Here is a 139954-nt window from a genome sequence, read left to right on the forward strand (position 1 = left end):
TTGTCCTCCTTCTGCTATTATCTGTGCTGCAATCCAAAGGAGCACTGGTTTTAGCTATTTAGCATTTCTGTAGTAACTGCAGCCACAGATGCAAAGTACTCCACTTAAAGTGACAATCTTCAGAGTGAAACATGATGTTGATACCACAGCTAGATGTAGGTGAACTCAAACTTTGCATTTTTTAGCCAAAAAAAGTTTTCTTATATGTTTTTGCTCTCTGAGAGAACTACAAACCAAAAATGCCTGTTTTTTAAATTCTCAGCCCCACACTTCCTGACTGACCCAGTATGAACCACTGCTGCTCTGCACACATTATTTCCTCTCTTTGAAAAAAAAAAAAAAATTGGCCACAGTCTGGCAATACTTTGCTTTTCCATTGACCTTACCTCTCACCTTTTGGGGGTAGAAAGCTGCTCTTCACAAGAAGGGAGCTAAAAGCAGAGCAGGGCAGAGGCAGATGCAGGGTTGGAGACACGGCCTTCTCCAGCCCCGTATTTTCTGATTCTGTTGACTGATCTCCTCCCTGATATCAAAGCACTTCACTGCTGTCCACTGTAGTAGGAGGCTGGAAACATTTCATTTTATTCTTTCTGTAGTATCAAGGATGTTCTTTTGCTGCCTTTTTTGTCCGGCAATTTTCTTAGCAAAATATCTCCTTGCTGCAGCACTGCTGCTATTGCACTGCCTGGTGCTGGAGCCTGGCTGTTGTCACACTGCAGAAATCATCAAAAAGCAACTTTAGCTCTTGTCTTTGCTATGTAACTGAGGCTTTCCTGCCACAGCAGTAGCCAAGGTCTCCTCAGTCCATTGAGGATGTCTGTCATCAACTCAGCAGCTCTGTGTGTCCCTTCCATCTGTGCTGCCAGACCAGGGGAAAGCTGCTGACTGGCACTTACTGGGAGCAGGATTTTCTTACTTTTCCTTAGAGGTCCTAAAAGGAACCTCTTCTTCAGTTATATTTCTGCATGATTTTTTATTTTTAGTTTTCTATGTTTTCTTTTTGGTCAAATAGTATCATGTTTTATTTTGTTTTCATAAAATATCTCAAAATGTGAACTCTGTTTTGCCATATTCAAACTCTGTTTTGATATAAATATTTGTATTGCATTTCAATCTGTTAAAATTATATTTTTTTCGTAATAGATTTATCTACAGATCTAATTATAAATTCTGATTATTATTTGCATATAAATCAATTGAAAACCGGTATTATTCAGCTTCAACGTATTCACTATTTTTAAAATAAAAAAAGTAAATGAGTGCAAATTATCAGTTGTTAACAAAGTGAACCTTCTCTTAATCTTAATACCCTCTGGGGTAACAAACCAGGAGTTCTATTCTGGTCTAACTTTTAAATCCTTGGTTCCACGCTTAAGCCATTTTTTCCTGACAGCACATGGCTGAACACAAGCTGGAAGTTTGTAAATATATTATAAATGCTTATCTCAAAACAGACATGAGTTTTTTCAATTCTCAAGGTTTTTATTTTTTTTCTTCCTAAGGATTAAAAATATTTGACATTTTCCTAAAAGCTCAATGAGCAGAGTCCCTGAGACTCTAAGTGATTGTCAAAAAAGTAAATTATAAACCCCTTGGATGCGGAAAAAAATTAAAACAGGAAGAAAAGGCATCCCAAAGGTTTAGAAACCAGAAAGCAAAGAATTCAAAATTTGCCTAAGACAACCAGAAACTTACAATTGTTGGTTGGTTTCAGGTGGGGGCATTATTAACACATTGCCACGTTACTGATGCATGATGCAAGCGAGACGGGGTGAAAAGGGCTCAGCCCATGCGGGCGCTAGAAGGGGAGAGAGTCCTGCTGGCTGGAAGGGACATATTTCAGAGTTAGTGTTCCACTTTCTTTCTTAGGACTTCTTTTTTTTTCAGTTTTCCCCTGCTAGCAGCAGCCATAACAAAATCTGTCCTTGCAAAGAAGTGAATGCCATCAAAGGTGACAACTTTTTTTCTTTTGCACTTTAAATTAGCTAAAAGGCCCAGGCTGTTGAAAACTTGATTAGAGATTTTGTATGCTTAAGGGGTCTTAACAGTGTGCTTTTAACCAGGTGGAATCAGAGTACAAAGAGGAAGGAACCTCCATTTGACACTGCCTCATTAATCTCAGCAGTGTATCACTCATTATTCTGCACTGGATTAAAGGTAAGCTCTGTATTTCTGCCTTTGAGGCTCGGCAGCGCAGTTATCCTTTGCAAAAATGGGGTTAAATAACTCCCCATGGGTGGCAGAAAGGTTCTGGAGAGAACACAGTTTGGTTTAAATTACTTGACAGAGCCTTCTGTGTTCCAGCCTTTGTCTTCTCTCTTGTAAAATATTCTGTAGCTTAGCTCCAGGATAAAAGGAGTTTCTTAATCATAAAGGAATATTAAAAAGCATTTTTTTTTAAGAGGCAGTGGTATTTGAAAATTACTAGTCCAGTCTGAGAAGAAAAGAGGAAACAATTTGTGTGTGCGTGACATTTTTATAATCATTACAAGCACACACAAGTCCTGGATGCTCAGCTGAAGTTAACCAAGCTATTTTTAATTGGAGATCAGGCCAAATACACACTTGTAAATTCACATTGCTAAATTTTATTCTAGACATTGTCTCCTATTAAGTAAGGAGCATGTTAGAAATTTTCCATGGAAAGAAAGTTGTTTTTTGCTGTTTTTCTGTTCTCTGCAGAGTTCAATTTTTGTTTTTCTTTTAAAAAATCTCCTAGAGCCTCTAAGTTCAGATTTGCAGTCAAGTGTTAGTGATTGAGAGCTGTTGGTAGCTGGTGTTTGCAAACATATTGTGAAGTTTCTGAATTTTGCACAAATATAATCTGGAGAGGTGAAAGGATTTTTTTTTTTCATATGATAAGTGAAGTAATAAGGCTCTACCTACATTCATATTTATACACACATACATGTATATGAGATCAGCAACCATATGGAGTTATCTGCCTGAATTTCTGAAAAATGGTCCTTTGCTCTTCTAAACCAAGGCTTTTCTGAAGCTGAAAAGGTAAATTTGCTGCCCAGCATACTCAGAAGTCTCTTAGTACAGATTGTGGTTGCAGATCACCCCATACCAGCTCCTACCTCGATCTGTTGGCACACAGGATCTCTAACACTGCATGTTGAAAAGATGCTTATCCACAAAAAGTAGAACAGAAGGTTTTGACCCTTTAACGTGACTCACTCAGTTATGACTACAGTGCAGAAAGATAACAGCAGTTGCAATAATGATTTGCATTCTATACAAATATGCTGATCCTGGAGATAGAACCAGAGGGATGCTTTTCCAAGGCACAGGCATCTGGAAGGCATATCCTTGAAGAGTATCTCTCATTCTATCCCTACTCAGAAGTTATCACTCAAGTCTATCATTAATTTTTCAATCATATTTTGATTTTAGTGAGATTTTGACATGTTTTTACATGATTACATGCTTATCTGCATTAAGACCATCGTGTTCTCGCCATCCCCAGACAATTCTTGTGCTTTGACTAAAAAGAGGGCTTTTCTAAACTTTTCTGATGTAGCATGTGTCAGATTAAAGCTGATCTATGCATGAGTGAGAACAGATGCAAGGAACTTCTCCTCCCTTCCTGTGTGCCCTGAGGGAAGGCCTTGCACAATAAATAAATCCCTGCAATCAGCCATGTAGAAAGTAGAGAAAGACCTGGGCTAGCTCTGTTTTATGATCCCAGAAAAGCTTCCACCAGCAGTAGCAAAATCAGTGTTAAGAATTCAGCAGAATAGGAGGAAAAAGGAAAACGACTGTGGAGAGAAGCCTTGGTGTGTGTTCTTCTCACGCTGTGAGACCCCCCCCAGGCTCCCTGGGACGAGCTCAGAGCAGTGGCTGAAGGCTCGGGTTCAGCCCTGCTCATTGTGCCCAGCCTGCCTGAAGATCCCTTTCCTGAACCTCTCCAGGCTTTCAGGGATAATGAGTGAGAGCGGGAGGCTAAAGCAGATGGTAACAGAGCCTTTTCTCTCCTCAACTCACCCGTGGTGCTACTCTGTAGTGAGAAAGAAATGAAAGGCTGGAAGTTACCTGGCGGGGTGGGGGGAGAGCTGGACTGTTTCTTGCTGAGTTAAAACTCACTTCATTTGAAGCTATTGTCAAATGCTGTTTTTTCCCAGCCCTTCCCACTCAAATTCACATTATTTTTATGAAAGATTTTTATGTAATTGGCTTGAAAAGCACAGGAGAAAATTTCCTCTGGTTCCCTGCAGAGCCTTCTGCAGTTTTTCTTTTCTGCTGAGGCCTTGTAACATTGGTATCAACTCACTGTTGATAGAAATAGTAATTAGTTGCTGGCATTTTATCACTGTGGATGTAGTGACTGTAATATTTAACTCTTCATCTGAAGGGGGGATTGCAAGCCCTTTAAACATACTGGGGTTGTCTGCAGTCAAAGCTGGCTCAAGATGCTGAGTAAATAACTCATAAATGTGGGCACAAAAAATGCACTTTGACACTTCTTTCAAATATTTTCACATGTATTTTTTAGAAGGTTTTTATGGAGCATCCCAAACCACACAGCAGAGTTTTCACTCAACTGAACCTTTTGAAAACATAATTCTGATAAATGAAAAGGTTTCCTCTCGTACAGAGAGCTTTGCTATGAGGAAATGCCATTCCAAAGTCAGGACATTAGGATAGAACCTGGAAGCCATGTTCTGCCCAAGGTGTGTAACTGCTGTGAGATCTCTGGCAAACGTCTTCACTCTCTGGGCCTGATGCCTTTGAAAATGTGATATAATGATTTTCATTATTTTTTTAAAAATTGTTTTGACGTCTACAAATGCAAATTGTTACAGAAATTCTAAGGGACAGCATTGTATTTTGTATATGAGGCCAGTTAGCTGTAACTACTCAGAAGATTTTTAAATGCAGATCTTGCAAACAAGAGACAGGGTGACTGAACTGAGGAGTAGCTCAACATTTGAGGACTCAGACAAACATTTCAGCAGGCAGCAGGCCAGCCACTTACAAGCACAACCTCCCTTCCTTCATGTCAGCTTTTCTGCTAGTGGCCTTAGTAGTTCACTTTAAGTCAATATTTACTTTAAATATTATGATTAAGTGACAATAATTTACCAAGATGAAAATGCAGTGCTGATAAGAACGGAGCCAAGTACACACTAGAACACTTTCTACAAGAGATTCTCTTCAAGGAGCCTGAGCTCTCTTATGCTGAGAAGATGTGCTGGGGGTGTTGGACCTGTCACACTGTGTGATGGTGTTGAAGGTGGGTCCCCTGTAAAATTCCCCTTGAATTGTGCTGCTACAACTGGACATTGTTCTCAAAGATCAGCTTCATGCTACAGAGGCCCTTTGAGACACTAAAGATGATCACCAGCACCTGATCAAGGCTCCTGAGAGAAGCTGAAGCTATTGCCATGAGTAGCTGTGGTGGCACAGGACTGCTCTGCCAGTGACAACAATCACTGGGAGGGACGTCCTTCCCCTCCTCCCTCCAGGCTGCAGCAGTCATTGCCACCTCAGCTCTCAGGTAGTATGTGAGTTCTCTTGACATGCTTAAAACCAGCTTGAGTCCTGTAGATGAAAAGTTCATAAAGGCAAAGCTTGAAAATTAAGTTCTCTTCATGAAATATCTGGTTAATAAGTTTTGCAGCTCTAACCAGAAAATCTAGATGAGCTAACGTCCTACTAAGGAGTGCAGATACTGTAGTGGTTAGTAAATCCTTTGGCTAAGAAATGTCTGTGACAGTCTTTAAAATATTTATTCCTCCTGCTTAATGACTCTTAACATTTCTTACAACTGATATGATAAAGCTTTTCAACTTCTGTCTTCCATGCAAAAGCTGTATTTTCTTTGTAGCTCCTGTGAGGAAGTGGCACCAGTTTTGTGACCATTATTTATTATATCCACTATATAATAAATATATGGCTGCCTAGCCAGTTCTGTGGGTCTTTTTTGAACCTTGTTTTATTCTTCAGGGGAAGCAATCAATGCTTCATTACCGAATACAAGACAAGGTTGAACTTTTCAGTGCTGTAATTAAGAAAGTGTCAGTGTGAACACTATAAATTCCCTTTCTGAAGGATTTATGACCAAAATGTAAAACTATACTCCCAGCTGAAAAACTCGCTTTTCGGATCTTATAATATGCATTGTGATTTTTGCTAACAATTCAAGAGGCCTTTTAAAATTATAAGAAGAAAATTTAATGGAAAAAAAAAAAGAAGGAAGGAAGATTTTATTCTTGTGGTTAACCTTCTCCTTTTTAAACACACAGGCTTTGTTGGGGCAGATTCTTCAGCTCAGAGAACTAATTTTCCCACGCTTCTCCTCAGCATAGATCTACAGGCTTTTTTGCTACTAAAAAGGACTGATGATGTCACATGATAGTCTTCTGTGACTATGAGATCCATACTCCTTACAGGAAATTCTGTTGTCTGCCTGGAAGTTCTCACTTTTGAGTTTTGGATGTTGGATGGCAGAGCTGCTGTTTCTGATAACTCAAATCTGTTGTGATTGTGAGGATGCTTGAGTACTCTTATTTCTGGTCTAGTGAATGTGCTGAATAACAGCTGGTGTTTCTAAGAGTTACTCTTTTATTGGTTTGGTTTTAAGGATTGCTTACTCCATCTGAGATTTTGTTACATCCAGGAATTTACAGGATTCAATGTGAAGATCCCCACTGCAAGCAATAATTTTCTCCAACATACATATTTTCTCTGGCTACATAATGACTCTTCAGCTTTAAGAAGTCAGGTAAGTCTAAGGTCATGCAAGAAATGCTGGGAATTGGTAGGTTTTATTTGTCCTTCCAAACACCACTGAGGCACAAATACAAGTATGTCCAGACCAAAGGTTTTCTTTGCAGCAGTGTTTAACCACTCAGAATACCATAAAGATGAGCAACTCTGTGCCTGTGTAGCTTCTGGGTTGCTCAAGGGTGGTTCCTGTGCTGAAGCTGTGCCATATGACTGGTGAGGAGGCTGTTGGTACCTGGCCAAGCGAAGCAGAACCAGGAGGGGCTGCTGGGACTGGTATTTGCTGGAACCTGGATTCGCTGTCAATGGACCCAGATGACTTCTGGATCTGAGAGCTGGCATTAAGTGAATACTGTCACCTCCTGCTAGTAAAATGCCCAGGATCACCTGCACTCTTCAGCTTTCCGTGGTGTGAATGGATGTTTGGGTATTAGCTTCTGTAGATGGGGAAATTGGCTGCTTGGCTCTTCCTTTTTGCCACTTCATATAATTTCAAAGGCAGCTTCAACATGAAACATTGAAGACTTGAAGAGCTAAAAATAATGTACAGGAAAGACACTGTGGTGTGATTAATACATATTCTCCTATTCTCATTTATTTACTACCATGGCTCCTGTAAGATGTGAATTCATAACTGAGTTACCTGTTATAAGGAGAGAAACTCCTCCCAGGTTAGACATCTGGAAAAATGTGAAAAGTCTTCACAAAATAGCAAACCATTATAAGATTGCAATGATCATCTTTTTGTTTTGCATTTAAAATGAACCACACCTTTCCTAGATATTGGGTTTCAGGCTTTTCTTTCGTGGTGGTATATTTTGAATGTGTTCTTCTGTTCTGTTCTGCTCAGTCATACTTATTTGAAACCCTTTAGTACTTTTGACTAATGATAAAGGCTTGTTAGTTTGCTTTTGGGAAGAGTTTCCCAGTTTGCTCCTGTGGAAGAGCTGGATACAGTTGACATTTTCTTCTCCTGTGCAGCTAGGTAATATTGCTGGTGGTTTTTGGTGCAGAACCCCACTGCAGGTATCACTTTGTTTCAGTAGTTTCTGCACGTATAGGGTGAAAGTATCAAGTAATGTTTGACTACTGTTAAACTACTGTTTATAATGCTGACTGAAATGATGGAAAACTATTTTTCCTCTCAACAGTGTTAGTCTGTTAAAAGACCTCTGCTTTTCACTCCCTTGTGCCAGCCAGCGTTGGAAGGAGGGGAGATGAACAATTGTCTCCATAAGATTTAACATCGGTGTTTGGAAATCAGCATTTGGAATATAGGACCTGCCATTGTAACATGGCACAGCCCTTGCAGAAATGGCCAAGAGCTTCCCTGCAAATGCTGTGCATTCCTAGCTTTGGTTTCTAGGCATTTGCTTTGGTGTCTGCTGAACTGGCATGGCTTGTTCCCTGTGATGACCATGTAATCCTGCCTATGGGTGGAGGAATTTTCCCCAGCTTTGACAAATTGGTCTGGTGCGAGACTAATACCTCAAGTTGAGTGTACCAGGGCTTGATCTGCAAGCAGGACGTCATGTCCTACCATTACTCTTCTGTATCCCAATCTGGGAAATACTTTCAGCGTTGCCGCTCCTAAACCGAGGCGCGATACAATTGTAGCGGTTCACTTGGAGTCAGTTTTAACTTGACAAGGTAACTCTAGCGACAGTGAAATTGTAGAGCCTTTTCCTAAGGCTCAATCACCTCCTCAGACGAGCAGAACATCAACTCCGAGGGGCGGGACAGCCCGCCCTGGCAGAGGGGACACCGCGCCTCAGGGGGCGGCTGTGGGGACGGGGCCCTACGGCGACAGCGGCAGCCGGGACCTCGCCTCGACAGCAGCCCCGGGGGGGGGGGCGGAGGGAGGGACGGGGCGAGGAACCCCGAGGAGCCCCGGCCCGGCTTCGGCGCTGATCGGGGCGCGGGAGGGCAGGGCCGGTGCCCCGGGCTGAGGGGAGCCCGCGCCATGGGCGCCCGGGGTGGCCGCGGGGTCACGTGGCGCCGCCCCTTCCCGGTGACGGCAGAAGCGGAGCCCCGAGAGGCGCCGCGGGACCAGCGGGACGGGAGCGGCAGCGCCGGCACTGCCCCGCCGCCGCCCGGAGCCCCCGCCGCCGTGCAGGTGAGGGCGGCCCGGGGCGCGGAGGTGCCCGCGGCGGGGAGGGGCGGCTCGGCAGCGGCAGCAGGTGCCGCGGGGCTGGGGCGGGGCGGCGAGTCCCGCGTGAGGGAGGCTCTGGGGAGGGCAGGCGGGGGATGCGCGGGGTGCCGGAGAGGGCCAAGGTGCAGCGAGGGGTCAGGGACAGCCGTGCCAGGGGGGCGGTGGGCACTTAGGTTGGAGGGGACAAGGAAGTCTGGGGGCTGCCTGAAGTGGCCCTGCCACCCCACACCTTGTGTCTGGCCGGGTCCCGCCGCAGCCCAGCCTGACGGAGAAGAAGGAAGGAAACCTTGGCGGTGTGGCGAGTGCCTGACAGCAGCCCAGCCGTGCGCGGCCCTGCCTGGGCTGAGGGCCCGGCCTGGCCGGCGCAGGTGGGCACTGTTTTGCGGCGGTTCCGCTCCCCTGCTCGCCCCGCCAGGCTGCAGGGCTCTGCGGGCGGCAGCTGCGTCGCAAGGGCCGTGCATCGGTGGTTATTAATTATTAGTGCTGTGGTACTGCGCCGGTGTCACTGGTGGATATCCATCTGGCGAGGTGATGTCCTAAATCCAAAGGCAGAGCTCAGGGCAGAGGGTGCAGCAGCCCTTTTGCAATGTCTGGAGCATATGGGAAACTTAGAAATTGGCTGGAGGCAAACTTTGGGTTGTGCTTCTTGGTTAACTTTCTGTAGAAAGCACCTGCTGTGTCATATGGTTGAAATTATAACAGACTATGGATTCATCAGTGGTTATCCCAGATATTCTTTGCTAGCTTGTACATTTATAGCTTGCCTTTTCTATAGTTTTTCCTCTCTGTGTTATTGCTAAGAGAGTTATGAGCTGTACATGGATCTGCCGCTATAAAGGGTTTGTGTGTGGAAGTCTGAAGTAAAACTAAATAGACAGGATAGATTAAATAGAATTTAGGTTGTTTTCCTGTCCATGTCCAGTTGGTTACTTGCAGTGTGTCTTTTAGACTTTTTAGTCCAAATCAGTCAGGCTTTTCAATTAAAACCTATCAGAACAGGTCTTACACAAACAGTAACAAGTGATTCGAGTTCTGCATATGATACAGGACACCAAAATTTAGCTCCTCTAATTCCTACAGTCAAAGGGAAAGAGTAATGTCTATGTCTAAGCTAGAGCTTGTGGCATGTTTTGATGATGATTAACTCACTTGCTGAGTCCTGTAAGTGATGCTGGATCTTTCTGACTTAGGGGTAAGTAATTTTGCAGCAGAAGAACAGTGATGCTTCTGTTACACACAGTATCTTGTAGTTCACACTCTGCTGGGTTAGAGGCATCCAGGTAATGGGGTGATGAAGGTCATCACAGAATTCTGCTGCTGGGTAGAAAGATTGTTAAGTCAAATAGCTGTGCAGTGATGGGTGTAAGAAAGGCTGAGGGGCACCTGTGGGTGAGTGTAAGACAACTAATATTTGAAGGTCTAATGCCAAGAGCTTCTGTTAGTTCTTTTGCAGTTAGGCAGCTCTCTGTGATGTTATTCTTAAACTGGAGCAGGTAGCCAAAACAGCCTGGGAGTGGTCAGTTAGGTTGATCAAATACTGCAATATTCTTTCCACCTTAAGTCAAAAACGGCTTATGATTTAGGAGTTAAGTTAGATTAAATCCACCGTTTTCTCTGGTTTCGGGAGAAAGAGCTCCTTTAAAAGGGGAAGTCCAGTGTATTATATCCAGCAGAAACTGTTTAAGAAGCCACCTCTGAGAGGCAGTTCCTTCGTACTAAGGGACTTATCTCTCAAAAACCCCGCTGCATTGCCTTTTATTAAACAGCTGTATTTAGAAACTTCTTTTCTTGTTGTTCTAAATATTTCATTCAACAGCTGTACCTTGTGCTGCAAAAGGCAGAGCAGATGTATATTCTTTTATGACCTCATTTAAAAGTTCAGCTTTTTATTGTTCAGTGTAGTGTTGCTCAAATGCTTAAACCTTGACCTAAATGATAGCGTATTTGTTTTATTATGATTCTTAAGGACAAGAACAAAGTGAAAAGACAGGGTTTCTATTTTTTTTTGTCAGAAAACAGACACTGTTCAAAGATTTTAATTTTATTTTTTATTTTTCCCTCCTTTCATTTCTTGTTATTGCAAATCATTGTAGCACAGCAAGATGACCATGGCTGTCTTTTTAGGTGCAAGCCTGTCATAATTTAAATGATTATCTGATTATCTCCAGGCAGTCTAAAAGGATCAGCTACATTACGGCTAAAAAAATATAAATCTGCCATTGCTTACGATACTCCAAAGTTGTTCACTTCCTCCTAGTTGTGGGATTGGGGTACATGTATTTTTTCAGTAATATAAGGAAAGAGTACTCCATTTTCTTATTACTGTAACACGCCAATATAAACCACCAAATAACGTGTATAATGTTTTGCAAACCATGGAGTGAGATCGTTCTTGCTGTAGAGCACTTCAGGCTCATGGTGGGCAGTGCAGAAGAGGCCACCCTGGAGGTAAGAAGGGACTGTTGCAGCTTCTCTGTTAACTTCCCAAAAAAAAGTGTTTATTGAAGTGGTAGAATTCAAAAAGGGATTGGAAAGACTGCACCGGGCAGCTTCAAAGTCAGAGAGATTTCCCCAGCTGTCCAACTCGTGACACAATGTTACAAGGCAATTTAGTGACATTAATGAGAGGGAGCAGCAAAGAGCAATCAGGAGACAGTGACACGGGGTGAGGAGGCGATGGCTGGCAGAACTTATGAAGGGGAAGCGAGAAGTGCCACGGTCAAATTAGCCATGAACACGGAAACTGAAACCGCTTTTGTGATGGAGAGCAGTGGTCTGAGGAGAGAGGAAGAGAAGCAGAGGAGACACTGTGGCTGGTGGCTGCATGCACAGAGCTTCTTTAAACCTGTCCTGCTCAGGGATGAGGTTAAGGGGGATGGCTGAGAGCTGTGTGGTAGCAACCCCTGCGACTTGTGTGACAATGATACTGATTTATGGGTGAAAGAGCAGGTTGCAGAGCATTCTGTTTGTAAGTAATTTCACTGAGGAATAATCAGGCTCGTAATTAGCTGTTTGATGCAGTGATGTGGGAGACCAGAGAGCACAGAAATGTGCTAATATTTGTGAGAGCTCCTCTGTACATATCCCTCTTTTGACTGTTTTGTGCCAAGATGTGTCCCAAGTGTATGCACACAAATATCTGCCACCCAACATGTGGGTAAGAAAAAGTAGGCTGTGTAGGAGAAACAGAGTCATGAAGTTTTAAAAGTGCACAAACTGAGGCTTTTTAGATGTAGCCAGCACTTCAGTGTTTGTATTACTCATGGTTTCCCCTCGTTACAGTTCTCAAAAGGACAGTTACCTGGTTCACATTCTCATGTAGGTCTCATCCAGGTTTAAATTCTAATACAGTGCAAGATTTTACACAAGCTGGTGTTGCTGGAACTGCCCTCTGTGAAGGCTGTTTGTACCTTCTTTCAGGATAAACCAGCAAGGGTTAATGTTGGCCTTGTACCTGCCTTGCATTTGCATGGGCAGGAGTCTCTGCTAGGTATCTAACTACATAAATGTGATCTTTAAAGAAATGAAAATGCTGTTTTAAATATTTAATTTTCTCCCTTTTCTTTCTTATATTTTTTCTCTTCAGGACACTGAAGACCATAGAAGTTCGATTAAAAAGAAAAAATGCCCAGAAAGAATATAGACTATGGAGTGCTGCCTGAGTATGAGAAAAGCCAGATCAAAAGGACCTTGGAATTGGGAACTGTTATGACAATATTCAGTCTTAAGAAGAGCAGCCCAGAAAGGAGGACTATTCAAGTCATAATGGAAACCAGGCAGGTAGCATGGAGCAAGACAGCTGACAAGATTGAAGGTTTCTGTGAGTATTTGCAACGTGTACCTGAACTTGGAGTTACTAATAAATTGATGTACTTGTCAAATATTAATTTAACAAGCCTTTGTTAACATTATGAAGCTTTTGGCTGAATGAGTTTGGTAATTTGCTGAGAATTTTTTGAATGGTTGCAATGTAGATGAAGAATCTTCTGTAGCTCGTTATTTAGGTATCTAACATTACTTAAATATGATTAACATGCTTTTTATCCTTAGCCTTCTTTTCAAAGTTTTTATCTTTGAATATGGTGGTGTTTGTGTTCTCTGAATTGACAGACTGTTTTCCATCATTATGTCTTATAAATTCAAGCGAGTAATTATTCTTTACCATTTGTCTCTCCAAAAAGAAAAAAGAACCAACCAAACACCTTCAAATACAGGGGACCTGAATTCACATTTTGGTATTCTTGGGGCATTTGCTCTCTCATGATAGAAATTATTATTTAGGACCATTATTGGCAAGTACCGATGACTTAGGAGGATGAAGCTGTGAGATGAGATGGTTTCAAGGCCCTGAGTTGGTATTGTGTCTTTAGTTGATACTGGAACTGACTAAACCCACTATTTATAACAAGGTCAGGAAATAGAAGGGGAGTGTAAGGCTAGATAGGGCTGCAAAAACTAGAATAGAAGAATAAAGTGAGACTAATCCTCAGTTCTTATAAACACAGCTGATGCCAAGAAAGCTCAGCCTGGGCTTTCTGTGATTTGTGCAGCTCAGGGTGGTGTAATGTAATTACAGTGCTTGCATATGATTATATGGTAACTTTTTTTTAATTACTGTGAGCATGATTTTGCTCTACAGCTGCTAAGTAGTGTTTGTCCTCAATAAAGGAATTGAATAGTTTTTCTGAAATGCCAGAATCATTTATTGGTATGTTGAAGTATGGATTTCTAGAAGGTTTTGTTTTTTTTTGGTAAATACACGGTAAGTTAAACACCCATTGGTCTGTAAGGCTGCGAAGACAGGCACTGAGAATTTGCATGATTTTGGGATTGTCTGAGCAGTTTCTCTTCATGCTCCTGACTTACAGGTATTCAATGTCTGCTACTGTTTCCATTGATTCCTGTCTCATTCCTTGTGGAGACTGGGTCTGCAGCTGGAAATGTGATATAGTGGAAATAAAGACTGGTTGTCTGGGAGGATGGTTTTATCCTTGGTGGTGAAAATACGATCATGTTCAGTATTCTGGGAAAAAGCTAACAGGTCTGGACACCCTAATTAACAGGTACTCTAGATCATAATCTTTCATTGTCCCAGTTTCTTATGTGACAAATGAGGGTAATTATCCTTTCCTATAATGATGAATGCAAGTACAAGTGCATTGCTGGTACTGTGCCAAAAAAGAAGTCCTGAGAGGGCATGTAGAATTCAGTTATGAGAGCAGTGCTTGAATATTGTTTAGCAAATAAAGCCTGGGGTTTACAGAGCAGTAAGATTAAAACATATCAGAAAATGACCACTCAGTGGGGGAAGGAGACCTCAGAGCCCTCTGGCCAAACCAGTCTCTGACTGTGTAGTTGAAGTCTTGTAGACTTTTGCCCAGAGGGGACAAATTTAAAGCTGAACAGACTGTGCATTCCATGTTGGGGTCAACTTTTTCAGTACTGTCTTGTAATCACCTTTTATCAAAGCTTCCTGGGGGTGATGTGTGTTTGTGGTGATAAATTAACTAGTTTGCTCTATGCATGGATTTTAAAAAAGGTGAATGTTGTAATTTGACTCTTAAACCTGGATGATCTAGCAGGGTGATGACTTGGCTTCTAGATCCATAGGCAGTCATTGCTAGAACAGGGAATATTGCTCCAGACCTGTGAGTTACCCAAAAGCCATCTGCCTCTCCACAAAAAATTGTAGTACTGTAGCATCTTTTTAATTGAGCAACACTTCAGTGACATGTATAACGATGGGAACTTTAGGTCTAAAAATGTGCTCTAGTCTAAAACACAAATATGCAAAATATTGTTTCATTGTCTTAAAAAGCAATGAATCTGCCCCAACAAGCTATTTTGCAGGTATTTTGCAGGTATTGTTCCAGAATATGATATGAACAGTTGTTCCAATTCACCATGAACCGTATCTGGTCTACTCGAAATGACAGTCACTGCAGTTTTAACTTGCTGACAGTGTGTTTGCTGAAGAGGAAGGAAGTATTTTATTTAGTTAGTTAGTTATTTGTATGTTGCTGTTGCTTCTTTTGACTGAGACTCAGGCTTTCTTTTTGCTTGAAAAGCGGAAAAATGATGGGTTTGAAGCTTTCCTATTTGATAATTGAATGGACTAGTCTCTTGAATATGGATGTATATATGAATGACCCCAAATATATGCTGGTGGAATGTGTTGACTTTGCGACAAATAAAACCCACTTTTTTTTTTTTTTTAAAGCTGTTGAGGACAGAAAATTACCATCTCAAGTATTATAATATATTATAATATATTTATAATATATAATTACAATACTCTTATGCTGTACAAAACCTAATATTCATGATGTGATCTTAATGGTTGCTATTTGCATGTATGTCAGTCCAAAAAGAATTAATATTCAGTACGAGTGGGAAAGTTAAGATGGTTTCCTGTTCCGTGTGTGCTATTTTAACTCAAGTTTGGCAACTGCTCTTTACAGAAGGCAGAAAACTCGATGTTTGCATCTGCTATGGGTTTGTGGTTCTAAATCAGATAATGAGGAGAGTTCTTTACCTTTTTGGACACAAAAATAGGCTGCTAATAGATAATGGAGTCCAACTTTTATACTTTAGTACTCTCTCTTTGGAGATCAAGAAAAAAATGGGTTTTTTTCCCCTCCCTAACTGCCCTCTATAATATTGGGAATTATGGATGTCATAGTGCTGATTTTATTGCTGATGGACTGTAAATGTTTGAAGAACACTCAAATTCCTCTAAGCCAGAGTTGATTATACTTATTACAACGACCTTTTTCAAGTTTGGTTAATACTAATTTGGAAGTGATTTAAGTTAAGCCTCACAATAACAAAAAGGCAGCTACTCTTATTCTGGAATAAATTGACCTGGGCAAGGGAGAGATGTAGGATTAGCAATGCTTATATAAATATTTACACAACCCCATGGGCCCAAAAGTGGCACTATTGTGTATTTTAAATTGCATTGCTCATGAAAAGGTCCCTTTTGTTAAAAACCTGCCAGCATTTCTGTTTAGAATAGAGTGAAAGAGTTGCTAAAATTAAGGCTATTTCCTGCTCAGTGCAGATGTGTTTCTCTGGATGAGAAACTTCAGAAAACTCTTTCTAGATCCAGGTCTTTGGTGTGGTAAGAAGTGAGGATTTACAAAGGGTAGGAAATCTGGTTTAAACAATCTCGGTCTTCATTGCGTGGTTCAGATCACACAGTGTCCAAGTACTGGAGACTTTACATTGACCTTTTGAAAGACTTGAGTTGCCATATACGAGAGGAATCTCTAACGAAAAGGAACTGGAGGGAAGGCTCTGTATTTTCCCCTAAATGAAAGAACACAGGTTGGTTGTGTCCTTTAGAGAAGGATATGCTAACAGTAGATCAAGAGGCACTGTAATTCTGACTGTGTGTGAAATAAGTTTGAGGAGATGTTTTCACAGCCTAGCATTAAGCAGTTAAATTCCAAAGTTAGTCTCACCTGTCTGCCCAGACAGGCATTTGAGAGAATGAACTTATTTTTGCTTGAGAGAAGGAAAGTTTGCTTTCCTTGTACAGAGAGATTTGATTTGCTTGTTTAATTTGTAATGGGCCCTTTTCTTGCAGAAACTAATCCATGCATACTGGGTAGATGATTGTGAAGCTGTGACTTGCCAGCATGATCGGTTGCAGTGTGTTCCCTCCTTGTGATTCTGCTGTGTATTTTTATTATGCGTTTAAACTTTAGAGCTGTGCGTGGGTCTGGGTGAGGGCATTGGGTCACACACACCCAGGGTTGGCTCTCCCCACTTCTCCCCACTTCAGCCCAGGCTGGCCACACCGTGGGGGTGTGTTGTACCCACTGGGACAGCAGTGACAGGCAGAGGGGAAGGAAGAGGTGGCCAAGGGTGGGCAGGATTTTCCAGGACTCTGCTAAGACACACGTCTGTGTGGCTGACACCCGGGGTTTGCTGTCTGAGAGGACATTCCAGAACTCCCAAATAAGGCCTCCCAAACTCTAGTATAGCATTTATATGCACATGAATAAATTAGGGCCCAAAATTATGACATTTCAGCTTGTAGAGCAAGCAGGTGGCAAGGTGTAAATCTCCAGGAAGCTGATCCGTTGTGGATATTTTGTTCTTTCTCAGATGCAAAGTGCTTTCAGGACAATTATTAAGGGAAAGTTCATGGTGACTAGAGTTGGATTAGTCACTGGAAAATGTGTGAGTTTCTGCAGAATCTTCCAAGAATCCCTTGAGTGAAGGGATGATTCACAGCCAGGAGAATTTATACTCTCAGAAATCTGTGGTGCCGTCCTTGAATGTGCAAGGATGTAATACAAGCATGCTCATTTCAGGGAAGATTCTGTTTGAGGACAGAAGATGATTTCTCTGGTTTTGAATACCTAGGAATGTTTTTCTTTTTTTTTTTTCACATGAAGATGTGACCTGGTTTTGCAAAATGAAATAAACCATATTTTAATCCCTGAATTTTTGGAAAAGAGAGGTCACCTGTTTTTTTCATTTTTTATTTATTGCAAAAGACTCCAGACTAAAAATAACTAGTGCCAATTTAGTTGTGCAAGCTCATAACAAGAAATAGGTTTAAAGCATCAGAGGGCCATGTTTAGAAAAAGTTAAATACCAGCTGTGAAACTGCTGTTTCTGTATGCAGACTGAGAGGTCAGGGTGTAGGTAAGGTTGAAAGAGAAAAGGAAGAGATATGTTAGTATTAATTTATTCTGAAAACTTTCTCAGAGGATGAAGTACCTGGGTTGGGGAGTGGCAGAGGTGCAGACCTCGTGTCGATGCAATTGCAAAATTATGAAGCAGAGGAATAAAGGCTATACTTAAATTGAAGCTTTGATGCTTGTGACACACCACAGTACAACAATAGTAACCATTTCTATTTTCTGCAGCCCAGACCTTCATTAATGCAATAGGACTATCTTGTATCTTTTTTTCATTTATAACAGAAACCCGTGTTTGACAATGCATAACATGTTATTTTAGAATTAATGTGAACTGCTTATTTCACATTGTCTCACTTCTCTAGTTTTATATGTAATATTTTCCCAGAGTTTGTAGAACAAAACGACCATTTTCTAAATACATTTGCCATCTCAAAGTCATTTAGCAGTACTGATTTTTCATTTAACCTACAGAAAAGGTTTATCAAGTGTTAAGTTCACTTGAGATTTTCTTTGCTGAAAAGAGGACATCTTACAGAATTTGTCCTCTAGAACATGATTAGAAAACCCAAACATAAAATGAAGTTGAATTTTTATGTTTCGCAGGTATGTTAAGAAAGGGAGTGTGGAAACTAAAACCAGACTTAATAAATTAATGTTAAAAGTAAAATTAGAACCTGTGAGATCTGCACTGTTTTTTCTCAGTCTCTATGATTGCCCTGTGCTTTCAGACTGTGTTACACTGCCAAGCAGGAATCACTAGTTTCTGCCAAATGTTGCACCTGGATATTTAATGATCAAAGCTTGTTACAGAAGCAGTGCATCTGAAATAGGGTCATGTAGATATCAGCACCAGATCAGGCCACATTCAATTGACAGGGTGAAGGGAAATGGAGGGATCTGTAATTTAATGTAATGGCAGTTTTCTGTGTGTTGCCACAGGCAGTGCTGGTCTGCCTAACAAGGGTTTTTTATCTTTGTTGTTTTATTTTGTGAACTTTATCCAGCAGCATCTTTGCCTTGAAATTAAATTTTGATAATTTTGCTTTTAAAATCTTTGCTAAAATGACCTGCCAAAGAGAGCAAATTTTGATGCTATACATCCTTTTGGCTGTCAGATACATTGGGGAACTTCAAAAACTAATATCTAAGAGAGTGTTCATGCATGTGGCTCACATTCTTAAACATTGATTTTTTTTTTTTTTCCTATGTGTTAAACAGCTGAGTCATTTATTTAGTAGAATTGTTAATGTCAATGTAAATGTCTTCTGTGGTGGAAAACTTTTTTTTTTCCCCATTGGAGAAGATGGTATAAACATTTATGGATCTGTACCTCTCTGGGAGAAGTGATGAGCATCTACATATCCTGCTGAGAAGTGTGAAATGAGTGCTTTGTTTGTCTTGAATATTAGACTTAATCTTGCTGATTTCTAGTAGTGACCTTTGTTTTCCTTACTGCTAGCAGAATTTCTTTGTCTGAATTTCCTTACTGTTCCAGACTTAAAGTAATAAATAAACTCATATTGAAAACCCTGAGTCTCCATTCTGTCATTTGCTTTCTGTATTCTGAATCTGTTAAAGAACAGTTATGTCATTGCAAATGTGAATCTACTTCTTGCTCTTTGTGGAGTAGCTTCACAAAGGAACACTAAAATTCACCTTTTTTTTGTGTTTTGAAATGGCTGTATTTCAGCTGTTAGCCAGGGGATCTTTGTGTAAGTCTTCAGCTGAGTACATGGAGCTTGGTTTCTGTGGTCAAATGAAAAAATGAACATGTGTAGCCTCTAGCTCTTTTCAAACAATGTCTTCCCTCTAGCAGCTCAGTTCCGCAATGTCTGATGCTAACTTAAACGAGCAGACTTCCTGCCACGGCCAGCCAGTGAAACGGGGATGGAATGAGCTGCACAGACCTGAGCACCCCTTAATTGGTTGATCAAAGTGAGTGTGAGATGTAGGTACTCCATCTTTTCCCCGAAGTCAGGTTTATATGCCAACATTTTTGTTTTGTTTTGTTGCATGGAGCAGAATGGAAACTTTTATGGGCACATATGTAAATTTTGCCCTATTATGTCATTTTGTGGAGGTGGCCTTTAATTTTTAATATGAAAACAGTAGCCAGGTGTACAGCCCTGTGAATTCAGAGCTCGAACTGGGAAGCACTGTAACATGGAGCTCTACTGAGCAATCCAGTGAGAAGTTATGAATTTAGTAGTAATTTGTTGTTACTGTACATAACAGCTCTGTGTGACCTGATTATGTAAAACCCTGTGAGTTTAAAAGGTACACTTCTCTAAACCTGATGTCAGTCACTGAGCTAAATCCCCAGAGGACCCCTTGGAAAGGTGGTCACGGGTGCTTTCTCAAGGCGTACCACACTGTTTCTCATGTTTCATCCTTGTAACTATGCTTTCAGAAGTTTTCTGGCTTCTCTGTAATGACTTCCTTGGGTCGCTGACTGTCTCAGTAAACATGTGTTTATATGAGCTGAATTACTTTCCCTACCGCATCTGGACGGCCATGCTGCAGGACATTTCTGCTTTCTTGTGACTTTGTCCTCCGAGAGAAGCCTCACCTTGTTCCCTCTAGAGTCACGTGTGATTTGTGTTTCATTGCTGCTCTGAATAAAAGAGGCTGTTAATACACACCTTGTGTAGTTAATATTTAATTCTGCAGAAGTGAGAGCAGAGCCATTGTCCTCACTAGCTACTATGAAGTGCATTTGCAAAAAGATACTAAAGGCTTTCTTCATTCACTGGGCACTCACTTGAACACAGCCTCTGTTGCAGTGGGCAGTTTCTGCCTTTCTAAAATGAACTACTTTGGAATATTTTGTAATGCAAATTGTTGGAAAAAAAATCTGGTTCTGAGTGTGGAATGTTGCTATACATATATACACAAGAAATGCAATTACATTCATAGACAGAATAGCCATCCCATGTCTTGGCGCACACAGCCTGGGTGATCAGAGTCCCTTATTTTCTTCTTCAAAACATTGCCAGTGGTTTCACTTAAGCCTTCTTGAGACTTACTGAAATAATGCTCACAGCATGATTTCTGACTCTAAGCCTCCTCTGAATCTCTCTGTAGGCTTTTTCTTTTCCTTCATTAAGTACATGACTGAGCTCTGATCCAAGCACCATTTGTAGCCACAGACACTGAAAAACTCCCAGGGAATTAGAGCTTTGAATGTTATCTTACAGAACTCTGTAGTCCATTGTGACAGATTCAGGTAAACTTCTACACTATTAATCTAGACTTTTCTCTCAAGGGTACCTTGATAGGTTGACAGCCTCTAAGGTTTTTATGACCCATGCATTTATATACAATCAGCCTGATGTTCCAGTGTAACATTACCTGCCTTGACCAAAGGTGTTCTTGCAAACACTCCAGTGAACTTAGATGGGCACTTCCAGCTCACAGAAGGTTCTCTGCTGCTGGCACTGGCTGGTTTTCAACAGGATCTGTTCCCTAACCCACCTGTCTGTTCAGGTGGTGGGTGGTTGTGTTCCCACCCAGAGGTGGGTGGTGGGTGACCATGTGGCAGACAGAGACAGAACTTTGCCCTTTAAATAGCTGGTTGTTCTCTCCTGGAATGAGGAGCACAGTGTTGTGTATAACAGTGTAATGTTTTGTTTTTTTTTTCTGTTTTTCTCTTGACATAGTTTTCTACCTTTGGTTGTCTTGTATGATGTCTTCCACTCAACTTGCAGGGCACCTGCTGCAGTGAAACACAGGTTCTGTTTTACCCTCTACCTCCAAGTGTGACTGAAGGAAATGTAACAGGAATTTGTACCTGCAAGTGTGTGACTGAACATGACCACTGCTGCCAGGTTATTTGAATGGAGATCAGTGGAGATGTTGAGGATCAAAAGTTTATTGTTAAGTTCATGGCAATAAAGAGCTCTGGCAGGTGTCCTGGAAGGCACTGAGCAATTAATCTGTGCAGTCTCAGGAACGTATCTGTGTAGTAGTGTAATGATCCATTGAATTCACTGATTTGCCAAACAACACACAGCAGCAGGAGCTGAAGTTCAGCAGCTTCAGGCTCTGAACTGCCTCGAATGCACGGCCAGATCAGGGCCTGAGACAGGATGGGAATTGAAAGTGCCTTGGAGTCTGGTCTCCTTAAAGAGCCACTTGAGGGAGGTGTCAGAATCAATCCATGACTGATGAGGCTGCTAAGGAGATCCTTTCAACCTGCGGAAATAATCACATAAAGGAATGGATGAAATGTAAACTAATTGTGGGTTTTAGAGTGGCACTAGACTTCTGCAAACTGTTTGGCTGGGGACTGGCTGTGCTGGGGGATCACTCTCCTTGTCTTGCTGGATGTGAGTCAATTTCTCTACAGGGCATACTTTGATTCATGTTTCCTTGAGAAATGTTTTAATCTTCTTTCACCTTTCTTGTGGAAGTTGCACCTGCAATGTATTGGATTTGATTTGACTCTGCGAGGTGCATGTGTCCAGGTCTGTGGTTTTTTTGGGTGTATCAGGCCCCAGGAATATGTGTCTGAGAAGCCAGGGCAGGATATGGCTCTGCAATTTGCCTGTGGGATTAAGAAGGAGGAAAGCTCCAGTACTTCAAAGCAGTACAAAGATAGAGTGTCTGAGGTGCTGTGCCTGCATTCTGGAATAGGTATGAAATTACATTTTAATTGTTCAGTGACAGATTGTGCTATAAAAAGTTCACAGTAACTGCGTAACAGCTAAATTGGTACAGCTGATTTACTAATCTGAGTCTGAAACATGTTGCAGCTTTTCCTGGTCTGCTACTTTCTTGGTATGGTTGGAATCAGCCATTCTGGAGTTAGTGGGCATCACATGGAGGGTGCCAGGTGACTCCAGACTACCTGTGGAGGACACAGAGCTTAGAGCAAGACCAGAATTAATGCTTGGTGTTTATATTTCTCTTTTCTCCCTTTGATTCTCTACATTGTTTTTTCTTTCAACAATGTAGAGTAATACATCCTAACCAACATTATGAAATGTCATTAAAATACGTACAGGTAGTTTCCATTCATTTTCTGAAACTATAATATGTATTATATCTTTATTTCTATAAAAATTGAAAGAATGTTTAATAAAACTTGTGTTTTGTACCTGTTTCTTTCATTTTCTAAGCAAACATAATGATGTCTTGCCTGAATTTTGTAGGTTGTATAGAATATGTTGCCTGAAAAGAACAGGGATGTTAAATTTTGAATTTGAGGTTTTCTTCCTTCTCTCACCCAATTTTGTTCTCTTGCTGAATCATTCCTTTGTTTACTGAATGTTTAGCAATTAGGGTATAGTGAAACTCTTTCTGAAAAAACAGTTGGAGAAGCCATAATATGTCTGTGCATACAAAAATCCTTGTGCCTCTATGTATATACACATAGGTTCATGCAGGAGAAGGGGATGGTGGGGTTGAAAGGCTGTAATGCAAGGAGACTGTAGTGAGTGCATGTAACTGAGGGGAGACATTGGGTAAGTTTGTGTGCTTATTTCACAGGTCAGTGTGAGGTAAGAGCCCCTGGAAATGACAACAGCAGTGCAGGTTGTGAAATCTCTTTTATCGCTGCTGATAGTTTGTACTTTGAGAGGGCCTTTTGTTCTGTTGTTCATGTGTGTAGATTTATAGGAGTCTGAAAGGAAAGGTGTGATTCACTTTGAAGTTAAAACTGTGTTTTTCAGCAGGGATTTGTTGTGTGAAGGGGAAACAGAAGAGGTGGCTGGGGTTGCACTTGCCAATGGCTAGAATGAGCCAGCCTAGTGTGCAGTCCCATGCCATTTACTGCAGCCTTGCAATCTCCTCCCCTCTCTATTTGGGTACTTTCTATCTCTGCATTCTGACTCTTCTCTGCTGATATTAATATAAATTGGTGGGTTAAGATCAACTTTTTCAGATGGTGACGTTTAGGATGTTAATTTGAATACATCTTTAGGGATCTAAGTGACACTCTGAATGGTAAGGGGATCAGAGTCACTATTAAGGGCTTTTGGTTCCTGGTCATTTATAGGCACAACATGAATTTATTTTAGAAGTTTGCATCTAAATTTAGGGGTCTTGACCAATCAGATATGCAGATCTTAGGAGATGTTTTCATGGTTTGAGAGGGATGCTGACACATTAAAATCTCTACCCTGAGAATAATGATGCTTGGAAAAATTAATTTAAGAAAAAATTTTGATTAGAATCCTATGATTAGTTCAGGTTAACCTTTGAGGTCTCATTTTCGCAGTGTTAAGTTGTTTAATCACTATGAGAAAGGAGTTTCTGGTAGAAGTTTGGCCTGGGATACTTTGCAGAGAATAAGAAGTTCCAAGATGAATTAATTATCAGGATTTTCTTGCTGAGCTTCCTTGTTTGTCTATCCATGTTGGCATCGTAGAAATGCAACATTACACAGGTGGAAGCTTTACCATTGTTCAGCTCACCCTCCGCTGCAGCAGAGCTGCTGTTTCATTATGTTACTAATGGTCTTCTGTTACTGATGAGGTGCTCATTTAAAACAGGGGGTTTATATTGTGGCATTCTTAAGTGCATGGACAGAAATCCTCAGCTGTTTTCCTTGAATCTTGCTAGGTCTGATAAACACATTTCAAGAGCAGCCATGAAATATTTTTCTTCACTCTTCATCCTGTAGCTCGTAAGTCAAGACTGTCCAGAAGTGGAAAGAGCTGTTTATGTCTCTGGTCCACAGGCAGAGCAAAACCACTTCCTCAGTTTTCTAATAAGCATCTTATCTTGAGAGCACACATATTTCTATTTCAGTGCTGTCTCACTCCTGTTCTGCAGGCCCTGTAGCAAGGGTTTGAAAAAAGGGAGCTGACTTGGGAAAGTGTGTGCTTGTCCAGCATTCCCATTCTGCTGTGTTCCAGTGCATACCTGTGTTCTCTGGAGAGCAGCGAGGTGAAAGTGCTACAACAGGTTATGTTAAATAACACAGATCTCTCCAGAGCTGACCATGAGAAAACTCACATTTTAATTATTAAGTTTGATTTTCTCTTTATATTCCTACTGCAAATATTTTTCTTGAAAGTACCAGTGATTGCACTAGCTGACAGGGTTGGCTGGCTATCTAAGATATATGTAACTTTTAGGTAGGTAAGGTAGAATCATATATTTTCTTTTTTTTTCTAAACAGTTGTCATGGAAATTGGAAATTACTTTCTTAGAGTCAATGCTATTTTTGAAATCACATTTTCTGTGACCCAAAGGGCCATGTGTATGCATGCTGTCCATGGATAATCAGTGACAGTGAAATAATAAAAATATGACAGGTTATTTTTCTTCTTCTGGATCTTTTCTACTATTGTCTGTTACTATTTACTTGTGGATTTATGGATTGCAAGCTGGTGCAATTTTCATTTCCTTTGCAATACAGATCTGCAAGTTTATATATTTATATTTATATATAAAAATATATATATATTTTTTAATATGTATGTGCATACTTTGAGTTATCCATCTTACCATTTCAGGCTCTGTGTTTGTACTGACTGAATGTTGTTTCCTTTCAGTGGATCTAATGGAAATAAAAGAAATTCGCCCGGGAAAGAATTCAAAGGACTTTGAACGTTGCAAAGCAAGGCAGAGAGAAGAACACTGCTTTACTATTTTTTATGGTACCCAGTTTGTCCTCAACACCTTAAGTTTAGCAGGTACTTTTATCTTCTTTCTTCTTTAAAGCTACTGATTGAACAAGTCAAACACATTGATGGAACAGGAATGCACAGAATACTGTGGTTTTAACTTCTACGGTTCAGGAGTGCACCAGAAGCTTAAAATCTGGAGACAGACCTTTTATTCAGTCTTCTTGTCTGTGACCTGCTGCATTTGGAATGTTTCACTTTCAAATGGTGTGTCGTGTGAGTGTCGTTTCTGATCTTTTCTAGCAGGGTAGACTTGCTGGTTAACTATCTCCAGTAAGATTTTCAGCACTGAAGAGCAGAGGTGACATTGCCCTCTTTAAAGACAGCTATTCACTGTGGCCAGAATATTGTCCTGACACTTTCAGTCTGGCCAAAATGGTTTTGGAAACAATAGTCATAAAAAGTTAGAGACTGCAGCTGTATCAGAGAAATTTTTCTATCACCTATGAGCAATTGCAGACTAATTTGGAAAAATGAAGTTCTAGTTTGAGTTATTTGTGTGCATGTCACCTGGTAATACTAAACCTCTTCTAAATAAGTACTATGGGACCATAAATAGAACTGGAAGGTGATAAATTGAAAATGAAGAGATCTGTGTGAAACAAAAGGAATTTGTATCTTGTATCTATAGAAAGGGTTGGGGCACTTTTTACTTCAAGCAAGATTATCCAGGGTCACAAGCCCAAAGATTTTGAAATAAAAAGGGATATAAATTCTTACAGTACAGGCTGAATACAGTTTCAAACTAGTGGAATTTACAAAGAGATTTCTTTTATAAAATGTTTGTAATGGTGTTGGTGTAGAACCATACAGACAATTTACTTGGAGACGTAGTTCTTTCTGTCCTGAGCAGGAACGTGCTTATCCATTTAAACTATTAATTGGAAAATCTTAATGTGAGAAAAGGGGAGTGCTTTTTAAGTGTTTTAATGCTGAGAGCTTTTATTTTTTTTATTATTTATGGAATGAATTTCCTACAGATTGCAGTATTAGAAGACAAATTTTTTGCAGTTGAATGCTTTCAAAATGAAAGACTGCTTGTGACTAATCCGTCCTTAGAGGTTTTAAACTTAAGTAAGTTTTACCATTGTTGACTGAAGTCTGTGAAAATTTTGAGTAAGTGGCGGTGTTTACATGCAGTTGTACCAGAGACTTCAGCTGGATTTCCTCTGACAGCCCCCCCAGTCCCTCCCCCATGGCAGTTCTCAAAGCACACCTTTGCCAATACTTTGGAAACACTTGGTACCATGAGATGTTGCTGTAATGCTGAACTGCAGAACAACATGATATAACTTTCAATTAAGGGGGAAATCCTTTTCCTTGTGGAAGGGCTTTGTCATGGGTTCTTAAAACAATATAAAAGAATTGTTACTTGAAGGGAATGGTAACTATTATAAAGGGCAGAATTGTCTTGGGAGAAGAATTGGTTTGGCAGTGGTAGTGGGTGTTCTTTCCGAAATTGTAACTAAATGAAAAACATTTCCATGGGGAGCTGAGACTGGGCTCCAGCTTCATCCTTGGGGGATAAAGCATTGTTTGAAAGTTTAAATGAAATGTAATCTTCACCTTTTGAAAAACTGGTTTGCTTTGAAGGCTGTTAAAAGATCTCAGCTCTTGTGTGAAAATAATTTTTTAGAGCTGGTTTAATTGAAGAATGCCTTCATGCAATTTTGGAGCCAGCCTGCTAAATCAAATGGACTTTGCCCAGCTGAGGGCTTTAATGATTGCATCTCATGCAAGGTTCTTTCAGCTTAGCTGGTATTTCCTAGGGAAAGCTGTTCCCAGCAGGCAGTTCCTCATCTTGCTTCTGTTGGGTTGAAGAATCATCAAATGCAATCATGATAAATGATGAGAAGGACTCTTCTGGTTTGGGAAATGGAAAGACAAACTAAATTTTAAACAAAACAGAGCAGTGATCTACTAATTTGCAGGGTTGGGAGGAAGATGTACCTGGCTTCTAGCTAAGGCACGTGAGAAATTTTAGGCCTTCTTAAACTTGTATTAAAATGTTCTATATAAGCCACACCAGTTTTGTACATCGCTCCCTTTCTGTTCCTCTTGCCTCAGATTAGTCTGGAACAATCTGTGTTTAGAGGCATGGTTAAGGTAGATAGGAGGTGGTTATGTCAAAGCCAGTATATTGCAATTTTGTTGTAGGTTGCTGGGAATATAATGAACCAGCTTTATGCTATAGCAGTACTGGGTTCTTTTGCCTGTGTCCTTGAAGTTGCTATGATCTAGGCCCTGGACTTCTGCTGCTTTGGAGACAGATGATAAGAAAACGAATTTTGATTGTGTTACTGCAGGAACTCAGCAGTAGTTTTATACTGTTTTTGCTGAAATCCTGAAACTTTCCTGCTCTGATAAGAAATCTTGTAAAATGAGGTATTTTTTTGTCAGAGCTTACCTATCCCCAAGTTATGCTGTTTTTTATTAGCTTTATTAGTAGCAACATGAAGTTATGCAATAATATTTATCAAAGAGGAAGGTTAGTCAGCAGCTTTGTATACTAGGGTTTATATAAGCAAGTTCTGTCTTGATTTTTTGTTGATTTTGATTTGATGTTTACCATAGTATATTTTTTTTTTCAGCTGACTCTAAAGATGATACTGATAAATGGTTGTGTGGCTTGAATATCTTGTATCAAGAGGTCATGAGTGCTCCCACACCTGCAATCACAGAGAGGTACGTGGATGTGTTTTCGCTTAGTGAGACTGGGAATTGAAAGTGGAAAATCTGAATGAAATTTTTAAGGTGCAGCAAGTGGTGCTTGCCAGTTACATTAAGAACACTCTCCAGTTAGTGTATGACACTGAAAGCTCACATGGAAATTCTCAATGTCTATTTTGCTACATACGTGCTCTAGAGTCACACTCTGCTTCATACACTAATGTGAACTTGTATTTCACCTTGTACTGTGCACCCAAAACAAAATCTCTTCATGAGATCACAAGAACACCTGGTGTTTGTGTGTTGGCTTCTTGGAAAATTCAAATGTCAGCCATATGAAGGTGAAACTGCACCCTTAATCTTCAGAGGATGTTGCACGTGAAACTGCTCAGGCTCAGATTGCCGGTTCTGTTGACAAGGTTTCAGTGATACCCCATTGCTTTTCATCACTGCTGGCATTTTTGTTTGTGGCCACTGCTGTTACTTGTTGTGAGGATATGCTCTGCCCTTGCTTGCTCCCTGACCAAACTGTGGCTTTGACACTGATGTTGTCAGACAAGAGTAATTCCTACTGAGGCTGAAGATCAGCTTAGCAGTGCATTCATCCTTTAGGTCAAAATTGTGTGTATATATATGTACGTAGTTACTATTGATGCAACTAATAGTATTTTACTGTGCATCTAAAACTGACATGCACTGTGATGACGATTTTCCTTAAAATTGTCTAAACCCCTCTCCCTTCCCTCTAGTTTTTAATTTTTATGCATCTAACAGATATCTAAGCCAGCAGCTCAAAGATAAATCTGGCAGAAATCACTGACTTTATGGAGTTACTCCAGTTTAGATTAGCTGAAGTTTTGGCTCACTTTATCCTCTTACATTTTTACAGCTTCTGGTTACTCATTCTTTTCTGTCCTGCCCACCCTTCCCCTTCCTGTGTTGTTTACGTGACTTTAAAATGCAGCAGAAAAGTACATATTTACAAGTGTGGTTAAAAAAACTGGCTGGATCCTTAGATGCTGCACTAGAAATGTTTTTGCTTTACTAAAAGAAATGAATCTTAAGACTTTTAAGTACTTCTATTGAGTTTTGTCTGTGGATTTTGAAATTTCATTGGCTGTATATTCTTTATAATTCTTAGATTTATTTCTTTTTTCTCCCTCCTTTCCACAAGCTGGCTGAGAAAGCAGATCTATTCTGTTGATCAAACTAGAAAAAATAGGTAAGAAGCTCTGTCTTTTTTCAGATGTTTATAGTAAACTTTTGTTTCAGATTCTAACATGGAATGAAAAGAAATAAAGAATTTATTGTCCAAAATGTCGAATATGAGACCCCTGAAAATTGCATTTGCCCTTGCTTTTGCTAAACACCATGTGTCCATAGCACTCACTCAGGTTTATATACGTGGTATAATGAGGAAACAAATGATGAAAACGAAGTATTTTAAATTTTAGCCTAGAATTACTTCGCCAAAACGAATGAGCAGTGTGTTACTGTAGAGGTTGAACGCAGCTGTGCAGGTACCTCAGGTTGCTTGCTTTGTAGAGGCCTTTGCCCTTTCACAGCCGAGTAGGAGCTGCTTGGACTGTGCAACCTGCTGTGAGCTCTCCTGTGCAGCTGTGCCACCAGGACTTCCCTCATTGCTGAGCTGTGTTTGCATTGGAGTGGCCAGGCTCTAACACAGACAGACCAGAACCAGCAACTGGCCTGGCCATGGGCTTGTCTCTGCCATGTATTTGAACAGACCAAAGCCAAAGAATCACCTCCAACCTGGTGCTTCTCATGTGAAAGAAGTCCTGTGGGTTATAGCTCCCAGTGTGATGTATGGCTTCATGTGTTTGAATTTCAGTAGTTCCTTTCAGGTCCATATGTGATGTGGGTTTGTAGCTTTTACACACAAAGGAGACCTTTTTTTAAAATTAATTCAGCTGCACACCTCTCCTTAGAGTTACCAGAAATCATATGACACTGAGAAGAATGTTAACCTTTCCTCCCCTCTGTGTTACTATTTCACCATGATTTTTCTCTTTGTCTGGAATGTGCATTTGTTTCTGAAGTGTAGAAAGGCTCATGCTTTTCCTTTCATGTTCACCTTTTCCCAAAAGCAAACTGCCGTGTGGTGTTTCATTGTGCGATTGAGGCCGTGTTATTGCAGGAAGTCACACCCTTGTGCAGACAGCCTGTGGCACTCTGCAGGGTGAGCTGAGACCCCACTTCAGATCTGTGTTTCCTAAACTGGCCACAGCTGGGAAGGGGACAGTCCCATCCTTTACTGGATATTGACTTGTACCTCCTGATGCATTTTGAGAACTAACTCTGCAATGGGTGTGTTGTGGGGGTTCACAAAACAAAAGCAAATGTTTGGATGGAGCAGCTGTGGCTGACAGTAGGTGTCTGCTGAAGAGGTTTCATTTGTTGCTTTAGGGTTGTTCTACTGCTACAATGCAGTTTGGTTGGGACCAAGGAGACTTGCACTGTGGAGAGGGTAGTTTTTCTTTCTCTTCCTAGATGATTCATGCTCTTAGAAAAATTCAGGAAAGGAGTTTGGACTGAGCTCCGTTGTGTTTAGAGCTGTGTTTTTTAGGGAGGTTAATTGTAAAGGTTAGGCTTCCAGGCAAGTGCTGTTCCACAGGTTGAGTTTTTTTCTGGTGGTAATGAAGTCCCAGCTGTTTGTTTTCTCTTGCACTTATCTGGCCAGAGGAAATTGCTTGTGCTTGGTGTTTAGGGTACAAGTGGAGTTCTCGTTCTTGCTTCTAATAGTGGTTTTTTCCAGAGGTCTGGCGACAAGGCGGAAAGCCAGGAATTTCCTGAGTTCTAATCTGGCTTGGGCATGGACTTTGGCTTAGTTCCTTCTTGCTTTGCCTCTTTCTCTCTCTACACAATGGAGATGAGAATATCTCACGGGGTAGCTGCTTGTGTGGACACTGTAGAATGGAAGTGTTACTTCCATCTATGTGGTAATTGTTCTCTTGCTTTCAAGCAACTTTGTTCTGACCCTGGATTTGCAGAGGTTTAGTGGTTCTGAATTGCTCTGTAGGTCAAGGCAGGGCACCTCAGTCTTGTTTTGTTGCTTGCTTTAATATTTTGTGGGCTTCAGCAATAGGACTCACAGGTCTTGTAGCTGTGCTCTCTTGACTTGCTGCCTTGCTGTTATCTAGAATACTTTGGTTTTTGAAGTGTTGCTGGGATATCACTGGGCATTCTGAAACTCTGCAAAAAGAATCAGCAGGTCTGTGTAAATGGAACTGGAAGGGAAGACTTTGTTGGGAGAGGAGGATGAGATCATGTTCAGATGTTGCTGAAGGGAAGAGCCTTGCTGGTGTAAATCAGTGGTACCAGACTGAACAACATCTGGAGAAAAAGGTTAAAACGGTATGGAAAATTGGATCTTTTTATTTTCTGTTTGTGCTCATCTGTTTGGTACAGCCTTTGTACGATGTTTTCTGTGTCTGGAATCTAGTTTCAGTGGAAGAAAGGCTGCAGTTCATCGGAGCATGTATAAACATCTACATTTGAGCTGATCATCTCGATCTGATTGATTGTTGAGCGAGAAATAGATATCTCTGCAACACGGTTCTTTTCATCCCAACATGGATGTCCAAATTAATTGAAATGCCTGTTTCTCCATGTCTAGCTTGCTTCCATGTAGGTGTTAAGTTTATAGAAGTTTATGGGTATGTGAGATGATCCCTACCCAAAATGTTTCAATAGTCACATTTCACATTTTTGTGTTGATAGGAAATATATGAGTAGCTGACTAGAGACAACACAACTGTGGTGATTTTGCTATCTTTTTTTTTATCCTTTTTTTTTCCCCCAGTATCAGTCTTAGAGAGCTGAAAACTGTCCTTCCCCAAGTAAACTTCAAAGTGAGCAGCATGAAGTACTTGAAGGATAAATTTGCGGTAATTACCTGATTACTTTAACGTGTTTGGTATTATCTGATAGGTGTTGATGTTTCTTTTTAGGACACTTTCTATATTTTTGATTCATATCATGTACCGTTAAATAAATTATATTGATTAATTTCTCTGGTTGGCTTTGCCTGTATCTGAGGATATAAGGAAATACAGACATAGATGTTCCTTCTTTCTATTGCGTGGTTGACCAAAGCCAGCACTGGGTTTTAAGCTCCAGTACTGGGCAAGTACATAGAAAAGTATTTTGTCTTTCTGTTTTTTCTACATGAATTTTATCTTAATTTTTTTTTAAAAATATGATCAAATAATAACCTCTTCTTTCCAACTAATGCCAATATTAATAACTTTTGAAGGTCATTCCATTCCTACAGGAACCTAGAATATCCCCACCCTTTCCTGCTTTCCAACTCTCCACCCCTAAAGCAGACATTCTTGTTTCTGCTTCCCCAGGTAACAATGAGTAAATGAGGCTCTACTTCTCTCTCAGTTGTGGAAATGGAGTGAGGGTGCAAAGTGCAAGGCCAAAGATGGGGACTAGGAGCACTGTCATAAGCCATCTGTTTTCTTGTTTTCATTCTTAAAAACATAAATAAATTTAAAAATCCCAAGTGGTTAAAAACAAAGTTTTTAACAAAGTTGGAGTAGAACAGAATGCATGAGAGAATGCCAACTGGAGTAAGAGTAACTTGTTCACTGTGCGAGTTCAGGGAATTCGGAATTCACTGCACGCTTCTTTCTGTTGTAGGAAATAGGTGCTCAAAAGGAAGAGCTTACTTTTGAACAATTTCATTTGTTCTACAAGAAAATCATGTTTGAACAACAAAAATTGGTAAGCTTTTCATAAATGGTCTTCATACTGTTCAACTGCTGCATCATAATAGTGAGAGCTGATTATCTTTTTGTTTCTTATTTTATTTTTTTCCTCATTCTTGTAACAGAAAAAGGGTGCAGTGCTGTACCTGATGTGTAGATAACAGTCACTATCAGCAATTGGCCTAAGAAGATGAATAAGTTATTCATGTTGATTCTTGTGTGTTGGTAGTAGAGATAGGCAGAGATACAGGGTTTTTAGGAAGAATTCTTCTTGTGAGTTTGTTCAGGATGCAGAATGTCTTTTCATTAGGTTTGGCTGATCTTTTTTATGATAGAAGCAATTCCATATTCCAGATTACCAGCAGTAAGTCCATTACAGTCCATCAGACAGTCCTTGGGAGGCATAAATGCAGTGGAATTACATTTTAGCTAATTTAAGTGGGCAACTGCCTGACTACTGTTTCCTTGTGTTCACTGTACGGATTCATGAAGCTGGTGGAAACTGCACACATTTTGTGACTCTGAAAGTTAGGAACCCTTTAAAACTGTGTGAAAACATATAATTTGAAATTACTTGCATGAATGTCTTTGTTGACTATGTTCTTATTGTGTATTCAACTTTAATTTTGCAGATGCTAAATTAGAAGCTCCGATAGTCAAAGTCAGTGCTGTTTTTCTGCCAATAGAGCTTGTGCTGTTAAAAAATGATGCTGAAATCATGGTGGAGTGATAAAAACCCCTAGATTTACTGATGTGGTTTTAGTTTTGGCCATGAAAGTCCTGTTAATTAGCTTGAGCAGAAAGCTGAAGCGTTAAACACACAGTAAGGAGCCTCTCTGACTTTGTTAAGCTCTTGTTATTGCCCTGTGTGAATCATTGCAAAGAAAGATCTCAATTTGTTTACAAGTGCTTCGGTCAATTGATAAGTTTCCTGCAATCTCTAATGATGCTGTGCCAAGCTAGAAACCATTAAGGTTTTATATTCACTTGAATAAATATGATGGATGATACTTAACTCCAGTTTTTCTGGGATAGCAAACAATAAAAGCTCCCCAGAAATTTGGCTATTTGTATAAGGTGCTTTATCTAAGCAAGTATTTTGCCTGAGAATTGTGTTCACATTGAAAGGCCTGAAGTGCAGTTGCCAGCCTTGGCAGTATGCTTTTTTAAATGCATTTAATTACAAATGTGTCTTGCCAATTTGTATGCAACTTCTCTAGAGCAGACAGGCATTTATTTCCCCTTTCCAAACCAATCGACATTATTAGATGGACTTAGATGGAAAATTGGATATTCTTTTATTATTTATTCTTTTTCCCTTTTTTATGTTTGTTCTTTTTTTGTTTGTTTGTTTTTTGTTTGTTTTAAGATTCTTGATGAATTCAAAAAGGATTCCTCTGTTTTCATTCTTGGGTGAGACTCTTCATTTGTATTATTTTTCCACATTTTCATATGGTCGTAGTGTTGCAGGATTGTTTTTTAATTACCTCACTGTTTTTTTAAATTTTATTTATTTTTTTTGTTTTGATGTTTTAGTAAGTGAAAAGAAATCATGTATATTTTTGCATTCAGAAAGGTGAACTTACATTGGAAGTAAGTCCTGGTGATTGTTTTTTACTTTCTGACTACAAAAATGGTATGGACTGAAGTTACCTGTCCTCTGAATTTATAAAGAACTGAACAGAGCGATGGAAGGACAATTTGATGCAGATATTTTAGCTTCAGTCTGGAGAGTGGTGTGGTGCACAGGCTTTGCCTAGACCTGAGCTGAATGCTGACAGTGATGGTTTCTGCATCTTCCACTTGACAGACTTGACAGTTTAAGTAAGATGTGTATGGCATGAAGAAGAGGTCACAGGCAGTGCTAACCCATTGATTGTGGATTAAACCAGTTTCTCTCTTGACTATTACACTAACAGATGAAGCAAGTAACTTAAAAAATTTGCTCTGAGTGTACTGAGTATTTCCTTAGCTCTGGGTCTTGTCATTAATTAAACCGTGAGACTGCTTAAAAGCATGGATTTATAAGCACCTTCCTGGTACCAGATGCTGCTGTGTTTGTGACTCACAAAAGGCAAATCAGTGATATCACTTTCCCTTGGTGCAGGTGCACCTTGTCTCCTTTTTCAGAAGATTTTGGTCTATCACAGTAGTTAATCTAAATATTGCATAGAAGGAATTACTTGTGGAAGTGTGGCTCTGTGATAATTTAAAAGAAGGTTTTCCACAGACCTCAACTAAACTTACGAACAGCCCGGTCAAGTTAATGCAGGTCATTTGCTTCAAAGCAACAAGTACAGATTTGGTGCTTTTCCCAATGAATCACTCTGAAAAGTACATCAGGAATCCAGGAGGCTCAAAACACAGTAATTGGATAATACAGTATTACAAGCCTACTCTAAATCCCACTGAAATTGTAAAAAGTCTCTTGCTGGTGGCAGCACCTTTGTACTGTAAATCCAAGATACAAATCCATGTCATCTTCTGCTGTAATATCTGATTACCCTCTGCTATTTCTTTAGCTTCACTCTCCTTTTCTTTTTTTAAAGAAATACTGACCGTCCAGATGCTTCAGCAGTTCACCTCCATGACTTCCAGAGATTCCTGCTACACGAGCAGCAGGTGGGAAGGTTACAGAAATACTGAGCTCTTTTTCTTGGGGTTGTATCACAGAATTCTGTGCTCATTAAAAAGAAATGTGAAGTGTCATAGAATATGATTGATGTCACTGTAATAGTGGGCCTTGGAAAGATTTTTCCTTTGTTGCCATTGAAGTCCACAAGAACTCTTACTTTTCATCTGTGTAAAGCCTCTGAAGGTGTACCAGAGGACCAGAGGGAGGACAAAGTAAATGAGGTTTTAACAAGCCTCCCCTTAGTCATGTAGATAAACAGACAAGGTTAGAAGTAAATGCTATGTGCAGTCAGAGATGAATGCCTGGCCTGGTGGCTGCTGTCACCAGAGGCACACTGGGGCAATGCCTTGGCCATGGCCCCATTTTTGCAGCTCTCACATTGCTGCCTGCCTGCATTCCAGTCAAAGGTAATTTCCTATTGAATGGTGCCAGTTAGATGTCCCGTGCCAGCAAGCACTTAAGGATGAAGGCAGGGATTGGAAATGTGTCTTCATGGATTTCTGTAATGTTATTTAGCACAGACTCCATGGGAAAAAATGGTGCAATATTTGCTAGGCACTGCTGAGCTCCAGGTTTCAAATGTGATTGAAAAGTGAGACCTACACTTCCTGTATAAGCTTGCTACTTTCTTTTTCTCCCAATTTCACAGTTTTCAAAGGATGTTCAGATTGCACTTAGAAATGAGAGAGATTATAGTTAAGGCATGTCCAAGGAGGCCAGCTTTTTTCTGCCTGGCAATGCATAGATGTACTTAGGTAGTGTGTATGTATTTGTAGATCTCTCTGTTCCTTGTTTGATTTTTGTACTGAATAATACCACTTCTAAAGTTTTTTTCCTACTGTATTGTAATTACCTGAAGGAATCTTGGGCGCAGGATCTCAGTAAAGTCCGAGAACGAATGACAAAGTTTATTGACGACACTATGAGAGAAACTGCTGAACCTTTCCTCTTTGTTGATGAGGTGAGATAATGGTACTTTGTAGTAGTTCTCATAGACTTCTTTCACAGAATTTTCACTGGGTGGCAAGACCCCTAGACCCCTCTTGCTGCATTGCTGGATTTCTTTTATTCTCATATGGTAAAATTGTTTAAATTCAGTCTGTCTCTTTGTATCGTAGTTCCTTGCTTACCTTTTTGCAAAAGAAAACAGTATTTGGGATGAGAAATATGATTCAATAGAAGTGCAGGATATGAATAATCCTTTGTCCCACTACTGGATTTCTTCCTCTCATAACACGTAAGTTACCAAAAGTCACGTTGTTTTTCCCTGTTCAAATAAATGTAGCACATGTGAGAGAGACAGTAAATTATGCCAGAAATGTGCTGTGTGGACGTGTAAAACCTTCCTACAGTGTGGTATAAATGTCGCAAATGGAGTTTCTGGGACTCCTTTTTCCCCTTCTCATAAGATCTTAGAGGTTTTGAGATACAACTCAGCTCAGCTGCCAGAAAATCCAAGTCCTATTACAAAAATAAAAAGAAGTATTGAGTTGAAACTGTTCTGAAAGCCTCTCTGCTTTCAGAAATTTAAGTTACTGAAAGGGCTTCCATTCTTTCCAAGCACCAGTAGCCTCACTGAGCTCATGTCAGAATTCATTAATTGTACAAAGTCTGTGATGATGAGTTTGAACTGTCTTCAAATGAAGGGGGTTTGCTCACGTAGGATTGTAGTGGAAAAAAAGGTGCAAAGGGAGGGAGGAGAGATAAATAAAATAATGCAGGGTATGCAATAAAGTGGATATGGATATGGCATACAGGTGTATTTTGAAGTATAAGGTGTGATATCACTCTAAATACCTTCCACATCCCTCCCACATGCTTATGCCTGAGCATGATGAGGTTTAAGCGTGTTTCAAAGCTCATGGTTTGCTCTCTAGAAGGATGTCAGAGTTGTCTGCTGTTTAGATTGAGCCTTTAGCCTCCTATAATTTGGTCCATTCAAAAACCTGATAGCATCACGTTGAGCAAAATCTGGTTCTTCCATCAGAAGTATAAAAAAAACCCAAACCAAACCAACAACAACAAAAAATCAGGATACATTCTCTATGACAGGAGGCAAAATATCACTGAGTGAGTGAGAATTGGTTGAAACTGACTCCCTGCTTTTTTTACCATTTTCTTTTACTCCTTAGATACCTGACAGGAGATCAGCTTCGCAGTGAATCCTCTACAGAAGCTTACATCAGGTGCCTCAGAATGGGATGTCGATGTATTGAGTGTGAGTAAAGAGCTTGTGGAGTGGTTTATAATATGTTGTCTGCACAAGTAATTTCCTCTGTTTACCAAGAAAGAAAAAAGAACTGAAATCAAGAACTGTTTGTTTTCTGAATTTGAAGTTAGTCATATAAAAAACACTGATTCCTTAAATTGTTTTGCTTATGTCTCACCAATGCCTCATTCACTTCCTCTGATTCTTGTTCTCAGGCAGTTTTAAGATAGTCTTCCTAAATCTCCTCACTTTACAAAAAAATTCAATCTTGAATCTATATGAAAGCTCAGGATTTAAGCTGGAGTACTTGTGTAGCATAGATAGATAGTTTATTTAGCTGCATGGTAATACAGACAAGCCTAAGGCACAGAGATTTTTGTGATGTGGTGTCTTTTGTCATCCTGTTTAATTTGCTTGTAAATCAGGTGATGTCTTGGTGCATTTGTTCTCCATCGATTGTGTATGTGTCTTCAGCTCTGTGCTTGTGTTCCTTATTGAGAATTTTCACTTTAATTTCATGTTGTTCATTTGATTAATGCAAAATATATCTCATATTAGAGTTTCAGGGTTAAAATCAACAAAAGACAGAAGCTCTCAACTTGTCACTTGTTGGAGTGTCTTTATCCCTGGAAAATTACTGTAAACTAGTAGATCGACACTATAGTTGCCTGAATCTCTTACTTCCAGATTCCCACATAATATTGCTTGGGGAAACATTTTGTAGTGTATTTTATTTGTCTTGCTCTTACTTAAGTAAACTCAGTTTCCTCTGTGAGAGATAGAAATTCATCTGATAGACTATTTTATTAGAACAATAAGGTCTATGAATCAGTATGAACACTGGAGTTTTTATGTATCCTTTTTACTAGAGTCATTTAAAGAACTACTTGCTTTCTTATTTTTTCCACTGCTTGTCTTTCCTAGTGGATTGCTGGGATGGTCCTGATGGGAAACCCATCATTTACCATGGATGGACACGGACAACAAAGATCAAATTTGATGACGTAGTGCAGGCAATCAAAGACCATGCCTTTGTTACATCTGAGTAAGCTTGATTTTCCTTCAGCCTGTTTTCATATGCTTAGACCTTTCTGAACATAATTTCTCTGCAACCTAGAGAAAAAAGTAATCAGAGATTGGATTCCAGTAGTCTTCATTATTGCCACTTCTGGGTCTTTAATAGATGCAGTTTTGAGGAAAAGTCCCAGTGCATAATGATTTATTGCTAAGGAAGATAGCGAGTACCCTAAAGTGGTTTCCAGCTCCTTGTTTGGGTCTTTTTTTATTAAGTTGAAAGTGAAACTTCAAATGCTTAATAGTATGTCTTAATTCTTTTTCAAAAATTAACAAAATAGTACAATTGACAAATAATATGTCTGTCAGGTGGTGTTTGTGTTGTAGGGGAGGTCTTAGCTGAAAAGATACAAAACTCATAGCATGTCTCCTGAATTGGTAACATGGGTTTAGATCTGCATCTCTGCCCTTCTGTGACTTGTACTGAGACGTTCTTAACATGAAAAATATTACCCAGTACCCGGGAAAGAAATCAAGCTGTCAGTGTCCTGTTTTTCCATGTTACCACTTGGACACAGAGAGGCAGTATTTTCCCATGTGGATCACAGGAACACTGTGTTAGTGACAACCATAATATGCATTATGGTTTCAGACTCTTCTCATAGTCCATGTGAAGGAAAACAGACACGATTTTGAGGAGAGGAGAAACAAATTTTCACATAATGGTACTTTAGCAGTGCAACTGTGCCCAAAGAGCTTGAAGGGAATCTTTGTCCTTGCAGATATTCAAATCTCTGCTGGATAAAGTTCTAAACAACCTGATCTAACCTAGGAATTGGGCCTTCCCAAAGAAGGGGTTTGGGTTAGATGGACCTTCACAGGTCCCTTCCAACCCGGGCATCTCTGTGATTGTGCATCTGTTATTACTTGTTGTGTCTATATCTTCCTTTTGTCTTCTTGTTTCCTTTAAATATTTTCTGTCCTCTGGGGGCTGAGGGAGGGTGTTGTCTTCCTTGCCTTGCCAGCCATAACAAAAAGAAATTGTCTTCATTCACCTTGGTTTTGTCCACCGAAGATACCCAGTCATTCTGTCAATTGAAGAGCACTGCAGTGTGGAGCAGCAGCGACACATGGCCAAAGTGTTCAAGGAGGTGTTTGGTGATCAGCTTTTGATGAAGCCTGTTGAAGCCAGTGCAGATCAGCTCCCATCACCAACCCAGCTGAAAGAAAAAATCATCATCAAGGTAGGCTTTCTTTGTGTGCTGGGAGATAAAATAGGAGAACAAGAGCAGGACCAGAAATACTGTTCCTGACTTCACAGATTACTTTCAAGAAACCCCTTGCTTGAAGTGTTTACTGGTTACATTTGACAGTAATGTACAGTGTTCTGTAAAACTCTGTATTAAAGTGCTTGCTCTTGGTTTTCTTTGCAGTAAGTGTTGGCAGTTCAAGTGCCAGATCAAACGTCAGCTCTTTTCTAAAGGTCTTCCAGCTCCTGAAATGTCACTCTAAATTTCAACAAGGGTTCACTGCTGCAGATGTTCACCACAGAGATTTTACACCATGTAGCATAAAAATGACAGAAGTATGTTCTTGAATAGAAAGATAGATCTATATGACTATTTTTCAAGACTGCCTTTCATTCAAGTGAAACCCAAAGCTCTTGTGGCTGCACACTGAGGTTGTGAGGATTTCACAAATTGATGAGTGTTTGCTAACTCAGTGTGATTTAAATACACAGTTTAGTGAGTCACTTGTGAAACGAAGAGGCACTGCTCTGAGAAGGCAGTCCCCGTTAGTGTCCTACCTTGTGGGCAGGGCAGGTGCCCACATCAGCTCTGTTGTGCAACAACAACATAACCAAAAGAAGACTGAAACTGTGGTAGAACTTTTCAAATGGCAACATTTGGTGAAGAATCTCAGGGCTGCTCATGATCTCTGTAGTAAAACAATAATTGCTTTTGTCCATGCTTCTGTTTTCTTGCTCTTGTAACAGTATTGTATCCTGTGTATTAAATATCTGAATGGAAGAAATAAGGGTATTGAATGTAAGATTGGAAATAATAGAACCCCACTATAAGGTGCAAAAGTTCTGTGCTTAAGTTTTTGGGTTTTTTTTTTGTCCTCCCCAGACTGTCTGTTGTTTCCATGCAGAGCAGAGAGGGAACTTGCATAGGCACATGATTAGTAACATGACAGATCTGGTTTAAAGGGAATTACAAACTATTATGAGTGTGCACAAGAGAACATCCATATCACTCTGTGCTGTCTAAAAGAGCATTGACGAGTCTTTAAATAGATCAGCACCTGCCAGTGACCTGGTTGTGTTGTTTGGCTTTTGTTTGGAAAATGTTGTCAGTAAACAGTCAGAGGCAACACCTACTTCTCTGGCCTGTGAGATTTTTCAGATAGGTCTATCAAACTGAAATCAGCCACGAGTAGGCTGTGTGAACTGAAGGTGGTTTAGGTCTGATGTGAGGCGATTAATCCCATAATTAACTGCAGTTAAGTAATTGATATTGCCTGTGGCCCCTTGAGACACTTTTGTGAACCCTCTAAGGAAAGTAGAACTTGACTCCTTTTTTCATAAAGGATTTCCCCTTGTACTCATTTTTGTCATAAAAGAGTGAATTCCTCATTCATTTTAATTCCTTATCTTTTCCTTTTGATTTTTGTTCCTTATGTGCTGCTTTCTGCAGAAGGATTGCTGTTTATCCTTGTTTCTTGGTATGTGTCACTTCATGTTTTCTGTTCTCTAATGAATGATGAGATCTTATCAAACTACTTGTTTCTTCACTGCTTCAATGATACCTCTACTAGTTTTTTCTAACCTTTATTATGGGATCTAAATTTTAAAGAAAGAAGTTCCAACCCTGTTTTTCCCTTGTAGAACAGCTGCTGTTATGATAATGACAGAAGGTGGCTGTGCAATGGAGGGAGATACTTCCAGTAACACTGAGTGTGCTGAAATATTATGACCAATTTTATGTGGTTCTCTCTGAGTGTATGTAAGTTGGTTTCTTTCTTGTTTTTAAGCACAAAAAACTGGGGCCAAAGGGAGATATTGATGTGAACTTGGAAGAAAAGAAAGAAGAAAAGAAGCAACAAGGAGAACTTTATATGTGGGACACAATAGAACAGGTATTGTTTCTATGACATCTGCTGCAGGTTGTTACTCAGTTAGTTCTGTAATACTGAAAACTGACATAAATTTTCTTAATATTTGTATAAGTAATATTGTCAGTTGAACAGGTGTGGATGATGGGAAGAAGGTATTTTTTTTGTTGTTGCACCCTGTTTTGAGATTGTGGTTGAGAGTGGTTAGTGAGTTTCCCTCTGTTAATTGTTTTAATATCTCCCAACTTTCAGAAATGGACTCGGCACTACTGTGCTATTGCTGATGAAAAGCTTTCATTCAGTGATGATATAGAACAGAATGCTGATGAAGATTCATCCAAGGTGATGGCTGTGTTTTATTGTTTAAGCATGTTCTTTTTATTATCTCAGATTCTTTCAATGTCTACAGATGTGTGTTTTTTATGCCAATGAAATTGTACAGGTTCCATATCAGATAACAAGTGTGGAAATAAAAGAACTAAAAAAGGGTCTTTGACAAAGTCAACTCTAGTTAACCTTATTTTTAATAAAATAACTTTTTCCCTTGGTTAATTGAGGACTTGCAAAGAGGAGTACAAGGACAATGAAATGTAACTTCAATGCTTATATGCTAGCGCTGATGTGTGCACTAAGTCTTTTAAATTTACTGCTATTCTCAAACTAAGCAGAATGAACTAATGTGTATTGTGTTGCTAATGTGTTACTTGGCTGTTGTGGATGGTAAAGCAGGGTAACAAAAAGGTGATTGGCTGGAGAGTTCAGGCCTATGAAGAGTTGAAACACTGAAATAGTAAATTGTTATATATCACCAATAACAAGTACTTAGTTTCAAAGTCATTAAATTAGAAATGCGCTTTAAAAAATTCTTATTTTCTGGTCTAGGAGGTGAAACGCACTGAACTGCACTTAAAAGAGAAATGGTTCCACGGGAAAATGAAAGGGGGGAGAACAACTGCTGAGAAACTGCTCCAGGAATATTGTGCTGAAATGGGTGGCAAGGATGGGACATTCCTGGTTAGGGAAAGTGAAGCTTTCCCTGATGATTACACCTTGTCATTCTGGTATGGTCATTGTCATACAAATTTAATGGGGGATTTATTTATTTTATGGCATTGCACAAAAATGTGTGCATTTTTCAAATATGCATTTATACATTTACAGTTGAGAAGAAGTAGGAATAGCACTAGAATGTTGTTGATAGGATTGGGGAAGACTACTTTCTAAAAACCTTCAGTATAGCATTGTGCATTTTGGCAAGGTTGTCAGGGCAGGAATGACCAGTTTGATTCCTCCCCCTCAACTTTTCTAGTGTTCTGGCAGGATACAGGATTTGTTATTTCCTCAGTGAGTGGGCCAAAATTAGATATTTTAATTTAGGGATAAATTGCTGGTTTCTACACTGAAAAGGTAGTCTCACGAGTTAGTCTTTGTTAGCAGAGATTGATCTTTTCAGTGTAAGGATTTTTCTAAAGGAAAATAATAAAGAATTTTCAGGGGACTTTTTCTTTGTGGTTTTTTTTTTTTTTTTTTTGTTTGTATTTTTTTTTGGGGGGGTGTTTTTTGGTTTGGTTTGGTTCTTGTTTTTCGTTTGGTTTTTGTTTGTTTGTTTGTTTTTGGTTTTTGTTTTTTTGTTTGTTTAATTGTGTTTTTTTTGGTTGTTTTTGGTAGTCTGAGTTTGGTGTTTTCTTTTTTCTTCTGGTCGGGACATTATGAGGAATAGCCTCAGATGGATTTCTGAATCAGAGAGCTGTCAGAGCAAATTTTACAGAATAACTTATGCCAGATTTTAAACTACTGTCAGTTGAAAATTATTTTTTTTGGTCCTGTAACCTCCCATGTCAGAATTTTTGTTAGTTGTTACTTTGGCTGTTTTACGAGATGACACAGATTTCTTGCCTCTTCACAAGCTCTCCAAGTAGTTGACCAGGAATGGGTGGGGAAATGCTTTGAAAGAAGAAAATCTGTTACAAACCCTGCATTTCCCTTATGGCCCCTCTACCCCTTCAGGAGGTCAGGCAGAGTCCAGCACTGCCGGATCCGTTCCACCAGTGATGGGGACACTGTGAAATACTACCTGACAGACAACCTCACCTTTGACAGCATCTATGATCTCATCCAACACTACAAGGAGGCCCACCTGCGATGTGCTGAGTTTGAGCTGCGCTTGACCGATGCTGTGCCTAACTCCAGCCCTCACGAGACCAAAGCGTACGTAGAGCAGAAGACAAGCACTGCTGTCATGTCAGTGCCCTTGCCTTGCTTTAGGTGGGCGTGGATTTCTGCAGAGAAAATCCCCTGGATTCAGGAGCACGCTTCAGTGTTGCTTGTCTGTGGAAGCTGGGGGATAGGCATCCTGAAAGATGCTGAGTGAGAACACTGACTTTGTGAGAACCTGGTACAGCAAAGAGTGGTCACTGAGAAAGCAATTTCCTAGCAGCAGCTGGCAGATCAGTGAGAGCTGTAATGCTGTGGAAATGTGCCAGTTCTTCCTTTGTCTGTGCAGTGTTTTACAACACCCAGCGGGTTGGGTTAGATATTTAGTAGCTGGCTGTGGTTTGGACACTAAGTGGTCATGGTCTGTGCCATCTGGAAGCTCTGTTACTGGGGCAGTGAGCCCAAACAGCTACGTTTGCCTAATCCCACCCACCACCTCACCCTGTCAGAGCTGGTTAGGCTGACTTCACCCCGTGTGATAGGAACTAAGCATGGTGTTTATTTCCAGCTGGTATTTGTCTGCCATAGATCCTGGGCAGAGCTTATTCTTGTTTTTTGGCAGAACACTGTAATCACTGCCCTTTGTTCTGTTTTCTTTGCAGTGGGCAAAAGTAAATCTCCTTTGCATATAAAATGCTAATCTGTGACTTTAAATTTCTTTTTTTTGCCCCCCTGGGATCTGGGAGTCACTGGCCACCCACACATAACTTTGGAAGTCAGTGAGAGGGGAAGGAGAATTTAAAGGTTAGAATTTCCTGCCTTTCTGCAGAAGCTGGAGCTACACCACCAGTATAGTGGCCACAGCTTCACTGAAGGCACTTTGGAGCCAAGACAGCTCCATCCCTATGGTGAAAGATAAAATCAAGCTCTGAATAAAAATTCAAATCCCTGGTGTCTTTCTTTTGTCTGTGTTTAGGCTTTATCTTAAATCTACTGTGTCAAAATGTAATAAGTACTGAAAACCGAATGGCAGACTAAAAGCAGGATGCAGTTCCTTTGTTTCAGGAACAAATGCAGATTTATGTTTTATGATTTCAGACACACAAGGTGTTCTGATATATTTGTGATGCCTTCATCCAAAATAAACTGCTGTCTTACAATGTTTTGTAATAAACTGCTGTCACAGGCGCCAAGATGGGGAAAATCTAATGCATAATTTTTCTTAGAACGTTTGAGACTCTGTTGTTAATAATGCTGTCTGTTATTCTCCATAAATGACATTTGACAAGCCTTGTAATACCTTGCCTGTTCTGGTTTTTGACTGTTGCAGTTGGTACTATAACAACTTGAGTCGAGGTGAGGCAGAAGACATGCTCATGCGAATTCCTCGGGATGGAGCCTTTCTCATTAGAAAGAGAGATGAACCTGATTCTTTTGCCATGACTTTCAGGTAAGAAAAGACAGATAGGATTACCTTACCTAGCAGCCCAACAATATTCTGGTTTTTCTTATTTAAAAAATAATGGTTTTTTAGAGTCATGCTATTCTTGCTTTCAAACTATGAATAATTACTGTGGTTGATTTGTGCAGCAGGCCCATGTATGAGAGTGTGTGCAAGAATTGATTTGTGACTGGCCTAAACGTTTATGCTTTTATAAAGATTGTTTGAGCACCAGCTGTCCCTTTCTTCGCATACAGAACTATGGATGGCCCTTCTTTCATTCCCTGACACTCCTTGATAACGGGTGTTATTTTGAAGTTTCCTTCCGTGCAGATTCATCAATTATTCTATGTCCCTATCACCTAGAAATCCTGACCTGTCATATAACTGAAATGTCAAAGTGAAATTGTTGGCTCTTCTTGCCAGGGAAAATAGTTTTGAATAGTTTTGTGATTCTTGTAAAAACATTAATGAAATATATAGAATTGGAGTGTTTTCCATCGTGCCTTCAGAGAAAATTGTGTTTCTCTGAAAATGTGTAATTTAGCAACATGTAAAGTTGCTTACTTACATGCCTTGTTTGTTGAAGATGTCCAAAATTCCCCAGTCTCCTGTGTACTTTGGGTTGAAGTTTTCTGCTGTTACCAAGGTGGATATTAAAGTAACTGGAGCTGCAGCATCTCAATAAAACCATTTCAAAGCAGCATCTTGAAAAGGGTGTAGGGGTCTTTTTGGGTGGGATGGTTGTCAATGGATGGTTTTACTGCATTTATCAATGCAAGCACAAACCTTGTATTTGAGCACAAGAGATTTTTTTTCTTTAATAATTGATTTCTGTAGATACCAAAATGGTTATAATAATCATAATAATTGAATAAAAGAGACTTTGTTAGAGGGAGAAATCATTTCACATGATGAAGGTGCACAAAGCAGCTTTGGTCCAGTTCAGAGCCCTGGTGCTCTCCCTGCAAACACCGACACCTCTTGAGCTGTGCCCTTGTTCCGCAGAGCGGAGGGGAAGGTGAAGCACTTCCGAATCCAGCAGGAGGGGCAGCACTTTGTGCTGGGAACCTCGGCCTACTTTGAGAGCTTGGTGGAGCTGGTGACGTACTATGAGAAGCACCCGCTGTACAGGAAGATGAAGCTGCGCTACCCCGTGACGGAGGAGCTGCTGGAGCGCTACAGCACGGTACTGGGATACTGGGATGGACTGGGGCGCTGGGCTGGGCTCTGCCTCTGGTACAGGATCTCTGGGGGAGGTTAGGCAGGTCACTTTCTGTGAAACTGAGATGCCTATACTGACTTCTTTCACAAAAGTGCGAAGGACAGCTTCATCTTTGATTACAGGCCAACTTTTGCCTTCCCCATGATTTGATTAGAGAAGCCCCACTGTGTACTGGGAGTTGTTGCCCTACTAAAATGAGTTTTTGATAATAGCCTTGCCTACCGTTGGCCCTGTCTTCTATTGCTGAAGTGGGCAGTGATTCTTAAAATGGTCATGCAGATGCCATTTGCTAAGTGCTTCAGAAAAAATGAAATATTCTGCTGTACCTCTCACTCTGGACATTTCAGGGACAGTATCCTACTGCCTTCTGTGGTAAAAGGTACTTCTGAAGGCTGACTATTTGAGATAAGCATGAGGAAATCTCCCCAAGAGACTTATCTCTGGCTGTCGACTAAACTAGGAGCCTGGATAATTGGCTGAGGATAAAGGTCTACTATCTGGATGGATGTGTTTCATTTTGAGGGAGATTTGCTTTGGAAAGCCTGAGGTGCTGTCTTTACTTTTCAAGTATATGTCTTTTAGAAGCTGCAGGAAACTACATCTGGCAGGTCTGAAGAAATCAAAACCTGGGGATTTTGTTTTTTTCTGGGGAGACTAAAAGGGACTAAAAAGATTTTAGACCTCAGGATTTTTATAATATTGCCTACAGCAAAGGTTCTGTATCTTAGGACTGGGTTCAAATGGAATCACAAGGAGAGAATAAAATGAAAATATGACTCTGTATATTGTTTAGAGTTCTTATCTAATAGTGAAACCAATACTGGTACAAAAGTACTGTAACATGGAGATCATAAGGGCAGGTATTTCTTTTCTGGTTGCACACAGAAGAGTAATCACAATCAAAAAACCTTTTGACTGAGTAAGTGATACCTTTATGAGGTATTGCTGTTCATTAAACTGAGGCATCAACTGATTAAATAACAAACTCATCTTCAGTTATGTTCAACTATAGAAGTGAGCAAAACAGAGGTGTCTGGCTTCTCTTCTGCTGGGCTATGTGCTATCAAAAAGGTGGTTTCAGAAATGATGGTTCTATAAACATGAAGTACTTTTATAATTTTTGATTCCTGAAACTTGATTATTTTTTTCTTTCTTGTTTTTAGGAAAAAGATATTAATTCACTCTATGAAGTCAGGATGTATGTGGAACCTAGTGAAATCACCCCCACAGTGGTATGCTTAAAGAGAGATATTCACACTTACTGTAGACTTCTGAAAATTAGACTTACTGGTTTCCTGTTAGCAGTAATAAAAAGAACTGAAAGCATCAGGCTGCTTGATCTATGGGGGACTGGACAGCAGAAATTTAAAGGGTGTGACTTTTTTCTAGCCTCTCTTCAGAATTTGTACCCACCTATTTTCTTGTACAAATCCTGTTCATTTAGACTCACTTGGGCTCATTTGGGCACTTTTTGCTCTTGGGTCTGTGGAGGTGATTTGGTTTGGTGGGCTCCCAAATTAAATACCTGTGAGAGGGTTCAATTTGAGAAGGCCACATCTTCATGGAAAGAAAGTACAACATGATCATTTCTGTGCCTGTGGGTGTCTGTACACACTCGTTCCATTAGCAAGCATGTTCTGCATGCACAAATAAGTGCAGGCTTTATTCATGTGCTTTCTATAAAAATCTGGTGCCTTTGGTGTATTAATGAGTTATTAGAGTTTTTATTCTTTTAAGAGATAGATACCATTTTAAAAACAAGTGTCACAGCAAACACTGCTTATCTGGAGTTCTTGCTAGTGCCTACCTATTTGTAAATTCTCAAGAAAATCACCTGCTTGTAAATTTTGTGACTAATTCTTTTTAGTCTTTTTGGCCAGTGAATTTGCATTGCTGCTGAAGCATTTGTGTAGTAGTAAATTCAAGATAAAGGTTTAGCTCATCCTGCTAAAACTGCGTGTCTTCCTAAAGGAAGTGTGACCAGCAGGATAGCTGATGTGGTTTTGAAGTGGAGGTTTTGTAGGCACCTAAGCCTGAGAACTCCAAATGCTTATGAACATGTGTTATAAAAATAGAGGATTTATATTTCACCTTGTGTTTTTTTGGTTTTTTTTTAAATTTTTGTTTTCTACCATAATTGTATTGCAGCACCCAAAAAAGAAATTTTTTTTATTTTTACTTCTTTTCCAAGATGATAGTTGAAGAATACCAAAGTAGCATCACTTGCTTCCACCAATAGATGTCACTCTGGAACTTCAGTATTTTGTTTTCTAAGATTCATAACCACAACAAAAAATAATCCAATCCTCCCTATTTTTTTTTTAAGATTGCATTATTGATTATTTTATGACCTGTCCCCCCAGATGACCCCTTTGCTCTGTTTCTCTTAAAGCCTCAGAGAACAGTGAAAGCCTTGTATGACTACAGAGCCAAAAGGAGTGATGAATTGAGCTTCTCTCGAGGAGCTTTAATTCATAATGTCACAAAGGAAACTGGAGGCTGGTAAGGACAAAGATTTCTCTTGGGAGAACTTCTGGTGACTTACTAGATGGAGGAAAAAATGAACTTTGAGTAGTAGTTTTTAAAAACTGCCTGTTGTCTGATTGCTGCTTATTAACTGTGCCCTTATAAATCTAAATGCCTGTGTATTAAAAAAAAAAACCCCAAACACAAAATCCCCTCATCTTCAATTCTCCTTTAATGTCTTTTTCATTTTTCTATCCCGCAGCAATAACCTCAGCCTGCAGAACCTTCATAGCCTGGTATATCCAGTATTTTTCCCATACTATCCAGTATTTTCCCATAATATCCAGTATTTTTCCCATCTATCCTTCCTGGACATGTGTGTGTTCTGGGAAGTCATGCATCTCTTATCATTGCAATCATTGCTCTGCTTCTGTCCTTGCTCTGCTAAGAATTTCTCAGGAATCAAACCCACCTTTTTTAGTGCTCTGTACAGTCTCCTTTCATAACAGGTTTTCTTTTTTAGCTGGCTTGTAAATTGCTTGGAAAGCTTGGGAATCTAATGTTTCCCTGTAGTTTCTACAGGGTAATCAACCACATAATAGTATTTTTAGTACTGGAGGGGGAAAAAGCCTCTTAAGTCATTAATTGCAGTTTACAGTAACTGTAATTCCTCTGAAATCATCTGTTACTACAGTTAATGATCACTTTGTTAGAGCTTTTAGCTACTTCATCATTTATATTTTGGTGATAGCCAGCTAGACAATCTAGTGTGGGGTATTAATGACCAATTTCTCGGGGATTATTGCTTCATTAATGGCCTGTTGAAGCTCTTTAACTATTTTTTTTTTTTTTCATTCTGTCTACTTTTCTGTTTAAATTCAGGTGGAAGGGGGATTATGGAGAAAAAGTCCAACATTATTTTCCATCTAATTATGTTGAAGATCTGTCATCTGATAGCTCTGCTGAGCTTGAAAATCAGGTGAGGGTTACGGTTTGAACACTACATTTCCTTGGCTATCTGCTGGAAGTGGAAGTCTGGTTCATACATTCACAGCTCTGTGTGCTGTGTTTGAGAGAGCACAGAATAGAGGAATGAATGCATTTTTCATTGTTCCCTGCTGCTGAATATTTTTTTCAGGGCATCCCATGCTGAAAGCTATTTAAGGAGATAGAATATCATGAGTTGGAAGGGACCCCTAGGTATCTGTGATTCTATGATAGCTGAATTGGTGAGGTTTTAGGAGATTCTGGTTGTTTCCTGCTCATAAAAATCATAAACAGTTTAGATTTTTCATAGTTTGGCTAAACAATAACATGCCTGAAACTTAACTAGTTTTCCTTTATAGTCACTGTCTTAATATTTGCAAATAAGAAAATTATATGTCCAAACACACCTTACTTGTCATTTTACTCTTCATTATAGAGTTTTTATGCATAGCTAACCCAATCCTGTTTGTCAAAAGAATCTAAAAAATATGGTCCCGTGTCTTGGACAAAGAGCTCTTGAACAAAAGAAAACAGAACTCCACAGTAATAAGTTTTGACATTTTTGAATTTTAAAAATAAAACGTTGAATTCTTTTGTTCTTCTGAAGCACTTCCAATGATTTTCCAGAAGTCTTTGTAGAAAACCACAAGTATTACATTTCCTGCCCCCTGGTTACTGTAACCTTAAGCAGACTTGAAAAATGAACAGTTGTGTCAGGACAGAAGCTACTACAAAGTAATCTTGTTTTGACTGCTCTCACTGAAGAGATCCTCGTGTGTTTTTTAGATATGAAAACAGGATTTTAAACACAGGCTTTCAAACACAGGCTTTCAAACATCATAGTGGGCATGCTTTCAGTAAAGCTGAGATTAGATTTAATGGTGCACATTTATTATTTGTTAATGTCCTGTGCATGTTCACTCAAGAGATTTAGGGTCAGATTTAACTCATGTTTTTCAGATCATTGAGGACAACCCACTGGGCTCTCTGTGTCGTGGCATTCTGGTGCTCAATACGTACAACGTTGGTATGTATTTTCTGGTGCTTATATATGGACACCCGACCTTTCTCTTTTGAGTAGACTCTGTTATGTTTATCAGGAGGGATTTTAAAAAGACCAAATCAAGCCCCCCAAACACCTACTTGTATTAATATAGCCAGCACAACTAATATGTTGAAACTTCCTAACAGTATCTGCTGCAATAAATCAACAATGGCAGCTTAGAAAAAGAGCTGTTGAATTTCAGTATAAATTTCTTGCTATGGTTTTACCTAATAGTGAAAATGCCACAAGGAAAACACAAAAAGCCTTTTGTCTTCATTCTGGAACCTAAGAATCCAGAGGATCCATGTGTTGAGTTTGCAACTGATAAAGTAGAAGAACTCTTTGAATGGTACCAAAGTATCCGTGAGATCACTTGGAAAACAGCAGAAGAGGTATTGCTACAAATTTATCTGTTGTTGTTTTAAATAATGTACTGCTATAAATTTACAATAGATTTTGTCTTTAGCTGCCCTCTAGTGCTAAATGTTGCTCTCACATGGTCCTTGACCCTCTCGCATAGTGCTGTTGTCTGTTTATTTTATTGATGCTGTGATTCTTGTTCCATAACCTCTCTGGGGAATGGTAGGTGAATTAGCATTTTACATAAATTGATGTTAACAGGAGTTTTCCAGCAGAGTACTGTCTGTGATGCACCCTGCCCCTCAGTGAAGTGTGCTTGCTAGGCCAGAGTGGATACCACTGCAATTTTACAGCTGGTCACACTGGTTCATCCCAGTGTTAAGCAGCAGAAGCTCCGATATCAGACTGTTCTTTTCAGAGCTGTGAATCCACCAGTGAGAATGTGTGAAATCTGAGCTGCCATTCTCTAAACTCTATCCTCTTTGCTAACTATTTTCCAGTGAATGCAGTGGCACTGATAGAGAATCATTTGGCTAATACTTTGTTTGTAACTAATAACCACATTCTGGGTTTCCCTGTTCTTCAGTAGTAGTATTTCCAAAAACTTGCCTAAAAATTGAAGGATTCTGCCTAAATTTAACTTCTATGTCCCTCTACTGCCACTTCAGGACTTGCTTTTCCTGCTCTGATGTACTAAATTACCTCCCTGTAATCCTTTCTAGTATTTAAGAAGTCTCTGACTTGCAAAAAGTCCTTACTTTGGCTGTTCTTAAGGATACTCTTTTTTTTATATTGCTTTTATTCACCTTTTATTGTTAAGTGGGTGATATGGTTGATGGAAAATGTGTTTCAGTATCACGTTGGCTCATGCTGTTTATCTGTCATATGGAATGGAAGTGCTCTGAGGGTTGTCCTGATCCTATTTATAGCAGACAAGTTGATGTCTCAAGCAGAGGACTGTAAATACAGCAAGGGGAGAAGCAACAGGAGCCGTTGACCTATTGTTGGGGGAGGAGAGATACAGTTCTTGTGCCAGGCTTTCATTTAGAAATAAAAATGAGAAAAAGAGAAACATGACCTAAAAGAAGTGTCTCCAAATTGAATGTTTTTTATGCTACAACAATGGCTCTTCAGGAGCCTGGCAGCTTTTTCTCTCTCTGTACAGTTGGAGAAGTATTAAACAGTCTGTGTTCAAAGATGCTTTAAAACTCATTTCTGTCACTTGGGAGGCCTTTCTCACAGCATGGCCTCTACAAAGTTCACATGATAGACTGACTGCAGCATGGGGAGGGGATGAAGATGAGGCAAGGCCCTTGTTGTCAGTACAGTTAACAGGCTGAATTTTGGGAAGGAAAAAGCACAGTGAGTTAAGACTCTGCTGCAATGTGATACCGGGGGATTTATTAGTGAGTTTGGTTTTGGGCAATGTCTGTTATGTACAAAAAATAAAACTAAGCTTCGTGTATCTTGTAATCTCTGCTCAGTACTGATACTTGCCATGCTCCCCGGGGTGGTTGTTCCTTGCCCTCCTGCTTGGTTATCACTAGAGGTTTCTGTCTAGAGAGGAGCTCATGCCACCTAAAAGTGATCTTTTGCTGCTTGGAGCTCTGGTTACTGTTGAGCAATGTCTGGGAACTGTGGTGGATCACTAAGTACAATGAGGTTTGTACAGCTTTTTCTGAAGGTTATTTCCAAGTCTAAAAACTGTATTCCTCTTTGTCTTTCTTAGACTTCAATGTATAATCCTGGGTTCAGTGAGATATTCTGGAAACTCACGGCTCCCTAGTTCTGATTTTCATTCCTTTTATGTTTGTCTTGTTGAGGGAATTCTTTTGGAAGGCTTCCTGATTGCTGCTGCTTCATGATCTTTTGTGCCAAAGCTAATCACTGTTCAGTATGGGACTCTTCTAACATGTTTTATTCTGTAGCTGCTTCTTATGCCTGAAAAGCCTCCAGCCCAAATGTCTCCACTCAGGACATGTCTTTCTGCTTTCAGCAGTTCCCAGTCTCTGCTGGCAGGGAACATTGCTCAGCTTCCACAGAGCAGGTGCTTGCAAACGTGGAAGTAGAGAGTGGGTTTAGTAGTGGGGATTTCAACAAGATTGCACATGATTTTCTTACAGAACATGATGGGTTTGGTGCACAAATAGAAAACAACATAAGAATGATGCACAGAGGGTTTGAATTTCACTGTTTGGGAGTTACTAACAGGACTTAAGTTCTGCCAAGGATTATAAATAGATACAGAGACACTTCACTACCCTTTGCATTTTTTCTGCATACATTTGCATTTATATGAGGTATAGGGTTAAGAATGTAACTAAAATTGAATTGAGTAGAGCCACATTAAAAGAAAAAAAAAATGTTGCCAGGATTCTGAGCAAGACTAATCAGGGAAGAACTGAAACCCTTGCTTGTAAAAACCCCAAACACCACCTTTCTCCCCACCAAAAACCCCCAAAAGTACATGCCCAGCTAAACCTCGCTGTTTGGTTATTGCCTGTTCTCTGACTTGGATCTGAAAGGCCATTGCATCTGTGCAAGTGTGTAAAGGATCAGGTAGGAATCTGGGCACCAGAGAAGGCATTCATTAGAGTGCACCCTGGAGCTACTGTGCCATAATACTCAGTGTGCCTATAATCTAAAACTTTGTTATGTTTTCCAGGAGAACAGGAGAAAATACTGGGAAAAGAATCAGTTAATTGCTATTGAATTATCTGATCTGGTAATCTACTGCAAGCCAACAAGCAAAACCAAGGACAATTTAGGTATTGCCTTTGATGTTACATTGGAATTTTACCCTTTCTACTATCTTTACAGATGTTAGTTGGGATTTTAGGTCTGAAGATAAAATCTATCCTACTGGAAAACAAAGTTCTGCCTCACCTAGGCAGTTTTCAATAGCACTTTGAAGCTGTACACCAGGGAACTTGGTGCTGTTCATCTATCACAAAAGAACTGTCACAAATTTTAATTAGTTAACTAGAGGCACCCTCTCAGATGTATATTCCATGGGGAAGCTCACTAGTTACATTTCAATTGACTTTTTTGAGACTAAAATCTCTGGCTGAACACTTGTGATTTGTTTGTAAAAAACCTTCATAAATAGGTTTACTGTGCATTTTTAAATTTTACTGTAAGAACATGTTTGCCAGGACTAAGCTGTTGGAATGATGTATGGCTTCATAATATAACTGGGCCTGTGTAAGTGCAGCTGTGGATTGTGACACTTAAATATGTACTTTTTATTCCAGTTTTTTGTCATTGCTGCTGGAGAAGCCAGCAAGCGTGCCCTTTTTCTTTAAGTTTCTTTGCAAATGTTTTTAATAAGCTGTCACTACATTTAAGACATTATAATTATAGTCATTGTTTGAGGCATTGGCTAACCCTGGCTCACCCTTTCTTCTCCCCATTTAAACCCAGGAAAAGATGTCTCATTTAAATATGTGTTATAGTGATCAGAAGTACATTATTAGCAATGAGATGAGAACATGACTACAGGCTCTTATCTGCCCTTCTGTAAAGCGTGTGGCAGGCAGGCAATTTTAACTTTCAGGCTTGATTTTCAACCAATTTGCCGTGTCTGCATGAAAACTGTGCCAATTATTGCATTAAAGGACAAGGCAAAACAAAGTAAAACAAAGTGTTGGTAAAAATACAGTATAAATGTCAACATCTTTCTTCCTTTGGTAACCACTGTTCTTCCTCCCATCCCTGTGTAGACAATCCTGATTTCAGAGAAATCCGTTCTTTTGTGGAAACCAAGGCAGAGAGCATTGTTAAGCAAAAGCCACTGGAGCTGTTGAAGTACAACCTGAAGGGTTTGACTCGCGTCTATCCCAAAGGACAGAGGGTTGACTCATCCAACTATGACCCGTTTCGCCTCTGGCTTTGTGGCTCCCAGATGGTGGCTCTGAACTTCCAAACTCCAGGTAATTTACTCTTTGAAAAAGGATCTAATGCATCTTCCATTTCACTATAAATGAGCCCTTTTCTGGCCCTTCTGCCCTTCTAATCACCGTCCTATTTATTTGGACTTCCTGCAAGAAAGGGTGTTTAATTTGCTTTTTAATGTGTGGGTTGCCATCCAAAGCTGGCCCCCAGAAACAGATCTCCAAAAGCCCTGTCTCTGAGCCTAACTGCCCCCAAACCCTGAAAGATTTATTTCACCTCGATCTCTTTGTGATAAGCAAGGAGAGATGTTTACGGTGAGTTTCAGGTGGATGAATGGTTGTGCAGCCACAGGGAAGGCTGTATTCCACTTCCTGGTGAGGGCCAGCTAGTTTGTGACACATTGATAGGAAACTAATTGGGGATAGAGATGGGGTTTTTTGGGATTAAAATTGGTGAGAAATGGCCTGTCAGATTCAGTTACTGAAGGAAGCAAGTCTCCCACCATTCCAGCTCTTTCCGGTAAAGTGCTGACCAGAAAGAATTGCAGAGAGGAGCTGTTAATCTGGTATTTCCTTAGCTTTATTCCAGGGGATCTTGTGTTGTGACTGTTTAACTCTCTCCCCAGATAAATACATGCAATTGAACCATGCCTTGTTTTCCTTGAATGGACACACTGGCTATGTGCTGCAGCCGGAGAGCATGAGAAATGAGGAGTATGACCCAATGCCAAATGACTCCAAGAGGAAATTGCAGATGATTATGACAGTGAGGGTAAATCTCTTTTGTAAATTATGCTTTTTTACAAGTCATAAATATCTATAAAACTAAAAATAAAGCTATTATGTTTCAGAGCAAGATCTGACAGATTGTCAAAATACTGTTTTTAAATGTCAGTGTGTGTGAGAATAAAAGTGACTTCACTGGTTCCTGAGAAGAAATACATGTCTTTATCATGCTAATGAAGAACGTGCTATAGGACTGAAACCACAATCCTGGGATGATTTTGTGTAATTTCTAATAAAAACATCAAATGAACTCACTTGAATTTCCAATCAAATGGGTTCTTAGTAGCAGGGTCCTACTGGAGATTGATTAGCAGCAGACTAACTAGTTTAGGGATTTTGAGTGTGAAAGAAAGATATTTGTAATGACATGTAGAAACTAAACAGAAAACCTAATAAACTGACCCTCACTTCATCATATTTAATCCACTATGACTTAATCTGAATGTCATTCTCATTTTTCTTCAAGAGATGAGTTTATCATTGGAAAGTTTTGCCATCTTGACTGGGTGCCAGACAGGGTTGGACTTGTTTCTGTTCTCAGTTGCTATGCAGTAAGACATGTCCTTTCAAAGTGTGTTTTCTGAGAAAGAGGAAACTCTTCACTACAGTTTAAAGATGAGGTAAACGGCCTGTGAATTCAAAGCAGAAATGTCTTGAAATGGGTATGTAATAAAGACAGAAGAAAGATAACAAAACTTGTGCTACAGGCCTGGCCTGGAGCTGCACACTGTGTGTAATGAATGTCAGCTACAGTGCCTTTTTTTTTCACAATGAAAATCATTGAGTTACCCAGACTATGGAAGGTGTTGTTATTGGTGGCACAGATAATACATGCAAACATATTCAAGAGAGAGAAAGTGTACTTTTCCATGTTCTGGATTTTTTCCGCCCTCTCGTTCTGTAGGCTACTTCTGTTCAGCAACAATGATTCCAAGTTTCCTTGGGAGGTGGTTATAATTTACAGTTGCTTTTGCAGGTTTTAGGTGCTCGTCATCTCCCTAAACTTGGTAGAAGCATCGCCTGTCCCTTTGTAGAGGTTGAGATTTGTGGGGCTGAATATGATAACAACAAATTCAAGACAACAGTTGTGAGTGAGTATCTGGGTTTCTGTGTTGCTGGGATATGGTTGTACTTCCAGGGTACTTAAACAACGTGAGCAGAGGATGAGCACTATAGGGGGAGTAAGTTAACTGTAACTCTGGACTGATGAGTCACAAAGTCTTGTTCTCTTGCTTATCTCGGGCCCTGTTAATTTGAGAAACTTCATTGTATATCAAATTTAGGAAAAACAGTACTGTTATAGTTTGGGGGAAAAAAGTCCCATTCTGTTATGTTGTTGCCCAAGCATAAGTTTTGTGTATTTGCATATTTTAAAGTATTACTGTCTTGAGAGTGCCTCCAACAGTGCTAGTCAGTTCCCAAAAGTCTGGCCCAAATGGGGAGTTACTACTGTGAGATCCAGACTGTGTTTATTTAAACTGAGGTTCTAAGACTGGCACTCCCTCGGAGACAGCTTGGGTGTATAGGGCTGTAAAACAGAGTAACTTGCAATGCATTAGAAGTCTGATCAAAGCTCAGTCCTGGGGAGTTCTGGATAAGTAATGTGTTTGTGTTTACATGAACTTAAAGAGTACTGAAATGGGACAATATTTCAGCCACTTCATATTTCACCATTTAGTATTTCTGGATGCAACAGTGTTCCTCTGGTGAAAAACAGGCTTTGGTTCTGATTATCCAAACCAGTGATACCAGTGGAAAATAAACACAGAGGCAGAAACAAAACGTGCATTGTGGCTCCTCAGTACTTCAGAGAAGATGATTATGATTTAAACTTTCTGTGGGAAGTGACTAAGACTTTAGAGAGCGAGCTTCCTGGTTGTGTCACATATAGCAAATCTTGGTGTTCTGTACATGACTACGAAAATTGGGCCAAGGTACATTAATCTTCCTAGTGCTTTTCCTGCTTTCTCTTGGATATGGAGCGTGAGGCTTATATGAGAAATTAATTAGCTTTCTTTTTTCTCTTTACAAATACATGTCCATGTACAAACACAAATAATAGCTTTTCTTCATGGATTTTCATCCCTGCCAAGTTTCCTCCTAGTTCTCCCACGAAGTAAACAAATACAAACTTTCTGAAGCAAGGTTACAACATAAGACAGATGGTAAATAGGATTTTTGGGCTTCTGTATGCCTAGAAAATGTCCTGGGATACATACCCATATGTGAATGAAGTGAAATTATTGCTTCATCCTGCAAATGTTTCCTTTTCATTGCAGATGACAATGGCCTTAATCCAACTTGGGCACCTTATGCAGAGCAAGTGAAATTTGAAATTTACGACCCAAATCTGGCGTTCCTGCGCTTTGTTGTTTATGAGGAGGATATGTTCAGTGATCCCAACTTCTTAGCACATGCCACTTTTCCCATCAAAGGAATCAAATCAGGTGAGATCAGTGGTTATAATGAGGTGCTGTTGAGCATTATTGTACTGTGCCAGACTCTGCTGCCAGGCTCCCTCCTGCCTCGATGAAGCTCCTTCCTCTGGCTTTAGTTTTCAAGAGCATGTGAAATCAGGTGTTTCTCAATTTTGCTAGTCTTGTCTTTTGCTTCTCTCCAACTGCCATAGCAGACCCTGCTCTCAGCAGAGGAGCATTTGAACACTGAAGAATGTTCACAGTGTGCACCATTTCTGTGAGTGCAAATTCCCCCTTGATGGACTCTAATTGCCCTTTGTTTTCATTCCCCCTGCCCCAGGTTTTAGGTCAGTTCCTCTCAAGAATGGCTACAGTGAAGACATAGAGCTGGCCTCGCTTCTGGTGCACTGTGAGATGCAACAAGTTCTGGTGAGGACCACTGGGGTTTGTTTTGTGGACTTAGTGTGTCTGTTATCAGTTCTTTATGGAAAGCAGGAACTGAGGATTCAGTTTTCTGTTCTGTGTCTGATGTGCTGTTGTCAGGCATTTCTTCTGCAGGTACTGGGGAAGAAAAATAGCACAAATTGAGTTACTCTCCCTCTGGGTGGACAGATTACACGGTTGTTAAAAGAAATAATGCACAAACAAAGCCTCATTACCTCCAATAGTTTTTGCTGTAACAGCATGGTTGTTGTCTTTCCTTGTTAACTGACTGATGCCATGCAAAGGTAGCTAAAATCAGCTTTGGCTTCATAGAATCATCTTTTTTTTAAAGGTCCTACATAAAAAAAGAAATCACCTCAGCAATAGAAGATAGTAATTTCTCTCACTATTTCATTAAAATAAACAACCCAACAAGGAGAAGACATATCTGGTTCTTAAATAACTGCTAATCTGCTTCTTTTAAGCCTCTCTAAACACCTACTTGAAGTAGTAGTATTTTAAAACACATAAGGGGAAAAAAAATGATGCATCCTTGCTCATGAATGCAGGCATTAAAGCAGCTGATCTGTGAACAGTGTTTGTTGGTGTTCCAAGGGTGCTGCTGTATCATGTTGATTTGAAGGATATTTCTCAGAGTCTTTCTCAATAATATATTATGCAATTTAAATATACTTGTGATATGATGAAAGTTCAAAGATGCTTCTGGGAAGTGGCTGTTTCAGGGTGCTTTCCAGCACCGTTCTGATTCAGAGAAAAAAAAAAGTTCAACTTCTTATTTGTAGTCTGTCAAATCATTCAAGCCCATGCTGCACTTCACACCAGTGTATATTATTTTTCTGATTGAAACATCAGCTTCTGTGAACTCTTAAGTCATTATGTCTCTGGAGGGATTTGTGCCTGCAGTTGCATACACTGAACTGGGAATTTCTGAATTCAGTCACACTGTTTTTCCCAAAGGAGTGGAAGCCTTTTTCAAACATGCTTTGTGGAGGTTTGTACAAAGCCACCTTATAAAACCTGATGTAAAAGGACAGCGTGTGCAATGACAGTGTTGAAAGCTGTAGTAGGTTCCTGTAGGTTCCTTCTGTGAGCCAGCCAGGGGTTCTGAGAGCAGGAGAGGACTAGAAGCTGAGCCCAGTGGTGTGTGTGTAAACAGGAGACCTATGTCCTTTCAAGATAATATTTAAATTGTTCATATTTCACGGACTCGAGTCTGATAGAGGAGGCCTGGGACACTGCTGGTTTAGGGCTTGCTGCCTTTGAGAAAATCGACAAAATCACCATTGCCTAATGCTGAGCATGGACATCACTTGTGGATGCATTGCAAATCCCTCCTGCTGTGGCTTGTCTTCAGGAACCCAGATCATTATTTGCCTGGGGCAGGAGCAGCTCTCAGTGTTGTTCACAGCAGCAGTCTGTCCCCCAATCTGTCAGCACTGACTCCTTTGACAGTAGCACATTTCACACTCTAGAAGCCCCTTCTGCTTGTTAAGCCAAATGAAGATGCAGCTCAGCTTGGTGTTTTTACAATGCCTGGTGTCTCTGGGTGGTAATGCAGTGGCAGGAGAAATTCCAAAAACTTCCTTTTGTTTGGCAGCCTGCAACAGACCCAGGCTCACTAAAGTTGTCAACTCTAGAACTTTTGCCAGATCATTCAAGAAGCATCAGAAAAGATCAAAGCTGCCTCTGTTTCTCTGCTTCCTTTTAAAAAGTGATGACCCTCCATAAAATGATACCATTTAATAACAGGCCTGTTTATATACAGAGCCCATCTGTGTGCTCTTGGAGATGAAATACAAAATTATGGCGAGGAATTACAGATGGCTGTGGAGTTTATTAGGAATAGTAAAGCAAAAATATTGTAGACATAAGCATGTACATTTGTGAATTATTATGTGGGGCCTTATGCAGTTCCTGTACAAGTTAAACAGGTTTTTTTGATACTGTAGAAATTGTACTGTACTGAGGTGGTTGTTATATTTATAAGCATGTCTTATTTGCTTGAAAATTGATTTACTTCCTTCAGAAAGTGTATGTATTTCTTCAGCTTTTTCTGACTACAGTCAGCCTTGATGGTGTATATGTTCTTGACTTAAAGATTGAAGTGGACATCCTTAAATGCAGTTTAAGCTGTACTTTTGTGGATACATTTATTTACAACAAGTAACAGTAGTATATATGCTTCTTGATGACTACACCTGCAAATTGGTAATTAACAATCTGCATTTCCTTTGTGATTTGGGAATACAAAGTTTCCTACCCCTTTACAAACAAAAATTAAATAAATTACTCTTAAAATATTAATCAGTAGCATATCACTGAGGTTGTTTCAGTTGCTCCAACCCATACCTGCGTAGGAATGTGTTTCAGGAGGAAAAAGAAGGTTTAGGAAAGGATCATGTTGCTGTAACTGAAATCCCTTGGGTGTGTTGCTAAGCTATCAATTTTCCTACATCTGGACTGAATGCAGAAAGAGGCATTCTTATTAGTATGCTGCCTTTCAAAATGTTTGGATTTATTACATTTATTGATTGCATGTCATTTCTTGTAGAAGGAGTATCTTGTTTTGCTGCTGATGTGAAAATTATGACTTCAGTCCCGCTAGTTCTATTCCCCACTAGTAACTTTATAAAGAGGCAGCTTTTGCATCCAGAGTTTTGAAGTATTAAAATAATTTGAAGTCCTAAAGGGAATCACGATGATTGTTTTATAGTTGTGGAATATTTTGAGACCTTCTACTGTGGGCCACAACTGAAATTCAGACTTACTCAGTTCCTCTACAAGTACTGAATTGCCGTAGTTACATAGAAATGCAGGATCTGTCTGTCTTTCTTGACTGTCTGAGTACTTGCTGCTGTTAGGGGTCCTATTTACCAGTCAGTATTTTGATCTTTAGTTTGTATTTTAATAGAAAATCCCCAGGATTGTCACCTTGTCACATGATACATAAATATGATGGAAGAGCCAAAAATGAAACATTTTAAAAATGTGTTTTTAATATTATTATAATCTGATAAGTCATCATGATACACTATTTTCTGTTCTCCCCTCAACAGACTGACATGCTCTATTAGGAAAAAATATTCTGATAGAAGTGTTTAGGTACACAGATTTTGTGACCTGTGCTAGAACATCCCTGATGCCCCTGTCAAGATGGTATGGCTGGACAGACTGTGGGGCTGAGGGGTTTTTTTCGTGCTTTCTAAGTTAGTTTGTTTCCAGAAACATTCCAGAAACATCCCATCAAACATTCTATGCAGCTATTAAAATGTGGTTAGGAAAACAAAATAATCCCCCAAACTCTGTTGATTCTGTGTCATTCTGGGAACGTGTTTTGCAAGTTACCTTGATTTCCAATATTCCTTTGAAGGAAAGTGAAGAAGAGCTTTATTCCTCATGTCGGCAACTTCGGAAGCGCCAGGAGGAGCTTAATAACCAGCTGTTCCTCTATGACAGCCACATGAACCTAAGGAATCCCAACAGGGATGCTATACTGAAAGAATTCAACGTGAATGAGCACAAACTACAGATATATCAAGAGACTTGCAACCGCAGGTGGGTTGATGATCATTCTCCCTTCCAAGGCAGCTCTGTCTAGACAGGATTTATGGTAAGGAAACCTCAAATATATCAAAAGGAGCATCTAAAGTGCTGTGAGGGTAGAATGAGCTCATCTGAAACAAGGAAGGGCTGCAGAGAAGCCAGGCTGGGCCTCAAGCCACTAGAGGCCAGCAGAAGCTGTGGAATGTGTGCTCAGTGACATCTCAGTTGCAGTGATCACAGTGACACTTGTAATCCTGTGAGATTTTATATCCCTCTCTTCTGCTTTCTGGGAGGAAAGCCTGGAAGTATACACAGACAAATAAATAAACCTCTTCATTCTTGCTGTGCTATCAGAGTTATGTCCCTGGAAATGTCATGCACATATGAAATATGTGGGAACAGATACACAAACCACAAAAGATAAAGCCAGTATTGAATTGTAACAGCACAGCATTGTCAGTTCAGTGTCAGTACATTATCCAGAGCTTAGGGGAAGGTTCCTTCTCCTTGGCCTGCCACTTTTGGGCTGAGTGTGAGGGAGATAGAGAGAGGCTTCATGTACCAAGAGGAAGTTTTGAGTAGATCTCAAGACTTTAAATATTCTTACCTTTTATTGTGTGTGCTGAACAGCTGCATGAATCACTTGTTTGCTCCCATTTATTGAGGGAAAAAAATGGCAATGCTCATTGCTGATATATTACTTGCCATTGGTATCCAAGTACACTGAACTTGGTAGACTGTTTTCCTCTGAATTGCTTTTAAGCTTGACTTTTTCCTTTTCTTTTCCCTTAAGATTAAAGGAGAAGAAAGTTAGTAACAGCAAATTCTACTCTTAGAGCCCGTAATTCTTTGATGTGTGCTTTACGGTGCAGTTCAGGAAGAGAAGAATTTATCCTGGTCATCCTACTCAGCGACGGTTTCATCAGATGGAATGACTGGAAGAAGAGGAGGAAGAGGAAATACGGATTTCCTTTATAGTTTCTTCTTCTTAAAAAAATCTGTTTTAATACCTAATAATTTATATTCTGTACAAAGCATACCCTCTGTGCAGGCCAGAGCTTCTGTGTATTCAAGATTTTTAAAACTTGAGGATGTGTAGTTGGATAGACCTCACTTCTCATTATCAGTAGCTGAAGTACAAGTATAAATCATCTCCTGTATGTGTGTACACAGGCTGAAGATAAGGCAGTCACAACAATTTGCATGCATGGAATCACACCACTTTAACAACCTGGCTCCTCAAGATGAACTAGTAGTGAGTTTTTAATTTATTAAATGCTGTACAAGCACTTCTACACCAGCACTGTCATGTCATGTATGTTAGTCCTCAAGGCAGCAGATTGTGCTGCTGATACTGTATAAAATATTTTGGGCAGCTATTGTCTCTTATTAAAAGTGTTCTGTTACATTTTCAATAACAAGATAATATGTTAATTTTGTTGAAAGCAAATACCCTCTGTGACTGTAGTTGTGTTTTTTCTGCTGAACTCTCTTTAAAGGTTTAGGAAAGGAGCAATGTGTGAGCCTCTATTCATAGCTCCTGTGAACTTGTGTTCACAGCCTCGAGGCACTGGGAGAAGTTCTAAGATATGCAGTAGGAGATATCTGTTTGTTTGCAGAAAGGGAAGGTATTTAAAATTCTGAGAAGCACTTACTTTTGTACAGAATCATTTCTGCAAATCCTTCCAGCTGCTAATGTGCTTAGAAATGAATTTTTAAATGAACTGTCAATTTTTAATCTTGCAATCCTACGTAGATGATAGTCAAATGATAGCGTTCTGTAAATGTAGACCGTTTTCCCAAAATGTAACTAATCCAAGAATGAGAGTGTGCACAAATACAGAGGTGCATCCTCCTGGTGCCTTTAGTCAAATCAAGAACATGGAGCTGCAGATGAGAATACTTGTTAGATTAGCAAGTGTATTTTCGTGCCAGAGCAGAACTAAAATGCTTCAATGGAATATTTAACAGCAGTTGTCATAATTTCTATATGTGTTGGTCCTTTGTGCTAGTGCTGTGTTGTTATAATCAAATTCCTGGTTGTCTTATCTCTACATGGGTGGAGTTTTGCTATCTATATTCCCAGCTTTAACTTCCAAATATGTGCAGAGGAGTTTAGCTTTTGGAGTGACTGCCTGAGGCACAAAATGCTGCTTACACAGAGCTGTGCTTCTGATCACAGAGGACTTGCACAGATTTGGGATTCATGGCCTGATGCAGCTGCCTCAGCAATTTTCAATTTCTCTTGCTCCCCACGCTGTGACTTCTGTTGTTTCAAGAGGCACTTAATTGATGCCACTGTGCATTCACAGATGATGGCTTGAGAAACCCCCTTGAGATTTCAGCTATTGTGTAAAGACAGTCTTGTCTCAGAGATGAAAGTGTTATAATGCTGTATCCCACAAAGGGGTGGCTTCTGTAAATGTTTTATTATAAAGAAATTAATTACTAATCACCCAACTGAAAATCAGAGAAAAGTTAAAGGCAATTCTCTGCTTTTTCATCCTGTCTGAAATCTCTTCAGTACCCAGCTGTGATTGACCTCTTCAAGGAGTAGATGGGTGTAAACCCATGTCAAACAAAGAAAAAAATCTCATCAACTGTGGATTTGGGAGGTGGAGCTGTAACCCAGACTGTTGTATAGAGCTGGTTTTATCTTCATTATCCAGGTCTGGATTGTTCTGCTCGTCAGAATTCTTTTTAAGCTCAGTTCCAGAGCAGACCCAACCAAACTGGCCATTTGTCTTGGCTTCCTTCGTTGGTGTGTGTATTCCTGACACAGCACAGCCACTGTGTGATGGATATAGGAGTGAGTTCCTTGTGCTGCTCTTGTGCAAATATTTAAGAATTAGCACATTTTGTCGTCCTTTGAAAAGTCCTGTGCACATTCTCCACACATGCATGATGTCAGAAGTTATAAGAGGCACTCCATCAGTGTTTATGGAAATGCATTTTGTTTTACAGTAAGAATTTTTCCCAGACTATGATGTTACACTGTGTGCAGAATGAAAATATTGCAGTGACTCTCCTGCTGATTTGCAAGTGGTGGGGAAGGCTATGTTCTAACTCCTCTTGGTTCTTGCATTCTGTGTCTTATCTTCAAGACCTCACCTATCAGTTCTTCCTCGGGGCAGACTCTGTAGCAACTTTTTCACAGTTGCAACTGTTTGAGTATGAAAGTAGGTTTGAATGTGTGTGCTAATTTTTTTTAATCCAGGAGGGAAAACATTCATAAATTTTTGAAGTTAACAGTTGTTAAATTGTTATATTCTTTTAGAAGCTGTTTTAAATCATTGAAATAACTTATTTTAATAAATAATTTTTGATATCTCACATTAATGTGAATGATGCCAGGTGCTTCTTTGTTTAAGTATTGCTTGTTGAATTTCATTACTTTTGCCAGTCATTTGAAGCAGTGAGTTCTTACTGAAAAGTGATCTGCTGGTGTGGTATGGTGTGCTTTGCTAGAGGTTGGAAGAAGGGCATTTCTGTGTTTTTAAGATGAACTGACTTAATGATTGTTCCAGTAGATAAGGGTATCATTGCACTTCCTCTGGCTCCAAACACATGAGGCAGAAGGAAAAGGTCAAAGATCAAGTTTAACTTGTGACTCCAAACCAACCTTTTTCAGTGAGAGGCAGATACAAACTCCAACTGTAATGAGAATCAGATTTGTATGAGCTTGAACAATAAAATCTGAGCAAGGCAAAGATTAAATTTGTGGTAACTTGGAAGAAGAGTAATATTGATTTTTACCAACAGATTGCACAGGGAGGACTGCTGCTGGGTGAATGCTCTCTGCCTTTATGTGGTGATTTTTTTAATTGTTGGGAGTCTTGGGAACAAAATTTTTCTCATCTTTTGATCAAAATTACGTGCTTATTGAACATGAATCAGTATGAGGTGTCTTCAGCCTAATTCTTCTAGAAGGTCATTAAATCAGCCCAATGGTCTTTATCACCTTTGCATTTGTAAATATTGGTACACATGAGTTTTGGAGTCCAAAAAATTGCTACATTTTGGTGTTTTGTTGCCTGTGTTCTCACTTTTTTTCCACCCCAACATATGTATATATTTCTCTGTTGAAAGCATTTTGTTAGTTTTGCAGTTCTTTAACCTTGGAGATGGTGAGATGATGTGAGCTGTGCACCAGCCATTATCTTAAAATTCTCCAAACCACTTGGAAAAATCTGAATGTGGTGGGGAAGCTGAAGTGCAGTGGTTGAATTCTGCTACGGTCATGTGTCAGCATTTTTAGTGCAGTCCAACTAGTTGGCTTTGTTCCAGACTGAAATTCCATTTATATAATGAGAAATAGAAGTTAAATATAATGAAAATTAATCTTCAGAATCAGTTCAGAGATGAATTTATCTTCAGATCCATAACAGTATTTATAAGCATGCCCAGCTATTAGTTTTAAAAGAATTTAAATTAAATTAAAAGCAGTTTATTCATTGCTAGTCTACATTTTTAGCTGTTACTCCAGCAAAACAGGGAATTGTGAGCTTGACTAAAAAAAACAGTAGTTCCCCCAACACTTGTGTACCCCTGAATTGCAGTTTAATCCCCAGATCTTTTACAATATGTGTAAATTATCAGTGTTCAGGACCCTTTTCTCTGAAGATCACATAGTGAATTATTAAATATGCCACTGTATTTTGGAAAGTATGTGGAAATCAGTAATAAATAGAAACAAAGGGACATTTTGGTTGGGTCCCTTAGGAGAAGGGCCTGTAAAAATCTGTTTAATTAAGCATCAAAAATAAATATATTTAAATGCACATGAAAAGTATAAGTTTTCATGTATATCTGGAAAATTTACACATTGACATGCTGTGCCTGAGGTTAAGTAGCTGGCCAAATATTCTTAAACTATTCACTTTAAACATCAGCAGCATTCATTATAGTGAGGCATCTATCAATTGTTCAGTAATTTTGAGGACCAGGAAAAACTGAATCGGAGCTATATTTTCATTTTTCTCTTTCAGTTTTAAGGTGCATTTCTGGTAATTCAGTTTCAGGAAACCAGGTAATAAATTAAAACTTGAAAAGAGACACAACACTTGAATTAATTACCCTAATTTACCCAGCAATTCATGCAGGAGGAGTAATGACAAAAAACAGGAAAAAGGAGAGAGAATTCTCATTGTAAAATACTTCAAATAGAGCAGCTGTGACTGTCCCTACTGGGATGGAATTTTCAAGCAATTTGGAAGTATCTCCTTGGGCCACAGACTGCCTGTTTTCCTTCTGGAAAGAGCAAGCCTATCCTTCACCTCTGCTGTGGTCAGGACTTAGGTTTGTTTAATAACTGATGGAGCTAATTGATATGGAATTAATGAACCCCAGTGCACCGATGACGGCTCTGGGGTGTGTCCCCACATCAATCCCGTGTGCTGGAGCACACTCATGGAACATTAGGACAAAAAATGCTCTGTTATCAGAGAGTTCTGTCCTTGACTCCAGGCAGATGAAAAGCTTCATGTGTTGAGCTCAGCTTCTGCAAGAATTGTGGTGTTTGGGGGTTTGTTGGGCTATTTTTGGCTTCTCAGGAGCTGCTGCTGCTGCTGTACCTCAAAAGCTGTCCAGGGCCTGAATGTCAGCCAGTACTGACAGCATGGATTTAGGATTCATGGCTTAAGGAACCCTTCCATAGGTTTTTTTCACTAACCCCACCATTGAGAAAATTATAAATAGCAGGAGCTGAGTTTTTTTAAAAGATTACAAATAGCAGAGAAAAGTCCTCTGGGGCACAGGATTTCAGTTCCCTATGTTAAAAACAATTTTTTTACAAGACTTAGAATGAAATACTGACGCTGTTTCTGTGCAACAGGCTTGTGCAATTTCTTCTACATTTTGGTTTTGTCTTCTGCTGGCATTAAATTTTTTAAATCTATTTCTGATAACATTGTGTCAAAGCCAGAGAACTTAAAGGGGAAAAGAACAAAGTGGTTTCTACTTGAAAAAAGAACTGTTGGAAAGAGAGCATCGGCCCAGTGCTTTCATGAGGTCATGACTGTCTTTTTTCAGTTTTATTAAAAAGAAGGTTTCTTCTTTCTGCAGATGATTATGTATATTAATGACTCCTGGAGAGTGGCCCTTGTGCCATCAGCACTCAGTTGGAGGCACATAAGCTCTTTATAAGAGAGTGCAACACTCCTGCTACACAAACAGCTTATTTGCTATTAGAGAGGGGAAAAAAAAGTGAGTTCTCTCTTGAGCTGTCCCTCAAGCTAAGTATTAAATTTAGTTTCTTTCATGGTGTACTTACTGGTAGGGGAATGAAGGAGAAAAGTCAGATTTCAAGCATAAAAATACAAAAAGTTATCAATAGTGTGGGCTGGGGTTTTTTAAAGGTAAACTTCTCAGGAAGAGAACTCAACACTCAAAAAATAATGCTGTCTTCAGTCACCATGAGCTACAAAAATCTGCATCTTCTAAGCAGGGGTGGCAGTGGACTTCTAGCTTGGTTCCTCTATTTAGGCCCTCTTCTTTTCTGAGAATCTTTTAACAGTGCAATGGAACTCTCTGGTTCTTCATTACTTCCCCATTTCAATTGCAGCAGAGTTTAACAGAAGTATCTGGAAGTTACTATTAATTTAAGATCAGTGTAGCTTCACCTATTAAAATGGAAAGACTAAAGAGGTTTGAAATTCCTCAAGGATTCTGCTTTTATCAAGGGGTACAGAAGCTGTAACGCTGATGAGTTAAGGGAAAACAACTTTGTGTTTAACATTTGAGGTGAAGTTTCTCAGTTTCTGTATTAAATTGCCAGAGAGAGTTGCATGGAACAGCAGTGACCTGTATTTAACAAGGTCTTATCTTCTATTCTTAAAATTCCACAAAATTATGAGTTTCTTTGTAGCAAGTGTTTATTTCTATTACAAAGCTGAAATTCTATTCAGATGGTATCAGGTGTTAAAGAAATATTATTAAAGGCTAAAAATGTTTTGTAAGTAGTGGAATGTGAATGCAATCACTCACCAAATGCCTTTGATGAATTATTTGTTTGACCACTCAATAATGCTGGGAAAAATCATAGGCTTTATTTATGAATGCACTTCATCTAGCTCATTCATTTTAAACAGGCATATTTTTCTGTTAGAAAAATCTACAAATCTGTGGTGCTTCAAGCACTTTGCTGTAATTTAGATTAACCACGGTGCATTTTCCAGAAATGTCATTAGATATCCCAGAATTAACTCAGGAAAGCATACCAGAATGTATTCATGTAAAAACCCCATTTGTTTATTGTCTAGCAGTTTATCAGTTAATCTTGGTTAGGCATATATATATCCAAGCTGGGAAGCAGAACTGGGGTTTGGAATGTGATCAAAGAATAAGTTTATTCTCTTCTGGATCATGTAGCACCAACTCTTTAGGAATAAAGGGCAGGGATCAGGAGTATAATTCCATCAGGGAGGAAGAGTCAGCCTAAGGACATTTGTTCCATTCACTGTATTGTGCTGTTGTACCTGAGAATTAAATGCTGTTTGCAGTAATACTGAGTTTCACCTTGTTAGTGATCTTATCAATTTTACTTTGGGAGAAGGTATATCTAAAAAACGACACTTTTTTACTCAGCAGATCTGTTTCTTGGGGATAAAGCTGTTATTTACCTGAACCACACAAATATATATATTTTTTTTAAATCTTTTTTTACCTGTCTGTCAGAACCAAGAGTACGCAGAGAACATAACCAAATTCTGTCCTCAGCATTTCATCTTTCAGAGAGAAAATGTCGCTGCAGATGGAAACCATGAAACCAGCACGGCAATCAGCATCAAAAGCAGTCCTCCATCCCTAACCAGATGCATCATGGTGTAATTTCTTGGCTTTGGTCCACATCCCTGCGATCTAAACCACTCCACCACTTCATCCAGGCTGTACTGCTGGGGCTCATAGCCCAGCTCCTTCCTGGCCTTCTCCATGCTGAAATAATGTGTGACACCAGTTTTGTAAACCTCCGTGCGAGTGAGGAGGGGCTGGAAGTTATAAACACACCCTATGAGAAAATGAACTATTTCAGTAAGGAATGCAAAAAAATAGACAAGGGAGAGGGGAAGGCGCCAGGTTGGGAACTTGTAACCCAAACCTTCCACTAGCGGTCGGAAAAATTCAAAGTTATTTACAGGCCTGCCATCTGAAATAAAATAGGCCTGGCCTGCAGCAATGTGCTGCTTGCTGGCTCTGAGGGCCTCAGAGGCAAGGACATGAGCCTGGACCAGGTTGTCCACGTGTACAAACTCTACCAGACTCAGAGGGTCTCCATACACAAACTTAAACAGTCCCCTTTCAATGTAGCTGACTATTCTTGGAAGGTGTCTCTGCTCCCCAGGCCCGTAGATCCCTGCTGGGCGGAGAGCACAGGTCCTTAGGACACCTCTCCCATTTCCAAGCTCAGCACCGTTTGCCTCCAGCACCTTCATTTCAGCCAAAGATTTCGTTCGGGAGTAGTGATCAGGGTGAAGGTGCAGAGGTAGATAAGGCAGAGACTCATCCCCATTTTCTATAACCTGGCCTCCAAATACCACGTTGTAGGTACTTGTATAAACCAGACTCGGCACTCCCCTGCTCTTGCAGGCCTGGATGACATTTTCTGTTCCTTTCACGTTAACATCTTCTATAAGTTTTCGGTTCAGCTGCTCCCTGCCAGACATTCCATAGGAAGCGATATGGAATATGCAGATGACATCTCTGAGAGCTTCTTCCACTTCAGACAGGCAACAGATATCCCCCTGCACGAACTTTATTCCCTCTGGCACAGTTTGAAGTGGCTTCACGACATCAAAGAGAATCACATTGACTCCCTTTTGATATATGGCACAACCTAAACTGAAACATGATAGAAACCGTATGTTAGGATACAGCACCATGGTGCATGAAACATTTCACCTGGAAGGGAGAGAAGACTATTAACTGTTTTCATGCTGATTATTTTTCTGATGGGAGTCTTTTAAATACTCAGCCACCTACTATAGGGAAGATCCAGCTGTGATAGTTTAGGTACTGAACTAATTTCTCACACTCCATCAATACTTGGAGAAGAAAAATGAAAAAAAGAGGCAGAACTGCTGTAAACAAAAATTCTGAAGAGAAATAACTGTCTGAAGAGAAGTTCTGTCCCCTTCAGATCAGCAGCTTTCAGATGTGCAACTATTGCCAAATATTTTAAAAAAAAAAGCTGTACTTGTTTTATCTTACTGCTTTTGTGATATCCCAGTTCTGTCAAAACAACAGGTTGGTCTTTGCTGTTGTGTTTGAAATTTATGGAGAAGAGGAGTGGGAGAGATGCTTCTAAGCTGCTACGAATGCTTTGCCACATGTCTACATTTTACTCCAAGTCACAGGTATTGACACAGAGTATAACTCCGGTGTTTCTCTTCCCCTTCCCTACATTTTTGTATGTCTATTGTGCTTTAAGGGGATGAGAATGGAGGGAAAAGCCAAGCAGAAGTCAGAGAGGCATCCTCTGAGATTTTTTTTTCCTTCCCCTGACTTGAAATTAACTTTATTTTCTGGTCCTGACTGTGATCTCTCTCTCCTCTGTAAGCAGTTATAGTCTAGGGCTCAAAATAGGATTTTTTCTTTACATGGCCTGCAGAGCCAGCTACAGCAAGGGAAAATGGATTTCACTGAAATCTGCACCTTATTAACAACTGTAATCCTCAACCATCGCTGTTCATGGAAATAATACATTCTTGAGAGTTCAGCTGGAGTTGTTAATCTATAGAGCTAAGCACATGTGTAACTATTTGCATGTCAAAAGAAAAATGTGTGTACAAGCGTAGGCTTGTCCTTCCGAGCAGGCTGATGATGGTGATCCTACCCCCCTACAGAGGTGAGCACACAGGTAAAATGTCTGCGAGGCAGCTGGTGCTTGGTATTTGGAAACGGGATAACAGCGTTGCTGACAGCCTCTGGAAACAGAGTAACAGAGTTTCTTTAAAACTGAGACCCCGGATGAACCAGAAGATGGGATCAACTGGATCAGGTGTCTTAGGCCCACAGGTTTCCCTTTTACAGATGGATTTTGCTGCCTCCCCAGGAGCAACCTCTTACATTTATTCCTGTATGTAATAACTATTTAATGCACTAACCGGAAGCCAAAATAACCCCCTCCTCCAGTAATGAGGACTCTTTCCTTGGCAGCGCTTCCTTCTTCCATCCTCTTTCCTTTGGCACTGTGTGCTGGGACTGACCTATAAAACACATCGCAAACACACATATTAAAACCAAGCCGCGTTTTAGCATCAGCGCACGTTCCCGTAGTTGTTCATTGATCTCGTTCGCGCTTTAATCGCAGCCCTTTGCCTCCCTGGCTGCCAGAAGGAGATTCAGCGCCGGGACCGCTCCAAAGGGACGCTGTTCCCGGAGGCGGCGGAGCCCTGTCCCCCCCGCTCGGGGGTCCCCCGTACCTGCGGTGCCGGTCCCGTCCCTGCCCGCTCCTGCCGCGCTTCCCGGGGCGGTGCCGGATCCCGGGAAATGGAGCCGGGGGGGCGGGGGCCAGCCCGAGATGGCGGCGGGGCTGTGGGCCTGTGCCGCCGCTGCCAGCCGCGCTGTGTGGGTTCGTGTGACGGGAGGGTGCTGCTGGCGCCCTCCCCTCGGGGCCGGGGGCGATCTGAAACCGCGGTGGAATCGGAGCCTTTCCCGCCCCGATGTCGGTACCGCACCCCCGCGTCGGGGCAGCCCCCGGGGACCGATCCGGGCTGGGGATGGGCAGATGGGGTAGCACCGGCAGAAGGGCTCGGGGCTCTTGGTGGGTGGGAGCCGGATCTGCCCCGGCCCTGAACGCGCCGTGCCCTGGGCTGATCCCCCTGTGTGGGCAGCAGGGGAAGGGGGGGATTCTGCCCCTCTGCCCCGCTAAGGTCAGAGCCCACCTGCAGAGCTGCCTCCAGCTGAGAGAACTGGGATTGTTCATCCTGGAAAAGAGAAGGCTTCAGGGTCACCTCTTTGTGGCCTTCCGGTACCTGGAAGGGAACTTACAGGAAGGATGGCGCAAGACTATTTGCAATACGTGTAGTGACAGGACAAGGGGGAATGACTTCTGACTGAAAGAAAGTAGGGTTAGATTGAATATTACGAAGAAATTCTTCCCTCTGAGGGTGCTGAGGTCCTGGCACAGGTTGCCTGGTGAAGTAGTGGCTGCCCCATCACAAGGCAGCTCCATGGGCTTTGGAGCAACCTGGTCTAGTGGAAGGTGTCCCTGCCCATGGCGGGGGCTTGGAACTGGATGATCCTCAAGGTCCCTTCCAACCCAAACCATTCTGTGATTCCCTCAGGGAGTGCCTGCAAGTGTCGTCCCAGGGGTGTGAGGCTCTGCAGAGGTCTGGGACACTTGAGAGTCTTAGGAGCCCTTGAGCCCTGGGCAGTTTGGGTGGACAGAGGAATTTCTGAACTTGTCAAACATTTCTTCATGCAAAGGGTTGTCAAGCATTGGAACAGGGAAGTGCTGGAAGTGTGCCAGAAAAAACTGGACATGGCAGTGCTGTGGTTTAGTTGACAAGGTGGGGTCAAAGGTTGGACTTGATGATCCTGGAGGTCTTTTCCAGCGTTAATGATTCTGTGATTTCCTGGTGCTCTGAGGGTACCACAGCTGCCTTCAAATGTTCCACCATGTCTGGGAGAGCTCACAGCATCTCCCTGGATGAAAGTGGCTGTCCCACATCCTGCTGCATTTGTCGTGTGTGTGAACCATGGAACACACCCACAGGAGTCTGCAGTGCCCCGTGCAGAGGTTGAGTGGGAAGACACTGCACAGCACTGCCTGGCTGCAGCAGAACTGCTCCTGAGTTCAGCATCAGCAGCCCCAGCTGTCTGCCGGAGAGAGCCGTAATAGGAAAACAATGAAGAATTACATGATCAAAGTCTGGCTTGTGGTGTATTCCATTTTTCATCTGCAGAACAGAGCCACTTGGGGAATGCCAGAGAGTGGATCCAGTGTCAAAACTGCTTAAAACCCTGCAAGTTTCTGTTTTGCAAAACCTTGACAGAAGTAGATGCAGTAGGCTCTGTTGTGTTTTTGATTGATGGCTGGCAAGAATTAGAACTAAACAGATTCTAAGAATTCTGTAAGTACTAAAGATTTTTTTTAGCAATGGTTTCTTGCTGGTGAACCTCCTGGACTCTTAAATAGAAATTTCAAGATGGAGCTGGTGCTGTACCTGATTATACAGAGCTGCTGCACCTGTAGAGATGTGCGGAGTGTCTGGAGTGGAGGGCATCCCTCAGTCATAGCTGATTTCCCTGTTTCCTGTCTGTACAGCAGGAGAGTGGGTTTGAAACAGCCTTGAGGCATCCCCTAAGATACCATCCAGACATAAAATCAATGGCATGTTCACAGAGGTATGAGAATTCTAGCTCACAAGCAGAAAAAATCACTTATGTATTCCTAAATACTAAATATAAGGATTCTATATGGCTGCAAATGCCTTTGGGGTTTATGCATAATCTTGATGAAGGTTTTAAAAATATTTTCCCAAGTGTTTAATCACCTGCGAAGTCCAAAAGAGTCCTGAACTTTCCCTGAGATCTGTGGACACAAGGTTTTACTATGAGGAGTCTCACCGAGATTATGGCGCTTGGTGTCTTTCTTTTGATCTAAGAGATTGTGTTTGAACGGAATATTGAAGGATCACAGAACAGCTGAGGTTGGAAGGATATTGCCCTGTCAAACCCCCTGCATAAAGCAGGTTCAGCCAGAGGGGTTCCACGGGTTTCTGTTGGCATTGAATATCTCCAGGGATGGTAACTCCATTTCAGCCACTTTCTCCTCATAGCTCACAGAGCTTTGTGCTGTCTGAGCAGTGACCTCACGCTCCATGTTGTGTGAGTAAATCCCTCTGTTTGAATAGGCAGCTGTTAACCTCAGGATGACCCTTGTCCTCTGGACTTTGGGATGTGTCCGTGCAGGACAATTTGCAGGATTGAGACCCCTCTCTGTACTTTCTGCTTTATCTTGCTCTCTGCCTGGTGGGTCATCTACAGTGAATGAATTGTGTCAGGTTATCTCATAATTATGAATATTGTGACTATAATAAGGCTGTAGTTTAGATACTGTAAAGATGTTGCTCTTAAACCAGTATCAGTTTTATTTCCCGTTATAGTGAACTGTCCTTTTTGGCTTCAGAGGATAGTGAGGAACATTCATTCCTTCAAAATGGTGACACCTATGAAAGCTATGGGTAAATATTGTTCTCATTTTACATTGACAGATCTGATGTTAAGTCTCGACACTCAGATCCCAGTTTTGCACAACCCATTTATTTCTGTTTTTTCATTTCCTGTGAGAGTCTGCTTTTCCTAAGGTTTTTTGGACTTTCTGAATGTATCGCAAGTTCTGTTTTGCCACCAAATAAACAGATTTCCAGTTTTATTTTGTATATAATAGAATGGCCTGAGATTGTGTCTTTCTTTAAAAAAAACATGTAAACCCTACTTTCCCCTTTAAAGATCCAGGCTTTTTGGAGCATGCCTTGCACGTGTCCCAGCATGCAGGGAATGAGACTATGCTACAGTCACTTGAAGAGATTGCATTGATGCCTTGAATTGCATGTCAGGATAGAAGGATTTGCAGTGTAAGTGGGAGTTATCTGCAATGAACCTGAAATGGGCTACAAAGGAATCCTTAAATCAGCTAAATAAGCAGCTGCTGTAAACAGTGCAAGTTAGAAAGCATGAGCAATGAAATAATTAATTATCCTTTCATAGTATGTTAGTTCATCTGGTTCCCTTTGCAATTTAAAATACTTAGCTGGTAAAATTATTTTTGTCATCAAAATCCAAAGTGTGCCAGCAGTACTATTTCAGGAAGCAGCGCAATATTTCATCTGGGGAAACAAACCTTAGCTTACTGTTTTCTTATTCTTTGATTGATTTCTTTTAGGTATTACTTAATTGTGATTTTTTTTTTCACTGAACAATGCAATGAGAGAAGAGAACAAGATTTAAAACTAGGTTAGAACCAACCATGTTTATGGTCTTATTAAAACATACAAAACCAATTGGTTAAAATAGTACTGAAGAGGTGAAAACAGAACCTCCATTGTGAATGGAATTAGAATTGTAATGTTCAAAATTAGAATCAAACATTCAATCTAGATTAGACTGGAATATTTTTCAAGGAGGACAGTGTTATGGATAAAAATGCTAGTCTGAGTTTTAGTCTTGGCTCTGGCAGGGGGTTTCCTTAGTGACCTTCAGAATATTATTTGTGTTCTGTGACAACGGTGTCATTGAACTTCCACCCTGTTCAAAATTGTGGTCGTGCTTGTTTCATTTGTGTTTCTGATGCTCAAATTTGTTTGGGAGCTGCTGTAAAAATGTTAGTAAACCAAGAAATAAATTGTGTGGATCTTAATAAGCTCAGAGAAGTGTGCAAGTTACACCCTTTGGAAATGTTAGCACTGACTTCTTAGGCACCTGTTGACTGTACAGTGTTGCTTGTGGTAGTGTCACACAGCTAGTGATGTGGAGATGACCATCCAAAGTGCTTCTAGTTGCTTTTTCCTGTGAGTTCCAGTAATGGAGAAACTCAGCCTATCTCTTCCACACTGAGAAAGGAAAAGGACTTCAGTATTAATTGTATTTACTGCTTAGTGAACACCATTCACTGAATTGTTCATCTGAGCAGTTGCTTTCTATCATTTTCCTAATCTAATTCTGCTGTGCTCTCTCTCTTGAGGAGATATGACTTTATGAACATTTCAGTCCTGACTAGAAGGAGGTGCAGGGAGTAGCGGATTCCTTATCAAAGTAGGAATTCACAAAATGGAAAGTAGCCTCTACTCAGCAGTCTTGCAGAGGGTGAGGCTGTTTGCAGAGTGTTTTGAGATCCTCAGGTGAAGGAAGATTTTTAATGTTGCACTGAAGATATGTGGGCTTTGTTATATCATTCTTTCTATACAAAAAATGTATCTCCATTTTAATATAGGTTTGGGATCATCTTGAGCGTGAATGTGAATTTTGGGGTAAATACTGACCTGTAGCTAACAAGTTCCTTTTCATACCTGTCCAGAAGCTGAGTCCAGTGAACAACCCATGGAGGGAGGGGGATGTGGTGCTGTCGCTGCTCACAGAGTGCTGTCCCTCCTCATTTGCTTGAGGCAGCTCTGCTCAAGGCTGTGCAGGAGGGAGCCTTTCATCCCCCCCCTTTCCCCAGGAGCAGCTCTGACCTGGGGTGTGGGTGTAGGAGGGTGCAGTCAGCTTTCAGAAGTTACAAACTACTCAAACTTTGGCTGTTTCACCCCAAAATAAAGCTGGGGTGGAAATACCAAGCAGTTGCCAGTCAGACACCAACTACCTAAAGTGTCTGGATGGTTCCTTCTGCAGTTCCATACTCAGATAATACCCATGCCCTGAGAGAGGGTGCTGTTGTACCACAGTGCTGATAGCACAGACATCATTAATACTGCTGTTGTATTTGATGTCAGGGCTTAGTTACCAGCAAGGTATTTCACACAACACATGTGAACAGCCAGGTGTAAACAACAGGCTGACACAGGTTCCCCCTTCACAGAGCAGAGCAATTTAGGCTCAGTAGTCACACCTTGGCTAACTTGGATTTTCTGGGTGGGTTGCACTGTGGTCATCTTCAGTGCATTAGTTATGAAAAAATCATTACTATAAAAGACACTGAAAATGCTTGGAATTCTTTTGGCAAAGATTCTTAAGGAACAAGGTTGATTCTGAGGTGTCCATTCAGCAGTAGGAAGTGATGCATGCATTCTGTGGAGCCATCAGAAATTAACTTCTTTTCCATTCTGCAGTGCTTTGAAAATGTAGATTATCCTATTTCCAAAAGCAGCAGTTATTTATCCTAAAGGGAAGGGAAGGAAGTTTGCATATTTTGGGATAAGTGAATGGTTGAGCACAGGACTGAGAATTGCCTGCATTCTCCCTTTTTACTTTGAGGACAAATTGCTGTTTGTGGTCTGTGTGTCTCTTTGTGTGCCCTGCAGGGCACATCAATCACCCAGTTTTTAGAATGAGTATATATTAATCTTCATAGCCTCTGTGGAGCTGAACAGAGTCTGTGGGGACTCAGCCACCCCTAAGCATTTCAGTCCAGGTGTCTGAAGTCAGTGTTTACTCCTGTGATATTGATCTTAAGCTCCCTTAAGCCTTGTGTGTTTTTTAGGACCTGATGTGTTACCTGATGTTCCGAGGTGTTGATATCTGTTTGCATAACATGTTGCACTGATATTAGTCCTGAGCTGCACGAGGTGATGCTATCCAGTGTAATTGAAGCACAAGTGAAAGCCAAATTTTAGCTCATCCTGTAACCTAATTAATAATTTCAGTAGTGCAGAGGAGCCACACAGGACTGGAAGGGCTCAAGGACTGATCCTCTTTGTACCTGAAAGGATTATATACTTTAAAAGTTAGTATGTTGAGAAATGTCTTATGGGAAAACTAGTAGAATATTATTGAAAATACTCTCACAGGTGTTTTTGCTCTCAGAGGAGGGAAGGACAGGTTTTGGAACACAGTGCTGAATGTCTTTGATTCTGTTAATTAAAGCAAGTCTTCTAAATTTTCAATAGGAAGCTGTTTCACAAGGTAATTATACACTTATATTTCAGTGATTGTCTGATTCAGTTTCAAGTGTGATTGATGTGCATCCAGATTTTTAGTGTGCCCTTATTTACCACACTAATATCAAGGAAAGGCTTCCCTGTTGAAGTAATTTATAATTTAATTCTGCTATCCGTAGGTTGATAGAAATCTCATCCTCTCGTGGAAGCAAGATGAGGTTGGTCTGTTATGAATCGTTGACACTAATAATTGAACACCCAGTTGATGGTACTACTTTGATCTTTTGGAAGGATACAAGGGATCTTTCAGCTTCACAGCCAGCTAATCATGTGCTGTAGATACCACATGTAGAACAAACTCAAGGCAAAATGGGCAAAATGTGTTCATTAGTCCGTATTTTGTACTGTGCTAATTTTCCGTGTGTGTGTAAAGGAGTCTGCAGACACTGGTGGTGAGGATGAGATGTGTCAGCAAGAACACCAGGGCCTGAATTTGTTGTGGCATTTCTATGGGTTTCTCAGTGGGAAGCGTACTTGATGAGGGGGAAAGGAGGTGTATTTGCTGAGGAAATGTCTCCCATCTTCACACTCCTGGTGCCTTCATAGTCCTCGTTCAGTCTCCCATTTTCTGGAACTGCAAGAAAACAGAACAGACACTGGCTTAAAAAATTTACTACCATTTTGTTCCGTAATGACCTTGAAAACATTCCAAAAATTTCATAATTTTTCAGAGGAAAGATTAGGTAAGAGTTTGAAGTAGGGGAAAACAAACTCAAAAAAAGACAAAATCTCTTGCTTCAGCTGTGCTTGGGCGAGATAACCTCCATAAGGCTTCCTTAATGGCATCTTGGTATTTACAAGAGCACCACACTCTTTGTGTATTTTGATACTGATTTATTCTGTTCAAAGAAACTAATGATTGTAGAATTCAGAATTCATAAGCATTATATCATGGCCTGATGTGTGACTCTCTTCTGAGCTATTTCAAAATAGGAGATTCTGACACAAACCTGAGTTTTCCTTCAAAAGAGATTTGTTCAGAACCAAAAATTTTGAAGGTTCAAAACACTTGGTCAAAACAAAATAAATCCAATAACTCTAAAATGGGGCAAAATTGCTGAAGTTACAAAGATGAGGTAGTTATAACATGCATTTCTCTTCTGTTCTAAAACCTTATTTGGACATGTTTTATCTTGGAATGGTAACATGAGGAAGGTGTTCAAAGTGGGATCTATTCAACTGGAGGTGTGCTATAGCTTACAGTAATTTACTGCAAGTTATTCTTGCTCCTAATTTTCACTCCTTGTGGCAGAACTTGTGGGTGCAGCATCTGCTCATAACTGATTTTGAATTTTTGCTACTTTTGAAGGAGAAGCAAGATCTGAATAACCAGGGAATTGAAATATCTGATTTTTTCTTTGATTCTTATGGTAAAACAGTTCCGAATGAGCTTTGCATTTGAAGTGCTGCTTCAATGTCTTTCAGAGAGTATCCAGCCCATATACACAGATTTTGTGCCAGTGGAAAACACTGGATTAATTCCAGTCAAACATCAGCTTAATTCTTCATTCATCATAGGAACATGGAAGAATCAAACATCAAACACATTTGTGGACAAACTGCATAAACTGAAATGTTCTTCTAGATGACTTAGAGGAACAGCATGTTCTAGTAATTAGCTTTCTTGTATAATGAAGGTTTCTCAAGTCGAACACGTAATCTTCAAGTTACCAAAGGAAAAAAAATTGTACCAAAGAACGCCTGGTTTAGCAGTTGTTGTTTTAACACTTTAGTTTTAACACAGAGAAAACATTGTCTGGTGCAGTTCTTTCCCCAAGTCTTTGACTTTACATTGCCTGAGCTCCTTTGTCCTTTTAAAAGCTGCTCTGGGAAAGCCCGTGGAAGCAGTTTGAGTGGCCAGTGAGAATCCCTTCAGTGCCATATTGTTAATGGCAAAGCCAGCAGATTTCACCATTTGTGTTTCTCCTGTAGTTTTGATCCTGGCTCCTTTCCCTACTGCCATAAATAAAGGTAATCTCTGCTAGGAGCAGGCATCAACTCCAACAGGCAGTTAATCACACTTCAACAGCATGCATGTTATAAGCTTATCAGGCAGAACCATCCCACCTCACATCATGTTTTATCTGTTTATGAAGAAAATGCCTTCCATAACTGTAATTGAGAAACCAAAATGACTCAGAGTTTGGAGGTGTCAATAAGGATATATTATGCAGCCAAACTCTCCGTGTCTTGTGTGCAAAATGGGTCACTCTGCTTTTGCCTTGTCAGGAAGGGTTTTGTTCATGATGGACTTCCCCTGGTGTCCTGAAGTTTATTAGCTTGAAGAGAATTTCAAAGCTGGGATGTCCCTTGTGAGAATCGGCTACAAACATTCCTCCCATTTTGGTTGGAAACTTCCCTTATTATCTCTGGTTCAAAAAGACCCAGTCCAGGCAGGGCTGAGCAAGGAGGCAGGGCTCCATCTCCTGTAGGTTACACTTTAAAAAGGGGTCTCAGTTAACATCTGCTGCCACTGAGTCCAGTTTTAATGGGTACTCTTGGTGCAATATTACATCTTTAACCTGTATTCCGTAATTCAGACTTCTTAAAATTAGAATGATCAGATATTTGAGTTACTGAATTTCGTGAACAAGTTGACTTTTTGTGCTTCTGGCCATAATAGCTGAAGTGATTATCATGGACCGATATCTTGGGGTGAAGGTGCTGTGTGTTACAAGCTTTTACTGTACTTTCTTCCTTTATGGAATAAATAGAGTAGTATTTAGTATACAAATTAAGGCTAAATTAGTATGCATGTGAATGCTACAGAGTTTAGTTCACATGCAGTGGCTAGAGCTTGTTCAGTGCCTCATGCTGGAGGCTGCACAACAGCACTCTAAGAAAGGTTGTCAGAGTAGCTTTTTCCCCTCTGGTGCCTTTGACCTGTGGCTCCATCTGCAGCCTTTGAGTTATGAGTGTTGTATTTCAGCTGCACTTTCTGAAGTCTCTGGGTGATGGAGCTGTCCAATTTTGACTCTTTTAGTAGTTGAACTGTTCTCTTGCAGGTGAGGTACCAACTGTGAACCTTTAACACCATTTATGTACGTCTTCAAGATCCTTTACTGTAAATACTGATTTTATAAAAGCTTTCTGTGGTCTCTGGCGTTTTAGAGATTTTAGAGATTACAAAAGAACATATTTATAGCAGCACAAACCCAGGTATGTGATAGCATTCAAAAGAAAGGATGAAATAAATCGTTGCCACTTCTGCCCTTTTCATTAGAAGTCTTTGTATTTCCCTCTTAATTTTCTGTCTTGCATTTTTGTAAAGTTGAAGTTTCACTTTCATGGATAATTTGTTGATGCATTCCTGTTTGTGCAGGTGTGTACAAGGCTGGGTTGTGCTTTAGCCTCATGAGGTTGCAGTAGCTGTTTAATATGCTCGCAAAATTTCATAGAGTATAAAGTTCCAGTTTTAAAGTCTCCAGTGTTACCAATTTCTGTCATGTGTCCCATGATCTTAGGGGCTCTTTTCCAACCTAAATGAGTCTATGATTCTTAGCCATTAAAAATACTCATCTGAGACTCAGCTTTGTACTTTTTCCATCTGTGAGGTATCTCCTCTCTGACCTCTGTTGGTTAAATCCTGAGTTTTGCGTGGAACTTCTGTTCTTAGAAGGGACACAGTGGGTGGCAGGGTCCCACTCAGCTCCTTCCAGCTGTATTTGGAGTAAAGGAAGATGTGTGAAAGGCGATGGAAAAGGTAAGAGTGGGGTGCAAAGAATCTCTCCCAGAATTGTGAAACTGAGGCAGTGCTCAGGACTGAACTTGTAGCAATTCTGCAAAACAGCACCCTGTAAGGAACCTCACTGGGATTAGCATCTCACTGCTGCTTTGTCCATAAATCCTAGCTCAGTGTGCCTCTGCTGCAATGCAGGTACAGTTCGTGCCTCACTGAAGATCTTGGATTTGAGACTCGTTTTGACGGCAAGTTGGTTCAAGTTTGAACAATCTGTGCCTTCAACAAAAGAGTAGGAAGAACCTCACATTCAGAATTTTAAAACTCCTGTCATTTTTAAAATTTAGTTTATTTATCTTCAGTAATTGTGCTTGGCTTTATCAGTGCTGAAATTTTGTTTCTGATAGCAGACATGAACCAAGTGAGGATGATAACATCAGATAAAGTAGATAGGAGAGTGTGTGTAGGAAACACTCTGTGAATCACAACACTGAGGCCAGGTGTGTCATAGTTACGTTTGGCCATGGGCAAAATCTTCATACAATAACATTTTTATTCATGCTTTTGGCATGATTCCCGTGGATTAGTAATATCTTCTTTTCCTTTTCTTTCTGTCTAAAAGCAATTTTTTTCCCACCCGTATCTGTCCATTTCCATATGTACATATGTAAACATTTCTTGCACTTCTCTGATTCAGAGATGCTGATGCCTTTCTGATGAGCCCTTCCAGTCTCCACTGCCCACTTTGGGTTTTCTCAGCTGGCCATCTTCCTACTTTTTCTCATTCTCCAGAGAAATTCTGTATCAGCATCTACAACACAATTCTCAGCTGGCCTTTGTTGTGCTGTCTATAAAATGTTATTTGATGGGGTGTAGCCTATGGGTGCTCCAAGAGCACTTCCCGTCAGGATGATCCCTGTGTAGGTGAGCACAGGACTGAGAGCCATGATCCAGGAGTTCTCAGCTGGGATTTTTTTCTTGATAGAAGATGATCTCTCTGCTTCAGTGCATTGATGTGTTCTGTGGGAATGGTATTTCCATCTTGGAGCATTTATGACTGCTAAGTGCTTAAATATTCCTGGTGGAAAGAAATGTCATTGAAAGAGAGATTGTGCCAGCAGTTTTTCTTCAAAATATCTCTTTCTTCTCTATTTTCTGCTCTAGAGTCTGGTATGTAGAGGTATTTAATTCTTTCCCACTTTTCCAAATGTAGCTGGGTGCCTCATTTCCATTTGCCATTTTGAATGTAACAGTAGGGACAGAAGACTATGGATGAATCAGTTATCAGCAGTTAAACATATGAAGGGAAAAATTATACTCCTAAGGATACAAGCATATTCCATCTAGATTTTTTTATTTAGTTTGAATTTTACTAGTGAAGTTTGATCAATATCTACTGATTTGCCCCAGTACTTCCTGTGGTTCAGTTTTAATGACTGCTTGGAAAACCCCTTGCCTGTCTCTCTGCTACAGTCATTGAGTGGCTTTCTCTGGGACCATCTCTCATTATTTGGCACATCTCGTTTTCGAGCTGCATCATTTTATCAAATGTAATGGTAATCGACTCTTCTTTGTAACCAGTTGTAAGGGTAAGAACTTTTAAACTGTAAACTTTCAAATGACATTGAAATTCATATTTTATCAGCAGGAAGATGTATTTGATGTGATCTTTTACTTTCTTTAACAATAAAAATCCAGTTGAAAGGAAGCAAAAATTGCTCCTAGGTACTTTTAAATCCTAGCTTCAGTCCATAAATTTGACTGTAGTCTTAAATTGAAAAAACATAATATTTAACAGGTAACATAAAATCCTTAAGAATTGGATATGCTCTCTGCTTTAAAATGTTAGAACTCAGAAAAAGGGAATCAAACCCACGTATGAGCTCATTGTTAAAAGTAATTGAGAACTAAAAGCCTCCTTGGATACTTGTGTGTATCCTTTTAAACTTGATAGAAACTGAGAACTCTCCTGAAAGCACATGTCTGGAACAGCTCTTAGGCATGAGCTATTTAATGATATTCCAGCCTGCTAGAATAGAACTCCTGTAACCTGGAACATTGGTTCCACTGCCAATGTGTTTACAGAATTTTTTGCCTCTCAGTTACAAGTGTAGTTCAGTGGAGAGCAAAAGTAGCTCCCTTCTGGTGCCCAATTGCATCCCATATTTCAGCTCAATTCCTGAAGATGTTTGTTCACTGCTGAGGTCCTATCCTGACTTGCATCTCTAACAGAGAGAGAAAAACTCTACCACATTATAGAGAATGGGTTAAGAACTAGAAAGGGTTATTAATTTTAATAACTGTGTTCTGAATCTGCCCATATATGTAGGTAGAAATACAAAAATCCCAGAAATCCTGGAGACAAGACGCAGAACCTGTCTGCCATCTGACATTTTTGACAAGCTCTCCAGAATTAATCTGTCTAGGAGCTACTATGCTCAGCTTAATTATGGAAAGGCTGCATCTGTGTTCAAAGCTGTTGAGAGAGAGAGAAGAAAGTAAAAATGTCCACTAGGTTTGATTAACTGCTTTCAGCCTGATGAATAAAGACAGATGGTTACTAGTTATTTTTCCTTAATGGATGTTGGAGCTCCATTTGGTGGATGAATTAATGTTATAGGTCCCAAATCTGCCTTTGAAGCTATGCCTGCCTAACCCTTAGTGATTATAACAAAGTTTGCATGCCTTCAAGAGAGAGGTTTGCCCTGAAGCTGTCATATATATTGTTAAAAACAGTTTTGAAATTAAAAAATAAAAGTAAAGCCATAATTTACAGTATTAATAAAACAAGCTACGAACTCTGCACAGCTCAGGAAGGAATCCCTTACAAGGGGTGATTATTTTGAAGTGCCTGTGCAGACTTATCCCCACAGAATCTGTGCCTGTTTGGGAATGATCTCCACCTGGAGCCTGACAATATTTTAATACCGACTTTAAAACTTGGAGAAGTTCATTTTAAAGTAGCACTTGCTAGTTGTGTCACCTGGAAAGCGAAATAAATAGTTTTATGGTGTAGGTTCATTTACATGAATCGATTATCATATGTCAAATCCAGGAGGGGAAGGTCTTTAAGGCAGGCTCTAATTCTGCAGGTGTGCATGTTTAAAAACATGGCTATGAATATTTCTTTCCTTTGCTTGCATGTGAATATCTGTGTTTATTTTTAAGAATGTGCATAAGTGTCTGTGAGCTTGGGCTCCCGGGGAACATTTAGGCCTAATGGGTCTCGGGACTGTCATTCACCAACCTATTAAATCATCTGTATAGTTTTAAGTGTGGAGGGTCATAGTGATTTTAATGGGATTAAATCTGCTTACATCCAAACAGTGTTTGAGTGAGGGTTAAGGTTACTGCATGATAAAAATTGTTTAAGATGGACAATATAATAAAGAGAAGCAAACCAACGAAAAATTACATTGAATATACAGATTTTTCCAGAGTCAGTCAATTGCCCAGAGAAAAAACCACCATTTAACTAAAATGCTGCCTGCCACAGAACCATCAAACCCCCCTACAGATCCTGAAAGGGACCTTGAGGGGTCGTTTGTCCCCCTGCTCCATGGCAGGATCATCTGTCACTGAGTCATTCCTGACAATGTTTGAATGTGATTGCAGCAGTTTACAAGCAGCACAAAAATGGCTGAAAAACGGCAGGAATTGGAACGTCCTTCAGGTCTCAGCACTGAAGGGGAAATCGGGGACATCCGGGTACGTACCATTCAATCAAAACAATAACGTAAGTCATTGATTACACACAGAGTGAGGTCACAATTCCTCAACAGGAAAAATACATGGCTTCAGCCTTTGGAAGTGAGGGGCTTGTCCTTCAAGTGACAGCAAACAGAGTGCACTGAGGGCAGGTGACACTTTGTCATGGCTGATTGCTTAATGCTTTTTGAATCATGGCTCGTTTTTCATCATCATTTTGCTTTGGCTTTCGTTTCAAAGGCTGCCTGATGTAACTCTGAGGAAAACCTAAAAATAAGCAAATTCCACTTATGAGAGGCAGAGATGTTTTTAAGAGTTTGCAGGTGAAGGGAAGGCACGTGGCAGATGTGCATAGCTAATAACCCCAGTGACAACGGGGAGATGCTACCACCCATTTCTTTCATCCCCTTCGCAGAGTCTGTGCTCAAAGCTCAGACATGTTCTGGGGCTCTAAGTTGTATGTGATTCATTTTTGATGTTGTCACTATCTACAGTGAATGACAAGTTATTCTGGTGATGTTGTAAATCCCCCCACTTCAAAGGGACTCTTCGAGACAGTTTCTCTGTCCACACATGCTTTAATCAGACTTTTGATTACTGTGCTTGCCTAGTTTTCTGGTTTACCTCTATATTTACATTGCTGTTTATGAATTTAACTACACCAAAAATTATGTGACTGTTGCATAGATAATACCTAAATATTTGAAAACATTTTGTGGTCCAACATTAAGATGTATGGAAAATGTTGGATGCAAACCACATGTGTCTCCAGCCTGCCAAGGTTTGAAGACACGCTGGAGGAAGAGTTACAGAAAGATGATGCAGAGCGTGGTTTTTATCTGATGTAGATATGGTTGATAGGACTTGTGGTTAGGGCAAAGCATCAGAAGTAAGGCAGGCAAAACTGCATTTGCTTTTCAGGAAGCACCTGCAAAGAAACAATCAGGCTGTGGGCTATGAAAATGTGGAAATCCTTTGTGTTCTGAGCACAGAGATGCTGCCGTTAGCTTCAGAAAGGCAAAGCTGCAGAGAAGGGAAGGGAATAGGGACATGTAATAAAAATCTAGTTGGAAAAACAAACTAAATGTTCAGATGAGAGTACAGCTTATGTCTTTATTTCTCATTTATTGGGGCACCACTACACTGTGCTCCGTCCTAGGCAGGGCTGGAATTTTTACTCTGAATATACGAGAGGAAATTTTAGGGAACAGTCTGTGTTGTCAGAGAAATGCACTAAGATAAAGTGGTATCTTTTCTTCTCTAGCACTGATGGTTCTCTGAAAATCGTTTCATGTTACTGGATGACAGAAAAAAGGCAAGCAAGTGTAATTTCTCATGAGGATAACCTAGAGATGATTCTTGGCTAACTTCCTAAAGAGTGCCTAATTGCCTTTAGGTTTTCTGATTCTGTCCTCTTCTTGGAAAATAATCACAATTGGGTTGATAAAAATGACTTATTTTGGAAAGAGTGCAACCTCCTTTTAGCTCTTCCTGAAAGCCCAGAGATACATGGATGTCTGGAGAGTTCGGGGAGAAAACCTCCCTTGCAAATACAAAGGAGTGCTCATAATTTTAATGATTTCTCTGATTTAAGATGTTTTGTCTATTGCAGAAAATTTACAAAGGGTGATTAGAATTCTTGTAAATACTGAGGCGGAACTTACAGCCCTTGGCTGCATTTACAGGTCCAAATTTGCCATCAGTACAGACATTCTTCACTCTGAGGTTCTTTTTTACATTTGAGAAAAAACCAGGAGATTTAGCTGAGAAAATTGTGGTTGCTGTTGTTGTTATTATTACTGTCTTTTGTTAGTATTGAATTTTGAGGAATGATGGGCTACAGTTTTTTGTTCACTGCCAAGGGATGATCTTTAGGATCTATTGTCAGTCTCTGAATTGACAATATTTACCATTATTATATTTCTAAAAACAAAATGTCCAGAAGCTTAGAGGTAAAAGATATTTATTACTTTTCTTTAATAGGTATACACTTTATTTGACAGGAATTATTTTCCCTAAGGTTCTATTAAGTAAATAGTTCGAAGATGAAGGAGAGGTTGCACAGCTTTATTTTCACTGGTACATAATCCTTTTTTGCCTTAATTCAGTTCATGCCTGTGAGTTCAGAGATCTTAATTTACAAAGATACTTGGCTGCATTTCTAGCTTTAGGCAGAGTAATGGTTTCGTTGTCTTTACTGGGACAATTCATGTGCTTCAAATTGAGTGCATGAAGAGAGAGAATAGGCTGAAGGAAGAGGATTATCTCAACCTTTGTACAGGAGTTCTGCAGAACTTGTAAGAGGAAAATCTGTTTGCCCAAATGAATTTTGTTTATGGAAGTTCGACAGTTTCTGCATCCAGGACAGACAGCCTGACAAGTATTTGTGTAGCCATCAAGTCCACCAGAATCCAAATGTATGAAGGTGTTTATGTTCTCTCAGAAGCTGCAGCAATAAAAGTAAGTAATTTCTTTTTTTCCCTGCTCCTACATGTATTTACTCACTAGAATATTGTTTCTCTCTTGGTTAATGACTCATTTGTTGAAACGGATTCCAACCTGTTTTATGCTGAAATTATTTTCCAGGAAAAGCCTCGTTTACCAGAACCTCCCTTCAGAACCTGAAATGCAGAGCCCTGACCCAAGCCACAAAAGAACACGAAGCACACAGAGCAGGAGCTCTCAGGAGCCACAGCCACTGCCTTGCACAGCTGAAAAAGCCTGAATCAGCAGGCAAAACAGACAAAATAGTAAATTGAAGAGTTCTGTGGGAAATCGTAACCTGAAATGAAAAACAAATCTGTGACAGGCAGAGAAAGCTGAAACAGAGGTTGGATGTGTGGAAAAAGTGTGGCATGCTTCTAGACAGTGTAATTGATGTTCCATGTGGGACAGAAGAATATCAGTTGTATCCAGCTGGGACAGCAGCTATTAGATATGGCTCATGGTGCTTCTGGCTGAAGGGAAAATGATGAAAGGAAAAAAATACTGGCTAGTAAATTATTGGAAAGTGCAAAGAAAGCCCGTGGGAAAAGTGGCCAAAGAATTGAAAAACAATGCAGGATGAGGTAACAGAGACATGCCTGAAAACCTTGTGGTTGAACTGGAAGCTTCTACTATGCTGGAAAGCCATAGAGGCTTAAAAAAATTACAAACATCAGGAAAATTACTGGACTCAAAAGGGAGCCATGAAAAGCAAAGACAGAAGGGAGCTTATTACCAAGGCAGAACCAAGAAAGAGCTTGGTGGTGTATTTCTAAGAAGTTGTGACCAGGCTCAGCTTCACCACATTTCAAAGGAACTGGGGAACCTGAACCTTTCTTCTGTCCTTTTTTTTGTGTTAAGAGCAGCAATCAAAAGCACAGGCTGCAGCCATTATGGTGAAAAACAGAGCCAGCAAAGGATGGCAGGAGAAAACTTCAAGGAATGGGGAGGAAGTAAGTGAATATCTGTCAAGAAGTGATTTAACCTCCAGAATGGGAAGGTGGAGTCTACAATTTGATGTCTGTGATAAAGATCCCAAACATTGCGGGGGTGTCCTTGCTTTGTCCTGAGACAGCCTTCTGCAGGGATACTACAGCAGGTGAAAGGTGCTGTGACTGTAGGATTTGAAGGAAGACAAGCTGAATTTTTAGACTGGCTGTTCATGTTGCTGATTACCATGGAGTGTTTGTTCTCCAGGAAAGGCATCTTCTTTTGCCATTGAGTAATTGGCCTGCAAGAGTCATCACCATGGAGAGATTTAGATGGTGGGGCACACATCTGCAAAGTCCCCAGCAGGAACATCAGGAACAGGCACAGAGATCAAAGTGCTCAGTGAGGGTGAGCAATGGCACAGCAGCTGGCTCAGCCAGGATGGTTTCTCTGCTGCTGTTTACCACTGGCATGGACTGACTCTGGAATCAGGGTCCTGACTTTAGTACAGGCTCTGTAGCTTGTCAGGATATTAAGGGGCAGGACACTGAGTTATTGTCAGGTGGCTCTGAAAAGCCATCTCTTCTCTTGGAACAAAGAACTGTCCTGGCAAGGGTAGTTGAGCTTAGCTCCAAATCAATTAACTTAAATCCATTCTCGTTGTAACACAGATGTCACAGTGATGCAACATCCTGACTGGAGGAGCCTTCTTTTTTATGGGAAACTATAAGAAGAAGGTGAGATAATGGTGTATATTCATAGCATGAGTAAGAATGGCATAGAGAAACAGGAAATAATGCAAACTCTATTGCAGTCCTAGGGTAGTGTACAGCTTTTAGAGCTGGAGACATCTCAAAGGGGTAAAGAGAAAAGTAGGTGCTTTTTCAAGAGGAGTAGTTGGCACAGGATAATAAAACTTACCTTGTGGCAAAATTGTGCTGAAAAATCCTCAAGCAGGAATCTGTCATTGCTGGTGTCAGAGAAAGTAGAGAGGCTTTGTGAAGTTGGTACTCCACGCTAGAATTTCTCAGCCAGTTTTAGATCAAACCCTCCCTTCTGGTGTGCACGATCTACGCACTTACATGGAATTTTATTCACCCAGCAGGGTGAACACATGGTCAGCTTCCCATTAAAAGAAGCCTTCAGTGGTTGTATTTTGTATTGAAATGATAAACTGAGCATTGATTCAGACAGAGTCAGTCCCCACAGCTGTTCTGCAGGGATGTGGGTGCAGACAGGTGCTGTGTCTGTGCACCACAGTGGGTGGGTGTATAAGGAACGCATGCGGCATTCCCAGCTTTCCAAATATCCCCCACCATGCCAGCTGTGTCCGAGGGAGGGGCTGTGCATGAGCACAAAACATGTTTCAGTGGGGGATGTGGTAAGGGAGTCTGGAGCAGAGGGGGACCCTCAGAGAGCTTGCTCTGCTGTGACCAGCCACGGTGGCCACCCCAGCGTGGCCCCGCTCCCACCTCTGCCTGATCCCCACAGGCTGGAGGTGATCACTGCTGCCCCTCATCCCACTGTGGAAAAGCTCCATCTTGCTGTACCCTCAAGTGTGGGAGCTCATGCTCTAAATGCCAACACGTCTGTGATCGTCTAAATCGTGTGACAAAGACCAATGATGGAGAGAGCAAAATTCTCCATGAAAATATTTAAGAAGACGCCTTAATGGACATCAAGGTGTGACTGACCTCAAGAGCAGTGTGTTAATAAAAGCAGAAGCAGCAAATGGCAAAGAGAAGTGAAAATATTTTTCCTTTTGTGCACTGGTGGGAGGATGGGTGGATGAGTGTTCACAAGAGTAATGAATGATGAGCAGACCTTGAGGGTAGTGTTTCTTTAAAAAAGCGATCTCATCTCTGATGTAAACTACCTGCAGAGGAATGTAAACATTTTCATTGGCTACAAAAGTGTATATTCAACAGATTTCTAATCGCTTAAAACTCCAAAGGCGTAATGGAATGGAAATGTGCTCTGTTTCATGTCAGGTTTGCACCATGTGCTTCAATTTTCAGCGTCTGAAATCAGATAGATCAGCACTATGTTGTCTTGGAAAAGCAGCTACATCATGTTAGCTGGATCTGTGGTAATGTAGGCTTGTCTCTCAAATCACTTACCAGGCATTTTTAAACAGGGTTAAATATGCATACCTAAATTGTATCTCAATCCCTTTGGCTGTCTGGATTTTAAGGTTTTTTTTTAATTGCTTAAATAACGTCCAGAACACAGCACAGCAGGTGTTAAATCTCTCTAATATATTTAGTTGATTACTTCCTCCCCTCCCCACAAATTGCTGTGGGTATCAAGCCAGTGATTTCTGTCAAAACCAAGGCAAATGTCAGCACTGGAGGTCAGCTGATCACTCAGTCTCAGGTGTGCTACCTGTGTTCACCTAACAAAGTGCCCCTAATGGCAAACCAGCAAAAACCTTTTCCCAGCCTCCCAGCACACCCTGAATGTCAATTTGCTGTAGGTATTTGCTGAATGTGGAGTAGGTAAATAGGCAAAGGTGGGCACTAAAGCAGGGTAGGTAATTTGGGCTTTTTGTTGAAAGGGGAGGATTACACATGTGTGATAAAGCCCAAGACAGCTTGTGTTCCAGGGATTAAATAACTGACTCATTTCTGTTACTGCCCATCAAAAACCAGTTCCACTGAAACTACACCCGAAGTTTTTTAAGCAGGAAAGCCCAACTATTTGTCATAAAGGAAACTTCCTTTTCTTACTCTCTAGGAAAGTGTACTTTAAAGATATATATATATATAAAAATATGGCAGTTAATTTTTTCCCTGGAGCCAAAGCTTGCTACATCATGTCCATTCCCGCTGCTGTCAGTCATTATCTAGCCAGCATATTGTTCAGAAGGTGGGGCTATCAGGCAGAAGGAATGAAAGGTAAGCAAAGGAAGGCTTCTGCTCCTTGCTGATGCGAAGGGTAAGTGAGATCATGTCAAACCTTTAAACAGAGTCCCCTTTCCCTGCCCCACCCCCTGCTCCTATATAACACACACTGCACTTAGCAATACCTGCTTCCACCCAGCCGGGGGTGGGGCGTGAGTGCCGGCTTCTCCCCCCTGCCGATGGATGCTCTGGCCAGCAGCCCCCTTGGGTGGCTCTGCGCAGGTGTCTCCACGCTTGCTGGGGTCACCATGCTCTGCACGGCCCAGAGGAACCCGCAGGACAAAGCAAAGGTGCTGCTCTGGAGCCTCCTGCCCGCCTTGCTGGGGCTGCTGCTGTGTGTGGCCACGCTGGGGGCTGGCGGGGGGCTGGGGGTGTTCGTGGCCGTGTGCCTCGTCTGCTCCGTGTACCTGGCGGACAGGGAGCTGCTGCCCGTGGGGGACAGAGCCGTGTTCATCACAGGTAAGGTGCTGTCAGTGCACAGAACCAAACAAAAGCTGCCTTTTCTCACAAGTGGGCTGGAAAACTTCTTGTCCTCGGGTTAGCGCGTGCTTGTGAGAGTTCCCTTTATTCTTTTTTTTTTTTTTCTTTTCCCCCTGCTTGTTTTATTTGCTTCGGCAGAGATGTTTTTCCCAGGTAAATAAGTGCTCTGCAATTAAGTAGAAAAACATCTTAATAGATGCTATTACTTTTTAGTGTTTCATTTAATCTTTACAAGTAGCTTTTTAGACATACTTGTGAAATTAACTGGTGCAAGAAGCATAAGAATACTTATGATGGTCTAATTTTTTAGGAGAGACATTAATTCCCGGGAGCTCTCAGAATGCTACATTCATACGTTACTTTTGTTTACTTGAATTAATCGTGCTGGTTATGCATGTGGAGTTGTCTTTTGGGGGATGTGTGTGTAAATAGTGCACACTGTGTCTATCATGCACATATTTCAAGACACTGGTTTGGTGCCATCTCTTTGAAACATTTGGGAGGGAGTAATTCCTTTCACTAGCAGGGGAAGTTCAGAGCTAATTAATTCAGTCTCTGTTACCACTCTGATCTACTCAAAACCCACTTTTGTTTTGCAGGAATGACATTTTTGTAGTTTTATGGCTTTTCTCCTGTTTCTTCTAAAACTTTTGGTGTTGTTTACTTAGATGTTGTTTATTTGTATTAATCAAACCTTTAAACTGGAGTGTCTGCCAACTGCTTCTTGCACTCTTAATTTGCTGCATTTGTTTTATTTTCTTTGGTTTCCCCCCCCCTCTGGAAAGCTGAATTAAGTTGCTTTGGTTTATATAGCAATTTCTAGCAAAATTTCATTTTGTTTTATAGGGACACCTGGAAATAATTTAGATTTGCCTAGCAAGCTTTAATACAGGGATTAAGCATAAAAGTTGAGAGAAGACAAGAACAGCAGCAAGTTCTCCCCTGCAGTTTATCTGCCAGCTGGGCTTCTCCCTGCAGGTGTGTCAGATGAAGATGGATATTGGTGTGGGGAATAGGGAACGATCCTTTCCCACCCCTGCAGACTCAGGGGATGTGCTTGCACTTGGGCATCTCCTTGCTCTTTGTAAGACTGAAAATGTTCAGGAAAAAGCACTCTCTGGGAGCTTATTTGCTGTGTAGAATCTGAATTTAGAACAATATAAGGGAGTTAGGAACATCTGGGTATAGTCCAGTAAGGGAATGTGCTTTCCTTGTACCTGTGCTGCAACTGTCCTGAAGAAATGCAAGTTTGGACATCTCTGACAGCTGATTAACTTGAGGAGGCTCTTCTTTGTCTTTATTGGAATCCCATGCAATCAATCAAACTCTCCATCAACTGAAATAGAAGTTTTACTCAACGTGTTTTGGTTAAATTGCACGGATTGTGGTGTTCTTCCCTGTCCCAACTACAGGATGTGTCTCCCTGTGCTTCTGCAGGTGCAAGTGCCTTTAAGTAAATTTTGGTGTCATTTTCTCCAGTTTAGGCAAGACCTCAGGCAGGCACTTTGTGGAAAACAGTGACTTTAATTATTTTTTTTCTTTTTCCCTCCAGCCCCGCAGAGCTGAGGAATGTGGCTGTGTCCTGGGAAACTACCACATATCCCTCGTGAGACAGCTGCCTTTGGCCAGAGGCTGGAGCAAGCTCTGCTGCTCTCCCTGGGTTCTGTCACACATTGTTCTGGTCCTCTTTGGATTTCCTTGTAGGGTGCTGCTCTACATTATTTATTTAAGCCAGCAGTTCACTGGAGTACCAGGATGAGGGAAAAACTGTGCCCAGTGGTCAAAATGCCTTTTCACCTGGGTAACTGTGGGCATGTGGGCAGGCTTAAAGCCATTGCTGAAAGTCTGCTCTGCATCCTCTTGCTGGGAGCAAGAGCTCCAGTATCCTTAAAACAGAAGCTCCTGGCATGAAACACTTTAGGGGTAAATGCAATAGCCACCTTTCCTAAAAATTAAATTGCCACCAAGATTCAAAGCAAGAGGAACTGTAAAATTCTGTCGTTGCTTAGTCTGTGTGCAGTGGGATGATTTTCTCCAGTTCATTTGGTCTTTCCATTCTTGGGGAGTGATTTGGTGCATGTTCGGCATGAGTCAATTGTAAATTCTCAGTAATGATTCAGTCACAGTCAGTAGTGACTGCTTTCCTTATAATAAATCTTCTCATAATCCACAAATTATTTCTGACATAGAAGCAAAAGTGTGGTCAGGGAGGAATTATCTTTTTTTTTTTTTTTTCCCCCCCTATGAAGACCTAACTACTCTTTGAATTCTAGGAGTTGAAGAGTAAAGTTTCTCTGGACTTCAATAACAGGTCTGAAACTCAAATCATACTTGTTTTGGAAAAAAACAGGGACAAACCCAGCATCAAGCAAAGATAAAAACCACTTTTTTGCTGTTTTGGGATTGCTATGCCTGTCCCAAGTTCAAGTTGCATCATATTCTGCCTATACTCAAGTTAAAGCTGCACTGTAAAACCTGCTTGCTGGGAATGATGAAAGAGGAAGGATTTGATCTAAAAGTAGCCATCTTCACTAAAAGAAAAAGAAGGAAAGTCACTCCACCCCCAAACCTAGAAATCTGTCGTGTCTGGGATATTTGCAGGCTTCTTTAGGGAATTCCAAGAATGCAGGTTTGTTCTGTCAGGTCAGGACTGGAGAAGCTTAATGTGATATTTGTAGTGCTCTGGTGCATCTTCAGCAAATTGCAGACTTCAAAAATGCTAAAAATCTGATGCTTTGTTTTTTTTCCCCAAGGATTAAATAGAGCATGAGTAATTCTTTTCTCCTTTTTCAAGACATGCTGATTGATCCAGACATTTAGTACATGTTTTCCTCAAGTCACCTGGAAATAATATTTTTCACCTTTCAGGACTATAACCCCAATTAAAAGACAGAGTCCAGAAATGGAGATCTGACATTATTACAATGAGGCTCTTTGGCAGTCGAATTCTATTGACTGCATATTTTGAATGTAGGAGCAGACCTGGGATTAACTCTGATAATATCTTCCTTGGTGTGCCAAAATCCCAAACTAACCCTCAGAAGTTTATGGTAGGGCTGAGTAGGGAGTACTGCAGCTTTTTCACAAATAAGAAAATAGTAAAAAACCTGGCAGGAGTTCCAGTCCTTTGTCTCACATTCAGATTTCCAGGGTTTGGAAACTGAACATTGGTGTAGTAAATTGTTATTGCAGGAGACCCTGGGATACCTCCATGGATCCCAGTGCACAGCAGCACCCAGGAGCTTTCTCTGCTGCAGTTGCAGTGGAGGGTCTGGTGCAGTACTGTGGAACACGCTGATGCTTTACAGTGTAAAAACTGTATTAATTTATTAAACTCCTCATTTTCCTCCTGATCTTGTCCTTTGCAAAGCTCCTGAAGCACAGCCCCTATAAACTCCTTTCCTGTCACTACCTGTGGTGCTTCACTGGGAGCCTTGCTGGGGACACGGGTGATGTGTTTCTTTTGTTATGGAGTAAGTTCCTCTGTAGGTGGAAAGAATGGAAACCAGAATTTTAAAAATGGAGAGAAAACTTAAAATTAACTTATAATACAGTTGATGGGAAACTGAACGTGACCCAGCACCATGTGCTGGCAGCCCAGAACCCAGTCAGGCCCTGGGCTCCTTCCATAGTCCTATGGGCAGCAGGGGAGGGAGGGAATTCTGACAGGGACCTGCTGCAGTGAGTCCAGAGAAGGGCACAAAGATGACCAGAGGACTTGGAGCACTTCTCCTGTGAGTACAGATGGAAAGAGCTGGGACGGCTCCAGGGAGACCTTAGAGGCCCTTTCAGTGCCTAAAGGGGCTCCAAGAGAGCTGGAGAGGGACTTTGGACAGGGCACAAAGTGACAGAACAAGGAGGAATGGCTTCAAACTGAAAGACAGGAGGTTTAGATTAGATGTTGGGAAGAAATTCTTCCCTGTGAGGGTGGAGAGGCTCTGGCACAGGGTGCCCAGAGAAGCTGTGGCTGCCCCACCCCTGGAAGTGTCCAAAGCCAGGCTGAATGGGGCTTGGAGCAGCCAGGGCTAGGGAGAGGTGTCCCTGCCCATGGCAGGGGCTTGGAATGGGATGATCTTTAAGGTCCCTTCCAACCCAAACCATTCTGTGGTTTGTTCTGTAGCAGCAGCAAAATATTGTGTCGAAGGGAGAGACTTGTGAATCAAATTATTTGTTAAATATTCTTCATTGGTACCTGCTGGGAAGAATGGCACAACTGTGATCCCAAAGACCATTGTGTGTTTGGTCTCACAGTGCTCCCTGCAGCTGCTAGGTCATGGCATTATAGAGACAAAGTTTGGGGATAAGTTTGGAAGAGGATAGAGGGGATAAGAGAAATTCTGCTGCAAGTTTGCATGAATTCAGTAGCTGACTTAGCACAAAAATGCCATTTTGAAGCTTTCTGAGGTCCTGAAAGCATTTGAAATGCTCTGCAGGTAAAGAAACACTTGCTTAGTTTTGGCTTGGTTATAGTCTGTAATAAAAAAGTGCTTATCTGAGGGATCTGTGTGGTGGATGTGTGAATAAAATAATGCTGCCTCTTGGAATGAAGAAATAGAACCCAAGAATTTGTATTCCAGTGCTCTATAATTGCTTTGCCCATTGGAGATTTAAAATTAAAACATTAGTGTGGGGTTTCTTTCTGTTTGTTTTTTTTTTTTTAGATACTTTCAGGAGAACATGGTCTGTCAGTCTTTGAGGAACATTTAAAGGTCCAGTTCCTCAAACTCCAGATCTGAACCTTTCTTTCTACTGACATATGTATTTCAGGAACTTTGTCATTGTGTCTTTGTTTACATTTGCATGGCTTTCCAATGTGTGTATGCATTTATTTATTTATTTTTAATGGTGGTATAGGACAGATGCACTTTCCATGCTTTTTTGATGCTTTCAGGAAGCGACACTGGGATTGGACATGCACTGGCTAAATACCTGGACAGCCTGGGCTTTGTTGTGTTTGCTGGGGTTTTGAACAAGGATGGCCCTGGAGCTGAGGAGCTGCGGAGGACTTGTTCCCAGCGACTTTGTGTCCTGCAGCTGGATATCACCAATGCCACTCAGGTGAAGGAGGCCTATCTGAAAGTCTCAGAGAAAGTGCAAAATGCAGGTACAGCTTTTTTCTGCCCCCTTTACAATGGAAGTACTGATGTAGCAGCTTAGCAGGTGCATCTTTTAACTGTTGGCTACACCACGGCTTAGGTGTGTAGGTCATTTCCAGGGCAGAATCTTGGGCAGTCAGGATATTTCTATCCAAGACTTCTGTTTTTTGGGACATAGGAAGATGGTAGTGACTGGTCTTGGAGTGGGGAATGTGTATCTGCAGCTGCAGATCATCTCTGCTTTGGTCTGGAGGCACCATCCAGCTCATCAGTGCACTCCTTATGGGGATATTTTCCTGATGCATTGCAGCCCTGTGCTTTCTTCTCTTCCCAGGACTCTGGGGTGTTGTGAACAATGCAGGAATCCTGGGCTTCCCTGCTGATGGAGAGCTGCTCCCCATGAGCATCTACAGGCACTGCATGGAGGTGAATTTCTTTGGGGCTGTGGAGGTGTCCAAGACCTTCTTGCCGTTGCTCCGGAAATCACAGGGGAGGCTGGTGAACATATCCAGCATGGCAGGTGAGCTGAGCTAAAACAGAGTCCTGGAGCAGCAGGAAAGCCAATGAACTTCCTTGGCAAAAACGCCAAGGAAAAGGTGTTGGTCAGTCTGGCTTGTCAATACTCCCAGGGAACAAATGTTAAGGTAATAAGATCAGGTTTTTCTCTTATTTGGGAGACTATTTCCAGAAAATTTCTTTTGTTTGGGAGACTACTCCCAGAAAACAGCCTTTAAAGAAGAGTTTAATGTGGCTAAAAATATGCTGTGACAAAAAAACCCAGTAAAATTCAGATCTTGTGGTCTAGATGCTATGACTGAAAACTTTGTGAGCTTCCATAAAGATTGGTGGTACATCGCAGGTATTTCTGTAACATGTTCAGGCAGAAGTCTGTGATCACCTCAGTTTGTGATATCTGCTGATAACCTGGGAGCTCTGTGTTTATATTTCTTTAAGAAGATTTTGGGTGCCTTCAAAATACTTAGGCCTAACTTATTAGCAAAGTGGTATTTTTCCATGAAAGAAAAAATGAACAACAAACTTTTTTAAAAATTAACATATGCCTTCCATTTCTTTTCCCATAAATTTTGCTATATATATTTTTATGTGTATCTTTATAACATGACCTCCTATTCTAGGAGGACAGCTGAGATGCTGAGATGTAGGAACTAATGTAATACAATAATGCAGTATCTGGTAGCCAACAGCTGAGGAGCAAGAAGGCTCCTTTGAAAATGAGACCTGCTAGAAGCAGGATGCCGTGCTGCTGGAAAGTATTTTGGTGTAGGATTTCTTAGGGATTTACTGTGTCATGTGCTTCCCACATTTTCCTTTGCCCTTCTGCACAGCTGGAGTCCCCCTGAACCCTGCTGTACTGCTGGGGTGACTTGTGAAGGTGTCACCTGATGTTCCCCTTTATGCTGAGGATGTGGCTGCAGTCTGGCTGTGACACTGTTTTATCTTTATAATCTCAGATTTGCTCTGTATTTGTATGTCTGTGTGTATGGCTCATTGCTGACACTGAGAAATCAGGACTCAATTATCAGAAGAACCTTTCTGCTGCTGCTCTCAGGCCAGACCCCTGTTTCCTCTGCACACCCTAGTGAAGCTCTCACTGTGGGTGCTTTGGGGCAGATGTCTTAATTCCTGGTGAGAACACCTGACCTGCCTTGAAGGGATAAATGCAGAGCTTCCCTGTGCTGTGTAATTTGCCCTTCTTACAGGAGCTGATAATGACCCTGCTTAAACTAAGCTGCCTGCAGAGATGTTGTTGCACACAGGCTGGTTTGGGTGAAGAGTTTCCTCTTAACCCAGGGTCTGGGGGTCCTTTGGTAAACCATTAGTGGAGAAGTCAGTGAGGTCTCATTGTGCTGAATCTATTCCTGTCTGTGTAGGGCTCATTTAACTGGGCTCAGGTTAGCCTGACCTTAGAGGGAAAAGTATGTGATTCAATTGGCTCAAACCAATCCAGCTTATTCAGATGCACACAGAAGAATAATTACCATATAATTGGCCTGACTTCTTCAAGGGAATGGCTCTATGTAAACAGCTCCTGTGATACCTTGGCCATCCCAGTAAAATACCCAACAGCACCAGTGGCTTACCTGAAAATTCCCCTGTATCTGAAGCATTTTCCTTTAAAATACTCAAACACCTGGAGACGAATGTGTAGCACGTGAAACAGAGGCTCCATGGGAGGATGTGCCCAACCACCCATTCAGGCAGGAGAAGGAGGGATGTGCCTCAAGAAAAGGATTGTCCATTCTGCTCCCTCCTCTGCTGCCAGCACAGCCTGCGGTGGCTGTGACGATCTTAAATCTGTGTGGTGATAACACCTGCTGGTGGAGGAAGTGGGAGGGCTGAAGAAGATGCTCAAATCAAAGCATGTTTGTGTTTTTCTAACGCTGAAGGAGTGACAATCTGCCAGTTTTTCTCTGCATTTGGAAGATACTTTCTTCTGGAAGCTTGTTTTTGTAAACATACTGGGTGTTCTCTTAGCTTTCCCATCTGAACAAATGTTTCTGGGATTGAAAAAGATGGGATAAAACAATAGGCAGGGGATCTGCTTCTGTGCTGGATCTCAGGGAGTCCTGTCACTCGTGGGGTGTGATTCCAGCTTTGGTTTGTCCCCAGAGGTTTTTCTCCACTCTTGCATTATTGTCTCTGGCCTTTCTGAAACTGTCTGGAAAGAACAGAAAAGTAAGTTGGCTTTATAAATCCAGAATTTAGATGATTTACCCTGTTCTAACTGTGGGGTTGAAATTTGTGTTACGGTGACAAGAACAGGAGCATAAAACTACTGCTTCACTATTTATACGAACTAAAACATTATCTGTGTTTCTCAAACCAACAGCCATAACTTTCAGCAGTTTTTACCCTTAAATGCAATCCAGTTTATTTTTTCTGCCCTGCAAGGTGTCTTACCAGGTGTTACTGAGCATAACTGCTGTAAGCAACTGTTCATTTACAACTTTCACTCTTTTTTAACCTCTAGCAAGAGATGATTCCCTCACTAACTTGTCTTTAACCTCAGTGAGAGAGGCATCATTTTGGTTGTGCTGTAATTTGCCTCCTAAATCATAAAAATAAAGGCTGGGAAGAGCCACTGTCGAGGTTTATCAGGTTTCTATTGCTCCTGCAGGAGGCATTCCACTACCAATGTGTGCTGCGTACGGGGCATCCAAAGCAGCTCTGTCCATGTTTTCTGGAGTAATGAGGCAAGAGCTTTCCAAATGGGGCATTAAAGTTGCAGCAATTCATCCATCAGGCTTCAGAACAGGTTGGTGTTTGACATTTTGGAATGTTCTTTTTGCCCCTCCTCTCTCTCTGTAGTTCAGCAGCCTCAAACAGAGCCCTGAGTGATTCTCAGGAGCTGGACTTTTCCCCCCGTTTTTTATGTGGGTTATGGAAATTAAGTTCTGTGTTTTTTGTGATAGATATTCCCTCCAGCTCTGCATGCTGCCTCCCTCCCTTCTCCTGGGCAGAGCTGTCTTTGCTCTGAGGCAGGACAGGATCCAGGCAGTTGGTGCCTTCCCTTTGCTCCCGCTTTGTTGGAGCTGACAAACGGAGCAGCACGGTGTGTCCAATTTGAGTGTTATGGCTCACTTGTCCTGCCTGGGAGCTTCAGTTCCCCCTGTCACTCCTCTCTTCCTCAATATCAGAGCTCTCTTTATTGAGCTGCTCTGTCTTGCATGGCAGTATCTGCAGCAATACCTGTCATCCTGCTTGCTTGCTGTCAGTATCCTCTGATCTTTCCTCTCTACTTCTTTCCCCTGTGTTCCTGCTGCTTTCTGTTCTAAACTCTCCTTCTCCTCCAACTGAGCCCTTTTTGCAGAGCCTGTCCAGGTTCCAGACTCATCTCCTGCTGCACATGCCCTCACTGCACCCCATGCCTGCCCAGAGCATTTTTTATGTCAATGTAAATCGAATTGGTCTTTTTCATAAAATGCTACTTCCCTGAATGCTTCCCCCTGGGAAGGGACCATGTGAGGCTCTGGGCTCTGACAGCCTTTTGTGGTCAGTGGAACCTGCCTGAGGCTTCACCTTCAGGGTCCTGCTTAGCTGTACTCAGGCTTCTGGGTCAAAATGAGTCCTGGGATTTGAGATTTAAATATTTATTTAAATGTTTTTCTTTATTTGCAATGCTTAATTTTTGGTAGTTAGGCAAGAATTGCATTGGAGAAGCTCCTGCTTTCATTCCTACATGATGCAAATGGTGTAAAAAAAAGAGATTAAATTAGAGTTCTAAATCTGTCCTAATAGAAGGCTAATCCTTCAGGAAACTAGTTATTGAAATATTAATGTCACTTGTTGAAAGGTCAGCTTAGCACTTGGCCAACCCAAGTGAATCCTGCTCATCTTAGTTTGCCTGTCTGTCCTCAGTTGTTTGTAATAAATACGCGTTGGAAATATCCACAGAATGAATCGGGAGAGAGTGGCAAAGTGGGGAGGAGGGGGAAAGAAAAAATGCTGCTTTGGCTGTGAGAGAGCATTTTTTGGGAGAGCAGGGAGCCAAATGGGGCATGAACTTTGCTTTTAGTGTAGCAAAAGTACTCACGCTTTTCCTTCTCTCCCAGCTAAAAGCACTGGCTGCTGACCAGCTGTGGTGTTTGTTCTCCACTGACCCGGTTTAGATCAACTCTGTCTATTAATTACAGATTTATTATTTTTAAATCTAGCCCTAAACCCACTTGTTATCCTGTGATGTTGCTACTGCAGGTATCCAAGGCACATCTGAGCAGTGGGATAAGCAAGAGAAGGAGCTGCTGGAGAACCTCCCGGCAGACACCAGGCAGACCTATGGAGAGGAGTATTTCCTGGGGCTGAGGAAGTACCTCCTCGACATGCCCTCCCACTGTTCCCCTGACCTTTCCCCTGTGCTGGATGCTGTCCTGCATGCTCTGCTGGCCAGGAGACCCCAGGGCCTCTACACCCCTGGCAAGGGGGCTTACATCCCCTTCTGCATCTTCTGCTACTTCCCCCTCTGGTTCTATGACTTCTTCATTAGTAAGATGCTGAGTGCTGGCCCTGTTCCAAGGAAGCTGAGAACATCACGAGATGAAGGCAGGAACCTCTGAGGTGTCCACTGGTGTTTATGTCACTGGATGAGATAGCTGGGAAGAACCCTCTAAGACACTGCTACTTATTGTGCTGTCTTTGTTAAGTTGCATTGACACTGCCTTGCAAAGGGAGAAATCTTTGTGTTAAGAGCAATGTTTGGGAAAAGCAGTGGATAAACATAAATAGGAAGCTCTTCCCAGATGGGGGCATTTTTTGAGGAATTTCAGTGTTTTTCTGACATCTTTGTATCCTGCTTTCTGTGTAAGGTACCTCATGAAATTATGCAGCTCCTGCCTGCTTCAAAAGGCATCAACAGCACACAGAGAGATATGTGACATGTTTTTTTAAAGCAAAACAAAACCCCTTGAGAGTCAACAACCTTAAATCTTGCAAGAAGTTAAATATATTCCTATTGTTGAAGAGACTTAGAGCTGTGTAATGCAAGTCTTTTTCTCTGCATCTTCAGCCTAATATGTTTGGGATTTGGTGTTTTGGTTCTGTTGCTGTTGAATCTGAGAAATATTGTCCTTTCCCCCCCAAGTTTTGTGATGTATAGTTTTAAAGTTTATGATGTGTTCTCTTTGTGAGACTAAGCAACATAAATTTAGTTGGGAGGGAAAAAAATGAATGCAAACAGATCAAGATGTTTATGAACATATAAATAATTTCCTTCCTACAGTAATAGAGATAGTCATAGTGAGTGTATCAGCTGCTAATTTGATCTGTCTGGGTCATTCTGTGCATTGCCTGTATATGCCTGTGCTTATCTAATTGTTACTAAACTCTAGTGTCACTTCTGCTTTTTGTACAATTCCTTACTCAAGTCTGGGTTTACATGGAACTCATGTTTTTTCCCATTTCTCCTGATACCTTCTTATGTCTCTGCTTTGGGATGAGTTTGTACTCACTCATCTAAGATCAGTCAGTGATTCAAGTGGCTTTGCTGGAGCCCAGTGTCCAACTTCTGATAGACTGGGGTCACTCCTCTTCCCTAATTCCATGCCAGGAGCAGCAGGTGCCCTCCCTGGTGTCCTTTACCATAAACCTTTTGCCAGTGGCAAGTGGTTGGGCAGCTCACCTGTATTTTTCCTACCTTACTGCCTTTTTGCATTGTCTGTCACATCCCTGGGCTTTGAAGGCTGTGATATTTTGAAAGAAATCCTCATCTCCCTGCGTCCCATGGTTTGGCCATGTGTTCTGTCTTTTACAAGATGCATTTCTTTTCCAATGATGAAAAATTAAAAGTGATCCCATTCTGGGCTTTAAATGTAGACATACCTTTTTCCTTTCCTTTCTGAGCAACTTCTAACTCTTCTGTCATAATCCTACTGCTGTGCTGTGCTCTTGCACCCAACTGGCCAAAATCACTATTTAATTTGCAGCTATGGTATTTATTCTATCACTACTGTGTCTGTTAGATCAATGCAAGAGTCCTGTAAATGCACAGAGGATGCTCAGAGGGCTTGGGCCATCATTTGAATCTGTGTCCAGTGGGGGAGTCCTCCTGTCCTGTACATTTTGTCACAATTGCTGCTTTTGCTGCTGAAGTTTATCACCTGCTGGGTTTATATCAGTGCCCTGATTGCAGACTTTTGCTTTCCTTGGAGGAAGTGTGCTCAGTGTTTTGAACTCAGGAAATCTGAGACTAATTCTCTCTCTCTTTGCCAATTTCTTCCTTTATCTAGTTCCCTAATTTTTTATGTGTCACCAAAAACGTGTAATAAAAAAATATAATATTTAGTAACCAGATGGTTGTGACTTTGTCTCATCTCACCCTTTCTGCTTTTTGTGGATCAGTGCTACATTGACCCCCTTGTTTCCATAGCAGGAGAACACTGAGGAGGAAGGGGGTGTGGGGAGTGTTCCCAGGGAAAAGGGACAAGATGGCAGTTGATGCCCCATTTTGGGCAGGATGTGATCCCAGCTGGTTCAAAGGCAGCTCGTGAGCTGGAAGGAGAGATGAGTGTGAGCTGAGGGTGACAGCCTGTGAGTTTTGGCTGCCTCCAGGGTGAGGGAAGGTGCTGCCAGGGAGCCTATCTTGATCTCCATTGTGGATGGAGGTGGCTGTTTTTCCCTTCATGCCCAATTTGGGTGTAAATTTTGTGGGCTGGAATTTTGCCCTTAGGCACATTATCCATCATATAACTGAAATTTGTCTTAGCAGTCAGTCAGCTGCTTTGCCTAGCAATCTCCATAACAATCTTTAATTGTTGCTTTGCTATTTGGCTGTGGTTATAAAATGTAATTTTTTTTTCTCCCCTTGACTTTCCTAATAGGAATATTATCTTGCATGTTGCAGACATATTAAATTAGGCATTTACTTGGAGGTTTTGATTTCATTTTATTTTTTTAACTTTTATTTCCCAGGAAATTTCAGTTCAAAATAGTCATTTTATGTTTCTTTACCTAACTACAAAGATATTTTAGCAAGTCTCTAATAATTGCGATATCAAAGATTGTTATTGTTTTATCCCTACAGGGATCTTACTTCGTGTTTTAAAGATAATTCTGTTGTAACACATTTTTGAATTATGCGTCACTTAATGGGCTGTAGTACTAGAAGGAAATTTCTTTTGCTAATGGCTTGCATGGAAAATAATCCCAACTGAGAGTGGCAGAACTGCAGAATAAATTGTGGGATTTTGTGGCCAACAAGCCCACGTGGATGTTAGTGCTGACACTGGCTCATGCTCTCAAGAACAAGTGCCTGGGTGTTATGGTCCTTTGCTTACCGTAAAGACTGATCTGATACAAAGATATTTTGGGAGTGGGAAGAGAGGATGTTGAGTTCTAGCAGTGGAAAGTGTTGTATTAAAAAACCCAAACTAGTTATTGTGATTTGGGCCTATTTTCAAAGATAAAAAATTTTTAACAAAATGCACGTGCTGTGAGGAAAAGCATCTGAGAAACTGAAGAAATTGGCTGTAGCCCTAAAAAAGTCTATTAAATAGTCTAAAACATCACTTAATGCCCCACAATAATCAAGCATGTATATATTGCAAACACATGTGTATGGTGTAAAAAAAGAGTTGTAAACTGTGGAAATCATGATTAAAGAGCAGGTTTTATACACAGCCCTCTGATCCAGCCTCTGGAATGCAGGTTGTGACCCAGAAGTAAATGCTGTTGGATGCTTTCTACAAAGGAATTCCCTGGCTGGTGTCCTGGGGTCCCACTCTTCTGCTCTGCATTCATTGCTGCCACGTTCTTTTTCATGTGAAGAATTACTTGAAGATACACAGCTTTGGGGAGATGGAAGATGAGTGATAAAGCAATTTGTTTTTATAAGGTCTTTTATTCTGGCTCCATTTCTCTTCTTCATGGGGCCCCTGATGACAACCCTGCCTGCTGTATGCCTGTGTCACTGCAGGCTGGGGAAGATTTGTGTTTTCTTGTGGTTGTGTCACTGACTGGCCATGGCAGGGAAGTTTTGGTGGCCACTTGCTGAAGAACCATCTCCATGTTTCATGGAGTGTTACGTATGGGACTGCCCATGTGGTAAGGAAGGAGGTAAGGGAAAGGGCTGAGAGAGTTTAAAGTGTGCTTAAATGAGAGCTCTGACTGGGGGTTTGGGTTGGATAAAAGAGGTGGTGTAGGAGAATGGGGAGTACAGGTCACTGACTGTTACAGACTCATGTAGGGGCAAGGATTAATCCTAAAACTGCTTTCAAGCTCTGTAGGAGGTTGAGCAGACCCGTTTTTTCACTAGCAGGGCCAAAAACAACCATGGGAAGAAAGGTAATAGTCACTTTGTCTAATTTAATGAGCATGAACAGAAATGCCATTATTTCTAGACTAAAGTATTTCAGATTTTGCCAGTTTGAGTCCCTGCTATCTTCAGAAGAGAGGGAATAACTTCCCTGTTCCTCTGGCATGTGTGAGGGGTTGCGTTGTTTATAGTTGCATATCAAAAGTTGCTATAATTTTTGTATGTATTCTTTGTATCAAGAGGATGCTGCCAGGGAACTTTCAGGTCTCAGTGATGTCAAAAGACTCTGGTTTCACTCTAAATTTACTCACCTGAGCACAGCATTGCAGAGGTACAACCAAAATGGGTCACATTACATTTGCTTGAAGCCAAGAGTCCACATGTAGCCATCAGCACCCATCTGGGCACCAGTTGTATTTGCAGCATGTTTGGGACAAATGTGTGAGTTTGGACAGTTTTCCTAAAGAGACTGGTTCTGGCATCTTTTCTGGGTTAGTGTTGTCTGCTTTACCCTGTTTATGTCTGTCTTTTGAAAGTCAGCTGGATTCCTAAAATCATGCAACCCCAGAGGGCACTGTGCATCAGAGAGTCATCATATTTCTAGGAAGGCTCAGAGAAATTAATTTGAAATCCAGTTCATGCAGGCTTCAAAGAAAAAGCGTTCAAACAAAAAAATCTTGGCGCTTGCGAGGAAATTGCGTGGGGAATTTTTTTTCTCCCAGAAGTCTGAAGAGACATAAATGGGAAGTATTGCCACTGCCAGGAAACACCCTGCACAATGGATCCTGGGGTGCAATCATTCCTGACAGAATTTTCCAGATGGTGCAGGGCTCCCTGGAATGCAGACACCATCCCAGGCAGGATTTTGATAGCAATGCTTTTGTCAGTCAGGCTGAACATCAGAGCTGTTGCTGTTCAATTACAGATGTATTCTGGCAACCTTGAGGCAGTGGGCTTTCACCATAGTAAGAGAGGTAATTGCTTTTACTTTTAAAGCATGACCAAACCATAAATCATGAATCACTGACATCTCATGAAAGAAAGTGAGTTTTAAATCCCTTTAATAGGATAAATGGGTTTTAAGCATGTTGTATAGGTCATTGTAACCTAAGCTAATGAATCTGACTTTAACAACCTGTATGAAAGTAATTACAGTGATATAAACAGCCTCCACAGGTTTAATACCTGGAATATGTAGGTTAAACGATCCAAGTTTATATCCTTGTTCATGTTGTTGCCTGTAGCTTTGGAAAGAGCACTCAACAAGCCAGAAACTAATCCTGGGAGGTAAGAATTTGGATCTCAGCATCTGCCATCAGTAAGAAAAGCAGGGACAGCTCCGTGGTCAAGGGGTGGCTCTCAATGCTGGTGGAGCCAGCGTGGCCTTTGCTACCAATCTGCTAAACCAGGAGAGCTCTGGCAGGTGCAGAGTGTGTCACTCTTTCCACAGAGCCTTTCAGAAGTGACCTGTTGATTAGATGTTTTTCTTCTATGAGTTGTTCATTCTGCCCATGTTTCCCTGATTTGGGACATTTCCCTTGTGGGTACTGAAGGACATGTTTCAAAATAAGACCCAGAATACGGAGCAAAGATCAAAGGGTGTGAGGATGAAAGATATAAAGAAAACAAAATGACAGTGACTGGTATAAAGGGGAGGAAGGCTATAAAGGGGAGGAAGGAAGCAAGAAGGATGATGCTCAGGAAATGGGTTTGGGCAGGTTCAGCTCCAGTGGCATGTGATAACTCTGGGTTAAGGTGACCTATCCACTGTCTCCCACCACCTTAAAGTGTCATTTAAGAGGCTGTGATCTGAGATAAGTCTACTCACTTCAGAGTCTTACATTACTTGGTCTTGTAGCATCCCAACCCACAAAGAAACAGGACCTGGGGTGTTGTGGTGAGGACAGGGGTGGATGCTCCAAGCTTGACCTGTGTTGGGTGGTAATGGGAGACACAAATCTTATATTGGGGAGATGTTGGTGAAGCACTGCACTCCCACACAGCCCACACAAACCCAGCAGTGCTGACTTCTTTGCTCTCTGTGTGGGAAAGAATATCACGGTGTACTTGGTTTCATAATGGAAAAAGAGAAATTATTGCCCCTTAGCCATAGTAATTTACATATCAGCAATCTGTGAGAGAAGGCAGTGCTGTCTGTCTGGGCTTCCTGTGGGCTTACACTGTCAGCAGCCAGCACCAACACCGATCCACCAGCATGTGTGGAGATGTCTGGTGCGTGCCTGATGCAGCGAGCAAAGCACTCAAGATGAAGATGATGTGTCTGAGAAAGGCTCGAGGGTGATTTATTCCCCTGCTGTGTGGGCAAGCCCTACCTTTTCAGACAACGGGTTAGGAATCAGTGTTATGGCGTCTGTGTATCTCAGAAAGCATCTTTTTTGCCTTTAGTTTCTCAGATGATTCATGGAATCACAGAATGGTTTGGGTCAAAAAGGACCTTTAAAGCTCATCTCATTCCACCCCCTGCCGTGAGCAGGGACAGCTTCCAGTAAACCAGGTTATGCAGAGCCCCATCCAACCTGGCTTCCAGGAATGGGCATGCACAACTTCTCTGGACAAACTGCTGCAGAGGTTCACTGCCCGAAGAACAAAATCCCAAAGGACTAATTTAATTAAAAGGATGAATTGGGGAAGGCAGAGCAAACAGTCTTAATTAACAGTGCTCTAATGTATATACAGCAATGTGATCGTGCTGCGTGCTTGGATAGATGAATTAAGGCAATGATAGGCTCTGAAAACTTAGCATTTTTGAAAATGTTTTGCCACATAGAAATGTGTTAGAAACTCATGATGGGAGTTGGCTGTTTCATAGTGTGATTTGAAATGCATGTTCATGCAATACTAGAGTGTGGGTTGTATCCCTTTCTCCCAAATGTTGCCACTATGGTTGCAAATGTGTTGCCTTAGAGCAGGAAGAACTGCTCTTAAAGGTTAAAAAACCCCAACCAACCAACCAAAAACCCCACAAAAATATCCCCAAATTGACACAAACCCATGGCTTTGGGCCATGCCATTGCTCCCTCTGCCTTTTGCAAGTGTTCTTAAGGATAGGAAAAGGCTAACAGTAATATTAAAGAAGAACTGATGCTAAAAGCAAGAAGACAAATGATTCTGCTCAGCCTACTGGTTTAACATATGGTCTGGAGAAGCAAATGGGATGTGGTGACAGACCCACATGGACCATAATGGATGGCTGTGTTCGAGGGGAGCGGCACAACAGCCCTGCTCCACTGGAGTCAGCTGAATTTGGGCACCAGGGACGAAAGGGTGCCTCAGCTGGAATGAGGGCAATGTGATGGATGTGCCATGTACCAGTTAGAGCTTAAAGCTGAAATCTGTCAAGGTGGTTTTGTGCAAAGGAGATGCAGGAACTCCTGGCCTGGGAGAGGTTGTGTCCCTGCTGGTGCTGGGGTACACAGGCAGCAGCTGACTGAAGTGGATTTTTTGGTTTTGTTTGTGTTGGTAGTTGGTTTAAAGCCTCTTGAAAGCATTGTTAGGCATCACAGACTTCCTCTGTGGGGAAGGAAGAAAGGAATTATGGGCTTTCACCCTAACACCATCTGAGACTCTTAACTGTAGGATGCAATGTTTGCACCCCACTGTCTGTCTTTTAGGGGATTAATGACTGAAGATGGGAATCTTTGTGGCTGTAAGGAAAAGCTTAGGCTTTCCTGACTGTGTGAGCTGGGAGGCAGCTCTTGAGACCTTTCTCATACCTTACTCCAAAAAAAAATCCAGCGCCTGAAGAAAATAGTCAGTCCTGACCATTTTGAGGGAATTGGCTTAGAAGAACCCAATTCTTCTGAAAAGGTTAATTTTCCTCATAGAGTTTGCACGGCTTCCTGGTTGTAGGAGTGTACGGAGTGTAGGAGCCTACACTGAGTGTAGACACTACTTTTGGTTTTCCCCTGTTACTCCACAGGGCTTGCTCAGCCCAGAGGACACTCTGTTCTGGCAGTGTGTGTGTCTGGGTGAGGAGGGGAAGCAGGGCTGATGAAAGAGGTTTTGCCTGTGGTTGCCCATCTGTTAGGGTCTGATGGTCTCATGTTACTGACATCACTTTTGCCACCACAGAAACTGGTTCCCCAAAGCTGCTGCTGCTTGGTCTTGAGCTGGTCTTGAACAATCCTTGCTCCTGTGCTGTTCAGTGTGCAGCTGTACTTCTTGTGGAAGAAGGATTGCTATGGAGAACAGGGAAGGACAGCCACTGTGAGGGTGATCCTGGCTTCATCACAGCCTGTGGCAGCACTGAGTGGCCTGGCAGGACCCTACCTGGATGTGTGACACACCTTCACAGGCCTTTCTCTTTCCAGAGTGACAGCAGTGCTGTTTGCTCAAGCAGGACAGAACTTGCACATCAGAGCTGTGTTAGAGCTGCCTCCATCTTAGTGTATCTTTGCTAGGAGTGGAGTCACTGGGAATGGAGACAAATGTTGGCTTTCCTCTGGGGAATGGGCAGTTCTTTTACATCCATTAGTTTATTCCTGGCACACATAGCTTGGCAGGAATACTGCCAGAACCCCAGTAATGCCTGCAGGATGGCCAGGGCAGCATCCCATGCTGCTATTGCAGGAGGCCCTGGAGAAAAAGAAAATGCTTCCACAGAGAAATGGAAGCTCTTCAGGCTTGGTTTCCTTAACCTTTTGAAGCCCTGTTGTAGCTTGGGTTGTTCCTGGTTCTTAATGGATGTTTCTACATCTAACAAATTCCTGGTGCAGTAATTAGTTTTTCAATACTGAAGCATTTAAGTGTCTTAATTTTTACACTAATGAGCTGGGATTCCCCACGGGTTGTCTCACAAGCTGTTTCAGCATCACAGAATTTCTCTGTGCCAAGCATCACTGGTATCTTTTGGGAAGCAGGAGTTTCTGTGACCCCTCCATGCCATTAAGCTGGCTGCTCTCTGCCTGTGTCAAGGGTGACTTTGACAATCCAATTTCCTCAAGGCAGCAGAGCTGCTCACTGATCTTTCCCATGAGCAGCTTTCTACTCACTTCCAACCTCAGCCAGCTGAATCTCCTCTTTCTCCTCGATCTGATTTATTCAGCAGCTTCAGTGTGACTTGGGACCAGCAATAAAAGTGGAAAGTACGTGTTGCTGGGGCACAACCCATCTCTTGTGTGGAGTATTTGGAGGAATGTTGCTGGCACCTCTGTGCCAGTGCTCACAGGGACCTGGTGGGATAGGATTCATTGGTAAAATCCCCCTTTCCCTAAAATCCAGACAGCACAACATGCTGCTGCCTGCTTGGCTGCAGCCACTCCAAAAGCTGCTCAGACAGCAATCAGAGGCTGTGTCTCTCTGCCAGCATATTAACAAGACAATTTACTATGCCTTGCTAAATATTTACAGCATGTTTACACCTGAATTTGAGCAACAAATTCTCTCACCCAAAGAGATGCTGTGGGCTGTGAGAAATGATGCAACATACTAAAAAAAAATATTCCCAAGGATCCCTAAAATACACACCAACAAACACAGCTCCTCTGCCGTCGAGCTGTGGTCTCCTTAACTCCAATAATGTAACTTTTGTAAGATTTAACAGGGAGACAAGCAGATGATTTAGCTGTTTTTCTGTGGTAGATGAAGAGGAAAAATCAGGCTGGAGTGGCGTGGAGGTACCACCTGGAGGATTTGAAGGAAAGCAGGGATTTCCATGGCTGAGCTGCCTCTGCTGAGCCAGGTGTTCTGAGGACGTGTCATTTTGATGTGTGCTGCCAAGAGGGACAAGTGGAACAGTGCCCATCTCTGAATGACAGAGGTGAAAATGATGAGCAAGGCAATGGTGTGCTGTGAGGTGCCATCAGGAGCAGGTAATGAGAAATCCCAAGTGCCAGGCACAGGAAATTTGGAGTTGGCTACAGGACATCTCCCATCAAACCTAACACTGCCTTCCCGAGGTGTCAGGAGATGGCCTTGGTCTGCTGAGCACAACCCCTGGAGGCAGGGGGCTACCAAAGGCTTCTCTTGGCAATACTACACTGCATCCAGCCCAGACTGGTTCTTACTGGTGCAGTAACCCTACAGCTCTAGAAAACAGAGCAAGGACTCTGGATTTGGTAGCTTTGAGATCACATATTATGTAGAAAATTTTTGTTGCTTTTATTAAAATATCATTGCCCTCATATACATTTTTGGGACTGAACATGTGGCCAGTTGCTGGTGTTACAGTGATGGACCTGCAGCAGGTAATCCTCACTGTTTGCAATGAACAAGTCTGGGCTACTTTTTATTAAAAAAATTATGTTTTTTGCACTTCAAGAACATAAACTTAGTGATAAAAACAGTGGGAGCCAGTCTGAACGTACTAAGGAGGTGGTTTGCAATGAGGAGCACAGTACACACTGTCCCAGCCTAGAACAGCAACTAACTGCAAATTTTCTTCCCAGTTTAAGGAAAGAGAAGTGCCAACCATTTAACCTCCTTGCAGACACACAGTGTCCCCTTCTTTAGCTGAATGCACTGAACTGAGGTATCTGATATTCTCATCCTGAGTAAATGCTTACTGCCAGGAATATGTAGAGTGAGATTCACAGGATGTTCTCATTAAAATCTAGATCCTTGTAAACAGCAAAAGCCAAAGGGAAAACAAATACAGGGCTTGAATGTACAAACGAAATCATACTTCATGCATAATTAAGAAGAAATTGTGAAATCTTCCCAGGCATGGGAAGCACTGCAGTTTGATGCAGCTGGCTGTTCAGAGCCTTGCCAGGGCTCCCTGCTTGTTTATCCTAAGCAAAAAGCATTTCAAGGGGAGGAAGCCAAGCCCCAACACCAGCAGTCTTTTCTTGTGGTCATCTACATTGAACTGGAAAGCACGAAAGGTTCGAAGCCCATCGGCCCCTTACCAGGACTTCAGTCTTTGTGCATAATGTCTGAATAAGTAACAGGTAGGAATTAAACAAAACCAAAACAAAGCGTGAAGGAATGAGAAAAACTGTCTCAGCTTACTGCACTAAGGTTGAACTGGAGAGAGCTCTCTCCTTCTCACCCATCCTTTCCTGACAGTGGGCTCTATTTCTTTCTTTGTGCCCATGATGGCCCTCAGGCTGTATCTGGTACAGGTTCCCACCAGACAGCATTAATTAAAGTGCACCTCTCCCTGCAGAGCCCTTACACCCCTCTCTTGGGTCCACCCAGGCAGATTCAATTTTTCACCTTGAAACTTCTTTTTGTTCTTCCTAATCTATGTGACTGCCTGGCCGTGCTTCTTAATTAGATGGGTTTTATTCTTTTAAATCTTATCCAGAAATACAATTTTATCAATTCTGCAGAGGTTCAGAGAAATATGAATGACAGCCTCTTGCTATTCCATGATTTCACAGCAGCTGCCACCAAGGGTTTGTGCAATGATGGAGTTTATGAAGCCAGGAGAGAAAGTTGTTCTGCAGTTAAACAGGAGATGCTGTAGTTGTGTCACAGTCTGCCATCTGTCATGAAAATACAGCTGAAAAGGCAGAAATGTAGAGCATAAGTGCATCCTTGCAGCACCTGTGTCCTCTTTGTCCTGCAGAAATACTCCTTGGCCTCAGTGAGGTGAAGCTGTGGTTGGCCAGCAGTGGGGGATGTCTGTGACAATGGCCATGGGGTGGTCAGCGAGGGGCATTGGCCATCTGTGTGCTAAGGAATCCTGTGGGCTCCTCCTGCTCTTGGCATCAGGAGAGGCTCAGTCTTACTTTGTCCAGCTGTGCATGATCCTGCCATGGATCAGATGGGCTGGGTGTGAAGGGAAAGCTGAAGAGAGCGCCAAGATAATCCTGTCAGAGTAATTCCTGCTTAGCCACTGGTATGAGGAAGTGTCTTGGATTTCAGAGCAAAGTCATCTTTGCTTTGTCTCGTGCAGAGACCCTCAGCTGGATCAGGGGTGTAGATTTTGGGTGTCAATAGACACTCCTGAAACACCTGCTTAGAAAAAACACACAGGAAAGCTCCTAGAAGCGCTGGCAGAGCCAAGCTGTGTCTCCTATCCTGGATGTGAGATTCAGAAAAGTGAATATCAGCTCCAGTGTTTCCCTTGCAAGGTGTCAGGTGTGGGATTTGTTTCCATTCTGGGATTTCTGGGGAGCTGACCATGCCACAGACACTGAGGCTTCAGGACGTGCCCTGTTTGCACTGGGACACACGGGGCTCTTTGCACCTGATCTTCTGAAGCGGTCCTCTAATTAAATTTAAGATCCAATTATTTTAAAGGTCTGTGCATGCCAAAATTTGGATATATGTTAATGTGACTTGGGAGCCTGCAATTCAGCACAGCAAATGCCTTCCATGAGTTCCTGCCCATGAGTCCCATGGGTGCTGATCTGCATCACCAGGCAAGTGGCTTCCTCTGAAAATTTGTCTGTACAAGCCACCCCTGAGTTCACTCAACACACCTGTCATGGAAGATGGAACTGGGTGTTTCTCTCCAAAGTCCCATGTCATGTCCCCACCACCAGACAGTTCTCACCTCCAGCAAAGTGATAATGCTGATTTTCAGCAGTCAGATTTGCCATTTTCAAGCACCAAGCCAGAAGGAGGTGGGATAATGCAGTTAATTTAAATGGACTATTTCACTTAGAAAATCCTCTGCTAATTCCTGCTGTTTTCCAAGCTGCTAAAAAATTTAAGATGACAATAATGTGTGTCATTGTAGACAAGTAAAATAGCATAATTAATTGCATTTTAATTTTTCAACCTCTTTTGTCTTGCAAACTTGCGAGAAGGTTGAAAACTAGGATGTTAAAGAGAATAATTAAGAATAATAAGAGGTAGGGTTTGTATCAGAACAGTTTTACCGTGAGATATATCAGTTTTACAGTGGGATAAATCAAACATCTGCATGTAGGAACATGCAGACAATTTACTTTTTGCTTGTCTAGGCTCATCTTGAGCCTGTGTTGTCTCCCTGAGCCTTCACCTCCAGGTACAGCACTGTGTCAGTACCTGTCTTTTGTACAAGTCAGCTCTAGCAGGGATGTGCAGGGAAAAGGAAGATATTGTTTCACTTGGCTTCCCCAGTAAATCTGTCTCCTCAATGTGACAGTAAATCTGATGATGCACTTCAATTATTCAGCTAATTGGGAGATGAGTTAATTTTTGTGTCAAGCTGCGCAAATAAGTCAATGGGTTAAAATCCTCCCAGCCCAATACCAGTCTTTTTGACATGCCTCTGAAAGCTTGTTCCTTTTCATGCTTTCCTCTACACTAAAAGAGAGGTTAATATTATTTTTTTGTTCCAGAAAGAAAAAAACAATATCAAGTGTTTTGAAAGCTGTGACCTGGAGGCTTTAATTGTGCTGTGCAGTCAAGGGCAAGGCTTGTATTCAAAATTGCAGAGACAGACAACAAGGTGGATCAACATAATAAAAGTTATTCAGCTGAAAGAGGAAAAAAAAACTACACCAAAAACCTGGAGTTTAAATATTTACTGGTAAGTGCAGAGAAAAAACGTATAAAGAGGTGGTTGTGTTCGGAGTTTTAAAGACCAAATTACCTTCCCAGCAAAACGGCTGCTAAGTGAGGTTTCCATCCCACCAGCAGCTGCTTCCTGCTGACGTTGGTGGCTTTTCTGTGAAATAATGGGGCAATTATGACTTGTTGACCTCAGGAGTGTTTGTAGGGAACAAGAGGAGAAGCACCAGTTGGTCTGGGCACACTGGCACATCAGCAGAGCATCACCCATCAGCAGGAGCTCCAGACCATCCCTGGGACAGGAAAGCTGAATTTTAGTTTGTTTTTTTTTTTCTTGCAAATAATGCCCCAGGCTGCTGTGTCTCTGGCTGTTGAAACGTGTTCTGTCCCACAGAATAGCTTTGACTCTTGCAAAATGAGTGAGTGGGTCCTCAGGCTGAGCAGGGGAGATGGAGGCAGTTGAAGTCCCTGTGCTGAGGAGCCGGGTGCTGCCACATTTCCCTTTCCCTTTCCCATCTGCAAAGGGCAGCCTAATGTGGGAGCACTGCAGCAGCGCAGATGGGCTGAGCTGCAGAAGGTAACAGAGCACTTCTCCAAATTTTCCCTCCAGTGCCTGAGCTTCTGAGGCTAATGAAGCTTTAAGGGATAATGTGAATTGCTGCATAAATTGATAGCCTTTGTTAATTGCATCAGCATTTTGCTTTGATGAAATTCTAGTATAAGGTGCCAAGAAACTAATAACATACAACATCAATACCTATTTTACAAAAAACAAAAGTCGATGATTGATTGATTGAACATCTGATGATTCATGGAGCCATGAGCCAGGTCACCAGGCAAGGTTTTTAAAAGTTCAATGGAAAAGTATTTCAACATGGTAAAGGATTATATCTTTAGAAATATCAACCCCCAAACATTGTCAGAACATGATTCAGGCTACTAGGAGGAAGGTCACCTTGTTCTGCTTGCTGAGATGAGACTTATCACCACCCACTAGTTGCTTTAATCCTCTCTTGCTTTTCCCTGTCTTTGACCGCCAGCCAGTCATCTCATCCCAGTTGCAGGAAATCAGGTGGCCTGAAACACTGCTGAAGGTCTTCAGAGCCAAATTGCTCTCAGGCCAGGGCTGCTGTAAGTACCTCACCCGCATTTTCATGGCCAAATTGGATAGAGGCACATTGACTCTTTTTAGCTTGGGGTCTGACAGAAGGAGAAGCCCTGGTATTCTTGCACGGCGCTGCCTCTGCGTCAGATGGTTGATAGCAAACAAATTGTTATTACCTGGTGTCTCAGTTTGAGATGAATTGGGAGGAAATACTCCCAGGACACCTGACAGTTGGTTGGAAAGAGAAACTCATTCACTCAAGTTTTTTAAGGACATAAAAAATCTCACTGAAGTGGTGCCATCCCCAGAGAGCCGGGGGCTGCATCCTGTATGACTGTGACCTTCTTTGCTGCTCCCTGCCAGCTTGCTTACCCTTATTTCAGGCACTTCTCTCTTGACCTTGTGGCAGCCTCCTCTTACTGCTGTGGTGTTGACAAATGCATTTAATATCTCCAACTTCTGTGCTCCAGTGAGACCCCTCCCCACCACCACTGTGCAAACCAGAGGTGTTTGCACAGGCAGCAGGGTCACACAGGGCTACAACAGTGACACCAAAGCCAAGAGCTGATTTTGCTGTCCTGCTGAAGGCAAGGATTCGATGCCCTTATTTTCTTAGGTGTAATTTGTGATGGAAACTGCTTGTGATGGCTGTGAGGAAATGGGTGGCTGTCCACTGGTGTGGGAGGCGGGTGCTTGCCCAGCCAGCAGTGGGGGAACAAAACCAAACACCCTGACAGATCCTGGGAACACGTAACTCCTGTAAACCACGGACAAAAGCACTGCTGCTTCCCGAAAATATAAAAAGTTTGAATGAGAAGAGAGTAGAGATGAGCCCAAAGGTCATGGGATGGTGTTTTGGGGATGTGCACACACCCACCTCCTCGTGGGATCCAAGGGTTAAAATGTGTCAGCACTTGAGAAAAATCCATCCAAGTTGCATAAAAGCATCCTTCATTTCCAAATGAAGGAAGAACTGAAGAATTCCATTGAAACCACCTAGGTCATCCACCAGGATTTCCTCACCCATCAGCTTCTGGCTCCTCTAGTCCACCTGCATGACTTTTATTCCCATGTATTCCTTTTTCATTGGCACCAAGCATGTTACTGGAAAGCCTTATTGAATGATATATAAGTGTCTACAGGAAAGTACATTGCTAAAGAGGTTTTTGCAAACAAATAATTTCAAGCCAATCTAATCTATTTCTGAGATGGAGCTGCAGTATGCATTGATCTGGCTTTATCCTCACAGGACTTTTAACGTTATGCCTGTACCATTCCTTTAAACCAGTGGAGGAAATACAGGCTGAAAAAAATTTACAACAAAGTGGATGTATTAAAAAGGGGAAGGATGAGAAGACTGTTTACAACAAGAAGTAGGAAAAGGTCTGAGCTCTGCAGTGGTTTAAAGGCAGGGGGTAGGATCCCATCTGCTCTTGCTATCCCACATCCTGCACCCACGGAACTCTCACGATCTCAGCTCTGCATCCCTGAAAATCATCCAGGGAAAACTTATGGGTGTTTTGTCCAGTTGCTCAGGCCGATTGTACTGGAATAAGTCAGTTCTCCCTTGCATAAAGGATAAGGTGATTAAACTAAGGATAAGATGATTAAGTGTATTTGAAATTTCTGTGGTCATGGGCAGCAGTGTCTAAATCACACCAAGAATTGCTATTAAGTCCTGCCAACATGAAGAATTTGCTCTTGTTAAATCTGATTCCACTTTTCACATTAATTTAGCTAAATTAATGCAAGTCACAGTGTATTGAGAGAGTGGCTTATTTTAATTAATCTTAAACCAGTTCCAGGTCAAATGCAATAACTAGGAAGAAGTCGCTAAAACTGATATAAGTGTGTCTGCATAGGGATTTCCCTGTTTGATTAAATGGGGTTTAAGTCATGCTTTTATTTAAAATGATGCAACTTTCATGTTCAAGGTTTGGATCAGTTAAGCAACCTTAAAAATTTAACTCCAAAAAGCTAGAAATTAATAAAATAATCAGAGAAGTCAGCAGGAAAAGCATATGAGAGAGATCCAGGACATTATTTTCATTATTCAGTTGGTTTAGTCATTGGGTTTCCCTGTCCCAGTTGGCCCTGCAAGCTGTGGCACTGTGGAGCAGCACCAGGTAGGTGTGAAGCAGCTGAAATCTGGTCTTCAGCTTCTCCTTTCCTCCATGTTCCTGAAACACAATGAATTTCTCTTGCTTTTTAAACAGTGTGATGAAAGCAGTGGCATTGCAGGCACTTTGGATTTGGTCCAGCTGGGGGGATGACACTGAGGTAAGTGTGGAACACTGATGGACCATTTTCTAATTCAGGACAGGTACTTTGTGCCACAAGGGTGCAATTCCCAAATGAGTGGATCCCAGACCTTGCTCCCTCACAGCCAATTATACAGCTCTTATCAATTATATGCTTTGTTGGGTTTTTTTAAACCAACCCAAAGGAAGTGTGTATGTATGGAAGATAATTGCTAACAGCACCATTCATAACTCTTCCTCTACTTCCAGTTCATGCCTCAACACTTGATGTTACCCATTATGCAGAGATCAATGTGTCAAAATGAGGTAGATTTATAGTGAAGATAATTCTGCTTCTGAGTTTGAAAAAAAGAGTGCGATATTTTCACTGAGTTAATCAAAGGAATTCAAAGGGGGTTTAAATCTTTCAATTTTCCATGGCTCATGGAGAAGATGAAAAGTGTTTGACCTCTAGTAAACCAACTGAATTCATGTGGTGGCTCTGTAGATAAATAAAATGTCCACCCAGACAGAATATTGATTACTGAGGTGCTATTTGCTGAATCACAAATAGGACCATCAAACACAGCAGCAAGAAAGTATCATGAAATACATCAGGGCATCCAAAGTGCTGGGTCTAATGCAAAGAGACAAGTTAAGTAAGTGGTTTTAAACTAACAAGGCTGAGAGGTGGCAAGCTACATTGCTCCACTGCATTTTTCATGGCAGTGGCTCTACACCAGCCACCATGCACTCTGGCACCTGCTTTAGGGGGCAACTTGTTAAAGGGACTGAGGTTGTCATGGAAAATTTGGCCTCCAAATTCAGCTGGCACTGAGACATGAGGCTTTGGGCTGGGTGATTTACCAGAGAAAGAATTACCCATCTGTGCCATTTGCAGCTGTATTTTTTTTAAGTGCTGGCTGTGAATCAGAGCTCACAGACTGCTGAGCTGACCAGTCAACTCCTGGGGCTTCTGGTGCCCCTGGAAATGTCATTGCTTGGGACAGTGGCCACTCTCACACAATGGTGGGATCAACATGCAGGGAGGATTCATCACCTCTTGCTAGACATTAGGAATGAAAGGGCAGGGTTTTTCCACCTCTTAAGAGACCATAGTCTGGATGGATATACCTGCCTGGTTTAAACAAACAAACAAATAAAAAACACATCAAAAAACACCAAAAAAAAAAAACCCACCCACCCAAATAAAGCAAATCTGGGGATTTTGAGTAGGGTCTGAGTTCTGAGCAGAGACTTTGTGACTCTGATCCTATGAGGGATTATCACAGGTAGAACCTGTGTCTCTGGGTCTCTGGGTGGGCAGAGGATACAGGATCACCTTCCCCACCTGTCAGGGGGATCTTTTCCATGTTGAGCAGGGTGGTGTGGGAAGCAAGAGAGGAGGATTATGGAAAATGTGGCACGAAAGACAGAGGTACACTTATTTTTGCCTTCCTTATGGAAGTGGGCTCTGGCCAGTCCTGCTGGGTATTACACAGGTTTTACTATCAGAAAAAACTGAACCAGCAGCAGGGTACAAAGAGAAAAAGTTACACATATTCTCACATGAAAGAAATTAAAATAAGTAACTTTTGCTCTTTTATATTTGCTCAAGAAGTCACCACAAAATGCATATCTCGTTTCACCTTCTTTCTACCGAAAATACAAAACCTGCAATTAATTCCAAGTGTAGCAGCACTGCTGGAAGAAGTGATCATAAACCAAACCTCAGAATAATAATCTGGGTAGTAATATTTCTAAGTTGAGATCATTTTGGACTTGCCATCTTTGGCCGAAGTTCCAAGCCAGGCATATTTTTTTTGTATTAAACATATTATGTGTCATGAGGCAAAAATGAAAATAACCCTGGACTTATTTTATAAAGCTGTCTTCAGACAGTGCTGTAAAAAACTGTTTTGTTTGACTTCTCTTGGATGGCAGTGGACTTCAGATTGAAAGAATATGTGGTGTAGGGGGACCAGAATAATCCTTTCAGCAGATGTGGGTATCTCCAGTAATTCTTGCTGTAGGGTATAAACCTCTGGATGTGAGCAGAGAAATGGGATGGATCTGGGTCTGATGTGGGTATGGACATTTTCACCCCACTGTGGAAATCTTGAAGGGAATGTATTCAGAAAGAGACCCCTATTTACAGTAATTTATGCCTTGCAGGGCTTATCCAAAACCAGTCTCCCAGGGATGTGTGGAATTACTGCACGAACTGAGGTCGATACCTCAGCTCCTTCTGAAGGGGTTTTATGTCGCTGGGCTTTGGGGTACATGAGGGGGTACTTGCACAAACATCTTCTTGGACCCAAAGAAGCAGAACAACAGAACAGGGATGAGCTGGACTGAGAATTTAACAGCTGAAGAGGAACAGGCAGGCATTGGGGCTTGTACCAGTATTTAGCCATAGGGGGAGGATGATGAAAATATCTGTGTTAAAAAACCCCAACAGTTGAAGACCAGGGTTTTAAAGATAAAAACAAAAGAATTCGGTTCAATTCAGTATCTAAATATCTTAGAAGTCAGACTGCAGGTACTATGTCTAATGGGCACACACCTGAAATAGCACCAGCACCTTGGTGTTAATGGGGGAGAGAATCACCAAAAGCAAAGAGGGATTTTTAGGCTGTGGTGTGGGCTGTGCTGCTGCCATGGGAGACTCCAGGAGGGACCTGGTAGGATTTGCACACCCTCCTTGCTCTGTGCAGCACGTGTTTGGGCACATATCTGGGGAGGTTTCCTGCGTTTTACACTGGCACAGGTGTGGAAGTTGGGACACTGCAGTCAGGCTCCAGTGCTCACTGAGCTGGTGGTGGATTGCCAAAATCCCACCTCTGCCAGGGGCTGACTTTATGTGATTTTGTGCCTGTGAGGTAAGAGATAAAGTGGATCTTCCTGGGGCTACAAGCACACTATCTAATCTTTATCCCCTGGATTATGAATGGTGTGATTCCAGGTTAATAATTAACAGTGAAGGTTAATGGAAATGAATGTGTCAGCTGTGCTGATCACTGGGGCCCTTTGTTTTCCTATGGCTTCATACATTTTGGGGATGGAGGAATTCCCAGAAGTGGCTTTGCTGATTTGTTTGTACATGGAGCCATTTGGACCATCTCATCCCCAAATCTTCCCTTGCCTTCTTTAATGCCCAGGCGGTGCTGCTCTCCCTTTGCCGCTTCTTTCCAGGCAGGAATACCAAACAGGGGGGACAACCTTACAGATAACAAGGCTGGATAATTAAACAGGGCTCCCATAAGTGCATTAAAGTTTAGCCTGATGCCTAGCTGGAGAAACTTGATTTTTAAGATATCAGACTATCCTCCTGCCATCAAGAGACAAAAGTCTTACCCATGTGTAGAGGTGCTCTGTCTAAATCCTACCAGAGATGGGACACACAAAATCAGGAGTCTGGGTCATTTCCCCGTTCTCTGAGCCCTGTGTTCATTGTAACAGGTGGATTATCTTCTATTATTCATGATTACTTATTTTCCTCTTATTTTCTTATAGTCCCGGTTGGGCAAAGACTAGCAAGGAAGTAAAATCCTGGTGACATCTAGTGGCTGCTGGGGCTTCTCTGAGGCAATAGAGGTGAGAGTGCCTCTGCTCTGGGCATTTCAGCAGGCTGTACACAGAACAGAGATGGAACTGAGCCTTTCAAGACCAACAGACTCCCACAACCTGAATTTAGAGACCTTCCCATCTTGCTCAAGGACAGTATTTCTGGAACTGCTTTGATTTGTGCAGCAGTCCAAGCAGTCCTGTCCCACCTTCCTGGTCATACCCAGCACCCGTGATGCTTTAGAGACACCAAAAATGGGTGATGTCACCAAAGTGGCCTTTTGTACCCCAAATCCTGCTTCCTTTAGAACAACCCCCGATGTGCCAGTGCCTGGCTCTCTGTGGGTGATGCATTCACAAGCACCACAGACTGGCAGTGTGCTCAAACATACCGCAGGAAGATTGACTTGCAGATGCCTGGTGAGAGAAATTTGGGCCAATTACAGAAATATTTTGAAAAGCCAATTTGCAGGGAACATAATGTGGCACTATGTTTTAATTAGCAAATCCAAAAGGAAATACTGAGTGAAGCTGGAAGATCTGAGGCGGGTGCTAGAACACAGGCTGGCTTCATGCCAAGCAAAACTGGTACTTAGACAAGGAACATTGATGTGATTTGAGTTTGGACACACAGTTTGGGCAGCCTGCAAGAACTGGCCACTGCCAGTGTGCATCAGCACTTGTGGGTAAGTGTGGCTGAGGAAAAGTTTGAAAGAAACAACTGCAGAAAGGAAGCAACACCTGTGTGCTTGAGGGCTTGTGGCAGCTGTTTCCCCCAGGGCAGGCTCGGGGAAGGGTTACCCTCATTAAGGCTGAGCACAGATGCCAGCTTGGTCTTTTCCCACTGCTCTGTGCCTGGAATGGGGAAACAGGCTTTGATTTCGTGATGAATGAGTGAAATTGTATTTGGGTTCTGCTCGAAAGAATCAGCAGTAATTTCAGAGTGCCTGAGCCAGGGACAAGGCTGGCACGTGTGGCAGCGCTGTGCTTCTGCTGGTGTGCTCTCCACGCCTCAGCAGCCAGCCATAGCCTGGCATGAGCTGGGCACTGCCTCACCCAGCCAGGACTCCTCAGATTCAAACACAGAATCAACACACAGACCCAGTTTCAAGGAAATAAAAAATACCAGAAGTGTATAGCTGGGTGGGCCATTCCTTCCCACGCACCATCTGCCCCTGCAGTCCAGTCCCACATCTCCACGTGCTCCCGTGGTCATCCAGCTGGCCTGGCTGTGGGTTGCTGTGGGCAGCTGGGCAGCAGCTTGCCCGTGTCCTGCACTCATGGCTTGCTGGGGCAGTTTGAAAGAGAGAAATTACAAGGGAAACTGAGGCTTGTGATGGTGCATTTGACAGGTTTCAGCACGACCAGACAAGGTGTCCAGCTAGTAACGGGGGGTGGCCTGTCATGTATAATTCATCAGGAAATGAGAGCTGCAATTATCATGTGTTTGCACAGCAATATGCCTGTAATTACTCGATATATTTACACCCATTACAGCTCAGTACAGAGAGAAATGAACCCCTTCCCCTTTCGTGCTGGGGTGCTTCCAACAAAAGCGTGAATCTTCAGCACAGTCAGGGCTCAGACCACCAGCACCATTCTAGGAGGAAAAGGCAAGCAGTCTTCCTTTTAGCAGGAACCCAGGTTAAAAATGATGATTGGGTACCATCCAGGCAGCAGACAGGCTATGTGGGAATACAAGAACCCTACAAATAAAGAGGCAGAAAGAAAATCCCTGAAGGGAGCAGGTTGCAGAGGTGGGAATGCAGCACATCCCCGGCAGCAGATGTGGCTGGAGAAGGCTCTTGCCAGCCTTCCCCTGGCTGTGTGGCAGGAGTGGCACCTCCCCATGGGAACTTGTCTCCTTCCTCTGCTGCAAAATGAGTGAGAGCTGAACCCGCTGCAGGTGGGAAATGCATTGTCCTGCAGCCCCTGTCAGCCTGGGCTGTGCAGAACGCTTTGATAAGTGGGATCTGTTGATGGGGAGTCGTACTTCACTAAGGCCACTTGCATAAAGTGCCAGTCAGAGTGAATTAAGGAGGCAAGATCTGAGCATGAATAAATGTTTTAAGACTGGGGATTCACTTTTGTTTATAAACACCTAATGTTATTTTAGCATTCAAGTCCAATTTTCAAAATGGAGTTGAGAGCAAGGCTCCCTGGAAGCCCTAACCTTGGGGCTTGTCTGTAGGAGGAACTCCACCCGCATTTCTCCTGTAGTCAAAATGTAAGTGAATTAAAATAAATCCAATTATGGCCATGTTTTCTCTGATGGAGCACATCCACACAGGCTCACCATCTGCTTTAACTAATCTGTGCTATGAATTCATAGCCCTGTATTGTTCAAGTTAGTCTTCTGAGGTATTTTTGGGAAAACAAAGATTAAATCTGTTCAAAAATATGATTTACAGTAATGTTTATGTAAGGGTGTTCTACATAATTTCAGTCTTGTTCTGAACTGTTTTCCATGCAATATTAATCTGTTTTCCAGCTGATGAAATGAAACAAAATGTGTGCTAACTCTTAATATGCAACCTCTCCCTTCGGACTGACAATGGTTTTGTTGAAAGGGTTCCTGATTGAGTTATTACATTGAAGTCAATAACCTGGAGAGACATTCTATGTTTAGGGAGTTGCCCTAAATGAGGCTTAAAGCTGTCACACCTGTAATTGAACTGTTTCAATGCATTTTAGGTATGCACAATCAGGCTCCAGGTAATCTATGGCTCTCCAAAATGAGTAGGAAAATGCATGCAACTCCTTAAGAGCAGCCTGCTATATATAGGAAAGCAGATTGAGGGTGTTATTTTCATTACTTAGTTGCTTTAGACCTTTGTTTTCTCTGTCACTCCTTACCTTTTTTACCAGTTATCTCAAGGAAAGACCTTCCAGTGCTGCTCCTGGCAGAGGAATGCAATGAGAGCTGGCATGATTTCATGTGCCCACCATGGACACTGGCCCTCAGGACCCTGAGCGTGGCAAGGGGTGAGTGCAAAGCCCAGGTGCTGCATCCAGCACACCCCAAACCCACTCCTCCTGCCCCAGGTAAAGCACCAGTGGCTCTATATCAGCTTTTTCCCAGGGCTAATGAGTCTCCAATTAACAAGGACTTTTGTCTGCTGGGCACTAATCTAACAGAGATGTGGTTGTAATGAGGTAACAAGGTTCCAAGTCGTGTTGATGGGGGCTATAATTTCATTCAAGGCCACTTGCATAAAGTGCCAGTCAGAGTGAATTGAGCAGCACAATCCTAACATTTTGCCTAAATTCAGCTGCAAAACTTTTAATAGTCTCTTTCTTTACCTTTGAATTTGTCTGTTGCTGTTACTCATCAGACAAAACGCGGTTGTGTGTTGTTGAGACATGGAGGAGAGTTTCTGAAGAGGTAATGGTGTCACTTCAACTAATTAACAGTATTCAAAGGAAATTGAGATCTTTTTAGGCTGTGGCTGACACAGAAGACAAAAGGTGTTTGATGTCATGACCAACAAATATCCTCTGGTGGCTCCACAGAAAAATAAAATGCTTGTCCAGAAGCATTACTGCTCATTTAGGCCCTCTTTAATGAATCCTGGATGGCTCATCAAAACTGAAATGGTGTTGATACCAGATGTATCTGAGCAGCCAAGGTGTTGGGATTTCTAGATGTGGACAGGCCATGTAATTTGGGTGAAAGTAGCAAGCCAGAAGGTGTCTTTATCTGTGGCATTATGCCCTGCCCAGGCAGCCCATCCCTCGCTTGGCAGCACTCAAGAGCCTTTAAAATCCTGCTGACCTCAGAGCAGAAGGAGACAAAGTCAGTGTGGATGAGTTCAAAGGGCAAGAAATTGTTACAGAAATCTCAGCTGGCTTCTACCCAGCACACACCCCCCAGCAGCTCTCACACCATCCTGACTGCCTGTAACTGCTTCACAGAACATTCATTCTCCTGGCTCTGAAGCTCTCCTGGATGTGGCCAGGCTCTGCCACCCATCCCCTGCCACTGCAGGGACATGGACACAGCCGTGTCCCTTGGTCCTTTCTCCCTGCTCACCAAAAGATGCCAGCAAAGAGCTTTGGTTCCTCGGGCTCAGCTGCCAACGCTGCACACCCAGTAACTGATTTTTCTTGAAAGACCTAATTTTGGCATATTCCCCAGTGGGACTGGAGTGCAGAGTGAAGTCTTATTCTGCTGATCTGGATAATGTCGTCAGATGGAGACAAATGGTTTTTAAGCAGGCATTTCCACTAATTTCAGCAGCGGATTTTTTCCAATTAAAAAAAATAAAAGACTAAATCCCATGTGTGCCCATGCAGGAGTGTGGTCTATAATATTTAAATTGCCATATCCCAAAGGCTGAGTACAATGGAGAAATCAACAATTCAGGAAATAGGGAGTGTGGATTTGCATTGGCCTTGAAGAAATGTATTCTATAAAATCTTTTAAGATAAGGGAAAGAGGTAAGATACTTTTATAGAGTTCTCTGAGTTATAAAACCTGTGGCATTAATTGAAGTTACAGTAGGAATGGGATGATGGGATGGAAAGAAAGGAGATGGGAGTGCTTAGATGATAGTGAGGAAACCTGGGCTCTGTGTCTGGGAGAGAAGTGAGGTGATTATTAAGGAACAACAACAAAGTTTTAAAGACATTTGGTCATCAAAGCTACAGGGATATCTGCAGAAGAGCTTTATGGACATCCCAGCCCTGGTGACCCACACACAGCCAGAGCTCTGGGGGGCTGCACACACCATTTGCTGCAGGCACACACCAGAGGGATTCAATAACTCACACAGAACTAACAGGACTTTCACTTGTTGAGCACAAACCCGGGTGTGCAGCCACACATGACATGTGTACACACACGTGTGTGTTTGCCTCCAAAGCTGCCTGGTTTTGCATTATTCACACATCAGAGCCAACAACTGCCCCAAAAAACTCAGCCAAAACTGGTTCTTCCCTCCCAGCCCAGGAAACCCTCTGTTGGCATAGCAGCTGGGCAGTTTTCTGATCACTAAAAAATCTTCAGAAGGATTTTAAAGCTCTCTGGAGGCCAGGGATCATGACAGTTCAGTAGGGCTGGAGGTGGAGTAAAATCACAGTGACATCTAGTGATCACTAATGTTTCACAAAGGTGCTACCAGTGGAAACAATAAACACATACAAAACCCAAAAATCAGCATTTTAAACACATAGCACAAAAAAATCAGAAGCCAGGGAAAGAGGTGGGCTACAAGTGAGGGCAGATGATGTGAATCAAAGTGCTGCAGGGCTGACAGAGAGCAAAGTGCCGCAGCTGTGGAAGGGCTGGGGGATGATTTCTGCAGGGATCTTTCCTAGGTCTGCATTTCTCCCTGCTTCAGCAGAGTTTGCTGATGGTACTAAATTGCAGCACATTCATATAAAAGAAACTTGACGTTTTGGAGACTGGGAATAGAACTAATAAAATGATGTGCAGCTTCCAGAGTATGAGCTAGTCCCCAGAGAGGGGAAAGCAAAATGAACCCTATTCCGTGGCTGGAATATGCGGTGTGGCAGCAGCTCTGCCTCAGTGCCAGACAGACACCGAGGGAAAAAGGAAATAAAGAGGGAATGCCAGCTGGGCATCAGAGCTATGATTCAGGTTTGCATCTTGAACCAAAGCAGGATTTGGGTTTGTGCTTGGCAGCAGTAGGAACTAGCTGGTTTTGTGATGTTGATTGAGTGTTTTCCACTTCAGATTACTGATTGACTGATGGCAGTTTAAAAAAAAAGATTTTTCTTTTGGTTGTGAGTATCAGCCTGGCAGTCTGGCCCATTTGGCCAGGCTGGGCTTCAATTCTGCTGTCCTGCCCAAGCAGCCTGCTGGGGCTGAACCCCATTAATGGTACATTAATTAGCAAAGGTTTAAGAAAAACTCTTTCTCCAAGGAGGATGGGGCAGGACATTGTCTATTTATGTTTTCATTGTGCAGAGTGATGAAAAACCAATCAGACAGATTAGCTGGAGTTATAATGGGGACAGAGAACTGCTGCAGTTGGTGAATTGATTTTGCAGATTTAACCCAGGAATCTTTGTGACCACATAAATATGCAGGCAAATTTTTGTGTGATGAAACATTCAGGAGCTCCTTTGACAAAAGTTGAGAAGGAAGCCCTCAGCCAGTTTCCAAGCCCTTCCCTTGAGTACCCAGCAGCCAGGCAGGTTTAGTCTCTCAATTATTAGCTGAAAGCAGAATATACATTCTCACTGTCTGATTTTGGATGCCGCTGGAGAATATCCCTCAGATAGATGAGTAAGAGGAGAGACAGATTCAGGCACATCAGATGCTATTGGCTGCCTCTGACTGTTGTGAGCAATAACCACAGAATAGGAGTTTATTAGAAATGGTAGCACAAATTAACTACTGGGTTTCTATGATTAGGTACGAGATTTTCTAGAAGGAAGAAATGTGTAGTGGAACTTCAGGTGCTGCATTTCAGTAAAGATTTTGATGCAACGCTGTCTGGAAATTCATTAGCTATGCTGACATAGACAGGAATTAGAGGAATAATTTCAAATTGGCAAAAGACAGATGATTTGGTGAGGCTGCTTAGTGCTTTCATGGGGGATGAAGGGGATGGAGTTCACTCGCTGAAGGATTTACAGACCTGCTCACTCCATCTTCCCTGCAGAGCTGGAGAGCACCTGGTGCCACTCATGAAAGCTGGAAAATGAGGAAAAAGACATTGCAGATGCTTTGCTGGCCTGGCTGGCTGCTGAGTCCTGCTGCATCTTGGAAATTTCCCAAAGGGTTTGCACAGCTCCGATATTTTAGCAGAAAGCTATCCTGAGTTGAAGGCACTTTATTCCATCACCACCCCGTGTTCAAGGTCTCAGCCTGCAGCCCCAGAGACAACAATGTATTTGTCAACATCATGTTTGAGTCTGTTTGTGGGGCCCAGGGGATGGCAGGGGCTGCACTGGAACACAAGGTGCAGTGCCTGGCGCTGGGCAGGTCCCAGCACAACTGCTGAGAAAGCAATTAAAAATAGCATTAGTGTGAATGGACAAATCTAGTGCTTGGTTTGGTCTCAGAGGGATGTGGCTGAACCACAGGCTTTTCTCCATGACAGCTCTATTTATTTTAAATAGATGAGCAGAAGAGATGTGCCTCCAGATGCTTAAAAAGCAGGTGGTTACTTTTCAAGGACTGTTTGACCAGAATTTCACACCACAGCTCCTGTTAAATACGGGTTTGGAAGACGGATGACAATCTTCCATCATGACAGAATCCTCAGCATCTGCCTGTGAGGAAACACTGCTCTGGGTGTGGCATCAATTTGCAACGGTGTGATGAGGAAAAGGAAGTACCGTGACCACTGCGAGGAAATTAGTTGCCTTTTACCTTATGGGATGAAAATGCCCAGGGATGATGCATTAATTAATCAGGTTCATCATCTCACAGCAAAGGCCATTCAATAGTTTGTATGATCAAGGATCAAATTGCTTCTTGCTAGGAAAAAAGTAATAATATTGTGGGTAATATGTGGGTCAGCACAGCAGGTGTGGAGCTAGTTTTTGGGAAAGGGATGCTTCCTGGCATAGCTGGATTCCTGGATGCTGGATTTCTGACTAGATTGAGCAACTTGAATTTTTTTTTTACAAGATTCACTCAGCTCCCAATGCAAAAGTGATTTTAGATCCCACCAGCTACGACAATTTACATGGAATTTCTTTCCCCATGCTGCACTCCAAAATATGACTCCCTGCACTGCCACATCTCAAATCTGCTTCCCAGTTTTCAGCCCCTCCCAAACTCCTGGAGGACTCGTTTCTCCTCCCATCCCTGCTCAGGCACCACAGTGCAATGTGGCAGGCAGCAAATCCATGGGCAATTCCTCCAGCTCCTTTTGCTCCCCTCCTGCTCCAGGTGTGAAAACTTCACCTCTCTTCTCTTCCATGCACCTCTACATGGTACCCATTGCTTTGTGCTGTCCATACCAGCTGTAAACATAAAGGGCAGGCAGAAGAAATCTGTGAAAAGGGTATTTAAGTGTGCACAAGTCCCTGCAGTGCCACTGGGGAGTTGCACCAGTGCCCCCCCAAGCGCACTGCAGGGCAGAAAGCCAATAAAATCCCAGTAAAGGTAGAGCATTTTTAATCCAGAGCATCTCTCCTTTCTTTTCCCCAGTTGTACACCAAGCTCAGCAGTGGAGTGGTGGGAATACTTTGTCATCACAAACATATATTATTTCTGTGATGTGTGTTAGTACATTGTAATGAAAATGTGTTTCTCAAAGGCACAGTTGCTTTTATTCCCCTTTGCTGTCACTGTAACACTTAAGTTTCCCACTCTTCACCGAGATAAAAGGTTTCCTTCCCCACCCTACCTCCAATAAAAAATATAAAACCTGAGTAATAGGAATGACAGAACTCGTGTAATTGTTCCTGCTTTGCATGCTTCCAGGCTGATTGCCTGAACCATGACTGATCCAGATTCCCACTGAAGTCCATCAGAATTTTTGCACTGAAGCTACAGTTTGGTTTTAGAGGAGATTTTTTGAGGAGAAAGCCCAAAGCCATTCTATTTTTCCTTCAAAACCTCAGTGAGATAAAGCCAAGTTGTTCCCCTTGTAATGGAATTCAACTGAATTACGACCATTTACATGTAAGAGATTTATGCTGAAACCCTCAGAGCTGGAAGACCAACGTGGTCTCCTCGGTCTGCGTTAACACCCTCAGAGTTGGTTTGTGTGAAAATCTTGGCAGGGTAAAATAAGCAGAGGAGATAACTTTTGACACCGACCAGCCCTCAGAAAGATGCATCAGATAGAGGAAACACTAAAAGCGAGATTTGGTCTCTTCTTCACTGAGAAAAAGCCAACAAATGTCCAGCACAGCTGCTCCCTTCTGTAGTCGCAGGGGGAAAAGTTTCTACTGGAGCTGCAGGCTCATCCTTTGGCTGGTGGGATGGACAACACCTGACTGCACATGGTGGATGCTGAGGATACAAATCCAGAAAGATACGGAGCCACAGCTTTGATATCTGGAATTATGTAAGGAAGACAATGAATGTCAAGCATGAGGGAGTTCTGCCACTATGAATATGTTTATAGGTGGGAATATTATTACCAGTCTTGGATTAGGGCAGCCTGCATCTATTAAATTCCCTTTGGAAATGAAAGGCAAGAGCCAGACACTTGGCTTTGAGTGTGCAGTGTTTCCTTTCCCAGGAAAGTAGGAATCTGACCTTGTGTAAGAGTATAAGATTTTATACTAATTCCATTTAAAACACCTCAATTGCGTTATTCCTTTAAAAGTCTCTCTTTTTATATATATATCCCGTTTGTATATTAAGCAGAATATAACAAAATATAGTAAATATAGTAAATATAACATAATGTAATATAATATAATATAATAACTTGCTTTTTTATACAATGTGCCAGAGAGTTGATTATAGAAGGGAGCAGACACTTGACTTTTACCTCAAATAGGGCACCCAATGCTTTTATTTCCCCAAGCAAATATTGCAGCATCCAATACTCCATTAAAGCAGGGAGGGAGGGCTATTTGATGAGGCCTCTCGGGAGAGTTAGGGTGAGAGAAGGACTTAAGTATTAAATTTAATGTTGTCAGCAGTTTAAATTTATATAAAAGTGAGTGCAATTACAATGAGGATCTTCTGGAAAAAGCTCAGCCAGCTCCAGCTCCTGCCAAGGTTGGGAAATGGCGTTTCAGTGTCCAGGTGGACAGCAGTGTCCTTTCCAAGGACATTCCCATTTGCACGTTCACCCTGTGGTCGTGTTCCCCAGGCCCGAGCTGGGCTCTGCCCTTGGTGGCTCCTGGGGACAGGTGAGGGCATGTTGTCACCATTACTCAGAGCTGTGATTGCAGTGTATTGCCCCACCTGGAATTAGCCCTGATGATCTGGCACGGCACTGAACAGATTCCAGCAAGGCTTGGGGATCAAGATCAGCCTGTCCTTACCTTTAGCACTCCCTGACTGATCTTTGCCCTGTACTGGCCTTGGGCACACCTGGGGAGGGTGGGAGCTCGTGGTTTCAGTGGCTTGGCTGTAAAATTTGCATGAAGAAAATGGAGAGTGATGCAGGACACTATGTTGGGATAAGAATTTGAAAGACAACAGAAGAAAATGCTCAATATCAGATAGGTTTTAGGGAGAGGAGTTGAAAAAAGCTGAGTATCAAAGTACCAGGGAAAATGGGTTTTGCTCCTACTGGGTTAGAGAACACCTGTATTTAAAAAGGACCCCAAAGTTCTCTGGAACAGACCCTGAGCCAGTTCACACAAGGGAACATGGCAAGCATTCAGTTTTGGCACCATCTGTGGTCCCAAATAACTTTGGACAAGAAGCATGGATGGGTCTCCTCACATGTTGTACAGAGATGGGTCCATGGAATTTCAGGATGGTTCCCATCAGGACTGGGATCTGCCTGCTTGACTTTTGGCTTCTCCCTGTGAAAATGAGGGTCTGGGGGAAGAGAAGGAATTATTCCATGTCAGCAAGATCCAGCCAGGAGTATGAACTTTCTCTTTGTGCTGATTTGGATCTGCCCAGATGAGCCCAACAAGAGCAGGTTCTCCTTTCCTTTCAGCATCTCTTGGCTTGGGCATGGGTTCTCTGTTGTGGGTCACAGACCAGCCCCTTATGGGATGATAAAGAGCCAAATTTTGATATGGGAGTGGAGCTGTGTAATGGGTTATCACAGACATCTTAGTTTCATCTGATTTATTATCTCTGCTAATTATCCCAATAAATCAGTGTTTGAATGGAACTTGTCGTTGACACTAAATGTGAAGGACTGGAACTACTGTTGGGGAACTAACAGGGAAGATCCAGCTGTAGATGTCAGAGAATGAATGAGTCTTGACAAAATGCAAGCAAAACTGGGAGATACAAAAGCAATATGAAATGCACTGAGAGGATGGAACTTCCTACGTGTTAGTACTTCATAGTCATCACTATGCCAAGAGCATCTTCACCATCAATGACATCTGCAGGTGATTCCTGTGGGCAAAGGCCAAAGGAGACACACTGCTGGCCCAGGGCTTCCTTACCTTCAATGAAATTTGCTGTAATAAAAACCACATGGAAATCACACAGAGCAAAGGCAGCACTGAGGCTCCTGTGATGCAGACTGGGGTAAGCAGGTTGCAGGTGCAGGTTACTGTGCTGAAATCTTGCTGTTTTTCAGAAAGAGTGCAAAACCCTTCTCAGACTGAATGCACACAAGCTTTCCTTCCCCACGTTTCCAAACAAATAGTAATCTAATGGCTGGGAGGAAAAAAAAAACTACATCACCCCGGTGCATCCAGCAAACTACTGAAACAAAAACACACCCTTCTGGTGACAGCCTGAGCAGGCACCTGCAGGCAGCATCAAACAAGTGAAAATGTGAAGCAGCCTCTGCTCTAACAACAGCCCGGCTTACACTGCTGCTGGCTTTGCTGGCTCATTCCAGCTCTCATGCTCCACCCTTTGGTTTGTTTTTTTTTGTTTCCTTTTTTTTTTTCAGCTCTTGCAATCTGACAGAGGCGGGTGAGAAAGCAAGTTGAAGGAAAGGACATTGCCCAGAAGAGCAGCTGGAGAGCAGTCCTCAAGCCCTGTCTGTGCTAAGTAGAGGACTGCCAGCCACGCCACTTGCTTTAGCCTAGAACCACCCCCAAGCCCCGGAGGTACACTGGCACTTGCACTGATTTTCCAGGTAAGCCTTTTTCTTGACCCCCGGATCTTGGTAGCTGAGCGCTCTCTAAGCAGGAAGTTAAATCTGTCTGGAGACAAACAGCAGAAATGGTGCAAGGGCAGAGCAGGGAGTGCTCAGCTGCTCGGTGTGGTAGATATGCTGGTTTATTTACTCAGTTGTGAGCCTCAAGCAACTCAAGCATTTCTGCCATCTGCCTCATTTCAGCAACCCCATTAAAACAGCCCTGTAAACACCCTCCAGAGATGGACAGACAGACAAACACCACACTAACATTTTCCCTGTAAGTAAAAAGTTACTGCACATGTTCTGCTTGCTGTGGTGGAGGGAAAGGAAGGGAGAAAATGGGAAAAACAGCTCACTGCTGGTGATGCTGGTTTAAAATTCACATGGCAAGAACTAAGCTTGTGCCAAGTTTTCAGAAACGAATAGAGTTGTAGTTCCAGGAAAATCCTGGGAACAGCCAAAAGTTGAACAAATAATCTCCTGACTCTGATGCTCTTAACCCCATCGTGGATCACTCAGGCCTGCTCGGATGTTGAGACATGGTGGTGGCCGTGATGCAATCAGAGTTCTGTAAAGCTTCTATCCTAAAGGTCATGTGGGGACCCAAACCATGGCACCCTCTGCTTCTGCCAGGATATTACACCAAATGGAAATTTTTCATTTTCATTGTTTTGTTTATGTACTGAAAGTACCTTTCCAAAATTCCCATACTATTTTGGGTATGCCATTTTTCATCAGATTGGGAATATAATCCTGCTGGAACAGTTGGATATTTTCCCTTTGATTTTACTTTGGGAGTTGCATACAGGAACTTGAAAGCATTTTTGGACCTTTTGGGTCGAAAATCTGAACAACACTGCTCCATATTTACAGATGTCTGAAATTGAGCAGTGCCTGGGGAGAAATAACAAAAGTCCTTGGCTCCATTAAAATCCCATTCCTTCTGTCAAGGGCTGTGAGGGCTCGAGCTGCTTTCCATCCCCATATTTGTGAAACAGGCTTGCCCTCTGCCATCCCAGAGGAGGGCAATGCCTGCTCCCTTACCCATGGGCAGCCACCCACCAGTGGGAAGACCATGAGCAGAAGGAGCAACTGCATCCCAAAAAATGATCTCAGAAAATGTGACGCCCTTGAACCTTGTCATTCAGGCCCAAACCTTGGTTTTCCTCCTATGATAGGGCTGTGATTAGCTAAACGGTGCTGTGGGGAGGCAGCTCACAGTGGGTGCAGCAAAAAGCCTCCCACAGCTTTTTCTGCCCTAAAAAAACCTTCTGCACTCCAGGTCACGTCTGCTATCTCTGGCATGAAGAGCAGGAGCAGGTGAGACCAGCTCGTGCCAGGCTGCCTAAATGAATGAAATACCATGGCAGGACAGATTTGCTTCAGATTTAGTTGCAGAGGAGGCTCTGGATCACTCTGCAAGAGTGGGAGGGTTTGTTTTCTGCTTCTGCTTTGCTGAGTCAAACCACGAGCAAAGCAGTTCAGATCTGGAGAGTCTCAGTTCCTATAATTTCTAGCAGAGAAACATCGCTGCTACTGCTTTTGTTCCTTCCTACGGAGATTTGTAGCTTTGCTGGGCAGGAACTCTGCTGAAATGTGCTTAGCACAGCTGGAGCCTCTCTTCACAGCTGTAAAAGAGGCAAATAAAAATAACATTTGTGCTCATCAGCAGCGTCCCATTGGCTTCTCTCAGCACTATTACTCAGCTGCTTTTGATACAGACATTAGTCAAATCCTGCTCCTCTTCCGAGCACCCCGTTATAAGGGATGGGGAAGAGCCTTCCACCACTTCTGACATAGCCAATTATTTTTTCCCACCCTTCTCTCAGAGGCAGCATGGACATCCAGGAGTATTTTGCCAGAATTTCTTACTGGGGCTCCCACAATAAGCCAGACCTGGCTACCATGTCAGATATATTCCAGCACCACATCCAAGCTGTCCCTTTTGAAAACCTCAGCATCCACTGTGGGGAAAGCATTGAGCTGGACCTGGAAGCAACCTACAAGAAGATAGTGAGGAAGAAACGTGGGGGCTGGTGCATGGAAAACAACTACCTTCTATCTTGGGTCCTGAAAACTCTTGGCTATGACGTCACCCTTCTGGGAGCAAAAGTTTATGTCCCAGAGCTCGATGCCTATCCAGATGAGATCGACCATCTGCTGCTACAAGTGGAGCTTGATGGCAAATCCTACATTGTGGATGGGGGGTTTGGGATGGCCTACCAGCTATGGCAGCCAATGGAGCTGATTTCGGGGACAGATCAGCCGCAGACTCCCGGGGTCTTTCGTTTCCAGGAGGAGAGCGGGACCTGGTACCTGGAGAAGGTGAAAAGGAAGCAGTGCGTTCTCAATCAAAGCACCTCCGCTTCCCACAATGTGGAAAATGAAGTTTGCCGTCGGGTTTATCTCTTTACGCTTCAGCCACGAGACATTGAGGAGTTCAGGGGCTGCAATGCCCACCTGCAGACAGCACCTGACTCGCTCTTTGTGACCAAGTCCATCTGCAGCCTGCAGACTGCTGATGGCATCCGGGCACTGGTGGGGTGGAAACTCACAGAGATAAAGTACAATTATAGGGACAATATGGATCTTGTGGAAATCAGAATCATTGCAGATGAAGAAATGGAGAAAACACTGAAGGAGAAATTCAATATAACACTAGACAAGAAATTTGTACCCGTCAATACGAGCAGGTTGTCTCTGTTCTAACTCACTGCCTGAATTACAATTCAATTCAGTGGCATTACAGGCAACTCTTCCCTCTCTGTCTGACAAGCATCTAAAGGTTAATCTTTCTCCTTCCATCTAAACCAGTGAAAGGCAGAACATACTAGCACAAACCTGGAAAAGAAATGGATTTTCACAACTATTCCTGCATCTCTTTTTGGTTTGGGTACAAATAATTTCTGCCCAGCTCAATCAAATCATTGCCCTTCTGTTTGTACTTAGCAGGAAGCAGACTCTGCCCATTCCCTACTCCTTTCATCTCTTAAAAGCTTTTCTAAACACACCCAGTGGAGCTGGGCAGAATGATGGAGCGGTATGTCTTTGTCTTTATTACCTGGTGCTGCCACCTGGGGAAAATCATACCTGCTTCTTAAATGAATACTATATTATTTTGGGAATTTAATAGCCAAAACCACAAAGACATCCTGTGCTGAATTTCTCCAATTAAGCCATAAGCCTGTTCTTTTTTGCTCTCACATCCACAACACCCTCTCATGTGGCAGTCAGGCCATCCCACACCTGTGTGAATTTACCATGTGAGTACTTGAGGACAGGCTATTTACGACCTAGAACTGATGATAAAAAATGTTAGTGACAACTCTGTGTTGTTTCAGGCTTTGCACAGCTCCTGTTCTCTCAGTGACAGAACCAAAGAGCAGTATTTCTTTGAACTGAAAGCATCTCCTGAGCATTTTGTTTGCTCGCACTCAGCAGCAGACTGCTGGGAATACATGTTCCTCTCATCAGACTCTACTCCGGGTGTTATTGCACGTTAGTTATTATGGCTGAACCCAAACACATGCATAGAATTATTTTTCTGAAACGTATCTCTTCTACTGAGGATGTGTTTGCAGTGATACTAATTATATTGATATAAGGAGAAACGATGAATCTTAATCACATACCTAACGGCTAAGATTTCTAGTAGGAGAAATTACTCAAATGTGACCACTTTGCCCTTTGAGAAGATGCTTGTAGTTCCTTTATGTACAAATCTTGGAAGCATTACAACTATGCACTTATAATTAAGCAAATTATATAAGTGAATTACAATTAAATAAAAAAAAATCAAGCATTGTGAACTAGAATTATTCAGATTTTTTCCCCCCCAAATTACAGCATGTATTCCCAAACTAAAAAAAATGTCATTAATTACTGAAGTCATCCTGATTATTTGTATGTGCTAATATTTTCCAGCTAAGGCTTTTAAAAACACAATAACTCCCTGAACCTTTTTCACTTGTTATGCAGTATGTGCAGCTTTCTAAAACTAGCAATTTAGATTTAATAAAAGCTGCTGCTATTCTGCATATTCAAAATGTATTTCATAGAGACACAGCAAGCTCCTGAAACCCATGTCTTCCTAGAGTCAAATTCACCCACATGTGCTTGGCTGCAGGTGTGTAATAGTCCCTTTTAGCACATGAGGCTCTCCATCCTAAGAGAAATGAAATGTGGTTGTAAAAGAAAGAGGGGCTTCTTATGGTGAGGACCAGCAGCTTGCAACACAGATGGTCAGAAGAAATTGTCTCAGGATATGGCTTGTTTATGATCTGTGTTTTTCTGTGGTCCCCACATCAGTGGGAGAGCTAAAGGAGCTAAACTCAGTGGGAAAGCAGGGACAAAGCACTGAGATGCAGACAAAAGTCCAGGCAGGTCTTGCAAAGCGGTGGGGCAGGAGAAGATCCATGCAGAGCCAAGAATCCCCATCTTTTGTGGGAACAAACATAGGAAACACCTAAAAAGGGCTGTGCCCACTCATCTCTCCCTGTGCCAGGGTGTTCCTTGCACTTTGTGCTGTTCCATAGGCTCAGGGGAACGAGTACAGAACTATAAAATCACAGACCTTTGAGACCAGAGTAGGGTGTTACATCCCTTGCCCCTGAGATCCAGCATGTGGAGGGCAGGAACAGGGAAAGCCACTTTTCTTTCTGCTGACTCAACTCCCGGAGCGTGTGCCTGGCACTGCCCGGGTGCTGCTCCTCCACGGTACAGCTCAGCACTCCTGCCTCTTGCCCTGCTCACCCACAGTGTATTTATTGCTGAGCAATACAATGAAACTTGCTGTTGGAAGGGAAAAAAAACCAAAAAAACAAAAAAAACCCCAGAAGCTTTTCATCTCAGATTGCAGTAGTTTGTTTATTCCTTATCGCTAACTTTGGAGGCAAATCCTTAAAGGCACAGCAGGCTCAGGGAGCTCAGAGTTCCTAGGGAGCAGCATATTCCCTGCTGAAGGACAGGGCTTCTCTTCGAACCCAGGGGAATTTAGACAA

The 139954-nt window shown here is 41.7% G+C and overlaps 4 protein-coding genes across 4 annotated transcripts; 3 read left to right on the forward strand and 1 right to left on the reverse strand.

Moving 5' to 3' along the window:
- Window positions 1–12508: 12508 nt before the first annotated feature.
- On the forward strand, window positions 12509–63224 carry PLCG2 (phospholipase C gamma 2; the record flags this gene model as incomplete). The annotated part of the gene is made up of 32 exons (XM_082290249.1): window positions 12509–12704; window positions 25047–25187; window positions 27770–27863; window positions 29023–29070; window positions 31669–31753; window positions 32514–32597; window positions 33951–33994; window positions 35131–35203; window positions 36076–36177; window positions 36335–36453; window positions 37349–37434; window positions 38350–38470; window positions 39515–39683; window positions 41476–41580; window positions 41809–41898; window positions 42439–42617; window positions 43564–43764; window positions 45041–45160; window positions 46160–46340; window positions 47540–47608; window positions 48769–48878; window positions 49725–49821; window positions 50790–50856; window positions 51109–51266; window positions 53900–54002; window positions 54957–55166; window positions 55754–55899; window positions 56890–57004; window positions 58193–58360; window positions 58671–58759; window positions 62145–62329; window positions 63111–63224. 32 exons carry the CDS (start codon window positions 12509–12511, stop codon window positions 63151–63153), a joined length of 3798 nt encoding a protein of 1265 aa, XP_082146375.1. The 3' UTR covers window positions 63154–63224.
- A 6820-nt stretch (window positions 63225–70044) lies between these two features.
- On the reverse strand, window positions 70045–73238 carry SDR42E1 (short chain dehydrogenase/reductase family 42E, member 1; the record flags this gene model as incomplete). The annotated part of the gene is made up of 3 exons (XM_082289836.1): window positions 70045–71152; window positions 72418–72519; window positions 73198–73238. 3 exons carry the CDS (start codon window positions 73236–73238, stop codon window positions 70045–70047), a joined length of 1251 nt encoding a protein of 416 aa, XP_082145962.1.
- Window positions 73239–92795: 19557 nt separating this feature from the next.
- On the forward strand, window positions 92796–103267 carry HSD17B2 (hydroxysteroid 17-beta dehydrogenase 2; the record flags this gene model as incomplete). Its single annotated transcript, XM_082290352.1, has 5 exons — window positions 92796–93075; window positions 97988–98200; window positions 98527–98712; window positions 101332–101469; window positions 102909–103267. 5 exons carry the CDS (start codon window positions 92796–92798, stop codon window positions 103265–103267), a joined length of 1176 nt encoding a protein of 391 aa, XP_082146478.1.
- A 33514-nt stretch (window positions 103268–136781) lies between these two features.
- Window positions 136782–137663, forward strand: LOC309577763 (arylamine N-acetyltransferase, pineal gland isozyme NAT-3; the record flags this gene model as incomplete). Its single annotated transcript, XM_082289986.1, has 1 exon — window positions 136782–137663. Exon 1 carries the CDS (start codon window positions 136791–136793, stop codon window positions 137661–137663), a length of 873 nt encoding a protein of 290 aa, XP_082146112.1. The 5' UTR covers window positions 136782–136790.
- Between the last annotated feature and the right edge of the window lie 2291 nt (window positions 137664–139954).

The sequence above is a fragment of the Coloeus monedula genome (genome assembly GCF_965178545.1).
Source record: "Coloeus monedula genome assembly, chromosome: 13".
NCBI lineage: Eukaryota > Metazoa > Chordata > Aves > Passeriformes > Corvidae > Coloeus > Coloeus monedula.